At 39.4% G+C, this 144,179-nt stretch overlaps 4 protein-coding genes and 2 pseudogenes across 6 annotated transcripts; 1 reads left to right on the top strand and 5 right to left on the bottom strand.

The window, feature by feature from the left end:
* Nucleotides 1–56,220: 56,220 nt before the first annotated feature.
* On the bottom strand, nt 56,221–57,192 carry LOC149205564 (protein STABILIZED1-like). The gene is made up of 2 exons (XM_089393493.1): nt 56,876–57,192; nt 56,221–56,521 (listed from the first exon to the last, which is right to left on the bottom strand). The coding sequence occupies exons 1-2, from the start codon at nt 57,039–57,041 to the stop codon at nt 56,229–56,231; spliced, it is 459 nt and encodes a 152-aa protein (XP_089249619.1). The 5' UTR covers nt 57,042–57,192; the 3' UTR covers nt 56,221–56,228.
* Nucleotides 57,193–57,443: 251 nt separating this feature from the next.
* Nucleotides 57,444–57,866, bottom strand: LOC149205563 (protein STABILIZED1 pseudogene; annotated as a pseudogene).
* Nucleotides 57,867–62,635: 4,769 nt separating this feature from the next.
* LOC149205562 (protein STABILIZED1 pseudogene) lies at nt 62,636–73,148 on the bottom strand (annotated as a pseudogene).
* Nucleotides 73,149–74,046: 898 nt separating this feature from the next.
* Nucleotides 74,047–100,801, bottom strand: LOC149205561 (UTP--glucose-1-phosphate uridylyltransferase-like). Of its 3 annotated transcripts, none has more exons than XM_089395114.1 (4): nt 76,946–77,082; nt 76,764–76,854; nt 74,203–74,328; nt 74,047–74,082 (listed from the first exon to the last, which is right to left on the bottom strand). In XM_089395114.1, exons 1-4 carry the CDS (start codon nt 77,028–77,030, stop codon nt 74,070–74,072), a joined length of 315 nt encoding a protein of 104 aa, XP_089251240.1. In that variant the 5' UTR covers nt 77,031–77,082; the 3' UTR covers nt 74,047–74,069. The 3 variants fall into 3 exon arrangements, 2 of the variants coding, with proteins under 2 accessions (XP_089251240.1, XP_089251241.1); XM_089395115.1 differs by having other exon boundaries at nt 74,047–74,073; XR_016252471.1 differs by lacking the exons at nt 76,764–76,854; nt 76,946–77,082 and adding an exon at nt 91,794–100,801 and having other exon boundaries at nt 74,047–74,328.
* LOC149205560 (pumilio homolog 1-like) lies at nt 81,780–100,966 on the top strand. Its single transcript, XM_089395113.1, has 4 exons — nt 81,780–83,415; nt 83,497–83,638; nt 83,773–83,880; nt 100,808–100,966. Exons 1-4 carry the CDS (start codon nt 81,821–81,823, stop codon nt 100,949–100,951), a joined length of 1,989 nt encoding a protein of 662 aa, XP_089251239.1. The 5' UTR covers nt 81,780–81,820; the 3' UTR covers nt 100,952–100,966.
* A 511-nt stretch (nt 100,967–101,477) lies between these two features.
* On the bottom strand, nt 101,478–105,717 carry LOC149205559 (protein STABILIZED1-like). The gene is made up of 2 exons (XM_089395112.1): nt 103,829–105,717; nt 101,478–103,474 (listed from the first exon to the last, which is right to left on the bottom strand). The coding sequence occupies exons 1-2, from the start codon at nt 104,817–104,819 to the stop codon at nt 101,637–101,639; spliced, it is 2,829 nt and encodes a 942-aa protein (XP_089251238.1). The 5' UTR covers nt 104,820–105,717; the 3' UTR covers nt 101,478–101,636.
* Between the last annotated feature and the right edge of the window lie 38,462 nt (nt 105,718–144,179).

Genomic DNA, 144,179 nt, shown 5'->3' with positions numbered 1-144,179 from the left:
ATGAGACAAACTTGAAATTGTTATGATGAAGTATGTTTAACCAGTGGAAGGCAATTAAGAAATTTCCACTAAGTTGGTGATGTGAGAAAGAGATGTATTGACCAGGAGCAGGTTTGAATTCCTGAACGATAATCACTGTGAAAGGTATAGTTTGGAAGTGCAGCAATTAAGAATCACACTCTTATAACTATAACTGAGGAAAACATACATAATAGCATAGATTGAGTTCAGGGTATTCTATGAATAAATCCTGAAACTATTCTTTTTCTTTGCCATTAAACTTGTGAAACACAGAACATGAATGGATTATGAAGAAAATAACAAACATAACGAACAGGTTAAAGAAACTTATTGTTCCATGAAATACGCAGGAATCCTGTAGCATTCAGCAAGCACACCAAAACGCATCAGACAACACAGAACTTTGGAAATTCCATCAGCTTTGTTGTATTAAAACTCTGAACATTTACAGCATAGTATCTCCTGAAGAGAAAATCAACAACCCCTGCAAGCTTATGCGAGGGGGAATATATACAATCGGTTATACAAAAATATCTGAACCGCTGAGTCACTTGATAAATAAATACGCTCACCAACTTTACAGAATAGCAGATAAGGAAGTTATTGCTGCTCTAAATACAAAATGAATACTCTTTAATTCTGTCAGAAGTCTTTTTGACCTTTGGAGGCCACTGAGTCGGTTGAGTGTTCTGCATTAATGCTGAATGATGTGTCTTTATGGCTTTGTCATGCTATAGCTTTCTCGGCCCTGTCATCTGTAGCTGTCAGTGTTGCTTTAGTGGCCAAATTGGTTTGCTGAGCTGGCTCAGTCCATTCTTCTCCAGACATACTGAATGCATCAAATTTTTCTGAACATGATGACTTATATTTTTTGATGAAAAAACTTGATGAAAGCCTCTTGTTTACAGCAACAACTGTATCATTCTGGTCCACCATTCCTGTGTAGGCAATTGATGTCTCAAAATTGCATCTAAGGTTTCATCTGCCTCTATATATTTGTAGAAGTTTGGAGGCACTTCAAACAAATGTTTGATCTCATTCATAATAAAAAATAAGTTCTCTACTCTGTCATAGAGACTTTGCCCAGATGCTGGCCCTGTTTCCTCTGAGGTACTTGATCCTGCAGTGATCTGATTGGTAGCAAAAGTATTCACCCTTTTGGCATAATTTTCATGTGAAAGTAGCCTCCCTACGCTGTTCAGCAAGCCAGGAAGGCCTCTGCTCTGTAATGCTGCAAACTTATCCATGAATTTGTTAACTTCTGTTTGCATGTCCTGGCTTCTTCTATCCAATGTTTGTACCAGGCTTCTCAATGTGAGGACCCTCTTTATCAGCAGGATGGTTTCAGTTCTATTGGGGATCCCTATTGCTGCCAGCTGAGGACCTGTGCGGTTATTGAGAACGTTGATCATTCTATTGGCTATCTCAGGCATATTGCCTAGAGATGCCCTTGCTCTTTGGACTTCCTTGTGTGCTTTGCCTATGAGCTCCATTTGCTCATGAATAGTCTCTATATACTGCCATTGATCTGTTATTGATTGGCCAATGTTGGCCCATAAAACTGTCTTGACCTCAGCCACCACTTTTTCAAGGGTGAGCTCTTTCTCTAGCTCCTTTATCTTCTCCTTGAGAGCCTTCACTTCTCTTCCTTTTTCAGCTACGCTTTGTTTATATTTGTCATATTTTTCATTCAGCTTAGCTAAATTCTCCTTGGCTTCATTTAGCTCTGCCATTTGGGCTTCCAGGGCTTGAATCTCATTCATCAGCTTCTGCATGACAAGGCTTGGAGCCTGCTCTGATGTTGGTGCTGGTGCTGATGTATAGGGAGCTGTCTCAACCGTTTGCACTGTAGGAGGAGTGACAATTTGAGGGGGTTCCTCAAGGTTGATTACTTGTGGAGGGGGTTGAAAAGTTTGGCCTCCTTCTTTCTGTTGTAGGGCTGCCTGCAATGCAGCCTCTGTTTCTACCAATTTTCCCTCTGTCTGGACAAGTTGTTTATGCAGTGTTACCAGCAATGTTGATACATCCTGGTCCTTTCTTTGCTGGGCAACCTCCTCTGTTTGAGGGTGAAGAGTTGCTGGGATCTTTATCATCTTTCTTAGAGCTGCAATATCTGAATCTCTAATCTTTAGCAGCTCCTTTATAGCTTTAGGGTCCTTTGGGTCATGCCCAAGCTCTATGATTATATCCTCCAAAGACCTTATCCTGTTGTCTTTGGCCTGAGAGGATGCCTTCTCCAACTCAAGTTGGGCAGTTGTGTTGTTCAGGCTATTTTCCAACCTATGAGCCAAGAATGTCTTGTCTGCCAGCGTCGAATAGACCATCTCACCCGTTTGCTTGTGAAGTTCTATTTGATCCATAGGGTGGATGTCTTTTGCAAGAACCTCAAGGTTGGTCCTTATATAGTCTGCAGCTGACTGTGGCTGCAGCATGGTTGGCATGAAATGACTCATGGTCATTTTCCCCTCATTTATGTCATAAGCTGACATAAGCCTCTGCTGATTTGTAGGGGCCATTTTGAGCAGTTGATTATAGATCTGGAGCCTGAGTGGCTCATTCCTCTTTTTTATGTCAATGAATTGTTGCTTGATGCCTGTTTCGGCTCTCCTTTGCTGACTTGAGGAGCTGATCTCTCCTCCAATTATTCTTTCTTGTTCCTGCTGAAAGGAACTGGCAGATGCCTCCATGCTTGGTGGGCCCATGCCCAATGATTGTCCGATGGGCATCTCTTCTTCAGAAAGGGGATTTATCCTTTTCCTTTTCTCCCCTTGAGTTGTGGATGTGGTGAAGGGAGTCTCCTGCTCTCTATCCCTCTTTCGGTTTCTGTCTTCATTCTGAGGAGTTTGGAGCACCGAGGCCTCCACTGTCGTTTCCTGCCTAGGAGGCACAGTTTCTTGAGCCTGTTGCCCAGTGGATATTGGGGCCTCAACTGTTTGTTCTTGCTGCATTGGCTGCTCTTCTTTTTGCTATTCTTTTGTAGGAGGTGGTTGTTCCTGCTCCATCTGCTTTTCTTTACCCTTGCTTGACACCTGATGAACAGTTCTAGCTGCTTGCTGCTGGGCTGTAGAAGATGAGGCAGCTGCTCCAAGTTGCCTTTGATAGGAAGAGGAAACCTGCCCACAAGTTTCCAAGTCAGCCTCTTTCTCAATGTTCTTTGCCTCTCTTTGTAGCATTTTCTCTCTAGTGATTGCCTCTTCTAGAGTGCCCTCTTTCCAACTTAGTAAATTGGCATATTTTTCAATATGAGGCAATCTGATGTGAGCATAGCCACCCAGTTTATGTTTTACCCTCCTGAGAGAAATGAAATGATTAGGGTCATAAGGTACCCAGCGGAAACTGGTTTCTAATTGGAGGGTCTCTAGGATCATATCTGCTTCCTTCCATCCCTCCTCCCTTTTGTTGTAAAGAAATGGGCCTAGCTGGTTCCTGACCTTTAGTTGCACCTTCTTGTTTTTACTATGGAAATGGACCTGGTCTGCATTTCCAAATTGCCTGAAATACTCCAAGGCAAAGAGTCTCATCGGGACATATCTTGGCAGCCTATAAGGGTCCAACTCACAGCCATATATTCTGATTACTGTGTGGTGTTGGTAAAAGTACCAATCACCAATGTTGTAGGCCTTTGAGAGCTGGAGTATTCTTTGCATCTCATCGGTCAATCTTGGAGGAGGGACACCAAACAACAAGGTCATAGCTGGATGGATAAAAAGGTCTATGAATTCACAGTACGTGTATGGTGAACAGGAGGTGTGATGAAAAACTGAAGTCCAAAATACTACAGACCTTGGGTTTCCCTGGGCATCAAGTTTCTTGAGAGGAATAGGGAAACTGTCAGGTTGATAAAATAAGAACAAATGATAGATGTATGAGGTGTATCTGAACACCTTCTCCCTCTCTAGATTCATCAGTTGCTCATGAATCTTATTGGCAATGTATGTAGCATAATCATAGTGGACAGCAGGAGGCTTTCCAGGGGAAAATATGGACAGCATGGCCATAATAGTGTCATCAACATCCTCAATTCCCCTGTACCCCAGGACATAACTGATCAAGTCCACAAGAATTTTGCCCAAGTCATTGAGGTATGGATTTCCAATAGGAGGTGTTCTCACAGCTTCAGAGCTTGGCTGAATAAATAACTGATTAATCTTGATGACCTGGGCACTGGACAGCTTGCCCCCCTTCTTTAATAAGTCCATCATAGAGAGAGGAGTTAGTGGCTTTGCAGTGTGAAAGTGCAGCATCTCATTTATGGCCTCAAGGGTGATATGGAACAAGACTGAACCTCTGGAACTGAGAACAGCTCTTTGACATGGATCATAGTTTTCACAGCATCTATGGATCAAGTCTGGAAGGACATTGACTTGAGGAAGGTTAAAGATGGGCAAATTGGAGTCCCAAATCCCTAAAATATCAGCTCCACTGAGGTGTTGAGCCTTTAACTCATTTAGCATATGAATGTTAAATTTGGAATTCATTGAGAATGTCTCTGTCATCTGATAATATGTATCACCCAGGGCCTTCCACTCTAACTCTCTGTGTGGGGCATTCAGAGGTGGGACATTTAATGCTACTGGTGTTTCCATGGCTAATTAGGACTCTGAATTGTATAAGGATTTTCTCTACTGGACAAAGCAACACAGAGGGGTATTCTGCAAGAGTGAGGCAATTTGCAAGGAAAGAACTGGGTAAATTGTGGCGAGAACAATCGAAATGCTCCAAAGAGAGATAAATGAGCAACTGCTGGGACTGGTACCACTGTTTTCCCGGTGAATTAGTGCAGCTCAGGTTTCAAGTCCACGAATGCGCGGACTGACTGTAAGTTTATGAAAACTTGGCTAAATGTGGACTGTGCAGGTGAATTTCGACCTTACAACTCAAATGAATGCTGGTTGTCGGGATTTCCTGGCAAACACACTGTTTTTCACTCTTTTTAAGCTAGCTCTGGTGAATTATACACGAAACCAGGTGCGGAGGGGAAACTTGGATAAATACCTGGTAAAGCTTTGGAAATGGTGACTAATGGAGGTGAATTTGCAGGCGCCCACGGTCTCCAAGTCGAATTTTGCAGGCTGGCGGCGAAATGGTCGTAATATGCATGCAGAACAGAGCAATAGTTCTTTTGCCAAAAGTGACAAAAACTACGATTTTTGGCGAAAATATGGACTTTTTGGGTTATTGGCGCTTTTTCTGGATGACGTCAGCATGACGTCATCAGGTGGGGTCGGGTACGGAAGGGTGACGTGGCGGCCTGTGAGTGGTCCACGGGGACTGGTGAGGTGGCGGACAGGTCGAAGCAGTGGCGGGCCGGGCGCTGATGCAGAGCTGAGTGGCATGACGTGGGCACGCCGTAGTGGTGACAAGGACGTGACGGGATAAGCGGTAAGTGGTTTGCTCGGACCGCTCTGGATACGGTCGCGGTATTGTCAGAGGGTGGCCCGATAAGATTTGGGGGCGACGCGTGGCAAAGGCCTGACGTCACCCTCTGACAATTTCTCGGGAGGTAACATTCGGTCATCGGGGCCGACCCGATATGGATGAGGGCCGTCGGATGGGAAAGCCCAGATCCGACGGTCGACGGGTCAATAAGGTGGCAGGACAATACGGCAGCGGGCGGGGCATATTTTATTGTTTTTCTGGAAATGTGCGCCCAGACGGAACCTTTAGACTTTGGCGGATTTTATGGGTTTTTCAATGCTTTTTTGTAAAAGTGCGCATTTGCAAATAAACTTTGGATAAAAAGGAAAATGGTTTCATTTGGTGTTTTTTGTGTTGAAATGCGCATTACAGCAAACTTAGGATAAGGGGAAAAAGGTGGGTTTTTACAAGGCTTTTTTACAAGTAGAGTGGGTAAATGATTTCAAAGGGTTGTAAAGGGAAAAGGGGTATAGCTTAGGTTATCAAACTGACCAGAGGTCAATTTAATCCCTGACTTTATACAACCACATGCAAGCAGACTTTATTCCTGCATGATTTTCCAATATTCAAGCATATGGCTATAATGCCAAGGGGGAGGGAATATGTACATATTTTGGATTTGTTCTATAGGATTATCCTAATAATAGGGGAAAAGGAGTATAGGGAGTTAAATAAATAGGGAATTAGGAGTTAATATGAGTGGAAGAGGTGGATGAAGGGGGAAAAACACTAAGCTTTATATGGAATCAACTTAGTTCAGGAAGTAGATCAAAATGAAAAGAACTTTACACAAGAAATGTGGCTTTTAAAGAAACAAGAATCAACAAAAGAGTTTGATTTCTTTCATGAACATAGGTAGTATTGGGATGTTAGCAATGAATGTGATGGGGGATAATCTGGAAGTTAGACATGCTTCATTGAGTTGCTGCAAAAACTGCTGAATAAGAGACCTGCACTGGCACCATGTTTTTCCTTTGGTTGGGCCAGTGACATAAAGGAAATCATGCTTCTGCAACCCCATCTACCTACCCACTCTATTGCCTAGCATTTTTTGTTACTCCAAAGAGGGTGCACTTAGACTTGCAAACCCTTATGTGCCTTTTCTTTTCCTTTGGCTTTTTCTTTTGATTTTCTATCTAAGGCTAGCCTTATTGCTTCCAAGGCCCCAGATTAAACAGTTGGGAACCTTCATTCTCTACCTAACTACTTTATCTGCCAAGATTGAACTATTTGGACAGATTTCTTCCTCTAATCTACAACACAAAATTGAAACATGGCATGACCCAGCTTAGACTGTTGGATCACCCATTCAGAAGTAGGACCACATCAACCAACTGTAGATATGTGTCTTTCACCCAAAATATGAGATCTTTGCATCCTCAAAGTAGATCATATTGGCACTTCCCCTGCCAATCATGAAACATGAAACCTATTGGTATAGGTAGCTAACAGATAGTAACCAAAGTAAGGGAGCAGCTGCAGGATGTAGTAAAAAATCAAAGAACAACAATCCAGAGACTTGAAGCTAAGATCCTCTCTCTAAAAGAAGATCTTGAAGAATCAAAGAAGCAGAATGAAGAAGCTCTTGAAGAATAAGAACATGAAATGCTCGAATTAAGGAAACAAGTGGAAGAAGGAAGAAAAGCCGAAGAAAACATAAAGAAGCAATATTTGGAAAAGGAAGAATAACATCAGGTTGAGGTAAATATATTAAAAGGTAAATTAGAAGAAAAGGATAAGCTGTTACAATTTCAAGAAAGTACTAAGATTTTGGATGATATTCTTAATAGTCAAAGATCCCATGCTATCAAAATTGGTCTTGGTTTTTATGAAATTATTGAAGGTGAATCTAGCTCACAAGGTGAGGGAAGAAATTCTAATGCAAAATCTGAAATGATCAACAAGGATATAAGTGGTCAACCCCAGCAACAACCAAGGAAAGAAATTCTTCAAAGAAAATCTTTTGCTCCTAACTGTGGAAGTGATAGACAGTTATTTCCTTCGATAAGTAATGTTGAATGTTATGAATGTCATAATCTTATGTTGGGTCCCTATAATACTAGTGATTACCCCATTAAAATTGTACTTGCATCCCTTATTAATATTGTTTTGCCCCTATTATCTCCATATTGTTATTACTATGCCCCATAGAATTCCTCTATTGTTATTTTTGTGGCTTTATATTATTATTGTTAGGGCAGCTGGGTTATATTGCGACTCCTTAGACTCCTATATATAGAAAGGAGGTTTCATCATTTGAATCATCCAAGAATTTTTCATTTATGTAATGTAAAGGAGGTTGCCCCCTCGAATAAGCTGAATTCTAAGTCGTTGATCTATCTTTTCTTGAGCTGGTTTCATAACTTTTGGTATCAGAGCTTTGGATTCTGGGGTTTCGCTGCTCCAAACAGGTCATCGTGGCATTTTCACTATAAATTTTTTTTCTGCAACATTTTAGAAGCTAAAAACAAAACCCATTTGAAAATAAATCGCGCTGAATCTCGGGTCTGAATTTCAGAGTTGTTTGTGCTATATTTGCGAAGATATGATCTGAGGAAGTTGGTCTTCTTGCAGACTCCTGCATTTCATTCCAAACAGGTGACCTGGGGAAAATTGTCATAACTTTCTCTCTGAGCATCTGATTGAAATTCTGTAAGAAGGTTTAGAAATAGGACGGACTGTAGTTTCTTGTATATATTTTTCAGAGCCAAAGGTCGAAACATTGACTCATGGCACGTCATACAAATTCGCTCTACTTAGCTAGTCTATAAACAGGTCATTGTGGGAGATTTTGCATAACTCTTCCTTGGAGAATCCAATTTGGATCAGATTTGCAGCATTGGAAAGAGGACACAGAGGGCTATTGCAGGTCGCAATTTCAGAACTAGATGATCTGAAAGTATAGAGATACATCAGAGGCAATATCAAGCTCCTACAAAGTGAAAGAATGTGTGTAGATTCTTTTAAATTTTTGCTTAAGATTGGTTTGAAAATTTATTTTGAAGGAATTCAAAGGGCATAGTAGAGCATTATTATCGATAATGGATGCCCCGAGGAAATAAAATGCAAACACCTAGTAAGAAGCCTGAAAGCCCTAGCATGACTCATGAAGAAGAGGAAGAAATGCTACATGATATATCAAAATTATGAGAACAAGTGCAACAAATGTCACGCTCACAAAAGCTAACAGAAGCTAAGATAAATGGCGTGGAATATAAGCTAAAGGGCATGGAAGTTAATATGGATGATTTGAAGATAGATTTGAAGGCAAACATGGTAGATTTGAAGACAGATTTGACAAATCTTCTAAAAGAAATACTTACTAATGGTGAAAAGGTTGTAAAGGAAACTCATGATGCAAACAAAAGAAATGTTAATCATGATTTCATAGACTATAATGTGGGATTGAAGACCCACCATATTCCAAAAATCGATATGAGGAAGTTTGATGGCAAGGATCTTGCAACATGGATATTACAGATGGAGCAATTTTTCGATCTCAACAACGTGCAAAACACACAAAAGGTACGTATTGCAACTTTATATTTAGAACCAAATCAGTTTGTATGGTATCAATGGCTTTTCTCTCATAAACAAATTATCACTTGGGCAATTTTTACGGAAGAATTGAAAGCACATTATGAGGATACAAAAAGTAACACTTTTTTTATCCAATTGATAAGTCTCAAACAAAAGGGTTCAATAATGGAGCACATTGAGGAGTTCCAAAAATTGAACATAAGGGTAAAAAATATTCTAGAGGAGCATAGGATTGATGTGTTCATAGGGTATTTAAAGGATAATATCCAACATGATGTTCGCCTTTGGGAACCTGATTCATTAGAGAAGGCATTCAGGTTAGCAAGAAAAATGGAAAGCAAAATTGTGGAAACTAGGAAGCATACCACTCACAACTATAAAGATGGAAGTGTTGTTGCCCCTAGTCTTCCACAACCTATAAGGTTGACACCACAACAATTGGAAGAAAAAAGAGCAAAAGGGCTTTGTTATAGCTGTGATAGCAAAGACACTAAAGGTCATAAGTGTGCTGAGAAGAAATTATTCTACATAGATTGCGAAGAGGAAGAAGAAAAGGAGCAAGAAAGGTCAAAAGAAGAGGATATACTCCAGGAAAAAAGCCTAGATAAAGAAGAAATGAATCCGACCATATATTGTAATGCATTGGCTGGAATTATGATCCAGGTGGATCTTGGTGGCCACCTGCCAAGTCCACCTGGACCCCACCATTGTTTCTCTTAGCATTTTCAGTTTCCTTAATTGTAGCACAACTTACTGTTTTTAGCAGTTTTTTGGGTGCTGAACTTTCGGAGCCGTTTTGAGGCCCTAAACAACGTTTTTTGGGAAATCTGGGGAAACATGGGTCCATGGATTGATGTTGCCTCCCAAAGTGGTAGTGCTCTGATAGATCTTTCTAACGAGCTATTGTACACATCAAACGGAGATTGTATGCCAAAGTTACGACCCCGGGAAGTTGATGTACCAATTTACCCAAACGGGGCCCACAATTTGGCGTTTCATCTTCTAGGGTTAGGTTTTGGAATGTTAAGGGTTCTCCATTGTTTCTAAACAATAAATAGGCCTTCGAGCCTCATTGTAACATAGTTTAGAGGCATGTAGCCACCACATCTCTTCTTAGAGATAAGCTACCATCGCCCTAGCTGGTTTATTTCCATTACTGTTTGTAAGCATATTTCAATATTTTACATTAATGCAGTGAAGTATTATTTCCACTGCATATCTGTGTTTATGGTTATCTCTGTAATTTGTTGCATTCCTGTTTAAGTTCGGATCAGTGGTATCAGAGGGATCTTCTTTTTCTCTGTTTTTCTTCACATGACCCCAACGAGGTCGGGATATAAAGAGTTATGGCTTGAACTGGTCGAACCTTTGCAAGACCAGCCTCGCAAATCCCGATGGCCTCCCATGGAAAATGAGAAGAAAGATGAGGGGGTAGGAGATCCTATCAAAATCTTGCTCGAAGAAGCCCTCGAGCGACAACGGAACGTGATGATAGACAGCTTTGCCCAGATCCTTCAACGGCTACCCAGAAGCGATGCATTGGCTTCCAGCAGCTACTCTGGAAATGCCACGCCATTTAAGGTACAAGTTAATTTTGAAATTCCCATATTTGAGGGCCAGATAGATGCAGATGTCGTAGATAAATGGTTAAATCTGCTAGAGGGTTATTTTTCTGTTCATGAATTTTCGAGTCGGGAAAAGATTGTTTTTGCTCTTCTCAAAGCAGCCCCCCACGTCAAGGACTGGTGGGAAACCTACTGCGAGAAGAAGGATGAAAGTACCGGCTCACTATTTTCAGCCGCACCCACCTGGGATTCATTCTGGGATGCCATCAAGGAGCAGTACTACCCTGTCCGAGGCTATGAGGATGAATACATAAAGTGGACCACGCTGCAGTAGGGAAGGGACCAAGACGTGCCGGAGTTCACCAATCTTTTCCATACCCTTCTCACAAAGTTGGGTATCAAGGATTCAGAGCAGAATTTGATACTCAAATACCGCGGCTGCCTACAAAAGTACATCCAGGAAGAAATACAATTCCTAAACATTTCCTCGCTCGACACAGCATACCGATATGCCGTCAAAGTCGAGCAGAAGTTTAAACAAAAGAAGCAAGACTTTGGATCTGCAAATCCAAAGCAAGGGAAAGGTGCCCCTAAACCACAAAACAAAGGACAAAGCCAAGGCGGGGCATCCCAAGAGAACCCATCGAAGCTGCAAGCAAAGAACAACGCCGAGAAGCTGAAAAAGGACATGGGAAAATGGTGTGAGTTCCATAAGAGCTCCACTCACAACACAAGTGAGTGTCGGGCCAAGCAATCACTAGTGGCTGAGCTAAAGGTTTCAGAATCATATGCATGTTTCGACTCTGAGTCAAGTCCCGATAAGGGGAATGACAAAGGGAAGCAGATCATTGATGCGGATCCCAATGCCACTGTTGCTATTGCCAACATCCAGAAAAATGAACCCGAAGATCCAGAGGAGGAGGAGTGTCTCTTCCACTCCTAGATGTGGGTAAAGGGCTCCCCGCTACAGTTCATTGTCGATAGCGGGAGCCAAAAGAACCTCATTTCAGCAGAGGTTGTGAAGCGGTTGGGCTTACTGACCATAGCACATCCACAACCGTACACCATCGGTTGGCTTCACCAAGGATGGGATCTTCGCATGAGCCAGCAATGTCGCCTTCCATACAACATCAAGCCCTTCACAGATGAGGTATCGTGTGACATTGCTCTCCTTGAAGTTTGTGATGTATTATTAGGACAACCATACTTTTGGAAGCGACATGTTGTGTATGAATCAAGGCCCCGTGCTGTTATTATTACATTGGGAAATAAGTTGTACAGGATACCATAGGTAGCACCACCTACTGCCCTCTCTTTGATTACTGCAAAGCAATGCAGTAAGCTCATTTCCAAAACTAGGAAATTTGTTTTCCTGATGATACGCCCTCAAGGAAAGAAGAAGACGGTGGTCGCGACCTCCAAACAGGGCCCCTCCGCACGACAACTACAGATGGACAAGATCGTGGAGGAGTACGAGGACATCTTCACCTCCCCCGCAAGGGTTCCTCTGCACTGTTAGGTCGAGCACTCCATCGATCTGACCCCAGGTGCGCCGCTACCCAATGGACCAATTTATCGGCGCTCCGTTCTGGAGAACGATGAAATCAAGAGGCAGATTCAGGAGCTCCTAAAAAAAGGTCACATCCGTCCAAGTTCATCACCTTGCGGGAGCCCGATCGTGTTGGTACAGAAGAAGGATGGGACTTGGAGACTCTGTATTGACTATCGGGCGCTGAACAAGATCACTATCCGTAATAGGTACCCGATCCCATAGATTGATGACCTCTTGGACCAACTAAAGGGGGTGAAATATTTCAGCAAGATCGATCTAAAGTCAGGATATCACTAGGTACGAATCGAACCCTCTGATGTGTGGAAAGCTGCCTTCAAAGCCAAGGAGGGCCTTTTCGAATGGTTGCTTATGCCTTTCGGATTGACGAATGCTCCTGCAACCTTCATGAGGCTAATGGATGACATCTTGCGGCCATTCACCAACTCATTCGTAGTGGTATACTTGGATGACATTCTGATCTTCAGCCAGAGTTGGGAAGAGCACCTCCACCATATTCGACAGGTTCTCCAAACACTGCGGAAACACAAGCTATGTGCCAATTTGGAGAAATGCACTTTTGGCATGACCCAGGTTCAGTATCTAGGATACATTATTGATGAACAAGGGGTGCATGTGGATCCAGCCAAGATCCAAGTCATTCGAGATTGGCCATCTCTAACCACTCTGACAGAGCTCTGCAACTTTCTAGGTCTTGCCAACTTCTACCGCAGGTTCGTGTTGGGGTTCTCTCATATCACTTGGCCCTTAAGTCAAGTCACCAAGGGAGGAGTGAAAGCAAAATTCTTTTGGTCTAAATCTCAACAGAAGGCATTCATAGAGTTGAAGGATCGCCTCTGCACGGCACCAGTGCTCGCGTTACCAGATTTACAACAACCATTTGAGGTCGAGACAGATGCCTCTGACTATGCTATTGGGGCAGTCCTTACTCAACATGGACATCCAGTGGCATATCACAGTGAAACACTTTCAGACACAGTCCGAAAGTACCCCACTTATGATAAAGAAATGTATTCCATTGTGCAGGCCTGCCGACAATGGAAGCATTACATTTTGGGGAAGGAAACGGTCATCCAGACAGACCACCGACCCCTGCAGTTCATACAGACCAAATGGAAATTGCAGAATGATCGCCATCAGAAGTGGTCTACATACCTGCAACAGTTCCACTTGAATATCAAGTATAAGAAGGGTAGCACCAATAATGTTGCAGATTGCCTCAGTCAACCACCGATCATGGTGTTAACCACTGTGCTCAACTCTTGTGGGCACGATACTTCTGATTGGCCACTTCTCTACAAAAGCGACCCAGAATTCGACCACACATACCAGACACTCTTGGAGGGTCGACATGTTCCAGATTTTCACCTCTAGGATGCCCTGTTATGACACCTGGGTCACCTTTGTGTTCCTTCAAGCGAGCGTGCCAAGATGATTTGGGAAGCACACTATAGTCGAGCTGTTGGGCATTTCGGGGTCGAGAAAACAGTGGTAGTACTGCAAAATTATTTCTATTGGCCGAATCTTCAACAGGATGTTGGGAAGTACATCAGATCATGTACTGCCTGTGCCATTGCCAAACCAACCATCAAGAATCAAGGCCTCTATGCCCCGTTACCTACCCCTAGTCGGCCTTGGGAATCCATCTCCATGGATTACATGTCAAGCCTTCCTTCCACTAAGCATGGAAATGACTGTGTTTTTATGGTCGTCGACAGGTTCTCGAAGATGGCCATTATGGCGGCCTGCAAGAAGAATAGCACAGCAGAAGCCACTGCTAAACTCTTCTTTGAACGAGTGTGGGTTCACTTTGGTATCCCATAGTCTATCATCTCAGATCGGGACAGTCGGTTCCTCAGCACATTTTGGTCCAGTCTCTGGTCAATGCTGGACACCAAACTCACGAAGTCCACAGCCTTCCATCCTCAAACTGATGGCCAGACAGAGGTTGTTAATAGGATGATTGTGCACATTCTGCGCATGTATAACTCAAAGCATCCACGTACATGGGACAAGAGCCTCCCCTATGTTCAGCACAGCTACAACCGAGCTCTTCACAGCTTCACTGGCCATAGCCCTTTTTAGGTGGGCTTGGGATTCTAGCCACTATGCCCCATTGATGTGGCCATGCCACTTGCAGCTACTCACATATATTCGGCTCATGTCCAGTCCGAAACAAACATAGAAACTAGCTTCATTGAGCACATCCAACATATTCGCCAATAGGTCCATGACATTCTAGAGAAATCAAATGCCAAGTACAAGCAGCGACATGATCAATATCGGGTGCCACACAAGTTTCAGGTGGGCGACAAAGTCTGGTTGCATTTGCAAAAGGAATGCCTTACTGGAGCCTATTGGAAACTGAGACCACTTCGATATGGTCCCTACACCATTACTAAGGGGGTGGGAGACAATGCATTCGAGCTCAACATTCCCCTATTCCTTGGCCTGCACCCAGTGTTCAATGTGGATCGCCTTCGGCCATACTTTCCACCATTGATAGACACATCCGACATTGCAAAATAGCTCACACCCATAGAATTAAATCCAGATTGCATGGAACAAGCTGCAACTGATCGGATCATGGACACACAGATCAAGAACACTCGGCAACAGAATATCCAACTGTATCGAGTTGTCAAAGTAGGCCAACTCCTTCACCAGGGCAAGTGGTTCACCAGGGACCAAGTTCAACAAAATTTTCCTCATCTCATGGAGGAACTCAACGCAATGGGGACCATTGTGTCATGCCCCTACACCTGCAGTAGTCTTCCAACCGCTTATAGCGAGGTGCGGCACCACCGAACGCTTTCTTTTCACCAATACTAACATTCATGGACTACGCTTAATTCACTTGTCCTTACTTAGTTTGTGTTTCGCAACCAAGTAAAATTATGTTTTATCCTTTATACCAATGAACACCCATACTCATTCATTATCCACAGCAATTATAAAAGAACAACAATTGCACAGTATAAAGGGAGGGGCAACTCCCTGAACAATGAGTCTACCCGACAATATATTATAATCAATCTTTCTTCAATAATACAATCATCACAAGTAATGCTTGGCAAATTCCAAGCCAATACTTAGCTTCTTTTACAACATAGGCAAATCAGCCTTTTACAATAACCATGTGCACGCCTTGCACAAAGAGTGGGTGCTCACCCTGAGTCACCAAGACACCCTTGTCAATCCCGGCACAAATCTGCGCTTCGACCGAACCCTGGGCACACCTTGCCCAACACCATCACCTTCTACCGTGAGCGGCTTCAACAAGTGCGTTTCCAAGAGGAGCGCATGAGCTATGCGCTCATCTCCTCTCTAAATTTGCGCACTTCAACCTCTTCTCAAGAGCGAAGATCAAGTGCGTTGTCGAATTGCCTCAAATGAGTCTCAACACACATGTACATATATGTGTTTTAGTGTGGAACCATTGTGGGTGGTGGCACTCCAGCCGACCCCCAAAACAACATTTACACACCCTCTGCAGCGCCCAGGTATGTGGCGACCTATCCACACATCCTTTCCACGCACATCGGGTATAAATTCCCCATCGTTCCATCGCATTTCCTAAGTGTCGTAATCTGTCCACTGTATCGTCGCAAGTGGATCTTCGTTCACCGCATGCCCGTCGACTCGCCCGGCGCCCAACCGCGCCCGCGCCCGGGTAGAACTTGAGGTCCTTACATCCTCCTCCACCTGAAACCATTGTCGTCCTCGACAACATACCATCTCAGTAGCCATCCACCAAGATCATCACTATCCATGATGTCAACTCCTCCACATAAGGCAAACATCCCTGCAACATATGTAGAACTCCATCTCCATCATGTCTCCAACTTAGTGACCAACTGCCACCAAGCTCACCATACCAAGGTATACACCTCATCGGTATGTCCTCCATCAGATATCATCTCGATCCATGATCATCGACCTCTCTGTCACAATCTCCACTGCAACATCCTGTGTCGACCTCATCATGTGTCATCCCTCCATGTAGTCTTCCATCAGATGCCAACACATTTGTATCATGTGTTACCATGTCTCAACTAATGCCAACATATCTCTGCACATTGGTACCCCTCATGACTCGAACTAGTCGGGTGATCAGTCCAACCATATGCCCAAATCATAAGAATGCACATCCTTATGCCACCACAAGTCTTCCCCTGACTTCTGCTACATCTCGGACTCATCAAGAATCTATCAATCCATGCTCAGGTCCATGGAAACTCCATCTCATCTGCAACATGTTCAAGCCATGGTCTTGTTGCACAAGAGTGTACAACCTCTCCACTAGCTCCTACATCTCCACAACAGCACCTGCACAACATCCTTTGCTTCGGCATTCCCTATAGAATTTCCATGAATGACACCTCTACACATGCTCTTGCTTCATGTTCCTGCATAAATGTCATGCTCCATATCTCCAACTTGATGTCCATGACTCTAGTTGTCCATGATGTCCAACCCATGTATACTCCATCCCAACCTCTGGCCATCTGCACCCAAGTCTGCAATCTGTCATAAAGAAGCCTCCCCCCAAGGCCCCTTGCAAAGTTGGTGTGGTTCCTCCCTACCAAGGCCTCCACACCAACCCATCTCCAAGGTTGTCTATAGAGAAAGGAGGGCCAGGAAGTTTCCTCCCTGACTCTCATCCACCCATGTGTCAGATTGATGTTGTGTCCTCAAGTATCTGTGCACAGCCTCAATCTCCTCACATGTACATCCAAGCTCTCCTAGCTTGTCCTTCGTCAACTGAAAGTCATATATGCCCATAGCATACCTGCAAAATTCCACTATCCCAGCAGGATCTCTACCTCCATAATCCTCATCAACCACTGCCTCTGAAGTAGTACTTGGACTCCCTTCATTTGCAACTCCATTGTGAAGATCATCAGTAGAAGATGCTCCCATCAAGTGTCTCCATGTTCGTGAGGTTCCCTTCTCACCTTCTTCATTCTTCTTCCTGGCTCTTGCAACGAAGTCAACCAACTTCCTTTCCTTCGTTGTTTGAGTCACACTCCCAAGTCCTCTTTGCTCCACATCCTCATGCTTCACATTCGGATCTTTGGGATACAAGGTCATAGAAGCCATCCTTAGTCTATACCCCAAGCAACTTCTTCTATTCATCGATACCATCATGGTTCTTCCTTCAGTTGTGATCAAGAGAATGTCCCGGTCCACCATTGGTATGGCTTTTGCAAGCTCCATAAAGTCCAGCCCCAACACCATAGAATGATCATCCATGTCCACAACCCTCAAGTCCAACTTTCCAAACCACGATCCTACTTTCACCTGAGTGTCCTTCAACACACCATCAACAGCTCTAATGGTAGAGTTAACTGCTTTGAAAGCACTCCATTCCCTCTCCATCTTTGCTTTCTTCCCAAAAGACTTTGTTGCTTTCCTACTTAAGAAGCTATGAGTAGCCCCCGTATCCACCAAAGCTGCAAATCTCTTGCCCTTCACGGTTACCTGTACAAAACGTAGCTTCAAGGAATCACCTCTCTCTGTTGGCTTTGTCTTGCGCCTTACATCAGCAACCTTCTTCAAGAATTCGGCCTCAGAAGTGTCAATTGGCTCATGCTCCATCTTGACTCTCCTTCTAAGGTACTTCACCTCCCTGCTTGGCTCTTCTAAGCAACTCGATCCTGGTCCAACTTGACTCCCCTCAAGCTTGCCCTTCATCGCATCTTGCTCAAGTGCACCAACCAGGTGTCCACTGACCAAGTTCATAGAACTAAACTTCCGAATGTCCCCTGGATGATCTCGGTAGTGAGTTCCCAACTTTTCAATGTAGTCAAGCTCTTCCTGCTCAATCACAACAACCTTCTTACCAAGAAGCTTCTTCTTTATCTCCTCCTCAACTTGCTTGATTTCGGCTTCCACCCTGGCACTTTCCTTCCTCAACCGGGCTCTTTCATCAAAGAGCTCTTGAAGATCAAGACCATTCCGTTGGACCTCCTCATCAAATTCCTTGAGTTCAACATCTGTCATACTTCCGCATTGGCTCTTGAGTTCTTCAAGTTCCCTCCTTAGTTCCGAACAGCTCTCCCGAATCTTCATGTTCTCAGCTTTCATCGAAACCCAGTCAGAACTCCATTGACTCATCTGTTCCAACACTTTGTACCGGAAAGCTTCAACTGCACTATGGCTAGACTCACCTATCGTAGGTTCATCTACCATCTCTGCCTTTTCAGCCATCTCCATGTTCACCAAGTCCCTGCAATCATGAACCAGCTCTTGTTCCACTTGTATGTGAAACAGCTTCCTTCACCTGCAAGTACCTGTCACGAGCAACCCTGCTCAACAGCTCCAAACCGAAGTCTTGTTCTCATCTGTCAAGTATGTATTAGCTTCAATGCTTCAACACCTGAACCTGTTCACAACTGTACTTCGTCATGAGAAACCCTGCTCTGATACCACCTGTCACGCCCCTACACCTGCGGTAGTCTTCCAACCGCTTATAGCGAGGTGCGGCACCACCGAATGCTTTCTTTTCACCAATACTAACATTCATGGACTACGCCTAATTCACTTGTCCTTACTTAGTTTGTGTTTTGCAACCAAGTAAAATTATGTTTTATCCTTTATATCAATGAACACCCATACTCATTCATTATCCACAGCAATTATAAAAGAACAACAATTGCACAGTATAAAGGGAGGGGCAAATCCCTCAACAATGAGTCTGCCCGAAAATATATTATAATCAATCTTTCTTCAATAATACAATCATCACAAGTAATGCTTGGAAAATTCCAAGCCAATACTTAGCTTCTTTTACAACATAGGCAAATCAGCCTTTTACAATAACCATGTGCACGCCTTGCACAAAGAGTGGGTGCTCACCCTGAGTCACCAAGACACCCTTGTCAATCCCGGCACAAATCTGCTCTTCGACCGAACCCTGGGCACACCTTGCCCAACACCATCACCTTCTACCGTGAGCGGCTTCAACAAGTGCGTTTCCAAGAGGAGTGCATGAGCTATGCGCTCATCTCCTCTCTAAATTTGCGCACTTCAACCTCTTCTCAAGAGCGAAGATCAAGTGCGTTGTCGAATTGCCTCAAATGAGTCTCAACGCACATGTACATATATGCGTTTTAGTGTGGAACCATTGTGGGTGGTGGCACTCCAGCCGACTCCCAAAACAACGTTTACACACCCTCTGCAGTGCCCAGGTATGTGTCGGCCTATCCACACATCCTTTCCACACACATCGGGTATAAATTCCCCATCGTTCCATCGCATTTCCTAAGTGTCATAATCTGTCCACCGTATCGTCGCAAGTGGCTCTTCGTTCACCGCGCGCCCGTCGACTCGCCCGGCGCCCAACCGCGCTCGGGTAGAACTCGAGGTCCTTACACATTGCTTCCTAAGAAGGGAGGAATGATCCAGGTGGATCTTGGTGGCCACCTACCAAGTCCACCTGGACCCCACCATTGTTTCTCTCAGCATTTTCAGTTTCCTTAATTGTAGCACAACTTACTATTTTTAGCACTTTTTCGGGTCCTGAACTTCCGGAGCCGTTTTGAGGCCCTAAACGACGTTTTTTGGGAAATCTGGGGCAACATGGGTCCACGAATCAATGTTACCTCCCAAAGTGGTAGTGCTCGGATAGATCTTTCTAACGAGCTATTGTACGCGTCAAACGGAGATTGTATGCCAAAGTTACGACCCCGGGAAGTTGATGTACCAATTTACCCAAACGGGGCCCACAGTTTGGCGTTTCATCTTCTAGGGTTAGGTTTTAGAATGTTAAGGGTTTTCCATTGTTTCTCAACAATAAATAGGCCTTCGAGCCTCATTGTAACACAGTTTAGAGGCATGTAGCCACCACATCTCTTCTCAGAGATAAGCTACCATCGCCCTAGCTGGTTTATTTCCATTACTGTTTGTAAGCATATTTTAGTATTTTACATTAATGCAATGAAGTATTATTTCCACTGCATATCTGTGTTTATGGTTATCTCTGTAATTTGTTGTGTTCCTGTTTAAGTTCGAATCAAATTACCACTCCTCAAACCATCAAGATAGAAGGACAAATCAAGAAGAAAAAGGTAATAGTGTTGATTGATTCAGGAACTACCCACAATTTTATTGATTGTAAGGTAGCAAAAGAATTGAATTGCTTCATATATCCAGCACCAGAGTGTCAAGTGATGGTTGCAAATGGAGGAACAATATGTTGCTCCGGAAAGTGCCATAATATCAAGCTATCGATGGGAGAATATGTATTGACGAGCCCAATGCTTTCCATTCCAATGGGAGGTGTTGATGTTGTACTAGGAGTCCAATGGCTACAATCCTTGGGTACAATAGCTTTTAATTTTCAAGCAATTTTCATGAAATTTTTTGTGGAAGGAAAGGAAGTTGAATTAAGGGGTATTGCAGGGAAACTAGGAAAGATAATCAGCTCTAATGGTATGACAAAGCTTCTAAAAAAGGAACAAAGGGATGTAATTGCACAATTATGTTCGCTAGATGTTTCCACATTGGAATAATCTATTTCTCCATATCTCCAAAAAGTCTTGAACAATCATTCCAAGGTATTTGAGACTCCCAAAGGTCTCCCACCTATTCGTGATCATGATCTTGCTATTCATCTGATTCCAGGAAGTGTTCCTCCAAACATCAGGCCATACAGATATCCCTATGCCCAAAAGAGTGAAATTGAACGTATGGTTGCAGAAATGCTAGAGGCTGGTATAATTCAACCGAATCAAAGTTCTTTCTCTGCTCCAGTAGTATTAGTGCACAAGAAGGATGGATCATGGCGCATGTGTCCAGATTATCGGGAGCTCAACAAGCTCACTATTAAAGATAAGTTTCCCATTCCTGTCATTGATGAATTATTGGATGAATTGCATGGATCAATTTACTTCACCAAGTTGGATCTTCATTCAGGATATCATCAAAACAGAATGAAGATTGGAGACATTCCGAAAACAACATTTAGAACTCATGAGGGTCATTATGAATTTTTTGTCATGCCTTTTGGCCTTACCAATGCACCTTCAACATTTCAAGGTTTGATGAATTCCATTTTCAAACCATTCCTTAGAAAATTTGTGTTAGTATTTTTTGATGATATACTAATCTACAGCAAGTCTTGGAAGGATCATGTTCAACATGTTGACAGGGTGCTACAACTATTGGAGGAGAAACAATTATATGCAAAAAGATCCAAATGTTTCTTTGGAGTACAAGAGGTGGAATATCTGGGTCATATTGTATCTCATGAAGGAGTTAAGGTAGACCCTAGCAAAATTAAAGCCATTAAGGAATGGAAAATCCCCACATCCATAAAGCATCTGCGAGGATTTCTCGGGTTGACAGGGTATTATCGCAAGTTTGTTAAGAATTATGGGAGAATAGCAGCACCTTTAGCAACATTATTGAAGAAAGATGCATTTTCATGGACTCCAGAAGCAACAAAGGCCTTCGAACATCTTAAAGAGGCAATGTGCCAAGCACCAGTCTTAGCTACACCAGACTTCACAAAAACCTTTATTGTGGAATGTGATGCTTCAGGAAATGGAATTGGTGTTGTTTTAATGCAAGATGAAAGACCCATTGCTTTTGAAAGTTGTCCAATCAAGGGAATGTTTTTACACAAAGCTATTTATGAGAAGGAAATGTTGGCAATACTCCATGCACTTAAGAAATGGCGACCCTACCTAATGGGAAGACACTTCAAGGTAAAAACAGATCATGATAGCCTTAATACTTTTTATAACAAAGATTATCCTCTGAAGAGCAACAAAAGTGGGTCCCAAAGATGTTGGGTTATGACTTTGAAATCATCTACAAAAAAGGGAAGAAAAATGTGGTGGCAGATGCACTCTCAAGAAAGGATGAGGACGTGGAAGCATTGTTGTGCGCCATTTCTATTACCCAACCAGATTGGATAAATGAAGCAAGGGAGGAATGGAAGAATGACGAAGAAGTGTGGGCACTTATTCGAAAGTTACAACAAGATTCCAGTATGTCTGATACATTTAGCTCGCAAAATGATTCTTTATGGTACAAAGATCGCTTATACCTCTGTAAGAATTCCCAACTAAAACAAAAGATTCTTATGGAATTGCACACTTCTCCCTTAGGAGGGCACTCAGGATTTTAAAAAACTTACCACAGGGTTAAGAAGGAATTTTTTTGGGATGGCCTTAAATCGGATATTCAAAAGTTTGTGGGGGAATGTTTGGTTTGCCAACAAAATAAAGTTGAAACAATTAAGACCTCGGGTCTATTACAACCTTTATCCATTCCAAGCCAATGTTGGGAGGATATTTCAATGGATTTTATCACAGATTTACCCAAGTATGAGGGAAAGAGTGTCATCATGGTGGTAATTGACAGACTTACCAAGTATGCACATTTTTGTGCATTATCACATCCATTTAAATCTAGTACAGTATCTACTGCATTTATGGAAACAATTCAAAAGCTACATGGAAACCCAAAGATTATTGTAAGTGACAGAGATCCCATTTTCACTTGAAATTTTTGGACATAATTATTTTCTTGTCTTGGTACTCAGTTAGCTCATAGCTCATCTTATCATCCTCAATCTGATGGGCAAACGGAGATGGTAAACAAATGTTTGGAAGGATATATTCGTTGCTTTGTATCTGATAAACAAACACAATGGGTCAAATGGTTGCCTCTGGCTAAATGGTGGTTTAACACTTCCTTCCATACAACAACAAAAATGATCCCATTTATGGCACTTTATGGATATCAGCCACCATCCATCACATCATATTTAAGAGAAAATTCTAAGGTTCAAGTAGTGGAACATCACATCGAACATCAACAACAAGTCCTCCAACTCTTAAAGGATAACCTCATGTTGGCACAAAATAGAATGAAACAACAGGCAGATCAACATCGCAGCGAAAGAAGTTTTGATGTAGGTGATTGGGTATTCCTATGGTTACAACTATATAAGCAAATGTCCCTCAAGCAAGCTAAGAATGATAATAAAGTATCACCAAAGTATTATGGTCCGTACAAGGTGTTGCAAAAGATTGGTACTATGGCATATAAATTGGAGCTTCCTGCAGCTTCTTGATTGCACCCAGTTTTCCATGTTTCATGTTTAAAGAAGGTTATAGGTGACAAGCTCCCAGTTCAAACAATATTTCCAGAACTCGACAAGGAAGGAAAAATTATATTGGAACCGGAAGCAGTCACAAAAACAAGAACCCAACAGCTACGAAATCGATCAATTTCGGAGTATCTTATCAAGTGTAAGAACTTATTCACTGAAGATTCCACATGGGATGATGAGAATTTTATACAGAAGCATCCAGAACTACTCAAGCATTGAGGACAACACTTTTTTGAAGGAGAGGGGCATGTTGGGTCCCTATAATACTAGTGATTACCCATTAATATTGTAGTTGCATCCCTTATTAATATTGTTGTGCCCCTATTATCCCCATATTGTTATTACTATGCCCCATAGAATCCCTCTATTGTTATTTTTGTGGCTTTATATTATTATTGTTAGGGCGGCTAGGTTATATTGTGACTCCTTAGACTCCTATATATAGAAAGGAGGTTTTGTCATTTGAATCATCCAAGAATTGTTCATTTATGTAATGTAAAGGAGGTTGCCCCCTCGAAGAGGCTGAATTCTAAGTAGTTCATCTATCTTTTCTTGAGCTGGTTTCATAACATCTTGGACATGTTGCAGCCAGATGTAGAAGTAGAATGGTTCAAGACCATCACACAGAAATATCATCACGTTCCAGGTACCTTAAGGGATATTGTTTGGTCACAAAGCTATTGATTGCAATAAAAGGAATATGAAACATGTAAGATGTTATGCATGTAACAAGTTTGGAAATAAAGTAGAGGAATGCAGGAGCAAAATTCGGACACCAAAACAAAAGGAGCATACATCATCTCAATCTCAGGAGACAGAAATAGTGTCAAAAAGATGTGGCATAACTCAGTTAGCATACATAACAGACCCAGGGGTAGCTGAAAGTGTAAACCTTTAATATTCCATTTTGCATACGCAAATATTATGAAGCGAAGTGGCGTATATATGCGAGTTAGAGGCTACAGAATCGCGTATATGGAGCTATGAGGAAAAAGCAGCAGAACAAATTCAGGAAAAGAAGTCTGATATGGTTCGGTCATGGTATATGTTGGTTGACATAGGTTCAGGGGGAGCATATGCTTCGAATAATGCCTTGTTGGCATTATGGTTAGAAGTCTTTGGTCATAATGCTTATGATACATCTTGCTACTGATTGTTGGTTGGCCAAGAGATGGTATTGCAGGTTAGAGGTCTGGATGCTGGTGATAGATGCTTATGGTGTAGATCATACATGGTGTATGATAGTTGTTGATAACTATCATGGTCTTGTTTAGATATTTGGTCTCTGTTATAAATGACATGTATATCATTTGATGTAAAGGTCATGAAAAGACCTAATTTGTAACCCCACTTTGCATGGGAAGGATGATGTAATAATGTCTATTTTAGTCATGTATAAACATTTGGTATATCCCCACATGGTTGGGTGGATGAGTCAAAATGGTGTATCCCCACTTGGTTGGGAGATTGATGTATGTATGAGTCTTTGGTGATAGCAATGTCATTGGCTATGTATGTATAGAGTCACGTTATACTTTTTCAGACCTTGCATGTGCTCAGGGGGAGCATGGACGGATTGGTACATCTTGTCATGTACAAAGGGGGAGCTTGATCAAAGAATTCAAGATGTGCTGAGGGGGAGCATGGATGGATTGATACATCTCAACATGTACAAAGGGAGAGCTCAATCAGAAATTTCAGCGTGTAATCAGGGCGAGTAGGGATAACAAAATGTATATCAAGGAAAAGAATATCTTGGTCCACCCTTTGCCCTTGATGTCAAAGGGAGAGAGTGACTTGGTGTGGTTGTTGCCATCAAGTCCAAAGGGGGAGATTGTTGGCATTATGATACAGGTATGATACAAGTGTTGTCCTTGATGGCAACTCACTCAGATGACAAGATTATAGTACAACAAGTAAATAGCAAAGAATTAATGATCAGAGAGGTATACGCAGGTCCACCGTGACAAAGAAGCGTATACATGCAAGTTCACCATAGACCAAGTCGGATATACATACACATGCACTTTCATAGAAGGGAAAACGCGTACATGTTGGAAAACTAAGTTTTGGTCCGTGGTATTTTGGTCCTAAGTGGTATTGGTCCATGGTATTTGGTCCGAAGTATTGACCCGAGGTATTGAGTCCAAGGTATTGGTCCATGTGGTTTTGGACCATGGTATTGAGAGAGGCCTAAACCTATATAGGGAGAAGGAGATCATTAGGCCAAAGTGCAAGTGTGCAAGTGATGAATATCTGATGAAGTGTGAGATCTAGTATGTTGGTTATGGGTTTGTGATGCTTTTCTTGATCTGAACCAAGGATGCACCTATGCGATTGATGAAGGTTGATGGACTGGGATCATGAAGACTAAAATGCATTATCATTATATGGTATGATCATGAATAGATCTGAATACTGACGCATGTCTTATCCTTTATATCTTATGTTCTGGGTATATCTGAAGTTGAAAATTGTAGCGAAGGTATAAGTAATTATTTTCCAATTTGTATGCTTGTTCCCTTTGGTGAAAGAGTGTATACATGCTGGTTCGACACAAACAAGTAGTGTATACATTATGAGATTTGAAATTTGAGGTTGATGCTGGTTCTAGTGGTTGTTGTAGAGTTCTGGGTTCTACTCTATGTTCTGGTGATTGTGCTTTGATGACAGGGTTTCAGTGATTCAATTTTGATTGGTGCAAAGGAGATTGGTTAATGCAGATATATTTGATGTTTGATTGATGTTGTTGATAGATCCAGTCTAAAAAATTATGAAACGTGGTCCCTAGACGAAAAGAGAAGGTCGTAGCCTTCTGTAGGTTGGTGCCTACATACTAGTAAATATATATTGGCTAGTATAACAGTTAGGGGGTTGTAGCTCCCTTCTAGTAGAGGCTAGAGAACGAGAGAAGGTTGTAGCCTTCTGCAGGTGGGTGCCTACGTACCGATATGAGTCTGTTCATGTGTGCTTCTTATGTGTGATGATCTGTTCTGTTTTACTGCACCTGTTTACTGTTTACATGGTTAATAATGTTCTGATGCACCCATTAAAGATCAACATATGATGAATTAACTGAATTATAAGTTTGCTGGATACGCTAGTTGCATTAAACACAGTTGCGTATACACTCAGGTTTCCTTCACTGAAGTAGCGTATATGAAATTGAGTAAGAAAAGAAAAGGTTATTGATTTGCTAATAATGATTCACCCCCCCCCTCTCAGTATTATTTCCAAAAATTGTTATCAGAGCAAGTCCTTCAGAAGAAGCTTGATCGCTTGAAGGAAGATCCATCAAGATGAGTAATCAAGAAAGAGAGGAATCCATCAGACCACCAATCTTCGATGGGAGCAACTTTGTTCACTAGAAGATAAGAACCATAGCCTATCTACAATCGCTTAGAATGGATATTTGGGAAATTGTGGAAGGAGGATATATATTTTTGTTAACAATTCCTACAGATACGGCAGATAGAAAGCAATATGAACTCAATGCCAAAGTTGCTACTATCTTATTGGCAAGTTTGTCAAAATCAAAGTTTGTCAAGGTCATGCAACTCAAATCAACCAAAGAAATATGGGACAAAATCATTCTAAGCTACGAAGGAGACTCTCAGGTAAAACATGCTAAGCTTCAAACTCTCAGAATTCAATATGAAACTCTTAAGATGCATAGTGATGAAATCATAGCTAATTACTTCCTATGTATAGATGAGATTGTCAATTGTATGAAGAATCTGGGTGAAGAAATTAAGGAAGTTGTATTAGTTGAGAAAGTTTTGAGATCCTTTTACTTCCTACGTATAGATGTGATTGTCAATTGTATGAAGAATCTGGGTGAAGAAATTAAGGAAGTTGTATTAGTTGAGAAAGTTTTGAGATCCTTGTCTGCTAAATTTGAACCCAAAGTGTCTGCCATAGAAGAAAAATAGGATGTATAGAATATCACTATGATGTAGCTTCACAGAATCTTAACTGCTTTTGATATGAGAAAAGGAGGACCATCCAAAAGGAGAGAAGCCACATCTAAAGTGTCAAAAAATGGAAAAGAAAACCTCAATGAATGAGGATACATTTCAGAAGAAGAATATGAGGTAAATTTTGTCAAGAATCTTCAACAGGGATCTAGAAGGTTCAAAGGTAAGCTACCTTTCAAATGCTTTTCTTGTGGAAGAGTTGGTCATTACGCTGTTAGATGCCCTCATAAAAAAGGAAAGATGTCTGAAGAAGGTAATAGAAGTTATTATACTCATAATAATAGTAATGACTCATCCAATAGTGATGAAGATAATCAAGAAATTAAACTTCTCATGGCATATGAAAATAATGACGTAGAAAAAGAAGAAGTTACCAGATTAAATGATCAGCTAGAGATAGTAACCAGAGTAAGAGAGCAGGTACAGGATGTAGTAAAAAATAAAAGCATAACAATCCAGAGACTTGAAGCTAAGATCCTCTCTATAAAAGACGATATTGAAGAATCAAAGAAGCAAAATGAAGAAGCTCTTGAAGAATAAGAACATGAAGTGCTCGAATTAAGGCAACAAGTGGAAGAAGGAAGAAAAGCTGAAGAAAACATAAAGAAGCAATATCTGGAAAAGGAAGAAAAATATCAAGTTGAGGTAAATATCTTAAAAGGTAAATTATAAGAAAAGGATAAACTGTTACGATTTCAAGAAAGTACTAAGATTTTGGATGATATTCTTAATAGTCAAAGATCCCCTGCTATCAAAGCTAGTCTTGGTTTTTATGAAACTGTTGATGGTGAATCTAGCTCACAGGGTGAGGGAAGAAATTATAATGCAAAATCTGAAATCATCAACAAGGAGATAAGTGGTCAACCCCAGCAACAACCAAGGAAAGAAATTCTTCAAATAAAATCTTTTGCTCCTAACTGTGGAAGTGATAGACGGTTATTTCCTCCGATGAGTAATATTGAATGATATGAATATCATAATCTTGGACATGTTGTTGCCAGATGTAGAAGTAGAATGGTTCAAGACCATCACACAGAAAGATCATCACATTCCAGGTACTTTAAGGGATATTGTTTTGCTTGTAATATGTTTGGTCACAAAGCTATTGATTGCAATAAAAGGAATATGAAACATGTAAGATGTTATTCATGTAACAAGTTTGGACATACAATAAAGGAATGCAGGAGCAAAATTCGGACACCAAAGCAAAAGGAGCATACATCATCTCAATCTCAGGAGATAGAATTAGTGTCAGAAAGATGTGGCATAACTCAGTTAGCAGACATAACAGACCCAATGGAAGCTAAAAGTGTAAACCTTTAGTATTCCATTTTTCATACGTAGATATTATGAAGCGAAGTCACGTATATACACGAGTTAGAGGCTGCAGAGTCGCGTATATGGAGCTCTAAGGAAAAAGCAGCAGAACAAATTCAGGAAAAGAAGTCTGATATGGTTCGGTCATGGTATATGTTGGTTGACATAGGTTCAAGGGGAGCATATGCTTCGAATAATGCATTGTTGGCATTATGGTTAGAAGTCTTTGGTCATAATGCTTATGATACATCTTGCTACTAATTGTTGGTTGGCCAAGAGAATGGTATTGCAGGTTATAGGTCTGGATGCTGGTGATAGATGCTTATGGTGTAGATCATACATGGTGTATGATAGTTGTTGATAACTATCATGGTCTTGTTTAGATATTTGGTCTCTGTTATAAATGACATGTATATCATTTGATGTAAAGGTCATGAAAAGACCTAATTTGTAACCCCACTTTGCATGGGAAGGATGATGTAATAATGTTTATTTCAGTCAAGTATAAACATTTGGTATATCCCCACTTGGTTGGGTGGATGAGTCAAAATGGTGTATCCCCACTTGGTTGGGAGATTGATGTATGTATGAGTCTTTGGTGATAGGAAGGTCATTGGCGATGTATTTATAGAGTCATGTTATTATTTTGCAGACCTTGCATGTGCTCAGGGGGAGCATGGATGGATTGATACATCTCAGCATGTACAAAGGGAGAGCTCAATCAGAAATTTCACCATGTAATTAGGGCAAGCAGGGATAGCAGAATGTATATCAAGGAAAAGAATATCTTGGTCCACTCTTTGCGCTTGATGTCAAAGGGAGAGAGTGACTTGGTGTGGTTGTTTCCATCAGGTCCAAAGGGGGAGATTGTTGGCATTATGATACAGGTATGATACAAGTGTTGTCCTTGATGGCAACTCACTCAGATGACAAGATTATAGTACAACAAGTAGATAGCAAAGAATTAATGATCAGAGAGGTATACGCAGGTTCACTGTGACAAAGAAGCGTATATACGTGGGTTCACCATAGACCAAGTCGTGTATACGTACACACACACTTTCATAGAAGGGAAAGCGCGTACATGTTGGAAAACTAATTTTTGGTCTGTGGTATTTGGTCCATGGTATTTTGGTCCTAAGTGGTATTGGTCCATGGTATTCGGTCCGAAGTATTGACCCGAGGTATTGGTTCCAAGGTATTGGTCCTATGTGGTTTTGGACCATGGTATTGAGAGAGGCCTAAACCTATATAAGGAGAAGGAGATCATTAGGCCAAAGTGCAAGTGTGCAAGTGATGAATATCTGATGAAGTATGAGATCTAGTATGTTGGTTATGGGTTTGTGATGCTTTGCTTGATCTGAACCAAGGATGCACCTATGCGGTTGATGAAGGTTGATGGACCCGGATCATGAAGACTAAAATGAATTATCATGAAATAGTATGATCATGAATATATCTAAATACTGACGCGTGTTTTATCCTTTATATCTTATGTTTTGGGTATATCTGAAGTTGAAAATTGCAGCAAAGGTATAAGTAATTATTTTCCGATCTGTATGCAGGTTCCCTTTGGTGAAAGAGCATATACATGCTGGTTCGACACAGCCAAGTAGCGTATACATTATGAGATTTGATATTTGTGGTTCTAGCTGGTTCTAGTGGTTGTTGCAGAGTTCTGGGTTTTGCTCTATGTTCTGGTGACTGTGTTTTGATGATAGGGTTTCAATGATTCAGTTTTGATTGGTGCAAAGGAGATTAGTTGACACAGATATATTTGATGTTTGATTGATGTTGTTAATGGATCCAGTCTGAAAATTTATGAAACGTGGTCCCTGGAAGAAAAGAGAAGGTCGTAGCCTGCCTACATAGTAGTAAATATATATTGGCTAGTACAAGAGCTAGGGGGTTGTAGCTCCCTTCTAGTGGAATCTGGAGAACGAGAGAAGGTTGTAGCTTTCTATAGGTGGGTGCCTGCAACCTGGTATGAGTTTGCGCCAGTACAAGATTGTAAACAAGTTTTTCTTGTCTTAAAGAAAACAACAGCAAGTGGTTTTTGTCCCACATTGGGTTTCTAGCATATATCATAGTGTTCATGTGTGCTTCTTATGTGTCATGATCTGTTCTGTTTTACCGCACCTATTTACTATTTACATGGTTAATAATGTTCTGATGAACTCATTGAAGATCAAGATATGATGAATTAATTGAATTATAAGTTTCTTGGATATATGCTAGTTGCATTAAAAACAGTTGCGTATACACACGGGTTGCCTTCACTGAAGTAGCGTATATGAAATTGAGTAAGAAAAGAAAAGGTTATTGATTTGCTAATACTGATTCACACCCCCCCCGGTCTCACTATTATTTCCAACAGTACAATCACTCTTAGGTTCAAAATCACAATAAGTCTACAAATGTAAATTAATCCACCCTAATACTTCGAATTTTGAAGTATTTATACAAAAAGTTTATTACAAACTATCTCAAAATAATTTGAGAATTAATCTAGGAAAAGGAACATATCTTCTTGCAAGAAGATAGAGACAATTATTGAACTGTTTCATGTTGTCCCTTTTATTTTGGTTCTGCTAGCAGTAGACTTTGACTTTTAGCCCTTTATGCTAGTAGGTTGTTTGGCTTTCTCGCTGGATATTCTGTTTGACTTTCATCTTTCATCTGATACTCTTTCACCTGATACACTTTGACTATGCCGACTTGTATTCATCCTTTTACTCTACTCATTTTATCTTTTATTGTACACTTATAATTTACAGTTCATAATTTACTGTGTTTTTACTACAGTAAATCATTCAGTTTTTGCCATGTTTCTTCATCTAGTAACTAGATGTTGAGCATTTTCCTATATATCTCATCAGCATCTGTATATTTGGCAAAAGTAGGCTTGTTAATAAATAAGTGTTTCACCTCATGCTGGAGATAAAACAGATTTTCAAAAGTCTGGTATAATACTCTACCAGTTGGTATACCACTCATTCATGAAGTATTTGCCTATTCTCTGGCCACTTCTCTGATTTTCTTGTTGTAGTCCTCTTGTGTCATCAATTTATCATTTATGACTAAGGGACTAGGTAGTCCCTTTTCTCTCAAAAGTTCAAACTTGGTCATAAACCTGTCAATGGCTAGTTGCATGGTTTGACACTTATCTTCTAAATTTAACATTAAATTTCTCTTGGTTAGGACCCCCTTGACTTCCAAGATGGTACCTGTCCTGTCAGGTATATCAAGTTCTTGTAGCTCATATTTGTTCTTGGAGTTGAGGAATTGAATAATTCTTACTACTTCCTCTGGAATTTCTCCAAGCTCTTCTTTGACCTTTTGGATGGCTTCTATAGCCTATTTGATTAAGTCTATCTACTCAAAAATGACCTGAATAGATGGCTAAATATCATTGACAGAGTCAATGATATTGGCCCATAACAATTGTTTGGCCTTTCCTAAAGGTTCACTCGGTGTTAACTCTTTCTCCAGGGTTTACACTCTCTCATTCATTCTGGTATCCTTCTATTGTTCTTCCTTATGCATGATTTGGGCTAACCTGCAATTTGTCTCCAGGCTGGTAAGTTTCTCTTTTAACTTGTTCATTTCACTGGTTTGAATGAAAATTTCTTCCATTTCCTTGACTATCCTATTTGCTTCATCACCTGTGGTACCTGTTGCTGTTGATGTTATTGCTGATGTAATTGTTGTTGCTCCTAGTAATGTAGTGGCCATTGGACCAGCGGGAGCTAATGTTGCTGCCAATGTGGAGGGCACAACTGTGGTAACTGTAGGAATGATTGTTGGAGGAGCATTGTCTAGAGTAGCTTGTTTGAGTTGGATCAAGCTATCTAGTTCTTTTTCCATTTCCTTCAACTGGTCATTGAGTTGTAGCACCAAGTCCATCATCTCTTCATGATTTGTTTGGCTTTCTAGAACTTCTTTTATTTGAGGCTGCTGTGACTGAGGCAACTTGAGCTATTTCTTAAGGGTTGCAATGTCTTCATTTTTCTTCTTAATTAACTGTTCAACAACATTGATGTCCTTTGGGTCATGGCCCAACTCAATGATCAGGTCTTCCAAGGATTTGATCCTTGTGTCTTTGGTGTTGGAAGATGCTTTCTCCAGTTTGTATTGGGCTGTCACATTGTCTAATGAGTCCCTGAGCTTGAATGCTGCCATTGCTTTTGTTGTGAGGGTGGAGTAGATCATCTCTCCAGCCTGCTTGTGAAATTCTATTTGATCTATGGGATGCACATCCTTGGCTAAGACCTCAAAGTTGGTCTTCTTGTAGTCTGCTATGGTTTTAGGCTGCTGTATAGTAGGCTGTAAGAAAGACACCTGCATTTTACCTTCTTTGATGTCAAAGGCTGACATCAATCTACTCTGGTTTGGTGGTGTCATCTACATGTACTTGGCATAAGTGTCTTCCTTGAGCTTCTCATTCCTCATTTTAATCTCCTTGAATCTTTCCTTGATATTTGCTTCCTTGTCAGCTAGCCTGACAAAGAAAGACACCTCCACACTCTTCTATCTCTGTATAATCTGGGTGTTTGAAGAGGAGGGTTGTTGTGTTTCTGCTAACGCAACAATCTCAAATTTTTGTCTACTCCTTTGCCCCATTACATTAGTATCAATCATTTCTGCTGATGCAATGTTTTCCTCCTGTTCAAACACAGGAGTTAATTTGGGCCTTTTGCTTAGTAAGAACTATTGATTAGTGGTGTCCATAGTAGAACTAGATGTTTCCTCCCTGTTTCTTTTGGGATCCTTTTCCTCATTGGCAGGAGTTTGAATCATGGGAGGGATATTCATTGGCTCTTCCAACTCTGGGACCTGCAAGAAAGAGCTTTGGTCAAATTGTTTCTCCAAGTCAATCATGGTGTTCTCCACATCCACCAATGTGTTTTCCATATCTATCAATGTGGTCTCTACCCATTCTAACTAATTAGCATACTGTTCTATGTCAGGTCTTGGGTAGTGGATGTAAGGTCCCAACTTGACCTTTTTTCTGAGTTTGTTTATAACCCCATGAGGGTCATAATGCCAAATGAAACTATTCTTGAATTTGAATTGTTGGAGTATCTTATCAGCTTCAGGCACGACCTCTTTGGTGTTGTAGATGAAAGGGTCCATTTGGTTTTTCATCTTAAAATGTGTTTTCTTCCTAGCAACTAGGAAGTTGACCTCATCCACACCTATCATTTTCCTAAAGTATTCTAGGGCAAATATTCTCATTGGGAGATACTTAGGAAATTTGTAGGGGGTAATTCACAACCATAGATCCTAATTTCAGTATGATTCTAGTAGAGGTACCAGTATCCTACTCTGCTATTCTTCGCTAGTTGCAATACTCTCTTGATCTCAGTATTGATTCTAGGTTGAGTGCTAGAATTTAGCATGTTCATGACCAGGTGAAAAAAACATTCTATGAAGTCTGTGTATGTGAATGTTGTGTTATACTTGTGGACCAAGGGTGTCTAGTAGATGACTGATCTTTCCTTTCCCCTGGTATCTGTTTTCTGAATCTTCACTGGGAACTTGTCTATTTGGTAATATAGGGACATATGAAACATTACTGAAGAGTATTTGAAGTCTCTTTAGGTGGGAAATCTAGTGAATTGTTCATGCATTCTGTCTGCAATGAATTGGGCATAATCACACATAATGGCAGGATGTTGGCCCTGAGTGAAAATAGACAAGAAGGCCATGATTATTTCATCCATAAACTCATCGAATGTGAATCCTAGGATGCTTGAGATCATGGTGATTATTCTCCTGCCAATCTCTGCAAAAATAGAAAAAACATAGGGTGGAATGTCTTTAGGAGTATGGAGCTCCTCAATGATGAAATTATGAAATATTTGTTTGATCTTAGATGGGTCCAATGTGGTGTACAAGTACAACAGCTGTGCAATGGATAAAGGAGTCAAATTGTGGCTGGGTTGGATTTGAAGCATCTGGTTAATAGACTCAACAGTAATTGAAAACAAGAAGTCCTAGTTTGGGGCAATTATAGCCCTTTGGCTAGGGATGTAACATGCATGGCAGAAATGTACAATGTCTAGGAATGGATGGGCTTTTAGGAATGTATAATTGGGAAAACTTGATTCCCAAAGGTTTATTTCATCATCATGGTTTAGGAACCTATCCTTGGCTCACCAATGGATTCTTAGAAGGTTGTCTTGGGTGACTGTGTCTTTGATTTGAAAATCCCTCTCTACCAGGGCCAAATGGTCAATGTCTAAATGAGGGGTTGTCACTGGTATGACATCCAGAGAGGTTTGGGAAGCCATTTATGTGATAAAATATGGAAAATTGGGCTTTATATGGCTTTGGGAGTAAAACTTGAGTAACTGAATAACCATGGTAGGGTACTAGCTAGTTGCAAGTTGGGGTTCTGGTACTTTGGGAATGGTAGACTCTCAATTAAATTGAAATTAATCAAGTTCTTTCAGTTATTTTAAGAATTTAATGTTCATTGTTTAAAGAGAGGGTAATTCTTGGTTCTTGTTCAAATACCTGGAATTTTCGATCGGGGCTGCAACTGGTTTTCAATTGGGGTTTGCAGAGGGCTTCAGAAGCTAGGATGGTGTGCAGTGGTGGCATCAAAAGGCTTTGATGGTTGAAAGCTAGTCACAGGACTTTGGAAGGCATGGGTGCTTCAGAGGTTTAGCAGTGCGATTTGAGTGAAAAGGGTGAAAATGGGGGTCAGAAGGCTTTTAATCGTGAAGGGTTGGAAAAATGCTTTATAAACAGTGCTGGTTTTATTTTGGTGGGGAAGTGGTTTTGGAGGCCATCACACTACTTATGGGGGTTGGGCAGTATTTTGTTGGGGGAACGTGATCTATGCTAGAGGACGAGATGTAGGCAAATAGGCCCCGAGCAAAAATGCCCCGAGCCAAAAATCGCGAGAGCATGATATGGGTGATGGCTGTTGGATCTGGCAGTGGATGATCAGACAATCATTGCATGGGAAAGTTGTGTGATCGGGTGATGGAGCAGAGTTTAGTGGGACCCATGGGTTTTAATCACTGTTTAGAGTAATTAACCCATGGTTAATCGCATATTAATTAAAATTCGGAGTTTTAGGGGTAGCGGGGTTAGTTTACCTCACCAGGGTGGCAGGTTAAACTCGAGTTTAGTCGGGGAAATGGTTACACAAGTTTAGTCGGGGAAATGGTTAAGTGATGGAGTTAGTGAGGCGGGGGGTTTTAAGAGTTAGGATAAAGGGTTTAGAGGGGTTTTGGGTAATTATTGAAGGGAAAAAATGATTTTAAAAGGGGGAAATGTGTTTCACACTTAGGGGAATGGATTTTAGGAGTACTTGACTAGGGAAATGTGTGAAACTAAAGGGTAGGAGTAAAAATGAGGGGGAAGGGGTTTTCATAAGCCATGAAGGGGTAAAGGGAAAATTAGTGAGTACATTGTGGGGGTGAAATTTAATGAAGGGGGAGTTAGGAAAATGAGCTTATGAGCATGCTTTTTTCATTGATAACTGCTCCTGCACACTTGAAACACATAGTTAAGTATGATAGTAGTGCTTATGCTCCAAATGACTTGTATTTCTGCAACCTTTCTTTACTTACCCTTTTACCTACCCTAACATTTTTTCTTCACTTTGGTGGGTGCACTTAAGCTAGCAAACCATTTTCTTTCCTTTATTCTTTTATGAAACAAATTATCTCCTTCTAACCTCATATCTTCCAAGGGCTCAGATTAAACTGATGAGCTCCTTTTATTTCTCTACATATCTAATGGTCTGCCAAGATTAAACTGTTTGGTCATATTTTTATTCTATAAACATGAAATTCAAAGCATGAAATAGTAAATATTAAGCAGTTTGACTATCATGGGTTGTGGCGTGTATGACAAGCTGCACACAACTATTATTTAAGGCATTAATAGTAAAAAGTAGTGGCACTTGGACTTGCACACTTTCATGATCTGTTTTTTGTTTGGGGTTCATGTTTTTTCATTTTTTGATCTTTTCTTATTTTTCTTGTCCTTTGATATTTCTTTTAGGACATACCCTCTTTACATTTTTTGATTTAATATGGAAAACATTTGTAGAAAGCAAAGGTATGTACAATATTACAAGAGTTAACCTCAGCCAATTCAAAATTATGAATCCTATCACCATAGGACTTTAACAGTGGCTCCACATGGGGATGGCATTTTTTGGTGAAATGTCAAGAACTATGAATGTCAACAGCCTTTGAATTGTGACTGTAGTTACCTTGTGAGGTGTCCTTCTGTGATTCTTCTTTATTGATACTTGTGACATTGAATCCTCCAAAGCTCAGGGCCTTCTCTCCGGGCTTCAACTTCAAAGGATTACCATCCAATCCAATCTACACTCTACAATGTTATGTACAATGATGCAAAGTAAAGTGAACTATTGTGAGTCAGTGGAAAAATAATGCTTCAATATTCTACCATTAACAAGTCCTAGTAGATCTGATCCATCTATGTTTGTCAAGAAAAAGGCATTGTTGCCTCTGTAGCCATAAATGACATAAGGTCCCTTCTGCAAAAAATCAAATTTCCATGCTTGCCTTTGTCTTCTCTCCTTGAATCCCACTTGAGGATTTTATCTCCTATGTAAAAATCATCTGTAACTTTAGTCTTTTTATTAAAGACTTTCTTGATCTTTTCCTAGATTACTTGTGATTTTACATACACTTCTTCTCTGGTCTGCTGCATGTGTATGGTCTGATTTATTCTTCTCTGAATATCATTTGGTTCCACCTGTAATTCCTAGATGATCTTCATCACTGGCACTCCCAAGGATGATGGGAAAACTGCATCCATCCCATAAACTAGCTGATAGGGTGATGTTCCAATGGACTTCTTAGTAGTCAGTCTATCTGCCCATAAGGCATTGACTAACTTCTTATTCCATGTCTTTTTGTTATCTTCCAGTAATTTTTTAATAATATTGACCAGGCTCTTGTTGGATGACTCTGCTAGTCCATTACCTTGAGGGTAATAGGCTGTGGAATGGCTAAGGATGATGTGGTACATGTTACAGAAATCTATCATTATTTTGGATTTAAAGGCAACTGCATTATCAGTAATGAGCTTCTAGGGACATCCAAATCTTGACAGGATATTACTCTCTAGGAAGGAGATTATGACAGTGTCTATGGCTTGCCTAGAAGATATGACCTCTATCCATTTGGTAAAATAGTCTGTGGCTGTCAGAATCCACTTGTACTGAGCTGAGGAGCATGGGTGTATTTCTCCAATGAAGTGTAACCCCCATTGTTGAAATGGCATCACAGTGGAAATTGGTTTAAGAGGCAAGGGTAAAAGTTTTCTCTTTCCGTAAAAAATCTAGCATTTATGACAGGAGGTCACATGTTTTTAACATATGTAAACAAAGTAGGCCAATAGAAACCAACCCTCATAATTTTGTCAGCAGTACTTTTCCAATACAAGTGTCCTCGACAATCCCCAGCATGAAACTCCTATAAAAGCTTGTCAACTTCGTCTTTCAATAAACAGGTTGAAAGAATACCACTATTGTCCGGCCAAAACAATGCATTATCTATAATACAATATCTTAATGACTTTGTTTTTAAGAATCTAGCTTTAGTTCTTGTCAATCCAAGAGGAGCTTGTAGGTTTAGTAATACAAATGTAATATCTGCATACCAAAGTGAATCAGTAAAAGGTTCACTGATCTATGGAGTCACCATCTCCTCCTGATCATCAAGGGTACTAATGAAGTTGATATCAAGGGCTTGACAGTTCAATTCAGCCATGAGTTTGGCTAAACCTTGGCCTTTGATGAGCTTGGTGGGTTTTATCTCTATGTCATATTCCAATATTGTGGCAATCCATTTGCCTCTTTTACCTTCATGCCCATTTTGATTCAAAATGTCCTTAACTACAGAGTTTGGAACATAAGCAATAATGTGAGAGTACAGAATGTACACTTTGCAGTCTTTGATTGCCTTAACTAAAGATAATGCCTATTTTTCCATGATATTGTATTTGAGTGTGGCATCTCTTAAGGATTTACTAAAAAATGCAATTGGTTGTTCTTATCCTTCGTTGTTCTTTTGCAGCAAGATTGTTGCAATAGTGTGTTCTGAAGCAAAAGAAAAAATAATAAAATATTTGTTAAAGTCAGTACTTATCAGGACCGGAGTTTTGGTTAAAGCTTCCTTAATAGCTTCAAAGGATTGTTTGGCCTCCATTTTCCATTTAATTGCCAATTCCTTTCTTAGAATGTTATTTAACTCCCTAATTAATTCTGCTAAATTTGAGATGAATCTCCTAAGAAAATTAATCTTACCTAGAAATGATTGTAGCTCTTTAATGTTTCAGGGATGGGAAATGGTCAAAATGACTTCTCTTCTAGCAGGGCCTATTCTAATCCCATCTTTAGATATGATGTGTCCTAACAACTTTCCCTCTTCTAGACCGAAAAGTGTCTTTTTAGGATTTAAAGAAATCCCAAATTTCCTGCATTTGATGAATGCTTTCCTTAAGTGATCTAGGTGTTGATTGTCAGATATGGAGAAGACTGTGACGTCATATTGGTATACTACTAGGAAATCATGGATCTCCTTTGAAAAGGCTAATCCATAGCTCTCTGAAATGTGACACCTGCATTCATTAGTCCAAAATGCATCTTCAAATACATGAAGGTACCCCAAGGAGTTGTAAATGTAGTTTTGGCTTGGTCCTCAGGTTGAACTAAGATCTAGTTATACCCGGAGAATCCATCTAACAGTGAAATCCTAGATGAGCCTACTACCCTCTAAAATATATGGTCCATCTTCAGTAGAGGATAGTTATCTTTTAGAGAGACCTTGTTTAAATTTATAAAATCTACACAAAGTCTAATTTCACCTGTCTTTTTCCTAGTTGTAACTAAGTTTGAAATCCATTCTGAGTATCTAATAGGGGCTATTATTTGGGTATCAAACATTCTTTTAACCTCTTTCTCTATGGATGACATAAGAACTGGGTTTATCCTCCTAATTTTCTGTTTGAAAGGTTTGTGATCTTCTTTTAGAGGAATTTTGTGTTGGATTATGCTGGTGTCATAAGATTTTAAGTCTTCATAACTCTAGGCAAATACATCCTAGAAATCTTTAAACAAATTGATATATTTGACCTTTTCCTCTGGGGGTAAGGCTTTAGATATCTTAATTAGGGTTGGATTATCTTAAGTTCCTATATTACATTCTTCTATATCTGCTCTTACGGGTTCCATTTTAGTTTTCCTAGCTACATAATTAGAGTCAAATAAATCCTCTAAAGGGACTAATCCCTTGGGCAAAAAGTTGTTTTTCAAATTAAGAATCTCTGGATCATCATCCATTATTTCATTTATCTCTACATTTTCTAAACTATCTATTTCTACTCTAGTAAATTTAGTTGGTTTAGCTATATCTAACATATTTACATCTAAGTTGCTTTGTATATTATTGTCTATTATACAGTCAGTATCTATCTTGCAATTCTGAAACTCATCTTCATTGTTCATGAAATCGTAGATGTGACAGTCCTAGGGAGAAAATCTGCAAATACTTGAGGTTGTCTAGTATAACAGGCCTATGTTTGACTTCTGCAGTGTACTGGTGGTTTGGTTGAAATGGCAATTTACAAGTACTAGAAAAGGTAGCCAGACTGTGGGCCTGCATGTTTTGTTTTCTATGAATGGAAACAAAGTTTGATTCCAGGAGGTCTTTGATCAAGTCTCAAACAGTATCCCTATATCGACCAAGCCTAGGGTTGTTGACTGAGTGTTCACCACTGATCTATTTAATAATCAGCTCTAAGTCTCCCACGATGGAAACTCTTTTGGCTGCCAATTTCCTAACCAATTGTAACCCTAGAATTTGGGCTTCATATTCAGCCATGTTATTGGTACACTTGAAGCTCAATATGAAAGCATGTCCCTCAGCATGATTATTCTCCATATTATGGATCCACACTCCTACACCAGCCCCTAGCCTATTGACAGACCCATCAAAGTCTAGATGCCATAGTTATTCATGGAATATGTTCTCACTTTTAGTTGTTCTGTATTTAAGGTCTTTGGTTGTGATTTCCTTTTTATCATTTTCTGCATTGTATAATATAAAGGAGTCCATATCTAAATGCATGGAGTATATATATGGAAAATTTTTGTGGTCTTTCCTCACTACTGATCATGTATTTCATCAAGGTTTCCCAATATAATTTTCTCGATTGGCCAAAAACAGATATAGTGGCATAAGACATATCCAACTGCATAGGATCCTTGTAGTTTTTCTCCTCATGAGCGAGATAGCAACATTCCATATTTCGGTGGGATGTCTGCAACTACAATTTCCATTAGAATGCTGCTTTAATTAGGGCACTAGGCAAGAGTCACACTATAAGTCCTTTGATCATAACCAAGGCACTTAACATGGCTGGAGTCAAAAGAAAACAAATCCTTATAAGGCCTGGTAATGTCTAGTTTGAGTCTTTCCATTATTGCCTTTGGCATCAAATTGCTGGGATGCCCCTCAAGATCCAACATAGCATTATGCAAAATTTTATCATGAATGTTCTGGCTGATGTAAAAAGGAGGAACTCCCCCTTGCTGATGAATACCATTGGCCTCAGGGCCAAACTTCAGGCAGTGGTCATCATCATCAAATTCAATCATGTATTTCATCAACCCAATATAATTTTCTCGATTGGCCAAAAACAGATATAGTGGCATAAGACATATCAACTGCAAGGATAGTCATGAGCGAGATAGCAACATTCCATATTTCGGTGGGATGTCTGCAACTACAATTTCCATTAGAATGCTCTTTATAGGGCACTAGGCAAGAGTCACACATAAGTCCTTTGATCAGACCAAGGCACTTAACATGGCTGGAGTCAAAAGAAAACAAATCCTTATAAGGCCTGGTAATGTCTAGTTTGAGTCTTTCCATTATTGCCTTTGGCATCAAATTGTGGGATGCCCCTAAGTCCAACATAGCATTATGCAAAATTTTATCATGAATGTTCTGGCTGATGTAAAAAGGAGGAACTCCCCCTTGCTGATGAATACCATTGGCCTCAGGGCCAAACAATAATTCAGGCTGGTCATCATTCAAATTAACATAATCAAATGTTCAAAGTCTCAGTTATTTGTATAAGATTCATTCTTTACTAGTTCGGTCAAAGGAACTAATATCTTTAATTTTTCTATTTCAATTTAATGTTGAAAGGGAGCTGAGGTTTGTTTGTTTGATTAAGATCTTCCTTAATATGTGTAGTTTGAGTGTCCTTATTATGTTTCTCAATGGTAGGCATTTCAGTCTATGTTTCTACTTTTTTGCCTTGATTTCTCTTATTTTGATTATTTTCAGTAATTGTCTCTGTTTGGGTTTCAGTGGAGGTTATATCTACAATCCTAGGGGTTGAAGTCTCTGGTGTTCCCCTAGGGAGGATTTGCAACACTTTGTTAATTGGAGCTTCTTTTATTATCTTAGTCTAGGTTTGGATGGATCTTTTAATGGGAGTCTCATTGTTCTTCTTACTTCTTAAACTATATTGTTTATGTACCTCATATATAGCTGACTCATGTCTTTGTTTAAAATCAAAAGATTCACCAGACTCTAACTACAACTGTTGCAAAATATATAACTCTTGTTCTTCTTGAGTAAGAAAAACACTATCTTCCTCTATGGTTTCTAGTAAGTTAATCTGGGCATCATCCTCTGCTTCTTGGTTCTGTTAATCTTCAACATAATTCTCTTGGAAGGGGAGCCTAATTTGTTAGTCTGGTGTAACATTCTTTCCAAGATTAGGATTCTTCCTAAAATTTGGGTTTCTTATTGGGGGTTGTTGTTGTTGATTCTCCCATTGATTTTTCCTCTCCATGTTTTCTAACCTATCCATGATTATTTCTAAACTCTTAGCTAAAACATCTACTTTTCCATCTGAAGTGGAAGCTTCCTCTTTAAATACAACTTTCTTTTCATTCCTCATTCGTGCTTTCTTAGCTAACAGGTTGGCCTCTACACTAACAAAATTGCTCTGCATTTGTTCAAGTGTTTCATGGTTCCTTTCCCTTAGCTAGTATGACATGTCAGCATCAAAACCATTAGGGAAATTAATTAATGCTAGGTCAAGTGGAGGCTTAATGTTGGCTGGAATTGCATTGTAGATATTATTAAACCTAGTGCAATAGTCCTGAACTAACTCATTAGGAGCTCTTCTAATATTGTCATATTCAGAAAGTATTTGCAGTGGGTTTTTCTTTCTCTCCCATCTATCAATGAATAACCTATGAAAATTGGCTAAGTCTGCAATATGGTTCACAGGAAAGGCTTTGAACCATTTCTTGACATCCCCAGTTAAATTTTGGGCAAACAATCTCATTTGGACATCTGCTTCATCTATTTCATGCAATTCAAAAAAGTCAAACATCTTGTTTACATGCTACTGGGCAGTGTAATGACCAATAGCATCAAACAAGAAAATCTTACTCTGATAATCTATAGGCATGGCATGGAGTTGGGCAGGTAAAACAAGAGGAGCATATCGGTTTGCCATTGTTGTAATTCTGGTTTGACTAGGGGATAAAGTTGTGGTGCTTGAGGAAGGGCTTGAAATTGATGGAGGTGAACTAGATGATGATGAAGATGGTTGATTAATAACTGGCTTAGGTGATTGGATTGTGGTAGATACAATTGGTGAAGTTGTGGTAAAAGAAGGGGTATTTACAGTGAATGAAGACTGTGCAGAAATTTGAGAGGCAGCAACAGTAAGGGCAGCTAGCTCAACAGATTGCTGAAGGTAAGCACTATCTATATTGCTGATCAACGTAGAGGTCAAGGCTTCTAACTTGTCAAAAGTGTCTAAGATGAATTTATCTAAATCTGGATGAATAACCCTTTTTGATTCAATGAGTAGAATGAACTCAAGGTATAACACTGTTTCATGGATGGAATTCTCAGATTTAGCTCTAAATAATGAGAGGTAAAATGACAAATCAAAAGGGATTTCCTCTAAACTTGACAACTCCTCAGGGAGTGAATTGGATCTGGCTAGCTGGCTACTACTTGCCTGAGTTTCTTTATTTTTTGGTTTTCTTAGAATTATGTCTGGGTCATCAACTATAGTTGCAAGATTTGGATCTGGGTTTGCCCTGGTATAGTGAATTTTCTTAGGAGCCTGAATTTTAAGTTTTTAAATTGTTTTTATGAAATTTTTGAAAATTTACTTCAGATAATGACCTTAAGGGGCCCAAGATTTAATTTAAGCTTTCCTTAAAGTTTTATGAGACTGAGAATCGAAGTCCCCAGTATGGTCGCCATAAATGTTATCACTCTGATAATTCTTTTGAAGTAAGAAGAAAGAAAAACGAAAGGTAACCAAATACCACTTTTGGAGATCATGACCTAGCCTCCCTGATGCTCGGAGAGGGCTCTCTATAGAATTTCCTGCAAATTCTCTACAAATCTACCTCTGATATCTATGTAGAAAATCTGACTGTAGATTAACCTGATAATGTAATATACCAAAGAAGAATACTATAATCTACTTCTACTATCAAACTTGCAGAAGCTTAAAATATTTGAGCAAGATCAAGCAAAACACATATAACCAAAAGCAGAATCAATGCACATGAAACACAGAAGAATACTCAGGGGAAAGCTTAAGTAAAAACCCCACTATCTGTATTATCATACAAGTGGAAATATCTCAGGATTACACACAACTTTAGCTCTCATAGCTATCCAGCTCTTAGTACAATCCCTCACACTGCTCATAGACATAATAGATTGCTCATATGCCTTGTCCTCTACCCTCCAAGCTTCCTATTTCCTTGTGTTTTTTTCCCTAGGTGATCCAGTTGTAACCTTGGGTGACACTGATCTCACACACTACTCCAACACACTATAAAACTATGCAAATCTCAAGGAATAAATTCCTTCTGCATGCAAGAGATTTTATTATAGGAAAATTCTTGCAACTGATAGTACACTGTCCCTGCCTTTAATCTCAACTACGTCTCTGTCTGAACTGGCATGCATGAGTTATCGATGAGAGAATCTTCAGTTATCTGGAGTACACTAGTTTGATGCATGCATGCATTAACTAACTGAACTCACAATTAGTTCCTCAAACTGTTTGGAACTAATTTAATTGGACTTAACTCAATTAACTGAGCTAACTAATTACAACTCAAATACAACTCATCCTTATCTCCTTAATTAAGGGATAATATCCTTAATTTAGGGGATAACTGTTGCATGACTTCAGAAAGACTTCTAACTTGAATTTCTCCAACTAATTAATCCATAATGAATTAATTAATTATTTCTAAGCAGCAGGTGAGACTGAATTTGAATTTAATTCACAATTTTAATTCAAGGACAAATTAAAATTGGAATATTCTTGTTGCCACATTTCAACACTCCCTCTCAACAAGAAAGGGATTATCTGCCACCCCGATCCTATCTCTATGGAACTCGAATTTACACTTTGACAATGCCTTAGTCAAAATGTTAGCATCTTGCTCCTCGATCAAAATATACTGCAACAACATGATCCTCTTCGCCACACAGTCTCTGAGATGATGATACCGGATGTTGATGTGCTTGGACCGATCATGAAATACTAGATTCTCAGAAGTTTGATACAACTCTGCTTATCACAATATATCACAGTTGGATCCATCCTTTGATCAAACAAACCAACTAGAATTTTCCACATCCAAATGGCCTCACATGCTGCCTGACTTGCATCCATGTATTAAGCCTCTGCTGAGCTGAGTGAAACTGACCTCTGTTTCTTGCTGTACCAAGAAACTGCAACTGACCCAAGGTTGAAAATTCCTCCTGATGTGCTCTTCCGATCTGATGGACTCCCTGCCCAATTTGCATCAGTGAAGCCCTATAGTTTCACTCCCTCTATTCGTCTATACCATAATCCATATTGAGATGTGCCTCTAAGGTATCTCAAAACATGCTTAGATGCCTTCCAAAACATTTTTGAACCATATTCACTGGTTCACCGCATAGCACAAGTCTGGTCATGTGTTCACTAAATACATCAGTGAACCCACAAGCTGCCGATAAACAATAGCTTCTACTACTTCTCCTGACGTAGTATCCTCCTTCCTCCAGTTACCTACTAGAGGAGTCTGCATGGGCTTGCACTTCTCCATGTGGAATCACTTGAATATATCATTGGCATAGTTGCCCTGAGACACAAACAACTCCCCATCCTTCTGCCATACTTCCATGCCAAGGAAGTAATGCATGAGACCCATGTCTTTCATCTCTAATTCTCTTGCAAGGTCCTCCTTGCAAGACATGATCAATTGATCATCACCTGCCAAGATGAGATCATCAACATAAAGTACAATAATCAATTGCTTACCTTCCACCATGATGTGGTACAAGTTCGCATCTTCTTCACTCTTTGTGAAGCCCAACCCAGTGAAGTAGTTGCAGATCCTGGTGTACCAAGTACGAGGTGCTTGCTTCAGCTCGTACAAAGCTCTCTTGAGTCGGCACACATGCGACTCACGATTGAAGGTCTCAAAACCTTCCTGCTACTCTATGTACACCTCTTCCTCAATCTTGTCATTGAGGAATGCAATATTCACATCCATCTGATGGATCTTCCAACCCATCTGCGCTGATACTACCAACATCGATATGATAGATGAGTACCTTGCTAGAGGAGTAAAAGTCTCATCATAGTTGATCCCCTCAACCTATGAGAAACCACAAGCAAAAAATCTTGTCCTATGTTTCTCCACACTACCATTAGCAGCTTGCCTTACCTTGTAAAGCCAACGAGAACTCACAACTGACTTGTTCTCTGGTCCTGGAACCACATCCCAAACATTGTTCCGAGCTATGGAGTTATACTCCTCCACCATAACATCAACCCAAATCAGTTGCTGCACTGCTTCCTAAAGGAAGATGGCTCAGTCTCAATACATTCCCCAACAAGGGCAATGTATCCAGTGTACCTCTTAGGTGACCTCCTCTATCTGCGCTGAGAAGATGGTTCTCCTACATTCTCTCTTGCATCCGATAATAGTCTGTTAGCTTCTATTGTGCACTTCCGTCCCTCTCTGGAAGACTTTGCTTGAGTGGATGTCTCCATTCCTAGAACCTCTGCATGCGGCTGCTCCACATCAGTCTGAGGCTCCTCATCCTTAGGAACCAATAGTTCCTCCACAGCCTGTAGTTGGAGCTCCCTCTCAAGGGAAAGTTGCATGCCCTTCTACTCATCAAACTTGAGATCTCTGTGAACCACTGTCCTCTGACTAGTAGGCAAGTACACCCGATAGTTGTGGGGTGTATCAGTGTATCTCACAAGTATCCCCAACTCCGCTGTCATCTCAAGTTTCTTCTAGGCATCCTTGGTCACATGGAAATATACCGATGAGCCAAAGATCCTAATGTGACCCACATCAGGTCTCTTCCCGAATAAAGCTTCCTCTGGTGTATTCATCGCAAGTATGTAATGCGAGCTTCTATTCTGCAAATAGACTGTAGTGTTGCATGCCTCATCCCACAAATGAAGTGGTAGGCCTTGGTCATGCAGCATCGCCCGAGCTACCCACACAATCGTTATGTTCTTCCTCTTGACCACCCCATTCTACTGTGGGTTATGAGGTGCCGTCATCTCCTGTTTAATTCATTCCGCTGCATAGAAGTACTTAAACTCTTGAGAGACATACTCTCCACCATTGTAGCTTCTCAAGGCTTTGATCTTCTTCCCTGACTCTTTCTCACCCAAAGCTTTGAACTCACAAAACTTTGAGAAGGTTTGGTCCTTCTTCTGCATGAAATAAATCTAGCATTTATGAGAAAAATCATCAATGAAAATCACATAATACCTTTGCTTCGTGGTGGATGCTGTCGAGAATGGTCCACACAAATCAGTATGAACTCGCTCTAAGATTTCTTTAGCTCAACTGTCTCGATCATGAAAGGAAGACTTGGCGTGCTTTCCCAAGGTACAAAATTTGCGTGTATCCACTTGCTCAAGTTTACCTTTGGGAAGTCTGGTACAGATCTGCCGCATTATCTTCAAGGCCCCATGATGCAGGTGGCCCAACCGACTATGCCATAACTCGCTAATGTCTTGGCTTTACACCAATTCTACTTTCGAACTCAATGCAGCACAATCATCCACCTCTAGTTTATAGAGATTCTTCACTCGAATCCCAATCCTCTTGGTCTGACCCGTGGCTATGTGTCTTAGGAACTCCTTTCCTTCACTGAAGACAACATCGTAGCCTTTGTCCTCCAACATCGTGACTAATACCAAGTTCTTCTTCAGTCCAGGCACGTACTTTGCATCAGTCAAGGTGAGAGGAGTTTCATGCTCCCTCTAAAGAGCAACTGTGCCTTCTCCTGAAACACAGTACTTACCATCATTGCCCATGTCTATGCGCATCTTGAGGTCTTTCTCCTCCAAGGTACTGAATAAACTTTTATCTTCAATCATGTGGAATGAGGCTCCATTGTCAAGATACCAAACACAACCCACCATCGATGAAACCATGCATGCGATGAGGGTAAAATCCAATTTGGACTTAGAGGCTAATGCCTCACCTTCTGATCCTTTCGAGGATCCCTTCTTGGATTTCTTCAATGGGAAATTAGTTGCATAATGTCCCATCTCATGACAATTAAAGCATCTCACTTTAGATTTGTCAATCTTCTTCCCTCCATGAGAAGAACTCGATTTGGAATGGGAAGCCTTCCCTTTCCCTTTCCTTGCCTTACTTGATAAGGCCAAATTTTCTTCATCATCATGCTTAGGTGAAGAACCATCTCTTGTGCTCCTCCTGATCTCCTCCTACATCAGATCTAACCACAATCGTTCCTAATCCTGCAGTTTCTATCTTCCATTCACAGAGTCCTGGTAGCTATTCCAGTGCTTTGGAAGACCGAGGAGAGCAAGACTCACCATATCATCATTGGTTGTAGTTATTCCCACACTACCAAGCTCATCTCTGAAGGTGGTGAGCTTGTTCAAATATGTAGAAATAGTATCGCCCTTCTCCATATTGATTTTCTGAAGCTTATCCTTGAGCGCCAATTTCCTCCGGTCGCTATTGTTCTGATAAAGGTCCTTAAATGTCTTCCACATTGAAAACATAGTATCCTTCCCATGGAGACTCGAGACAATATGGTCTCAAACTCCCTCCAGAAGAATCTGTCTCGCCTTCGCCACACACTTCTTCCATTTAGCCAATTCTTATACATTAGCTGGAGCTGGCTTGGGGATTTCTTGATCAATGAAATCCTTCAAACCATTGTCTTCTAATATGACTTCCATGTGATATTTCCATGCTATGTAATTCGAGCTGCCATCCAGAGCAACTCGAGTCTCAATCCATTGAACACCATTGGTGAACTTTGAAGTATGATAAGAATTCAATTTTGTACCTGCAATCAATAACTTCAAACTTCGAATTTCCCTTCTCAGTATACTATTCACAGTTTCGATAACCTTTGCTCTGATACCATGTAGAATTTCCTGCAAATTCTCTATAAATCTACCTCTGAGATCTATGTAGAAAATCTGACTGTAGATTAACCTGATAATGCAATATACCAAAGAAAAATACTATAATCTACTTCTACTATCAAACTTGCGAAGCTTAAAAGATTTGAGCAAGATCAAATAGAACACATATAACCAGAAGCACAATAAATGCATATGAAACATAGAAGAATACTCAGGGGAAAGCCTCAGCTAAAAACCCCACTATCTGTATTATCATACAAGTGGAGATATCTTAGGATTACACACAACTTTAGCTCTCATAGCTATCTAGCTCTTAGTACAATCCCTCACTCTTCTCATAGACATAAGACTGCTCATATGCCTTCTCCTTTGCCCTCCAAGCCTCCTATTTCCTTGCGCTGTTTTCCCTGGGTGATCCAATTGTAACCTTGTGTGATACTAATCTCACACACTACTCCAACACACTGTAAAACTGTGCAAATCTCAAGGAATGAATTCCTTCTGCATGCAAGAGATTTTCTTATAGGAAAATTTTTGCAATTAATAGTACATTGTCCCTGCATTTAACTGGGTCTTTGTCTGAACTAACATGCATGAGTTATCGATGAGAGAATCTTCAGTTATCTAGAGTACACTAGTTTGATGCATGCATGCATTAACTAACTGAACTCACAATTAGTTCCTCAAACTGTTTGGAACTAATTTAACTGGACTTAACTCAGTTAACTGAGCTAAATAATTACAACTCAAATACAACTCATCCTTATCTCCTTAATTAAGGGATAATCTCCTTAATTTAAGGGATAATTGTTGCATGACTTTAGAAACATTGCTAACTAAGTAATGTGATCCAACTAATTTATCCAGCTAATTAATCTATAATGAATTAATTAATTATTTCCAAGCAGCTAGTGAGATTAAATTCGAATTTAATTCACAATTTTAATTCAAGGACAAATTAAAATTGGAATATTCTTGTTGCCACATTTCAGCACTCACTCTTTAAGATTTAACTTTGTTTTAGTTAAGATGATTTTAGGCTAGTTATTGCTTTCACTTGGGTTTTGTTTTGAAAATTTTGTGGTGGGATCACATTACTTAGTTTGAAAGAGGATTGTCTTCTACCATTGGGCTATGGAGTCAGATGTCTGACAAACAAGACTGGATTCAGTTCTAAAAACAGTGTCTACAGGGCAAGGTAGATAAGTTACTGCAGATCTCAGAGGCTAAATGGTGAATGGATTCAAATTGGATCCAGGGAGAAATTAAGGGTTCCCTAGGCCAGATTTTGGAAGGAATGAAAGAAGTCAACCGGGATGGGAGAGAAATCAAGGATTCTCAGGTTCGGGTATCAGAAGAAAACATGTAAATAAATTACTGTGCAAAACAGAGTGTAATTAAACAAATTCTGTATGATATTTCCAGTTAATTCATTTAGATTTTAGAACACATTTAAGATTATGAAAACACAAAAGAAAGGTAACACAATAACACAAAGAAAGTACTTCACTACAAATGGCTCATCTCATGAATCCTGTAGCGAAATGCTTTTATTACTTGCTCCAGTGTGTTGACTTGAAAATTATACAATCACCCTTAGGTTCAAAATCACAATAACTCTACAAATGTAAAATAATCCACCCTAATACTTTGAATTTTGAAGTATTTATACAAAAAGTTTATTACAAAATATCTCAAACTAATTTGAGAATTAATCTAGGAAAAGGAAAATATCTTCTTGCAAGAAGATAGAGACAACTATTGAACTATTTCATGTTGTCCCTTTTATTTTTGTTTTGCTGGCAGTAGACTTTGATTTTTAGCCCTTTATGATGGAAGGTTGTTTGGCTTTCATGCTGGATATCCTGTTTGACTTTCATATTTCATCTGATACTCTTTCAACTAATACACTTTGACTATGCTGACCTGTCTTCATCCTTTTACTTTTCTCATTTACTTTTTTACTGTACACTTATAATTTACAGTTTATAATTTATTGTGTTTTTACTACAGTAAATCATTCAGTATTTGCCATGTTTCTTGATCTAGTAACTGGATGTTGAGAATTTTCCTATATATCTCATCAGCCTTTGTATATTTGGCAAAGGCTTGTTAATAAATAAGTGTTTCACCTCATACTGGAGGTAAAACAGATTTTCAAAAGTTTGGTGTAATACTATGCCAGTTGGTATTCCACTCATTCATGAAGTATTTGCCTATTCTCTGGCCACTTCTCTGATTTTCTTGTTGTAGTCCTCCTATGTCATCAATTTATCATTTATGACTAAGGGACTAGGTAATCCCTTTTCTCTTAAAAGCTCAAACTTGGTCATAAACCTGTCAATGACTAGTTGCATGGTTTGACACTTATATTCTAAATTTAACATTAAATTTATGTTGGCTAGGACCCTCTTGACTTCCAAAATGGTACTTGTCCTGTAAGGTATGTCAAGTTCTTGTAGCTCATATTTGTTCTTGGAGTTGAGAAATTGAATAATTCTTACTACTTCCTCTCGCATTTCTCCAAGCTCTTCTTTGACCTTTTGGATGGCTTCTATAGCATGTTTGATTAAGTTTATCTGCTCAAAAATGACTTGAATAGATGGCCAAATATCATTGACAGAGTCAATGATATTGGCCCATAAAAATTGTTTAGTCTTTCCCAAGGGCTCGCTCAGTGTTAACTCTTTCTCCAGGATTTTCACTCTCTCATTCATTCTGGTATCCTTCTGTTGTTCTTCCTTATGCATGATCTGGGCTAACCTGCAATCTGTCTCTAGGCTGGTAAGTTTCTCTTTTAACTTGTTCATTTCACTAGTCTGAATGGACATTTATTCCATTGCCTTGACAAGCCTATTTGCTTCATCACCTGTGGTACCTGTTGCTATTGATGTCGTTGCTGATGTAGTTGTTGTTGCTGTTAGAAATGCAGTTGCCATTGGACCAGTGGGAGCTAATGTTGCTGCCAATGTGGAAGGCACAGCGATGTTCACTGTAGGAATGATAGTTGGAGGAGCACTGTCTAGACTAGATTGTTTGAGCCGGATCAAGCTATCTAGTTCTTTTTCCATTTCTTTGAACAAGTCATTGAGTTGCAGCACCAAGTCCATCATCTCTCCATGATTTGTTTCACTTTCTAGGACTTCTTTTGTTTGAGGGTGCTGTGACTAAGGTAGCTTGAGTTGTTTCTTAAGGGCTACAATGTCTTCATTTCACTTCTTAATTAATTTTTCAGTAGCCTTGATGTCCTTTTGGTCATGGCCCAGCTCAATGATCAGGTCTTCCAAGGATTTGATCCTTGTGTCTTTGGTGCTGGAAGAAGATTTCTCTAGTTTGTACTGTGTTGTCACATTATCTAATGAGTCCCTGAGCTTGAATGCTGCCATTGATTTTGTTGTGAGGGTGGAGTAGATCATCTCTCCAGCCTGCTTGTGAAATTCTATTTGATCTATGAGATGCACATCCCTAGCTAAGACCTCAAAGTTGGTCTTCTTGTAGTCTGTTGTGGTTTTAGGCTGCTGTACAGTAGGATGTAAGAAAGACACCTGCATTTTACCTTCTTTGATGTCAAAGGCTGACATCAATCTGCTTTGGTTTGGTGGTGTCATCTGCATGTACTTGGCATAAGTGTCTTCCTTGAGCTTCTCATTCCTCATTTTAATATCCTTGAATATTTGCTTGATATTTGCTTCCTTGTCAGCTGGCCTAACAAAGGAAGACACCTCCACACTCTTTTGTCTCTGTATAATATGGGTGTTTGAAGAGGATGGTTGTTGCGTTTCTGCTGATGTAATAGTCTCAATTGTTTGTCTACTCCTTTGCTCCATTGCATCAATATCAATCATTTCTACTGATGTAATGTTTTCCTCCTGTTCAGATACATGATTCAATTTGGACCTTTTGCTTAGTAGGAACTGTTGATCAATGGTGTCCATAGCAGAATTTGATGTTCCCTCCCTATTTCTTTTAGGATTATTTCCCTCATTGGTAGGAGTCTGAATGATGGGAGGGATATTCATTAGCTCTTCCAACTCTGGGACCTGCAAGAAAGAGCTTTGGTCAAATTGTTTCTCCAAGTCAATCTTGGGTAGTGGATGTAAGGTCCCAGTTTGACCTTTTGCCTAAGTTTGTTTATAACCCCATGAGGGCCATAATGCGAAATGAAACTATTCTTGAATTTGAATTGTTGGAGTATCTTATCAGCTTCAGGCCCAACATCTCTGGTGTTGCAGATGAAAGGGCCCATTTGTTTTTTCATCTTAAAATTTGTTTTCTTCTTAGCAGCTAGGAAGTTGACCTCATCTGCACCTATCATTTGCCTGAAGTATTCTAGGGCAAATATTCTCATTGGGAGATACTTAGGAAATTTGTAGGGGGGTAATTCACAACCATAGATCCTAATTTCAGTATGATTCTGGTAGAGGTACCTGTCTACTAATCTTTTATTCTTTGCCAATTACAATACTCTCTTGATCTCAGTATTGATTCTAGGTTGAGTGCTAAAAGTCAGCATGTTCATGACAGGGTGTACAAATCAATCTATGAAGTCTTTGTATGTGAATGTTGTGTTATACCTCTGGACTCAGGATGTCCAGTAGATGACTAATCTTTCCTTTCCCCTAGTATCTGTTTTCTGAATCTTCACTGGGAACTTGTCTATTTGGTAATACAGGGACATATGAAACATTACTGAAGAGTATTTGAAGGCTCTTTCAGTGGGAAATCTAGTGAATTGTTCATGCATTCTGTCTGCAATGAACTGGGCATAATCACATATAATGGCAGGATGTTAGCCTGGAGTGAAAATGGACAAGAAGGACATGATTATTTCATCCACAAACTCATTTGATGTGAATCCTAGGATGCTTGAGATCATGGTGATTATTCTCCTGCCAGTCTCTAAAAAAAGTAGAAAAAACATAGGGTGGAATGTCTTTAGGAGTATGGTGCTCCTTAATGATGAAATTCTGAAATATTTATTTGATCTTAGCTGGGTCCAATGTGGTGTGTAGTTCCAACAGGTGTGCAATGGACAAAGGAGTCAAATTGTGGCTGGGTTGGATTTGAAGCATCTGGTTAATAGACTCAATAGTAATTGAAAAAAAGAAGTCCTGGTTTGGGGCAATTATAGCCCTTTGGCTAGGGATGTAACATGCATGGTAGAAATGTAAAATGTCTAGGAATGAATGGGATTCTAGGAATGTATAATTAGGCAAACTTTATTCCCAAAGGTTGATGTCATCAACATGGTTGAGGAACCTATCCTTGGCCCAACAATGGATTTTCAGAAGGTTGTCTTGGGTGACTGTGTCTTTGATTTGAAAATCCCTGTCTGCCAAGGTCAAATGGTCAATGTCTAAATGAGGGGTTGTCACTAGTCTAAGATCTAGAGAGGTTGGGGCAGCCATTTATGTGATAAAATGTGGAAAATTGGGCTTTATATGGCTTTGGGAGTGAAACTTGTGTAATTAAATAACCAGGGTAGGGTACTAGATGGTTGCGGGTTGGGGTTCTGGTACTTTGGGAATGGTAGGCTCTCAATTAAATTGTTTCAGTTATTTTAAGAATTTAATGTTCTTTGTTTAAAGAGAGGGTAATTCTTGGTTCTTGTTCAAATACCTAGAATTTTCGGTCGGAGCTGCAACTGGTTTTCAATTGGGGTTTGCAGAGGGCTTCGACATCTAGGATGGTGTGCAGTGGTGGCGTCAAAAGGCTTTGATGGTTGAAAGCTAGTCGTAGGAGTTTGGAAGGCACAGGTGCTTCAGAGGTTTAGTAGTGTGATTTGAGTGAAAAGGGTGAAAATGGGGGTCGGAAGGCTTTTAATTGCGAAGGGTTGTAAAAATGGCAGGGAAAAATGCTTTATGAACAGTGCTGGTTTTATTTTGGTAGGGAGGTGGTTTTGGAGGCCATTGCATCGGTTATGGTGGTCGGGTAGCATTTTGCTAGGGAAATGCAATCTATGCCAAGGCCGACACATAGGAAAATGGGCCCCGAGCAAAACTGCCCATATCACATGCTCTCGGGTCGTTAAAGTTTGGACATCACGCTAGCACAATATGGGCGATGGCCGTTGGATCTAGGGGTGGATGATCGAATGGCCATCACGTGGGAAAGTTGCGTGGTTGGGTGATGGGGCAGAGTTTAGCGAGACCCATGTGTTTTAATCATTGTTTAGAGTAATTAACCCATGCTTAATCACATATTAATTAAAAAGCGGAGTTTTAGCAGTAGCGGGGTTAGTTTACCTCACTAGGGTGGCGGGTTAAACTCAAGTTTTGTCGAGGAAATGGTTAAGTGGCGGAGTTAGTGAGGCAGGGGGGTTTTAGAGTTATGATAAAGGGTTTAGATGGGTTTTGGGTAATTATTGAAGGGAAAAAATGATTTTAAAAGGGGCAAATGGGTTTCACACTTAGGGGAATGGATTTTAGGAGTATTTGACTAGGGAAATGTGTGAGACTAAGGGGTAGGAGTAAAAATGAGGGGGAAGGGGTTTTCATAAGCCATGAAGGGGTAAAGGGGAAATTAGTGAGTACATAGTGGGGGTGAAATGTAATGAAAGGGGATTTAGGCAGATCAGCTTATGAGCATGCTTTTTTCATTGATAACTGCTCCTGCACACTTGAAACACATAGTTAAGCATGATAGTAGTGCTTATGCTCCAAATGACTTGTATTTCTGCAACCTTTCTTTACTTACCCTTTTACCTACCCTAACATTTTTTCTTCAGTTTGGTGGGTGCACTTAAGCTAGCAAACCATTTTCTTTCCTTTATTCTTTTATGAAACAAACTATCTACTTCTAATCTTATATCTTTCAAGGGCTCATATTAAACTGATGAGCTCCTTTTATTTCTTTATCGATCTAATGATCTGCCAAGATTAAACTGTTTGGTCAAATTTTTATTCTCTAACTATAAACATGAAATTCAAAGCATGAAATAGTCAATATTAAGTAGTTTGACTATCTTGGATTGTGGCATGTATGACAAGCTACACACAACTATTATTTAAGGCATTAATAGTAAAAAGTAGTGGCACTTGGACTTGCACACTTTCATGATCTGTTTTTCTTTTGGGTTTCATGTTTTTTTCATTTTTTGATCTTTTTGATATTTTCTTATTTTTCTTGTCCTTTGATATTTCTTTCAGGACATACCTTCTTTACATTTTTTAATTTTAATATGGAAATCATTTTCAGAAAGCAAAGGTATGTATAATATTACAAGAGTTAACCTCAACCAATTCAAAATTATGAATCCTATCACTATAGGACTCTAACATGGTCCTAGGAATATGCTCCAGCCCCTTCCTCAGCACTCGGCTCTTGTTCGCATCATCATGTTCAAGCTTTGAAGCTTGCATCCACAGCTTCACTGAATTGGGGATCGCCTTTACACCGCGTGCAATGACCGCTTTGGCTTCATCCGGACTCGCCAATTTGCAAGCCTCCAACCATACATCTTCATTCTTTGGGCATTCTTCACAACCTGAAATGTTCAATATAAAGAAACGAATCGTAAAAGCGGAACATTTAAGAAAAAATATTGAAAGGTTTACTGGAAACTGGAATTTGACTCTTAACAAAAAAAGAGGACCCATAATTCATAAAAATACAAAACAGACAACACTTTTGAATCAAATATCCTTCTAAATAAAAAAAACTTGCAGCCTACATAACTGAGAAGTTAAATCACCAAAATCAAATCTCTATAAATAGGATGTTCTAATAGAAATGAAACCTTAAAGAGTTGACACTTCTCAACTAAATTTTAACTGAATTATGATTAAATTCAACTCCCGAATTTGAATTAATAAAAAGGTTCTGCAGGGCAGGAACATACCTTTTTGAATCAAATGCCGTGCAGCCTGTATCTTCCCTGCAACCTCCTCTAGCCTCGCCGCCGCAATCCAACCAGGAGGATGCTTTGGGTTAGTCTGCGTAACCGACTTGAGCAACAATCTGGCCTTTTTAATATCCGAAATCTCCGCATCACTGGTAATCTTCATACTCTTGAGATCAGTCAGATACCCCTTGGGATCCACTACAGTCAACCCTAAAACCGAATCAGATAGCCTATCGAGCTTCAAAGACAGCACAGTCCCTCTCCCCTCTCCAACAGCCGTGAGATCAGTCACCGACGTCTGTGCCCAGGGTGTCTCCGTGCCACCGGCAACCCTGCTTTTCGGATCCAATGCACTGACGTGCTCCTTCTCTTACCTGGCCTTCTCCAGCAATGTATCCGGAACTGGAACAAAACTCTCAAACCTCTTTTTCTTGTTCCGAAGCGAATAATTCCCAATCTCTGGTATGCTATCCCACTACTCGGTGGAGAGCGTATACAATTTCCTCTTAAGGTCTGCAAACTGCTCTGTAATTTTAGGGTTTGAGGCTCTGTACTTCTCAATCTCCTATTTCAGCCTTGCCTCCCGCCGGTCCTTGCGGCGAGAGTCCATTCTTTTATCAATGCTCTCCCAGACGGCATCGGCTTCCTTGTCGTCCCCATCATATTCGGCAGAGGCAAACAAACCCACATCGTTACCCTCAAATTCATCGAACTTCTGGTTCTCATCATATCCCTTCTTGTCGTCTACTTCTTCCTCCTCTTCGGCACCCGCGGCACCGACACTGCCTTTGCCCCACCCTCTGCCCGCTGACGCGCCTCCTATGGTAGTGGCGGAGCGGTCTGGCAGGTCCGGGGCGGCCCTCGCAGGCCCGATATCAGACCGTGTGGTGAACCCCGTGGTCCCTCGGCCCAGCCCGGCCACATAGTTCAGTGGGGGTTTTGTGTTGAGAAACTCCAGCCGGGGCCGGGGAACAACGGGCGCCTGCATTCTTCCTGCAACGAGGAGTCGCAAAGGTGGCAGCTAATAGAACAGGTTTCCAAGTGATCACTCTGTCAAGTTGCAGACCCTCTCAGCGGCGTCAACACCTCCCTTCGCCTGACGATTTGATTTCCTGCAGTCGACTGAACCGAAGTGTATCGCACCAACACGATTCGTGAACCCCGTCAATTGGAAACAAAAACAGGATCCTGGGAAGGAATAGAGTCCAGACAGGAAGTATTTCCCACCCGAATGCTCGTTGGTTGCCCCGACCAGCTATTAGTGGGTATCTAAGATTGTGCCATGACAGTTTGTACATGCAAAGGTTGAGGGCCTAGGGATTGTGATAAAGAGGACCCTGTGAGAATGTGTCTTAATATATATTTTTTTAGTTAAAATTTGATTTGCAACAAGGGAGAGGAGGCATGCTCGTTCTACAAAAAATTTAGGTTTCGTCAATGATGTGGATGTGGTAAGTTCGTTGGTGCCCATAAGAAGATATATGGATGGATGTTACGTGATAGTACCAGCCTTAAGCTAGGTGTCGGTGGAAGTGAGCAAGGGACTTCATAAGTTAGATGGCGTTTTTGGTGAAGCTGACAAGGGACTTCATGAGTTACATGGTATTTTTAATGCAGTAGTAATGAGGAGGATCCGCTAAATCTTCATCATCTTTCGAATTTAGTTATTATTCACACGGTGCTTTGCTTTTCTTATAAGTGGTGACCAAATATTATGCTAAGGTGGGATTGTCTTTGGAGTAAATTTGTGGAGCTAGATCCATTGGAAATGTGATTCATTGGTTGGTTGTATGGTATTTCTTGTAATTTTTGGTAAGGAAAAGAAACCTTGCAAGGTTTTAAAGTGAAAGAAAAAGAGAATGTCACTAGTAGTTAGGAAGTTTGAGATTCAAACACATTTTAGAGTTATTTGAAAAATACTCCAATTGGTAATTTTATTGGTTGACACATCTCAGTAGACAATCTAAATGAATGGATACAATGCTAGTAGGCTCTAGTTTTTAGGTATGAGCCTGTTTTTCATGTTCTATCATGAGGGTGGCTAGGGTTTATTTTTAGGAGCATTGAGGATGCTGCACCAGTTTGGCTAGCAAATGGTTTTAGGTTCTCCATTCTTGTCCCTAGAGCCATGTGACCCTTGTTTTCATCTACGGGCGGAGATTGATATATGTATTCCAATTTGGATCAAGCTAAGAGGTTTGCCTATTGAGATGTGGACATATAGGACCATCATTGACATTGGGAACCTATTGGATAAAATAGTATCGATGGATAAATCTTATAAAACAAACCCTCATTATATTGTGGCTCATATTCATGTAGTGTGAATAAGTTTGTTTCTTAGCCTTTTCCCTCCTTTTGTGCAAAATTAAATGATCTCTCGCTTGGAGCATACTACAACCAAGATATCTTTTAATTTTGTACAAAGGGAGGGGAAAGGCTAAGCAACAAACATATTCACACTACAATGTATCAATCGTTATGTTAATAAAATGCACATCTCCATTGTGGCTATGCCCATTGATAAAAGTTGCATGGTATATTGGAGCTTATATGTTGTTGTGGACCACATCTCGTAAATAACGAGGAATTAATATTTTGTATAGAGAGGTATCTATGTGATATAAACAATTCCAAGGCACACAAATGTTACATGTATTTGACTTAGTAAAGGGCATTTTTGTTGGGAGGGCATGTGAAAGCGATATTGTGAGAGATTTTATTAATTTTGATATAGGAATGGGGAATGTTGAGCAGCAAACATCTTCACACTACAACCAATCAACCATTATGTTAGTACCAAGCACCACTCCTTGTGGCTACCCATGTTGGCATAATGATCATGGTATATTGGAGCTTATATGTTGTTGTGTTGATGACATTGCTTAACCAATGAAGAGTTATTTTTGTATAGAGAGATATTTATGTCGTAAAAAAAATTCCCAAATGCATAGATTTTAGGCATGTCCTACTTAATAATGAGCATTCTTTTAAGGAGGGCATGTAAAAGGGGTACTATGGAACATTACATAGATTTATTTTTTTTAACATATGGGGAGGGGTAAAGGCCAAGTAACAAACATATTCACACTACAACCAGTCAATGATTATGTCAATAGGAGGCACCACTCCCCCATGGTTATAGATGTTAGCATAAGGATTATGATATATTTGTTGAAAATTGGCAACAAGAAATTGCTAAAAATAGAAGTGCTAAAAATAGCAGTTTGGGCATCAGTGTTGGATTGGGCAAAGGGGAACAAATAGTGTGGCTCATTAAACTTCTATTGACACATAATAACCAGGACTATTTACAAATTTGCTCTTGAGATGTTTCTATTAATGACAATGTTCCTAACAGGTATTCCAAGCCTCATCAAGACCCAAGCAGCTGCTAAGGTACTCTGTTGTCACTTGCATCTACTAAGGCCTGTGCGTGGAATAGGTCACCTGGCCGAAACTAGAATATATCTATCTTTGTTTCATTCATGAGGACCTCCTTGAGGATGGTGCCCTGTTGGTATGTAGTAGGGTAAAGCCACGCATACCGAATGAATGTTTACAATACCCTTGACAGCAATTCTAGACTCTATATTTCTGTAGGTACAATGGTCTAAATTCGAGTGCAATCATTTGAGTAATTCATAGGCGTTGCCTCAAACTGAAGATACATAAAGTTAGTGTGCTTGAGCTTGAAAATCTAGTCCTCGGGACTGTTTTGAGTAACTGTTGTGTGTTAAATTTTTTTACCAAGAGTAGGTAAGCGAAATAAGTAAGAGAAATAGCACCCCTAAGCCCTGGGCAGAACATGGGTTTACTCCTTAGTTAACACTGTTGCCTTCAGTGACCAACACATCACCGGGATGATTTAAATGAGCAATTCTTTCTCTTTCCTCGTTGAGTAGAACATGCTGATATGATTTTGAAATACATTAGTCTATTCTATCACTTAACGAAGTGAGTAGAATATACTGATACGTCCTATTGCTTGAATAGCACAGGACTGATATGATAAGAACAGTCTTTATCTCCAACACAGGATTGAACTAATATGTGCAGTTTTGTTTCCTCATTGGGCATAATATTAGCATATGGCTGCTCGTGTTGTTTTGGCTCACCCTTTCTGTTCCTAGCTCATTTCCTTTGTTCATTATACATACTAAATGGCTGTGGATTTGTGTATTATATCGACTGCTGATCCATTACTGTTCAGTGTCTTATCTTTGGTGAATGCCTTTGTTTTGAAAGTTTAGGTTTCATAGTAAATCATTAATGGGCTCTGAAATAAGGCACATTGAAATCTTGGACACTTGTTTCATGCCCAAATCAGTTGTATCTTCAATAAATACACAATTTTGGCCCACTCTGTATAAATCTGCTTCTCAGACAATATTACATCTCCCTCATTATACAGGTTGTGTTCTTACATGCATAGCAAAGGCATCGTTTTGGCAATCATTTTATAAGTCACTAGATATTGTCGGTACAAGGATCTAGGGTCTCCAAATGTAATTGTGTTGCCCGGAGACTCACTCTGCCTCTCCTCAAATTTGTAAACATAGTAGTATGCCAATGCTTCTTTCATTTTGTATGCGTAAGAGAATTTTTCGTCAAACTGCATAATTGTTTTTTAGTTTTATCCATCCCAATTATGTTGTGAATGCACAGGTTTTTGGTTCAATATGGATCTCTTATATCTTTGTACTTTTCCTTTACTAACTATTTCTAGTTACATTTAGAGGTGTCTTTTAAGGGATGAGGGGAATTACTTGGATTCAGTGCTGCCCACTCTCTATAGAGGTTTATAGTAAACTATGACACATTGTGATGTATATCGTTGGGAGTTGGAGCGGCAACAAAATCAGTTTTATGATTCAGTAGGTTTATGCTTCTTGGAAAGCTTTCAGCTGACAAAGAAAAAAAAGGGGAATGAAACACGCAACCAGTCCCTTTCCTTTTATTGGATCAACTGCTTTCTTTTTATGAAAGCATCTACAGGCTAAAGTAACTAGAAGTGGTCAAAAGTGAGTTTGGTTGGTTGGTAAAGTCCAACTGTTCTTAGCCCTCAACAAGGTTCAAATACCTCATAGGCATGTTAACCCCTCCTAGACTGTGCTGCATAATTGGGTTTTTGCAAAATTTTGGGCACTTAGGGTTAGACTCAAGTTTGATGTAATTAGGATTATACTCAAGTCCTGGCCAAATTTGGTAAAATAGATACTCAGCCATAACTGAAAGGCAGTGATATGCAGTGGAGTCATTCTATGCAATGATTCAATTTGGCATGTGAATCTCACATCTAAGGACCATTAGAATCCTATGGATGGAGACTGATCAGGATTCAACCTGTCATCATGGAAGGAGACTGACCAGAGTTCAAAATGTTGTTTGCCCTATGACAAGTATCTACTTGAGTCAAACACCACAAATAACTATTAGTGGAGTTGGGTATGGCACAACTACAATAATACTGGCAACAATAGCAATAGCAAACTATCTTACGAGATGGAGTTGATGTTCCCTGCCTTGTTGGGAATAATGGTAAGACGTAAGGGTTCTATGCACCTTTATGTATATTTTGCCCATAAACCAGGGTTCAATTGCTTTTAAAGCATCGATTATTAGCAACACCATCCATATGCTACTTATGGGATATTTAAGGAAAACAGTGAATTTACTTTTCAAAAAAATATAAAAATTGGGATGACTATTACAGCAAACTATGCTACAATGATTACAATAATACTGCCAGAGTAATAAGTTGTCCAAATTGTCAGCTAGTAAAAACATATTGATAATTGGAAGGCCTGATTTTTTTTTCTAAAAAGTTTTTCAAACTCCTATAACCCCTTCTTCCTTGCCTAAAGCAACCACTACTTTCTTTAAAATAGCTTCAACAGGCAGATGTGACTTTTCAAGTGCTTTTGATATAGATGCCCACCGCTCTCCATGCCTTCGTTCTGCAGCAATGCATCTCTTCAGAACATCCTGTTGGATCTCCTCAGTTCCATGCTGAAGTTCAAACTTGTAGTATTGGGCCCAAAAATCCCCATTGTATGGTGCAAGAGTGACTGCCCTGTTCAACCAATTCCTGGCCTTATCAACCTTCCTATCATTCCAGAACAGCTTGGCAACAGCTGCAATCACATATGGATCATGATCACATCTCTTGAGTGCATCCATACTCTTGCTATTTCTCTGAGGCCTTGGAGCCCCATCTCAATTGATGCTGCCCATAATATGCCACTGGTCGGGCACTCCTGTAACGCCTTAGCCATCAGGATCTCACTCTCTTTCTTATTGTCATGCCTTGATTCAGACCTGATAGCAGAAAGCCAGAGCTCTGGATTTTGAGGGTTCCTCTTTCTAGCTATAGTAAGAATTGCCCTCGCCTTGCTCAGACCACCCATTTTTTCCTCCAATTTAGCAGCTGAGAGCCATAGAGGAATGCACCCTGGACAGTTCTTGAGGCCTTGCTCATAGACCTCACGTGCAGCCTCCAAGTTCCCAAGACCATCTTCAAGTTATCCTCGCATTAGCCACAATTTAAAGAATGCAGGATACTTTATAAGCCCTTCATAAAGCAGTGACCTCTCCTCCGCAGTGTTTTCCAGCTCTCTTTCAACAATTGCTGACTTCATCCAGACTCTTTCTATACCACCTCTCTCACGAGCCTTGGCGAGAAGCATCCTTGCTCTCTCAGGCTCATGATTTTCAAACTCCAGCTTGAATGCAGCTAACCAAATCTCCTCTGAGTTGGGTATTGCAGCATAAGCCTCCTGCAAAATTGCTCGAGCGGATGGGACATCCCCTGCAAGCCACTTTTCCTTAGCTCCCATCAGCCATAGCACCTCTGCTCTCGGACAGTGTGTCACTGCTTTTCTCAGTAAGGCATCCAATGATTCTCTAGTTCCATGGCTCTTCTCTAGCTGGGCAGCCTTAAGCCAAATACTTTTCTTAGCAACAAACACTGTAAGGGGATGTGCATAGATTGCACGTGCAGTTTCAATTGATCCCCTATTCTTGCATTCCTCTGCATCTGCAACCCATGTTCTCTTTCTATCTTCCTCTTCAACTCCAATAGAAATTGTGTTGCGAATTATTGCCTGGCAAGTCACACCAGACCCTGCTTGCTCTGCGGCCTCTGCCTCCTTCATCCAAGCTTCTCTGTCAATCACTACCCCTTCCCTCTCAATAATCTTGCCCACCATGGTTATGTTTCCATTGGCCTCCTCAAGCTTCGCAGCAGTGATCCAGATCGAAGGTTCCTTGGAAAGCTTCTCCCTAGCCTTGTTGAGAACCTTCTTTGCCTGATCGTATGTCTCAAGCCTTGTCAACGCAAGCCACAACTCCACATGTAGTGGACAGCACTCCACTGCCCTGTGAAGCAAAATCCGGGCATCCTCCTCATTTGCCAACTCCACCACAGCCTTCCAAAGCCTCACAGAGTCAGGAATATGCTCCAGCCCCTTCCTCAGCACTCGGCTCTTGTTCGCATCATCATGTTCAAGCTTTGAAGCTTGCATCCACAGCTTCACCGAATTGGGGATCGCCTTTACACCACGCGCAATGACCGCTTTGGCTTCATCCGGACTCGCCAATCTGCAAGCCTCCAACCATACATCTTCATTCTTTGGGCATTCTTCACAACTTGAAATGTTCAATATAAAGAAACGAATCGTAAAAGCCGAACATTTAAGAAAAAATATTGCAAGGTTTACTGGAATCTGGAATTTGACTCTTAACAAAAAAAGAGGACCCATAATTCATAAAAATACAAAACAGACAACACTTTTGAATCAAATATCCTTCTAAATAAAAAAAACTTGCAGCCTACATAACTGAGAAGTTAAATCACCAAAATCAAATCTCTATAAATAGGATGTTCTAATAGAAATGAAACCTTAAAGCGCTGACACTTCTCAACTAAATTTTAACTTAATTCTGATTAAATTCAACTCCCGAATTTGAATTAATAAAAAGGTTCTGCAGGGCAGGAACATACCTTTTTGAATCAAATGCCGTGCAGCCTGTATCTTCCCTGCAACCTCCTCTAGCCTCGTTGCCGCAATCCAACCAGGAGGATGCTTCGGGTTAATCTGCGTAACGACTTGAGCAACAATCTGGCCTTTTTAATATCCGAAATCTCCGCATCACTGGTAATCTTCATACTCTTGAGATCAGTGAAATACCCCTTGGGATCCATTAAAGTCAACCCTGAAACCGAATCAGATAGCCTATCGAGATTCAAAGACAGCACAGTCCCTCTCCCCTCTCCAACAACCATGAGATCAGTCACCGGCGTCTGTGCCCAGGGTGTCTCCGTGCCACCGGCAGCCCTGCTTTTCGAATCCAATGCACTGACGTGCTCCTTCTCTTGCCTGGCCTTCTCCAGCAATGTATCCGGAACTGGAACAAAACTCTCAAACCTCTTTTTCTTGTTCTGAAGCGAATAATCCCCAATCTCTGGTATGTTGTCCCACTCCTCGGTGGAGAGCGTATACAATTTCCTCTTAAGGTCTGCAAACTGCTCTGTAATTTTAAGGTTTGAGGCTCTGTACTTCTCAATCTCCTGTTTCAGCTTTGCCTCCCGCCGGTCCTTGCGGCGAGAGTCCATTCTTTTATCAATGCTCTCCCAGACGGCATCGGCTTCCTTGTCGTCCTCATCGTATTCGGCAGAGGCAAACAAACCCACATCGTTACCCTCAAATTCATCGAACTTTTGGTTCTCATCATATCCCTTCTGGAACAGCAAGCGCCTGCATTCTTCCTGCAACGAGGAGTCGCAAAGGCGGCAGCTAATAGAACAGGGTTCCAAGTGATCACTCTATCAAGTTGCAAACCCTCTCAGCGGCGTCAACACCTCCCTTCGCCTGACGATTTGATTTCCTGCAGTCGACTGAACCGAAGTGTATCGCACCAACACGATTCGTGAACCCCGTCAATTGGAAACAAAAACAGGATCCTGGGAAGGAATAGAGTCCAAACAGGAAGTATTTCCCACCCGAATGCTCGTTGGTTGCTCCGACCAGCTATTAGTGGGTATCTAAGATTGTGCCATGACAGTTTGTACATGCAAAGGTTGAGGGCCTAGGGATTGTGATACAGAGGACCCCGTGAGAATGTGTCTTAATATATATATTTTTTTAGTTAAAATTTGATTTGCAACAAGGGAGAGGAGGCATGCTCGTTCTACAAAAAATTTAGGTTTCGTCAATGATGTGGGTGTGGTAAGTTCGTTGGTGCCCATAAGAAGATATATTGATGGATGTTACGTGATAGTACCAGCCTTAAGCTAGGTGTCGGTGGAAGTGAGCAAGGGACTTCATAAGTTAGATGGCATTTTTGGTGAAGCTGACAAGGGACTTCATGAGTTACATGGTATTTTTAATGCAGTAGTAATGAGGAGGATCCACTAAATCTTCATCATCTTTCGAATTTAGTTGTTATTCACACGGTGCTTTGCTTTTCTTATAAGTGGTGACCAAATATTATGCTAAGGTGGGATTGTCTTTGGAGTAAATTTGTGGAGCTAGATCCATTGGAGATGTGATTCATTGGTTGGTTGTATGGTATTTCTTGTAATTTTTGGTAAGGAAAAGAAACCTTGCAAGGTTTTAAAGTGAAAGAAAAAAAGAATGTCACTAGTAGTTAGGAAGTTTGAGAGTCAAACACATTTTAGAGTTATTTGAAAAATACTCCAATTGGTAATTTTATTGGTTGACACATCTTAGTAGACAATCTAAATGAATGGATACAATGCTAGTAGGCTCTAGTTTTTAGGTATGAGCCTATTTTTCATGTTCTATCATGAGGGTGGCTAGGGTTTATTTTTCGGAGCATTGAGGATGCTACACCAGTTTGGCTAGCAAATGGTTTCAGGTTCTCCATTCCTGTCCCTAGAGCCATGTGACCCTTGTTTTCATCTACGGGCGGAGATTGATATATGTATTCCAATTTGGATCAAGCTAAGAGGTTTGCCTATTGAGATGTGGACATATAGGACCATCACTGACATTGGGAACCTATTGGATAAAATAGTATCGATGGATGAATCCTATAAAACAAACCCTCATTATATTGTGGCTCATATTCATGTAGTGTGAATAAGTTTGTTTCTTAGCCTTTTCCCTCCTTTTGTGCAAAATTAAATGATCTCTCGCTTGGAGCATACTACAACCGAGATATCTTTTAATTTTGCACAAAGGGAGGGGAAAGGCTAAGCAACAAACATATTCACACTACAATGTATCAATCGTTATGTTAATAAAATGCACATCTCCATTGTGGCTATGCCCATTGATAAAAGTTGCATGGTATATTGGAGCTTATATGTTGTTGTGGACCACATCTCGTAACTAACGGGGAATTAATATTTTGTATAGAGAGGTATCTATGTGATATAAACAATTCCAAGGCACACAAATTTTACATGTATTTGACTTAGTAAAGGGCATTTTTGTTGGGAGGGCATGTGAAAGCGATATTGTGAGAGATTTTATTAATTTTGATATAGGAATGGGGAAAGTTGAGCAGCAAACATCTTCACACTACAACCAATCAACCATTATGTTAGTACCAAGCACCACTTGTTGTGGCTACCCATGTTGGCATAATGATCATGGTATATTGGAGCTTATATGTTGTTGCGTTGATGACATTGCTTAACCAATGAAGAATTTTTTTTGTATAGAGAGATATTTATGTCGTAAAAAAAATTCCCAAATGCATAGATTTTAGGCATGTCCTACTTAATAGTGAGCATTCTTTTAAGGAGGGCATGTAAAAGGGGTACTATGGAACATTACATAGATTTATTTTTTTTAACATATGGGGAGGGGTAAAGGCCAAGTAACAAACATATTCACACTGCAACCAGTCAATGATTATGTCAATAGGAGGCACCACTCCCTCATGGTTATAGATGTTAGCATAAGGATTGTGATATATTTGTTGAAAATTGGCAACAAGAAATTGCTAAAAATAGAAGTGCTAAAAACAGCAGTTTGGGCATCAGTGCTGGATTGGGCAACGGGGAACAAATAGTGTGGCTCATTACACTTCTATTGACACATAATAACCAGGACTATTTACAAATTTGCTCTTGAGATGTTTCTATTAATGACAATGTTCCAAACAGGTATTCCAAGCCTCATCAAGACCCAAGCAGCTGCTAAGGTACTCTGTTGTCACTCGTATCTACTAAGGCCTGTGCGTGGAATAGGTCACCTGGCCGAAACTAGAATATATCTGTCTTTGTTTCATTCATGAGGACCTCCTTGAGGATGGTGCCCTGTTGATATGTAGTAGGGTAAAGCCACGCATACCGAATGAATGTTTACAATACCCTTGACAGCAATTCTAGACTCTATATTTCTGTAGGTACAATGGTCTAAATTCGAGTGCAATCATTTGAGTAATTCATAGGCATTGCCTCAAACTGAGGATACATAAAGTCAGTGTGCTTGAGCTTGAAAATCTAGTCCTGGGGACTGTTTTGAGTAACTGTTGTGTGTTAATTTTTTTTACCAAGAGTAGGTAAGCGTAATAAGTAAGAGCAATAGCACCCCTAAGCCCTGGGCAGAACATGGGTTTACTCCTTAGTTAACACTGTTGCCTTCAGTGACCAACACATCATTGAGATGATTTAAATGAGCAATTCTTTCTCTTTCCTCGTTGAGTAGGACATGCTGATATGATTTTGAAATACATTAGTCTATTCTATCACTTAACGAAGTGAGTAGAATATACTGATACGTCTTATTGCTTGAATAGCACAGGACTGGTATGATAAGAACAGTCTTTATCTCCAACACAGCATTGAACTAATATGTGCAGATTTATTTCCTCATTGGGCATAATATTAGCATATGGCTGCTCGTGTTGTTTTGGCTCACCCTCTCTGTTCCTAGCTCATTTCCTTTGTTCATTATACATACTAAATGGCTGTGGATTTGTGTATTATATCGACTGCTGATCCATTACTGTTCAGTGTCTTATCTTTGGTGAATGCCTTTGTTTTGAAAGTTTAGGTTTCATAGTAAATCATTAATGGGCTCTGAAATAAGGCACATTGAAATCTTGGACACTTGTTTCATGCCCAAATCAGTTGTATCTTCAATAAATACACAATTTTGGCCCACTCTGTATAAATCTGCTTCTCAGACAATATTACATCTCCCTCATTATACAGGTTGTGTTCTTACATGCATAGCAAAGGCATCGTTTTGGCAATCATTTTACAAGTCACTAGATATTGTCGGTACAAGGATCTAGGGTCTCCAAATGTAACTGTGTTTCCCGGAGACTCACTCTGCCTCTCCTCAAATTTGTAAACATAGTAGTATGCCAATGTTTCTTTCATTTTGTATGCGTAAGAGAATTTTTCGTCAAACTGCATAATTGTTTTTTAGTTTTATCCATCCCAATTATGTTGTGAATGCACAGGTTTTTGGTTCAATATGGATCTCTTATATCTTTGTACTTTTCCTTTACTAACTATTTCTAGTTACATTTAGAGGTGTCTTTTAAGGGATGAGGGGAATTACTTGGATTCAGTGCTGCCCACTCTCTATAGAGGTTTATAGTAAACTATGACACATTGTGATGTATATCGTTGGGAGTTGGAGCGGCAACAAAATCAGTTTTATGATTCAGTAGGTTTATGCTTCTTGGAAAGCTTTCAGCTGACAAAGAAAAAAAAGGGGAATGAAACACGCAACCAGTCCCTTTCCTTTTATTAGATCAACTGCTTTCTTTTTATGAAAGCATCTACAAGCTAAAGTAACTAGAAGTGGTCAAAAGTGAGTTTGGTTGGTTGGTAAAGTCCAACTGTTCTTAGCCCTCAACAAGGTTCAAATACCTCATAGGCATGTTAACCCCTCCTAGACTGTGCTGCATAATTGGGTTTTTGCAAAATTTTGGGCACTTAGGGTTAGACTCAAGTTTGATGTAATTAGGATTATACTCGAGTCCTGGCCAAATTTGGTAAAATAGATACTCAGCCATAACTGAAAGGCAGTAATATGCAGTGGAGTCATTCTATGAAATGATTCAATTTGGCATGTGAATCTCACATATAAGGACCATTAGAATCCCATGGATGGAGACTGATCAGGATTCAACCTGTCATCACGGAAAGAGACTGACCAGAGTTCAAAATGATGTTTGCCCTATGACAAGTATCTACTTGAGTCAAACACCACAAATAACTATTAGTGGAGTTGGGTATGGCACAACTACAATAATACTGGCAACAATAGCAATAGCAAACTATCTTACGAGATGGAGTTGATGTTCCCTGCCTTGTTGGGAATAATGGTAAGACGTAAGGGTTCTATGCACCTTTATGTATATTTTGCCCATAAACCAGGGTTCAATTGCTTTTAAAGCATCAATTATTAGCAACACCATCCATATGCTACTTATGGGATATTTAAGGAAAACAGTAAATTTACTTTTCAAAAAAATATAAAAATTGGGATGACTATTACAACAAACTATGCTACAATGATTACAACTAGCGATTGCCCCAAAAGGTGCAAATAGAGGCCGATAGAAATGTTAAATTGAAAGAATTGTATTTTGGTTCAAAATAATAAATATTATAATAATTCAATCATTCAAACTAAACCTAGTCAATAAATTGCCCAAAATAAAATAAATCCTTAATCAAAATTATACAAATTATTATTTTTAGTTTCTACCATTCCATTACAGCTCTAGCACATATATAAAGATACACAAAGTAAAGTATTGAAACATGAATATATTCTCATAATAACTCTGGGTTGGAGATCCTGCCATAATTTGACAGCAAGAAATCAATCAGCAATATATTCTCATAGTCACTCTGGGTTGGAGATACCGCTACCTCTATTCTATGTTTCTAAAGCAAAATTCCTGCACATTCCACACTATCAGTACAAGTTATTATATTCACAATAGCCCCAAGCAACTTCTTAAAATCTCAATTCACAACTCCAGCAACATAATACTTTTCCTAAACATTTCCTTCAATGAAAAGATACATCCTCCCAAGATATGTCCAAAGTATGACAAATGAACAACACTGAATAATTTCAAATATATATCAAAGCAATACAAACATAGCAAGCCACTAGGCCCACTACTTCAGCCATCTTTACAGTCAACTATGAGAACACTAACCTAACAATAGTTGATCATACAACTCAAAAAAATGAAAATAATGTTCATGCTAAATTCTCATAATTTTTATCTTTTACTTTTTGTTAAAAACTCCCCAGAATAGGACAAATGCAAGTTTCATAATCATTAACGTCCAAAGGGTTGTAGGGGTCTTTACACTGGGCGACACCGTCATGCACATGGCATCCAGCCATGGACAATGAAGGTGATCTTTAGAACAGAAAGTATTGATTTAACACGGCCACTTTGATAGTGACAATGTGATCATCCAGTGAAAGAAGAACCAAATCATGCCAAGAGGGGTGACCACGGTTTAATTAAATGGTAATTACAGACCCAATTAGAAAGTTCCACCTATTCTATGCCTACGGTATTCCTGAGATGAGAAAGCATGAAATTGGTTATAGATCGAGAATCCACGGGCATCACTCTGAGTTGGAGATACCACATCTATTCTATGTTTCTAAAGCAAAATTCCTGCACATTCCAAACTATCAGTATAATTTATTATATCCACAATAGCCCCAAGCAACTTCTTAAAATCTCAATTCACAACTCCAGCAACATAATACTTTTCCTAAACATTTCCTTGAATGAAAATATATATCTGCCTAAGGTATGTCCAAAGTATGACAAATGAACAGTACTGAATAATTTCAAATATATATCAAAGCAATACAAACATAGCAAGCCACTAAGCCCAGTACTTCAACCATCTTTACAGTCAACTATGAGAACACTCACCTAACAATAGTTGATCATACAACTCAAAAAAATGAAAATAATGTTCATGCTAAATTCTCATAATTTTGATCTTTTACTTTTCTTTTTCTCCCACCTTGACGTATAACACAATAACAATCATATGATCGACATAAAGCTCTCTCTGCAACTTAGTCATCCCCAATAATTAACTACTGGAAATTTTGAAAAAATAATTAGATAACTCACGTCATGCTTTGATCACTATTGGGAAAATATTGATAACTACTTTTCTAATCACGTTGAAGAAAATCAAATCATTCATCAACCATTGGAAGCAAATTGACACAAAATATCTTAATATTGACTCAGAATCAAAGGTTTTCTTTTCATTTTTTTCTTATTTTCTTAATCCGTTAACTCCACAGAGAACCTGATAGGACAAAAGTTGATCCTACACTAGCCACAATTTGTTTTAATGTAGCGAAAATCCCTCGGAGAAAATACTCATGCTCTTAACAATTACTCAAAAACCAACGAATGCTCTCACAGTAATAGCAACTGCCACCACTGGGCACGCAGCTTATCAGAAACCACTCTAGACAATATCCATTGTCAGCCCATCATCACAAATCAGTGTTTTCATGTCAATAGTTTGGATTTAAATTAAATATCTACTCAGGCAGTCTAAATTGGATGATAGTCGTCTGCAACCACATCCATGAACTTTCGTCCCAGAGAACGAGCGTACCTGAATTGAAATCAAAGGAAGAGAAAAAACTGCACAACTTAAATTCAACCTGCAATGGTTTATGGCATTGCCGTGCTGACATAGAGTTTGGAATGCAGGACACTTCATCTCCTTCAGCATTTCCTCTTCCTCCTATTTAACAAATGGCAATTCTTCTTTTCTTTTCACTTTTTTTTCCATCAATTTTCTCTTACAGCAGACAAGCCAAAGGTTTACCCAAAAACCCATTCTCTCTTAAATATACCCTTTTGGTACGAGTTTTGACTCGCATTTTTTCATTTTCTATTGCAGAACTTTTTGAGAATGTTTATATTTTTATCTTTTGACTATATTGAGGAGATCATAGACGAAGATTTGTGAACAACCCTCTTGCTTGTTGACACACTCCACTGACTCCTGGTATTTTCCCTTACTAATGGCTATAATAAAAAAAAAGCCATTCATAACCCAACTGATTCTTTCGTTTCAACAAAAACCCCATTGTTATGGATGTTCCTTGTTCATCCTCCATATGAAGAACCATGTGAAAGGAAAAAATCATAATCTGGATGTTTCACCTGATGTAATCTCAACCATTGATATACAGGATACCAACAGGTCCAACCTTGCGAGACCTGGCTGCCTGCTCTCTTTCAAGTCAAACTGCATTGATCACTAAGACTTCAAATCACTAATCACATCCTTATTGTAAATTAAAAGTAGCATATCATCTATGTACAAAATGCAACAAGGAAATGACCGCCATTTTGTTTTTAAGACACATAGTGATCCAATTTGGTTCTCTAGAATCCCAAAATTAACATGAAAGGATCAAACTTTTGGTAATAGATTCTTGGTCACTATTCAAGACCATAGAGAGATTTCTTAATTTGCAAACCAATGACTCTGTCTTTTTCAACATAGTGCTCTATTATTGTTATATAATCTATCTCCTCCTCCAAGCCACCATGCAAGAAGAATGTTTTCACATTCATCTATTCAATATCTAAATCAAAAGCTCTTGCTTTAGAAATAGGGAATCTAATAGATATTAGTTTAGCGACTGTGGAAACAATCTCACCAAAGTTTATGTCCTCAACCTAGGAACATTGAAAGAGGAGCATAAAAATGTAGCTCTTGCAACTCCATAGCAATTGCAGCAATAATCTACCATAAATTAGGGTGGCAAAGTAAAAAAAGAGAATAAATACAAAATTGTCTTTAGCCCTAACCTGAGATTCTGCTTGCCACAGTTTTTTCAATTTGGTTCATACCACTTCTAAAACCCTTATATTCTTCATCGGAATCCAAGGAGGCAGGCAAGAGAAGGGACAGTTGTTCCAGCGTAGCCACATCAGGTTTGGTGACTCTACCCTCCTCAGTATGCTTTCTAAATGACGATCTTCAGTTGCAACAAGTTGTAACTTCCTGAAACGATATGGTTTAGGGTCGATCAACTTCCTCAGACAGTGTCCCAAAACCTCATCACACCAATTTTTGAACCGTGTGACTTCTTCGTCTGATTCTGGTTCCTGAACATGATAGAAATAACTGAGGACATGAACCATCCTAATTCCCGCACCTCGGTTATTACCTGCAGATTCTTTATGAACAAACTGTCAAACAGCAAATAAAGAAAACAGAGCAACGAGTTTTTCTCTTTCAAGCAGCAAAAAACTAAAACAGAGCAATAGGTTAATGTTAGAATGATTCAAGTACTTACAGGCGATCTCTTAAGTATCTCTTAAGTACATATATTTGTAAATCTCGAATAGATTGACACTTTATCTCTATTTGCTTTACAATCAAGTCCAGAAATGTTAGGCCATTTCGTACTTCAATGACGGATCTGCAGATTAAATCGAATAGCTTAAATTTTAAGTCAATTTCAAAGAATTGCCAATCATCGCAAGAAAGAAAGTTTGCCCATTTTTTAAGACTGCCACATATATTACATTAGAAATCAACATACATGCACATCAAGATTCAAGATGGGGACCCATCTACGAGCCAAAGGGCATGCACACCAAATCCCCCTTCGTACATAAGCAATGAAAGCTAGCATATCCACTCAAGATTGCCCTTTTTCTAACATCGTATCGAACTATGCCATAGAATAACCCCCCATTATTTTAGAGGTTTTCGAAGATGTAATTTGGCCTTCCAATTAGATTAGAGGATTTAAATACAAATTAAAATAGATAGAAGGAAAAGGCAAACTGCTTGAATTTTTTTGGCAGCTTTAACCAGAAAAGTCTCATAGAACAGTACTAAATTATATCACACAAAATTTCCATCACAATTAAATAGGTCCTACAGTAGGCCACAAAAACTGAGAATGTAATAGCAATCTTATATTTTGATGGAGCATCAAACGGCAAGCCTAGCCTAGAAGTAGCAGGGAGTTTTTGAAGAGGAAAATATACTTTCCTTGCATTGGTTTACAATCAAGTTGAAATCAAGGAGGAAAAAAAGCCTAGCCTAGAAGTAGCAGGAAGTTTTTGAAGAGGAAAATATACTTTCCTTGCATTGGTTTACAATCAAGTTGAAATCAAGGAGGAAAAATTAGTAAGTTCGTGAATTTTTTAGGTAGCTTTAACCAGCCAAGTCTCATAGAAGAGTACTCAAGTATATCTCACACAAAATTTCCATCAGAATTATGTAGGTCCTACATTAGGTTAAAAAACGGGAAATGTAATAGCCTTAGAGGACAAGACTGGCCTAGTAGAATGGAGAGAATTCTACTTTCCATACATGATTTTACAATCAAGTTAAAATCAAGGGGATTGCACTACCATAGATCCATCTTAACCTTAGATCTTAACCTCTCAGCACTATTTTACATATAAAGTCAACCTTTTTTATGCCAGCTAGCCTTTTTTAGGTGTTACACACAAAAGTAATGAACATCTCCCCCCAACCATGCTATAGAGCTTCTCGCTTGCCATAGTGTAAAAGATTTTGATCAACAACTTAAACAAGAAGAATAATGATCCTTCATGAGAATTGTGGAACAAGATCGAATGGATAATAGAGGGCTTGGGAAACCTTGAAGCAATATGCTTCAACCACAACAGAAGATCTGTCAATCAAGTAGCCAATTCGCTGGCAAACAGGGCAGTATCAACTACAAAAGGCAATCAAGTTTTTGAATATTGAGGCCATTATAAAAGATCATGGCCTATGATCTCAAATATTTGGAATAGGAACGGAGGTAGTGATCATTTTACGATAAATGAAGACTGGAGAACAATAGAGATTGCCCATTACGTACAACTCAAGTGGATCAATCTCGAAAGAATGATAAATCAGGGGCTGTGATGAAGGACGTAACCCAGAAATAAGCTCAATGAATATACAGGCAGACCAAAGATAATCAGCGTTCTATACTGCAAACACCTATCTGTGGATATTAGCCTTGTTGACCATTTTCAATAAGGGATCAGAGATCTGTCCCCAATTCTTTTGATACAAGACACTGGTTCAACAAATTCATGGATTTCTCGGAGAGGAGGTAGAACTTCTAATCCAAGCAGCTTTGCAGGTCAACGTGAAAGAATTTAAAATGCGAAGGTATATTCAGTCGTGCAGAGGAACTTCAAGCAAGCCAGGTAAATTGAAACATAGATTTTATAACCTGGTGCAGAGGAACTTCAAGCAAGCCAGGTAAATTGAAACATAGATTTTATAACCTGGATTAGATTCTGGCAAATAGTCTATCAAGCATAAGGCCTAAACTGGTTGAAATAGTTGATATTTGCGAATGGATTGAAAGGAACTCTTTACATAATGTGCTATGGGACTCCAACAACCTGAGGGAGAAAGCCATAAATCAAAGTCATCAGATGAAGCTCAGCCTCCACTGCAGTGATGACTGCAGTCACATCACTGTAAGACCCTACAGCCTGCAAGGTAGATTCTGGATCTACTCTGATATGTTCCATAGAAGTCTCAATTGAATTTTTCAGTCTATATATTATAGTTTCTGTTTAATTTTGTATATTGTTATTAACTAAACTGTTAGAGGTTCGTATGTCTGGAAAACATACCCAGAGGCAATTTCGAAATGACTGAAGCAGATATCAAACTAAATATGCCTATCAAAATCCGCCCAGTTAATATCGGTGGCATGTTAAATGCAAATTATGTGTCTAGAGTGGTGGGCCCGCTTTATGTATTACTGGTAACAATCAATAGGAGGCAAACAAGTTCGAAACAGAGAATCGAGTTTGATGAATTTGAACATTGAAGAGTATGGAATATATGTCTGTTAGAAACACTTACTTGGGCCCAGTACAACCCATGGTTGTTCCCAAACCGCCATTAAGCTTTAACACAACAAGCTTGTCCAAGAATTCCTTGGTTTCCGATGAATCTGCAAATTTCATAAGAAACTATTTTTAATGCAGAGCTTTTGAAAATGGACCTGAGAATGATATTGTAGAGGCTAGAGCGAGAGAAATTGCCTCGGATTGCAGAGGCTTGCCGTTGGCCATAAATGCAGTTGCTGGAGCGATGAGGTTTAAAAAGACTGAGAATGAGTGGAGCCATGCTTTAAATTTGATGAGAAAGAGAGATGCTTCCGTCCCAACAAATCTCAGGGCCATTGACGCAGAGCTTTATCAGGTGTTAAGATGGACTTACAATGGATTGTCAGAATTCCATCTAAAGATTTTTTTTTTTAAATTGTGCAGCATTTCTGGAAGATAAAGAAATTGTTGTGGAGACGCTGGTGCAGATGTGGGACGCGGAAGGCTTCCTCAACAAGCCAGGGACACCTTATTTTATGGATGCTGGGCGGCAATGCATTGATGAACTGGTAAGAAGGTGCTTGGTGGAGCGTGTGGAGTATATTGTTGATGATAGTACTCCACGCTGTCCCCTTCAACTTGTAAGAAGCTAGACCAAATACTGGTAAAGCTATCTTTGGAGAACCCCCAGAATTGCTTATCGGAGTGACAGGAACACTTTTCCCTCCAGTACTTACATGAACACTGCCACCATCTGCCAAAACATCAGTTAGAGATCAAATGCGGAGTGAGAAAATCAGAATTCAAACAGCATCAACATGCTTTAGTGATATGAAAACTATGTGAACAAAGTAGCAACAAGATGGAGGGAAAGAAAATAGAAAACAGATGAATCAAACATTTTAGTGGAGTTGAAAGGGAATGAAAAGTTAGGAAGCAGGCAGCCAGGTCTCGCAAGGTTGGACCTGTTGGTATCCTGTATATCGGGTACCTGTAAGGAAATTCTTATTTTAATTAGATAGCGGTAGATAATGAAAATTCATCTAGACGTTACTGATCGCATTGAACAAAATCCAATAGAACAGGAATGCTTAATAACTAACTGGCCTCCACACCAACTTAATCAAGGATTGCACAAGTATAATTGATGGCATACCAAGCAACCGATAGCCAACTGATTGGCAACAGATCAATGCTTCTTAAGGTTTCCAGCTGTGGAAAGTCCTTGGCAAGATCTCCAATCTGCAACATCCAGTTAACAGATATTAATTTTAACCTCGCAATTGAAACTACACCATGAAATAAAACATTCCTCAAAATAAATGCATAACCGAATCTTACCTTGTCAGCCAGAGGTTCACGACTATATGGAGTTGCTTGCCCAAAATATTGAAATGAAGGGCAACTGTTTCCTTCACCATCATCACTAGAAAAGCCTTTTTGTGCAGTTTTAGAGTGACTTCTATTGCCCCACCATATTTTGAGTCTCACTCTGCTTCATCACTACTACTACTACCTTTACTACCTGTATCTCTATAATCATCACTTGCATCACTCTCCTCACCAGAGGACCTGCAAAAAAAAACAGGGCATGTTCAGGACTCAACTGAGCCAGCATGAATCACGTGTCCAAACGTTATCAAGTTTTAAATGATATTGCTCCAATGAAAGACGTGCATTAACACTGAATTGTGACAGGCAAAATCTTGTCTCAGATATGACACAACTGATATAGAGAGCCGCCGAAGCATGCAATATTTTCATCGTCTGGAGCAACATTAGAGCAGAATCGTTTGCAAAGATAGATTTCTCCAAAAAAAATTGTTAAACAACAGGAGCTAAATTGTTAAAGTTAAAACAACAGGAGCTACGGTGTATATTATGCCTTATTTACCATATTATTATTATACAAAAGCATTCAGCTGTGGTCAGATTTACAAAATATTAAGGAACCTCCCTTTGACATGACTTGCTATGAAAATAACTGGTGAATTGGATAATCTACCTGGTGCCAATATTAGGTCCAGAAGGGTGAGTGTAAAGTTGAATGGCAGAAAGAGATGGTACATAATACTGCATAACAGTGTCGCTTCTATTTAACACTATCGGTACTCCAGCACCATATGCACTCCACTCGTTGAATGACTCCCACAGATCACCAAGATTGAAGAAGGGCATGGATTTGGCTTTAGAATCCCTCCATCCTTTCATGAATGTCTGTGAAACCAAGAATTATTCCTATTATCAATGAAGAGCCAATGACAGAACAGCTAGAAAACATTGTGTTGTTAAAAATACAGGGTTCATAACAAAAGATATCAAAATCCTAAAATGTACATTTAGCTACAAGCCTAACATTACAAGGGATAAAATAAATACACTTGGAATACTAGAAAATTATCGGAAATAGACTGGAGGCTCATCACAATAGGGTTTCAAAGCAAGTACCTTGGGCAGATACTGAAGAGGAACTGTTGGAGTCGTAGATTCCAGACAACGATCCAGATTACAACAGCACGCCTTCCTTCCAGAAGCGGAAGAAACAGGAGAAGACACAGCCCTTGAACAAGCGTCTTGGATGGTTGTTTAATAGAAGACTAACCAACTGCCTTGCCTCTAACAAAGACTTTTTTGGATGTTGCACCTTCAAGCTCATCCAAGCCACTGTCATGAAATTGAGTATCTGCAAAAGATTCTAGCAGTTTCAAATCAACCTCAATTCCCATAACAGCATTTGTATTGAACCGCTTTATTTGTGTAGCTTAATTACCAGCTATAACAACCATTGGAGTTAGTATGAACTTAAATGTAAACTGGAGGCAATATCAGCAATGATCAGGCAGAATATGGTGATTTTTGTAAATTTAGGTTAAAATCATTTTTTATTTTAAAGAAAACTTAAAGCTATCTTGATTGAATGAGAGGTCTTCAAATTTAAATTTAGAAGAAACAGGTTAACCCTCTGAGACGCAGTATTAGAAAGCATAACAGCCCTTGATGCTACTATTCAGGCACTCAATTTTGGAGCTTAAATTAATAACATTAGGCCTTTTGGGGGTTTAAATAGAGACCCCTTGTCATCCAAGTTGTTGACCAAGTTTCTAACTGTATTATGTAAGGATTGATTCTCTATCTATTAAAACGGGAACTGCAACTGGTAATTCAGATCTCGGGTCAAATCATCAGTTTTTAGAAAAGCAGTCTACCACAAAATGGAAGACATTGTGGATTGCTACAGCATATTCTGAACAGCCAATTAAATAGACTGCCAAAAAATACAAATTCTGTGTAGTATCCTTAGGAACTTATTGGCTATTTGGCCAGATAAACGTTTCCAAAATTACACAATTTGGTTAGAAATTTTATTTTCTAGCGGAAAAACAATTTAGAAAGAAATTGGAAATTTATCCGAACGGTGCAATATTAACCATCAAATCTTCACCTGTCCTAAACACGTAAGATGCGTCCCAGCCACAGTCAGCTGTGAATCTGTCACAGAACATTTGATATAAATTATAGTTGAAAAAAGCAAATTGATTGCATGGCATCAAGAATGGATTTGAAGTCTGATCTCTATAAAACTACTTTTATTTTTAAAGTTGCAAATTTAATGGGTTTTATTGCACTAATGTTATTGATGTGTTTTCGTTTGAACTCTGATCTCTATAATGTCCTTATTTCTTCTGTTGGGAGATATCTGTCCAACCTAAATGGCTGCTAACAGAGGGAATTAACTTTGTTAAAATCTGTGAATTCAGTGCATGGATTTAACTTCACTTGGCACCATGCTAGCTTAGCGTTATTCTATTTCAAGGTCATATGCTATGCCAGTAAAAGTCAATGGTTTCGTGCCAAAAAAATTACAGGATTGTTATCTGACGGTTTTTGCTCATTTGTCAATTTATTCTTTTCTGTATAAATTTTGAAGCACATATCCTCTTTAATTTTTAGTCTTTAGGGGCTAGTCCTGACTCTTGATGCTGTGCCCTATACATTAATTGAATCATATCAACTGCTGATGCTGTGTCCCTTAATTGAATCATATCAACTTGTGATGCTGTGTCCCTTAATTGAATCATATCAATATTTACCTTGCACTCATTTTCCATTTATACATGGTTCTTTTGACCTCTATAATCAATCCCACACGAGGGATATGGGAACACTGGATTCAAAGACTTTTCAAAAGTTAAATATTGTTATTTGAGGGCTTTCACCCTTCACCTTATTTTTCTTTATGACTAGTCTTTGAAAGCACATGTCCTCTTGAATTCTTAGTCTCCAGGAATGTAGTTAGATCACACTTGAGATGACGTTGAAGATGTGGTATCTATTGAAATTGTTAAACATTGTTTAACATTTAAATTGGTGTGGTCTCATACACCAATTTGGTGTCTGGCTTGGCCATGACCGTAAAAGGATTATTATTATTATTACAACATGATGGATGCCAACTGTGTTGGCAAATTAAGCAAAAAACTGCTTGATGGTGTAGAGACGATAACCTAATTTAAGCTAATGATGATCCTGTTGCTTTGTAGTTGGTCTACTGTCTGTGACTGCATAAGGTTGTCTTTTACGTTGAAATGTAACTGTGCCAAGTGATCTACAGATGCAGTGACTTTGCCTTACTCTTGTTTTCTCAAACCGTCAACCGAGCTAGAGGAATTACCGGTTACTCGTAAGGTGCTGGCAACTTCTAATAAGAAAACATCTATGTGGTCCAATGAACAGCATTTAATGCTGACAGGACATGTAACTTTCAATTAACCTGGAAACTAATATAAGATGCTAATGTTACATATAGAATTAATATGTTCCATCACTGGATCCAACAAAGAAAGCATGCTTATATTCTTTGATATGAGTAAGTATTCACGTATTTGAACTAACAATTACATTGAAAATAGCTACTATATTTGACGATGGCGTGAGTTGGATGGATGTTGATTTCCAATCAACTGATCTGTTGTGGTACACTTAGCCAACTTATAATTATTTTCTTGTGCTAACATGACATTGTTTTCTTGTTTTAGTGACTGGGTCAAATTCAAAGCATGTTGCTTGAACAAAAGGTAGTATATTTAATTTATGGAGCTATATTTGCTAAATAGTAAATACATGCTGCAGGAAGATCTTGGGAGGTCTTCTCCTGCTCCTAGACATCCTTCCAGACCCGTGAGCCGCAATGCTATTGATGACGGAGTTGATCCCATTACTGCTGCTGAGGGACAGGTTGCAAACATGCGTCATGAAATGACTGGTGTTGAAAGCTTGCGATCTGGCTCAGCAATGCCACTGGCAAGAGTACAAAGTCTTGGTGCTCAGTCTTCTCATGCTTTTGCATCAGCTTTAGGTGCTTCTCTATCAAGAAACCAAACTCCAGATCCTCAGCACGTAATGACAAGGTCTCCTAGCCCCTGCCCTGCTGGAATGGGAGGAAGATTTGGTGTGGCTGATAAGCAAAGCGTTGTTTGTTCCAACTCATTCAATGGGGTTTCTTCAAATGTGAGTGAATCTGCAGAAATTGCTGCTGCTTTGTCGGGCATGAGCCTATCATCCAATGGAGTAATGGAAGAAGAAAAACATGTACAATCGCAATTGCAACAGGAGATGTCTGAACATCGAAATTATCTTTTCCATCTCCAAAGTGATCAGAACCAAAATCAGCAACATTCACAACTTGGAAAGACTCAAGTTGAATCTATACAGACGCCCATTTTGACGCAATCAGTGCAACAGTCTCTGACAGATCCTAACATGTCCTCTGTCACTTCTCAAGTGCAACGGGACAGTATTCGATCTGCACAACAATCTGGATCTCTTACTCGTGATTTGTCCTCAACAGCAATGGAATCAGCATCAGCTGCTGATGGTATCTCTAATGTTGAAGGAGCAAGTGGACCCTACCGCAATGCAAATGTTTCTAATATGTGTGCTCCAAATTATGGTATGAATGGGTATCCAATTAATTCAATGTTACCATCCATGATGTCTGGATACATTGCTCCAGGTAGTCTACATCCTACATTTGATAATGGTGTTGCTGGCATCGACTCAAGAAATACAGCAGGTGGTCTACCTGGAGGAACATCCCGAGGCACTGGAGATTTGCAGAGTCTCTATAGATTAAGTGGGCAGGTGGGGACTGGACTTCAAATGCCAGTTGACCCATTGTATCTTCAGTATTTGCAGAGGACAGCAGCTGAATATGCTACGCAAATGGCTGCAGGCTTGAGTGATCCTTCCATAGCAAGGAATTACATGGGAGGACCTTATGTTGATATGCTTGAACTTCAGAAAGCGTATTTGGGGGCATTATTTGCTCAACAGAAGTCACAGTATGGCCTGCCCTATTTAGGAAAAGGTGGCACTCTTAATCCAGCATATTATCCTAACCCATCCTTTGGCCTTGCAATGCCATATCCCGGTAGTCCTATTGCCAGTCCTGTGCTTCCGAGCTCTCCTGTAGCACCTGCAAGCCCACCTATTAGATCAAATGAACGGAACCATCGTTTCCCCACTGGTGCAAGAAGTTCAGCTGGAGTAGTTGTTGGTCCTTGGCATGCTGAAAATGGTGTAAACATGGAAGATGCATATGGGTCTTCTTTGTTGGAAGAATTCAAGAACAGTAAGACCCGGTGTTTTGAACTATCAGAGATTGCTGGGCATGTGGCTGTGTTCAGGTATATATATTTTTTCAACTAATGCATCTTTACAAGCAAACTACAGTAAATCCTATGAATCTAACCTTTTGGTTTTTACAGTTCTGATCAGTATGGGAGTCGATTTATTCAACAAAAACTAGAAACTGCAACAGTTGAGGAGAAAAACATGGTGTTTCAGGAGATATTTCCTCAGGCATTAACTCTTATGACAGACGTCTTTGGGAATTATGTTATACAGAAGGTATATGTAATTTACCTGTAAATTAAGCTTACAAAATTTGTTCTCTGCCTCTCTCTCCATATATTTTGTTTTGTATGTAACTTTATAGGAATCAATTTATAATTACCATAACATGATTGTTTGTGCTCTCTTAGTTCTTTGAGCATGGTACGGCAAGCCAAAGGAAAGACCTGGCAAACCAGCTTTCTGGCCATATTTTAGCTCTTAGTCTTCAAATGTATGGCTGCCGCGTAATTCAGAAGGTAAAGACATTTCAACCTCAGTGTTAGTTGTCGTTTCACTCATAACTAATATTGTCTTGCATTTATTCTGTCAGCATTACTTCAGCTTGCAGTCAATTCATAAATGTGTGGATACATGTGAAGATACAAATCAAGATGTTTGAAAAATGTCATTTTATTGCTGTGTAGATTACTTTCAAGTCCACATGCTTTAGATAATATATTCATTGAACAGTTTATAAAGATAGATGGAAAGAAAATTAAATGAAATGGCATTATATTTTGTTTTCAGTGCAACACCTTCAGGATACTTCTTGGACTTTCTGTCTAGCAATAGGCAAATCTGTAACAAGTAAAAACAATGGTGGAATACAAATGAGGGTTAAAGTTACAATATCAATTTTAATTACCTAAAAGCAGTAGGTGAGACAGGCAAGAACCCATAATTTTACATCTAGTGGAGTGCTGAAGTTTTTGCATTTCACCCTAACTAGGTATAAGTAAAATCAAAACAAAAATACTATTATGAAGGCTGCATTACAGTGCAGTCACGATCCTCCTCACACAGTGTTGGGCAAAGACAAACATACTTGCATAATAGATGCTGTGATAGATACACAGATATGTATCTCACACAGTGTTGGGCAAAGACAAACATGCTTGCATAATAGATGCTGTGATAGATACACAGATTTGAATTTTGAGTAAATGAACCATCACCTGTGTTGCTGGAGGTCATTGAACATATATGTTTGCTAGAAGGCTTCCCTCTTCAGAGTTTAGCAACAAAAACAAAGTTTTGGTAATAGACATCAGCTTTACTGTGGGTTATTTAACCCAGTTGTAATATATTTTTACATATGTGATGTTCAAAATGAGCTATGAAAACAGAGTCAGGATACTTATTGGACTTCCAGACTAGCAGTAAGGAAATATCTATTGAGTAAAAAAAATGGTAGAATACAAATGAGAGTGCAAGTTACAATATCAATCTCTAAATACTTAAAAACAGTCAGTGAGACAGGAGGCACATACATTTCACCCGAACTAGGTTGAAGTAAAATCAAAACAAAAAACATCAGATTATTCTGGAAGCTATAGTACAGTGCAGCCTCGACCCCCCTCATGCAGTGTTGAGCAAATACAAAAATGCTTCCATGATAGATGTTGTGATAAATACACATATATGTACTGAGTAAATGAATCATCACATGTGTGGCTGGAAGGTGTTGAACATATATGTTTGATAGAAGGTTTTTATCTTATAAGTTAAGCAACAAAAACAAAGTTTTGGTAAGAGACATCAGGGTTACTGTGGCCTATTTAAGCTAGCTAGTTGTAATATCTTTTTACATATATTATGTTAAATATCAGCTTATGCAAATGGAGTCAATCAAATAATTGGGACTCCTTATCTTTGAGAATTTTACTGTTATAAGCTAAGTAACCTGACACGGGGATTCAGGGTTCGTAGGATACGGGTATTCGAGTGTTGGATTCGGACACATTGACCCCCCGGAACAGGACACGTAGGATTCCTTATATATTATTTTATTAAAAAGTATATATATATATATATATTAAAAATTAGATATTTTTGACACATTCTCATTAATGATACAAATTCATTGATTTCAAACATAGATCTTCATATAGATCTTAGTTTTACTGTTTACAAAGTAAGTTAGTAACATTATAGCATGCATAGTACATACAAAATTCAAATACATGTCACATAAATCATGATTCATAAATGAAAGACAAGATAGTAAGATAAAGACACTGACAGCTATAGTTTTCTCATTAAGTCATCAAATCGAAATGTGTTACATAGGTAGTGCAATGCCGATGGCAAATAGAAATAGAAAATATAAAACAACTACAGGTATACAAGCCTCAAGGCAGTAGGTAGCCCATGACTCATGAGTCATCAATCCTCATAGTCATCATCAGAATCAGCGTCAATGTCCTCATCATCATGGTCACCAATACCACTGCTCTCCTCTGCATCCTCCTCCTCCCTTGTATCCATAGTCGCCTTTGCATCTGCTGGTGTGGAGGATGACCCCTCTAAAATGCCACCGTCATCAAATCTAACAGGCTCTAGCACTGGATCATTGAGATCCATGTTGGCTAATGCCAACTCAACACTGCTGTCTAGACCCATATCATCAGGAAAGACATCCCACATCTTTGTCTTTCTCCTCAGCCACTCTTCCCTCGTCCTGTAAATAGGACGAAGGTTGGTGTGCACATACACCATTGTCTTCGCCCTGGACTGCTCAAGCCTGCTCTTCTTCACACTATACAAATTCCCACATGTGCTCCAATTCCTCTTGCAACAAGAGGATGAAGTCACTTGAGAGAGGAGCCTCATGGCTAATTGCTGAAGAGGAGGGCTTGTTGCCCCATGATTTGCCCACCAAGAATAGGGCTTCTTAGCCCCCCTGTCTCTAGTCACATCATATCCTGCAAATCGACCAGTGCCAATGGAAAACTCTGCAAAAGCATCCTCCACCTCATCAAGCAATGCTCTATCCTGGAAAACCCGCTTGAATGCATCTTTCCTCCCTTGTGAGATTTCACCATCCATGTGAGGAGGGAATTTGTGGGAAGGTCCACCATTCAGCCACTCATGGCTGTAGTATTTTGGGTTCAATGAGTAAGCCAAACAATGTAAAGGTGTGCAATTCTTGTCCCATTTGCCGACAAGAATATCCTGTATAGTACCACAGAAGGCCTCTGGTGATGTCTCATACTCGGGGCACTCACTCTGTAGAATAATGCTCCTCACAGACTCAATCATGGAATCCCATCCCTCACAAACCTCTCCCAGGATGGGTTTGCCTTTATTTGCAAATCGAAGCAAAGAAATGATAGGGTCCATGATCTGAATAATTAGATCTTCTCTCTCCCACCAAGTATCATCTAGCATTGCGTCCTTCACTCTTTTAGAGGCTACTTGATTTGTCTTTCTCCAAAAAGACCAAAACTCAGAAATAACCATGGCCCCAAGAGCGGTCTTGACCTCCCTCAACATCTTCAACATGATGAATGAAGAGGCAAACCGTGTATCAACAATCTTCAACAATTATAGATTGCTGTACTCCTTGTAGATAGTGAGGGCATTTGTATGATTTTGCACAAAGTTATGGATATGTCGTGCATCCTCATTCTCAATAATGTTACCAATCCAAAGCACATCAGAAGCAATGGATTTTAGTGCTAAGTTCAATGAATGGACAATGCAAGGTGTCCAAAACACTTGTGGATATTTAGCTTCCACAATCATGCTAGCAACCTTGCAAACAGGTGCATTACTTGTAATGATTTGCACACAAGAATCAACACCTACATTTTCAATAACTTTAATAAATAACTCACCCATAAATTCTGCATCCTTGTATTCTCCAACTGTATCCACTACTTTCAAGAAAACTGGACCATTCAAGGAAGACACCATGAAGTTCATGAGTGGGTGTCGTGCTGAATCTGTCCATCCATCAGAAACAATGCTAACCCCAGATGTTGGCCATGATGCTTTAATAGGCTCAAGCATTTTTTGCACCTCTTTTTTTGCCTTCGTCAACAATGTGGTTTTAAGCTTCTCTAAACTAGGAGGCACATACCATGATGGAGACCCGTGAGTTAGAACTAGACACATCTCAATTAATAGAGGTGAGCGTGCAACATTAAATGATATGAAGTTTTGATAGAAAAAGAAGGCAATGGTGAGATCAAGCTCTTCCTGTTTCTCTTTTTGAAAAATCTTGTCCATTGGACCAAGTGAAATTGCTTTTCTTTTTGCTGCTTGTCCCCCAATAGAACTCTCAAATGGAAATTTGATGGTGCCTTTCCTAAAAAATGGAAGGGGGTCTTCATTCTTGGTTTTTCTTGATTTTGCAGCCACCTTTGCCATACCAACATTGAACTCTTTTTCCATTTCTTTCCTCTTTTGTAAACGGAACAGCTTTACAAGCTCCAACTCCACAACCTGGTAAAGCCAACAAATGGCCTTTCACACGAAAATATGTGCTTGTGAAAGTATTATTGCAAAAGTTGCATCTCCAATGCACATTGCCTTCTCCCTTCCCCTTGGTGCTTTGCCCATCCTCTCTTGTGACATATTTCCACAAGGGATATTTCTCAATGTTGTCTTTAGGGGGAAGTATTCCCTCAACATTACTTGCAACAGACTCTGATGATTTTGGGGGAGGAGGGGCATCTCCAATGGGGACATTCTTTCCCTTCCTTTGCCCCCTATCTGCTGCCCTTGATTGAGCCATGAATACTGTAAAAAAAAAAAAAACAAAACATGCACAAATTTGTAAAAGAAATGCATATACAAACTGCTGTAATAGAAATGCAAAAAAAAATAGAGATGAAATGCACTTACCTGGTGATTGAATTTCCTTGCGGAGTGCTCCACACCCTTAGCTCCTTGCCCACAGCTCAATGTTTGCAAAACTGAATGAGAGAAATGGTAAATGAGTAAAAGAACAGCACTGTTTTATGCCGTGGGTTTCACTTTTTTGGGATTCGAATCCCAAAATCGGGACACGATGTGTCCTAATGGGACACGACTGGGAATCGATCGTGTCTCGTTAGGACACGTCGTGTCCCATTTTGGGATTCGAATTCCCATCGAATTGTGTCCGATTCGTGGGATTCGGACACGTCGCCTATTTTGTACGAATCCAGTTTCAGAGGTTATAAGCAAGAGGAGATGCTGATTTCTTTCGTAGCAAAACTTCCTGATTTCTTGGTTCAAATTGATGTTAGTCCCCATTATTTTCTTTTGCAACAAGCACGGGTTGCCTCTAGCCATGAACAAATCTATGATAATTTTTATTAAATTGGAATCACCTAAATTTGAAAATTTCTCTTACAGACTAGAGGATATCTTATTTCTTTCATGGTGAAGCCTCTTGATTTCTGAGTTAAAATTCCTTTTTTAAACCGGAATGAGAATTTTCTGGAGAATCAATAACTTCAAAACCTCAATTGCCAAGATTACATCAGATTCAACTATTTCATAAATGCCACAACAGGCCAGTTACAACATGTCTCTGGAGACTTGAATCCATGCAGATGGGGAAACAAATTGTTCACCAAACCACTCAAGCTAATATCCTTGACGATTTCTCAGTTAAAATTCCTGAAAGGGCAGATTTCATCTATTTTCCAACAGAGAAGAGGAAACCTTATTACCTTCTTGTCAATGAATTGAATTATTCATCTATGATAATATTATAGTGTCGCTAACAATTTTACACTGAAAGCCAATCAAAGGAAGTGTTGCTTTCTAATCAGAATATTGTATATATTGTAGCACGTGTTGACACTGCATCTAATTGTCTTGTACATTACAGACTTAATTAAGGGAAGCTGCTCAATAAAAGTATTTCAAAACCTATTCCATTAATTCTAGCAGTAGATCAAGCAAACATCATTACGTGCTGCTACAAAGCACTGCATACATGTGAATGACTTGTTGTTGATGCTAGCTTATATTGATGGGTGAGGATAAAATGATGTTCGATGTGGTTTTCATCAACTTTGAGCATGGAGATACTTAAGAATGACAGATGTAATCAAAGATTCCTACTCTCTGTTGAATTTTAGGGTGGTAGACAACCATATGAGAGGTATTTAGGTGGAGAGGATAAAATTTTGGTTTCATTAATGATTCTGTGGCATGTACATAAATCTTTCCCACACTCGTCTCATTACGATATATAACATGCCTAAGTGGTTGTGGTACTATGATTTAACCACCTACCCCCTAACCACAGCATCTAAATATTACAATGGCCACATATTGCTAGTACGAAATGACCATTACAAACCCCTAAATATTATGGCATGTTAATACTTTAACACCCCACCTTAATCAACATGGAAATTTGGAAATAATATTTTCAACTAGTCCCCCATAATACAAAAGCCCAAAACTTACACAAATAAGAAACTTACAAACTGAAAGATGGCTACTAAGTTTTGATTACTGATATGCATCTACTGAAGCACTTGAGTAACCTGCTGCAGTGCTCTCTGCTTCCTTATTATGGTACCCTATTGATAAGCCATGCTTTCAGCTTCTCTTCATCTTGAGTTTTGGGTCTCTTCATTGCTGATGTATCAGATTCTGTCAATGTTGCACCAAGTTTCCAGGATGCAAGAATGGGGAAACACACATGGGGTATGTATGGAGATGTCCCACACACTTCAGGGAAATTCATGGGGGATGGGATGTCATGGTCCTTAACATAGGGGGCCCCATCTCTAAAATTATTAAAACAGAAAATCCAAACATAACAATTCATCATATGGCTTTAAAACTCGGAACCAGTCTTTGACTGGTCACCTTTCAAACCGGGTTTTGAACCGGACTTAGGTCGAGTCGGATTGAACCAGATTGAATAAAACAGTTTAAAACAAAACATAAAATAATTAACTTCTAATGAAAAAACTATTTTTAAGATTCCAAACCTCTAGAGACAAAATATTCAAACTTTTTAATGTACCAGTATTTTACTATTTATGTTGCATTTATGGTGTATGAATCAATGTATTTCATTACTGAATTTTAATCTTAATAATGTACAAACTTGAATTTAGTGCTATTTTAATGTTTACTGTATATATACCCCAATGTCTCCCCTAAATTTTCCTAAAATTTGAGGGTACTCCCACACATCCCCCCTATTATATATAATTTGCTTTTTTGTTTCACCAATGGTGCACGAAACAAGAAGCAATTGAGAAACAAAGAGTTAGAAGCATCATTTTTAAAAATTCCTTAGAAGTGAAGTTTCCAAGAAGTGTCTACATATACATGTGTGTTATATTGCATTGATATTTAAAAAAATATCTAGAATGCTGAAGTAGGAAGATTGAAAAGTCCAAATTCAAAACACTAAAGTCCAATCTATCATCTATAGACTATGACAAATAAAGTAGTGAATCTATCTACTATTCTTTCTTCCTTACACCACCATGATTGCTGCATGGGCCTACATGTGGTGGTAGTGAAGTAGATGGTGGTAGTGGAACTGAAGACCTTGCTGTTGCCGCTTAAGTCTTGGACGTGGGGACCATGGCACTAGATAGGGGTGGCATCTTAACATGATCATCTTTGTCTTGGAAAAGAGCATTCTCTAATCTCTAAATTATCCTCCTCTCCATCCAGCGTCTTTGGCTTCTCATAGTAATGGGACAACACTTGCAAGTTCTAATGAACACAAACCAAGCTCTCTACTTGATTTACATTCAACCATTTCTTTTGACACTATGGATGAAGGTATAGGTCCTCCAACACCTCTTTACAGAAGAAGTGTTCATGACTTGTGAGAGCACTCGTATTGCCAAACATTGTAGCTATGTAGTAGCACTTCCATGCATGTTCCACCATGTGGGAGAAGACAAATTCCCTCAATCTTTGACTGCATGGTTGGTCCTAAAGGAACTAGTGCAAAGGATGTAGTTGCTCAACTATGTTTGTATGGTGTCACACTCCTCATCAGGGACTAATTTCTCTAATGCTTTCATTTAACTAGCTTGAACATCTAGATCTTGGTGTAGCTTCTCTCTTGGTTCCCCCAACAGGTGCTTGTGATGAAAACCATGATACATGATAGTATTTAGGTGTAGGAACATATGCTAAGGCATGTAGTGGAATGTTTTGTTGAAAATTGGCAGCTTTGGTATGGATTTCCTTATCTAAAATCTCATTTATGAAACATGTGTAAGAGACCTACCCTAGGGTCTGCTAGCAGATCTACTTTCTTCTGAAATGAAATGTGATAAGAGGCGATAACTTACTTACACGACTTTTAAACAAATACAATTTTATCATTTCATTCTAATCAGCATAAATTAAGGTGAATATTTCATTCTGATAAAATTTACAAGAGTAGTCTATGGAGGAATACCTATACCGATGGCTGATGGAGATACCTTTGTCCTGTTGCTCCTGCTGAACGCTCCTCTTGACGGACCCAACTTGATTTACCTCCAAGCCAACTAGGAAATAATCCCTAGCCCAAGAAACCTCCACAGATTCCCTAGCCCTCTGAGCCCAAGTCCAACCAGATGTAGTGTGTGTGTGTCCAGGATGAATGATCCAGACCAAGATAACGATACTTCCCTCCTCCCAACAATCCAAAAAACCTCCACAGGTTCCTAAGGTCTCCAAAAACACAACAGGTCCAAACAATCACAACCAACCCCACAATCATAAGCAAGACCCAACATTCCCCCCTTTATCTCCCTTCCCCCTTCCCTTTTTATACCCTCATTCCCTTCTCCATCTCAACCACCTCTCATTAATGTCATTAACTTCTCATCCATCCTTACAGTTGACTTCTCTTCTCCCAAGTAAAGCTGGGAGTACATTTGGAAATGTGACATGAATATAAAATTGGGAATTTAATGGGAAAGGACCATGTTTTCTCCCAAGTAAATCTGAAAAGTACATTTGGGAATGTGAGATGAATATCTATATTGATAATTAAATGGAGAGGACTATGTCTTCTCCCAAGTAAATGTGAGGGTACATTGGGGAATGTGAAATGTAATTACATGGAGAGGACCATGTCTTCACCCTAGTAAATGTGAGGGTACATGGGGGAATGTGAAATGAATATATATATTGATAATGAGCTGGAGAGGACCACGTCTTCTCCCAAGTAAATGTGAGGGTACATTGGGGAATGTGAGATGTAATTACATGGAGAGGACCATGTCTTCTCCCTAGTAAATGTGAGGGTACATTGGGGAATGTGAGATGAATACGTATATTATTTGAAATAATGGAAGGAGACCATATCCTACCTAATATTCAATTTGAGAAAGTAAGTGGGGAATTTGAATAATGGAAATCATGAATTATATATTAGACCAATATTTCTCATTATTTTCAGATAATGTAAACATTAACAAAATTTGCAGGATAAGATTTAAGTGGGGCATTACATACACCCCTCCTTCAAAAAACTTCGTCCCGAAGTTAGAATGAAAAGATGCAAGGAGTTTGAAAGCATAGCAAACCAGAGAGAGTTAGCAATAAAATCTGATAAGTCAGACAATGACATTACTTCCCATCAACAGTCTCCAACTGATCTATATCCTCCTATCCATCCTGGCCTACTTCCGTTCCCACCTTATCCGTCCTCTGCTGCTTTATCAGTGGCAACGGCCATACTAACCACTGATAAAACCGACATGGTGGAAGCGTCGAATACATTGACCTAACTTCCCTAGTAGGCAACTGGCAATCGTCATCACATGTCTAGGGGAGCGTGTCCACCACTGCCCTCCCACGATTCCAGGTTTTGGAGGATACACGGTGGGAAATGCCTCCACCCCTCCTGCAGAACTTGGGTCAATACCCTAATACGGACCACACTACAGCACTGGTTGGACTTTTCATCGAATAATCCAGTCAGGTCGTCTTGCCACCTGTCATTTGCATTTTACTCGTGTCATAAGAGTGCATATTAAGTAGATACCAAATGTAGTAAAATAATGTACATTATACCTTCCTCATGAGATGTCTCGTCCTTCCCTCTTGGCTATCATATAGTTCTTTTCCCTCTGCGGGTTAGCTCTTATTCATGCATTTATATAACAACAAGACATATAATCATCACATTATTAAGTCTAGTATCCATGTGTCAATCTGGGAATTCTCACTAAGTCATTCATTTAAATAAATGATATCCACTTGAGCTATATATGGACCAAAATATTTTTGATAAGTTACGCACTAGATAATCCATCACTAAGTGAGTCATAAATGTAGTCCATACATCAATCATTTCTATCATCAATATCAAATCTATCAACTGATTCATATAAGTAGTTTTATGTGTCAAACCAAGTGCATCAATATTATATGTTCATAAATAAATAACATGGAACTGCAAAATAGAACCTTAACATAGGTAGCTATCTAAGTCAAAATAGGCATCACAGATGCTCAAAAAAGTGAGGGGTAGTCACGATGCATAGTCTCTGCATCTTCCCAGGTAGCAGATCCCGGGCTATACTTGTCCCATTGGACCTTAACTTGGTCCACCGTGCGACATCTGAGCTGTCGAACCCTACAGTCCAATACGCGTAATGGTTCTACCATTATGGTTCCCATGTCCGAGACCTGCAAGTCCTGCCAATCCAGTTTGTGAGATTCATCAGAAACATAATGTCGTAAAACAGATACATGAAAAACATCATGAGTTTTATGCAAATGGGGTGGCAGTACAAGACGATAGGCAACTAGTCCAATCTTCTCTTTGATCCTAAAAGGTCCTACGAACCGAGGTGACAATTTCATCCCCTTCCCAAACCAGATGGTGCTTTTGTTGGGCTTGGAGGGCTAGGGAACCTGTGGAGGCTTCCTGGGCTTGTGGCTTACCCAGTGAAGACCTCAATGTGTCCTCATGAGTTAGACTTCAACTAGGACGAGTTATTTCCAGTTTACTGGAATAATCATCAAGTTAACATGCGTAGAGTTGGAGCTTCAGTTATATAGGAGTCTTGAACAATCTAACTACCAAAAAGAGGTGGTAGTGAAAAGTTCAGTTAGAGTGAGTTAGCCTTCAACCTTGATTAGGATGGATCAAGAACTCCAGTGTTGATTGGAGAGAGAAATAGTATCAGTTTTAGTTAACTCATCAATCAAAACTTGACTTCTGAAATAGAACTGAGCCCCCTTGCATGTTTGAATTGGGCCCCTATAAAGAGGACGATGAAGGCACAAAGAATTCATTGTTTTGTGCACAAAGGTTTGTGAGAAGACAGAGCTCACGAGTTTGTGAGATAGCCTTGATTGTGGAGAGAGCAGGAATTATGTCATAAGAAATAAGAGGCACAAGTGTGCTAGGATTTAGGCGCTGGTTGTGTGTAGAGAAGAGGAGCTGGGTCCTAAGAAATAGGAGGGAGGAAGTGCACAAGGAATTAGGGATATTACCTATAAAATAGGAGCTGATCTGCGCCAGAGAATAGGGGCTCATGCGCTCTAGGAAATAGGGACCTAGTGCCAAGGATTAATGAGCTTCTAGTGCACAAAGATCAAGCATAAGAGAGCAAGTTTTGCAGAACAAGTCAAGGAGGCAATAGCGGAACAATTGTGTGCTAGATGGAGGAGATCAAGCAAGATCAAGGCTAGCCAAGATCAATTGTATCAACTGAGAATTGTGTGAGAAGCAAAACACTTTCTCAAAGAGACAAATTGCTTTGTAATAGATCCAAGTGTTTAAGAACAATCAATAAAATGGCCACATCATGCAAATAGGTTTTCCTTGTTAGGTTTCCTTAGAAAACAATTGATAATTTGTGCATGTGTTTTTATCTTTGTGTTTTTATTCCGCTACTTATAAGTTGTTAAGAAGCTATATATCTTGGTGAAAGTTAACTAAGCTTCAGTTTCGATTATTCATCTAAGTAGTTGTAAGGTTTCATGGAAATTTAACATGGTGTCAAAACAAAGATCAATATGAAGACCAACACCAAATTGATCAGTCAGTGAAGTGCGCAGATCAAGCAAAAGCCTTGCACTAGAGTTTGGTGTGCAGAGTAGTTCTTTGGATAGCAATATGGCGTTCCAAAGACTAAGGTCAGAGGATAGTTTAGAGGGAGCCTCAAATTTTCGCTCATGGAAGGAGTGGATCTCAGTGGTGTTGGAAGAAAATGGAGTGCTCGAGTATGTGAAGCAGACAATAGCTTCACCTCAAGATGCCCAAGAGTTGGTCCAACATAACAAGAATGACACCAAGGCGAGATGAGATGTTTAAAGTCATCTTAGATCTGTATTAGGGTTCCAGTGATGCCAGGAAGCTTGCTCTCAAGGAGAAGATAAGAAGTATCCAGATGAGCAAAGGAGAGCCCATCATCACGTATCTTTTGAAATTCACTCAAGTTTGAGATGAGCTAGGTGGAGTGGGCATAACTGTGGCAGACATCAACCTTGTGATTATTGCGCTTCTAGGACATCAAGTCTTGGTATAGTTTCTAGGTTGTAGTAAGTGGCAGAGAAAATATTCCCAGTTGGAAAAAGTTATGGAGTGACTGTGTTCAAGAAGAAATTTGGAGAAGGACGAGAGCTGGTAGAGAAACTCTAGTTGAGGACAAGGAGAACTTTGCCCTGGTAGGTAAAGGTAGCAGAGCCAAGGGTAAGAAGGGCCAAGGAAAGGCTAAGTCTAGAAGATCGAGAAGAAGAAGGATATGAGCAAGATCAAGTGCATCCATTGCCATGAGTTCGAACACTATGCCACTAAGTGTCCTTAGTCGGAAGGAGTCCAGTAAGGATCATGTAGCTGTAGCAGCTGAGGTAGATGTGTTTTCTACTCAGTTCGAGAGAGATTTCTCATTGATAGCTTGCATGGAAAGCTTAGCAGATAACAATGTATGGTATATTGATTCAGGAACATCCTTCCACATGACTACGAACAAGGAGTATTTCAGCCACTTGAAGGAGAGGGACACGTCATTTCACGTTGAGCTAGGAGATGATGGCAAGTTCTCAACTAGGGGAGTTGGTACTGTTAGTTTTGAGAGAGAGTGAGGTAGCTCTCTCCATCTTAGAGATGTCCTCTATGTTCTAGGCTTAAAGCAAAACCTTGTTTTAGTAGCTACCCTTGAGGACAAGGGTTATAATGTCATCTTTAGCAGAGATAAGGCTTACCTCAAACACTTAGCTTCTTTATGTAAGAAGCAGATAGGTGTGAGGAAGAAGAATCTGTACCTGCTACAGGTTGAGACAAGCACAACCTTGAGCAGCAAGGCAGGAAGTGCGCAGAGTAGAGACATGAGGGTTGAGGAGAGCAGAGCTCTGAGGGAGTCCTTAGAGCAAGAGAAGTTTAGAGCTCCCAAGAAGGAGCCTCAATCATTATCACAGTTTGAGTCTTGGTTAGCTGGCAAGTGGGCCGACCAACAGGATGATGAGGAGAAGAGACCAAAGCGAGTGGAGGTAGCCACTCAGTCAAAGACTCCTAGTATAGGGAGAGTTTGATCCAAGTCGGTAAACGAGTTGTTTAAGGGGGATCAAGAGAGAGTTGGATCTCCTAGGACTACATTCAATCAGAGTAAACAACCATAGAGATAGACGGGGTAGATGGTACTTATGACTGAGGTGATAGATTCAAATCATAGGAACATGATTGGAAATAACAGGTCTTCAGATCAGATTCCGTAGCAGGAAGCAGAGAAATCTTCTAGTTCAAAGGGAGTAGCTGCAACAATGAATAACATGGTGGTGTGGAAGATAGATCCAGGTGGACGAGGTTCTTCTTGAAGTACCTTCTTCACTAAGAGGGAGTGTTGAAAATGTTAGAAGCAAGGCCTTTTGGCTTGTGCCTTAGCCAATGAAGACCTCATATTACCCTCTTGAGTTATACTTTAGTTGGGATGAGTTATTTCCAGTTTACTGGCATAATCATCAAGTTAACATGCATAGAGTTGAAGCTTCAGTTATATAGGAGTTTTCATCAATTTGACTACAGAACGAGGTGGCAGTTAGCAGTCTAGTTAGAGTGAGAGAAAGAGTATCATTCTCAGTCAACTAATCGATCAAAACTTGACTTCTAAAATAGAACTGGGCCTCCTTGCATGTTCGAATTGGGCCTATAAAGAGGAGGACAAAGACACAAATAATTCATTGTTTTGTGCACAAATGTTTTAGACAAGACAGAGCTCACAAGTTTGTGAGAGACCCTTGATTGTGGAGAGTGCATGAATTGTGTCCTAAGAAATTTGAGGCACAAGTGCGCTAGGATTTAGAAGCTGGTTGTGTGCAGAGAATGCAGAGAAGAGGAGCTAGGTCCTAAGAAATAGGAGGTAGGAAGTGCACAAGGAAATAGGGATTTTTCCTATAAATCAAGACTTGATCTGCTTTAGAGAATAGGGGCTCATGTGCGCTACGAAATAGGGACCTAGTGCACAAGGATTAAGTAACCTCTAGTGTGCAAAGATCAAGTATAAGAGAGCCGGTTTTACAGAGCGAGGCGAGGAGGCAACAAATGAACAATTGTGTGCTAGAAGGCTGAGATCAAGTAGGATTAAGGCTAGCCAAGATCAATTGTATCAATTGAGAATTATGTGAGAAGTAAAATGCTTTCTCAAAGAGACAGATTGCTTTGTAATAGATCCAAGTGCTTAAGCACAATCAATAAAACAACCACATCAAGCAAATAGGTTTTCCCTGTTGGGTTTATTGAGGAAATAAGAATGTCAATTTGTGCATGTGTTTTTATCTCTGTGTTTTTATTCCACTATTTATAAGTTGTTAAGAAGCTCTGTATCTTGGTGAAAGTTAACTAAGTTTCAATTTTCAGTTATTCATCAAGTAGTTGCAGGGTTTAATAGAAATTTAACATTGCAAATCTAGGTTTTGCAATCTTAAGCAACTGCAACTTGGGGTAAGTGTCATAAAAGTAATTGACCCTTGTATTCCCTATGACAAATTTATTGAGTTACTTCCCTCTCTTGTATGGATGGTTAATCCATCCACATTCTCGATGCTTGACAATATCCTGCATCAAAAGCTTCAATGTTTGCACCAAGCACTTAGGCCAAAAGATGTGTGAATTAGTTTGCTCAATGACTTTCCCCACCCCCTTACAATTTGTTGCATTATGAGTGATTACTTAAACCACATTAGCAGGACCAACATCATTAATTGGTTGTAATAGGAGATTTGCAATGCTTTGAGAAGACGCAGTGATTGAGGAGTCATATGTTGTAAGAAAAACTACACCCTTAGCAGAAATGCTAAGAACATTTATCAAATGTTGGTTTCTAACATTTGTCCAACCATCTGATATAAAGGATACCTCACAATCCCCCCACTCATCTGTAAATCTTGTCAAAGATCTATGAATTTTTGCTTTTTCTTTGTCTAATAACAAAGTTCTAGCTTTCCCATAGTTGAGATCTTGTATCCTTATGGGACTTTATTGATGGCCTTAAACAAATTATGCCAGTAGGGGGAGTGAAATTGAATGGTATACCACAACACAAGGTAACTGTAACACTTTTGCATTCATGTCATCCCTCCCACCAATATTAATGACACCTGCTATTGTTATACTATATTCAGAGGTCCTAGAAGAAGTTACATGAGAAGATGATGCTGTGTGGTCACCACCACCAAATCTAGAGATTGCATTGGATTAGAGTTTTTGTTTCTTACCATATTTTTTTTGCGCAGCCTCCTCTTTTTTGGTGCATTTTTGCCTTTGTTCCATTGATACTTTAGGGCAAATTGAGATCCCTATGGCACACTTATTGTCATCACTCTCCATTACCCCACAAAGATGCCTCCTCACATGGGTATATGAAATGCTACAAGGTTTTCCACCATGACAATCATGAGGGCATGAAAATTGGAAGGTTCCATGCTGCCCCCTGACCCCCTCCAAAGTTTCATCACAAATATCCACAAGGGTTTCAATGAACCTTTTCCGCCGTGTATTTCATTGCCCTCTTCATCCTTGTACCCTTCAAACCCTTCCTCATCATCATCCTTTGGGTCACTACGAGTGTGATCACTAGCCTCTTTTTCCATTTCTTTCCTTCGATGCCTAACCCCACCAACACCAAAACCAAAAATGGAATGATAAGCCAAAAGAGCTCCTTTTTTCTCGAAGCCTAGATGGACAACTTGCAATAAAATGAGGAAGGAGAGGAATGGGAAAGAGAGGAGAAGAGGAAAAAAACACAAACAAAAAATACAAGAAAAGGAGGGAGTTGGAGTTTACACTTACCTCTTTAGCTCTTCAGAAGTTGAGGTAGATGCAGCCTTTGTTATCTCAGTGAAGCTCCTCTTTCTTCACTCATTCAAGCTCCTCTTTCTTCACTCATTCAAGCTCCTTTGCACTCTTCTCCATCCTCTTGCAAATGTGCCCTCAATACTCTGCTATCACCTTTGCTCTTTTTCCTCTCTTCTCCAAGCTCAAGCAAATAAGATGAAATAATGAGGAAAAGAAAGGGGAAAGAGGCCTCTTAACTTCATCCTGCCCCCTCATCCTTAAATCCACCCTAGGTCCCACTCCAACCCATGAGTTAAAGATAAAAGAAAAAAAAATTCAAGTTTGTGGAATTGTGTGGGAAATGTTATGGAACCATGGAAGAACCATGTTCTGAACTGCCGTTCCATGCATGTTACCATGTATGGAAATGTTATGGTTCCACAGTGGTAGGGAGTGTGAAAATGGCAGATCCATGGTTCCAAATTTTTGGACCATGGATTGTTGATGCTTTGGCTGTGGGCTTGTATGGACCACAGTTCTGGCCTTCAGACCATTGGGGGTTGGTTTCTACAACACTGTTCTTCATTCTTACACCATTGAGAACTTTTTACACCGCAGGAGCTTTGTGAGACATGAATGTTGTCCAATTGTGACCTCATGACTGGTATCACTCTGATGCCATATTGAAATTTTAGGGTGATACACAAATATATGAGAGATATATGGCTGGAGAGAAAAACAGGTTGATTTTATTATTATACTTCAGCTTAGACATTTTTTTACACAATCATATTTCATTGCAATTTATAACATCACTAGGTAGATACAATGGTTTGAGCTCGTAATCCCTAACCACACCATCTAACTGTTACGTGAGTCATGTCCCTAATATAAATGACATAATATAAACACCTACATATTTTTAGAGTGACTACAATATTTTCTGTTTTTAAATGTTGGATGTTCTTGGCCCATTTACTATTTTCAATGTTTTGTCAAATTGGCAGCATGCTATGATTGATTGCTTTAACTGAAGCATTATTTGAACTGCATTATGAACACTGTTGAAACTTGAGACCTTTTGGCTCATGGGATCTTTGAACTGAATTATAATTGCTTAACAGAATCATGATTTAAACTCCATTATGATCATTGTTAAGACCTTTTGGTTCATGGGATCTTTGAACTGGATGTTGCAGGCCATCGAGGTTGTTGATGCGGATCAACAAGCACAGATGGTTTTGGAGCTAGAAGGGCATGTTATGCGCTGTGTTATCATTTCATCTTTTTTTGGACAAGTCGTCGCCTTGTCCACCCATCCATATGGATGTCGAGTCATATAGGTGAACACATTTTTTATATTACTAATCAGATTCTGTTACTTATATTTTGGTGATTTGTGTATACTAAATCCATATATGTTTTCTAAAATATTTTTCTAACAGAGGGTGCTGGAGCATTGCACTGACGCAAAGACAGAGCATTATGATGGAAGAGATCTTGCAATCGGTCTGTACTCTTGCACAAGACCAGTATGGGAATCACAGCAAATGATGTGTACCATCCATCAAGGCCTTCGTGAACAGATAAAACCTGGACCACTATGTTTGACAAATTTTGAGCTTCGCTGTTCACTCTTGCAGTAAAAGCAATTGATTAAGAAGCTTGCTTGACTGAAAAGCATGCCATATATTGGACACGGCCCTGAATAAGGGGTCCTGTGTCTCGAAATCGAGTTCCAAACTCTTTTTCCTTGTGTCTTCAAAAACAGTAGTGGCATCTGCCTGTTTTCCATGACGGCAAAGGTTACTGATTAGAAAATTGTAAGTATCAATACGTGGCACCAACCTATTACAGCAAAACAGTGAATTTACTTTTCAAAAAAAAATAAAAATTGGGATGACTATTACAGCAAACTATGCTACAATGATTACAATAATACTGCCAGAGTAATAAGCTGTCCAAATTGTCAGCTAGTAAAAACATATTGATAATTGGAAGGCCTGATTTTTTTTTCTAAAAAGTTTTTCAAACTCCTATAACCCCTTCTTCCTTGCCTAAAGCAACCACTACTTTCTTTAAAATAGCTTCAACAGGCAGATGTGAATTTTCAACTGCTTTTGATATAGATGCCCACCGCTCTCCATGCCTTGGTTCTGCAGCAATGCATCTCTTCAGAACATCCCGTTGGATCTCCTCAGTTCCATGCTGAAGTTCAAACTTGTAGTATTGGGCCCAAAAATCCCCATTGTCTGGTGCAAGAGTGACTGCCCTGTTCAACCAATTCCTGGCCTTATCAACCTTCCTATCATTCCAGAACAGCTTGGCAACAGCTGCAATCACATATGGATCATGATCACATCTCTTGAGTGCATCCATACTCTTGCTCTTTCTCTGAGGCCTTGGAGCCATCTCAATTGATGCTGCCCATAATATGCCACTGGTCGGGCACTCCTGTAACGCCTTAGCCATCAGGATCTCACTCTCTTTCTTATTGCCATGCCTTGATTCAGACCTGATAGCAGAAAGCCAGAGCTCTGGATTTTGAGGGTTCCTCTTTCTAGCTATAGTAAGAATTGCCCTCGCCTTGCTCAGACCACCCATTTTTTCCTCCAATTTAGCAGCTGAGAGCCATAGAGGAATGCACCCTGGACAGTTCTTGAGGCCTTGCTCATAGACCTCACGTGCAGCCTCCAAGTTCCCAAGACGATCTTCAAGCTGTCCTCGCATTAGCCACAATTTAAAGAATGCAGGATACTTTATAAGCCCTTCATCAAGCAGTGACCTCTCCTCCGCAGTGTTTCCCAGCTCTCTTTCAACAATTGCTGACTTCATCCAGACTCTTTCTGTACCACCTCTCTCACGAGCCTTGGCGAGAAGCATCCTTGCTCTCTCAGGCTCATGATTTTCAAACTCCAGCTTGAATGCAGCTAACCAAATCTCCTCTGAGTTGGGTATTGCAGCATAAGCCTCCTGCAAAATTGCTCGAGCGGATGGGACATCCCCTGCAAGCCACTTTTCCTTAGCTCCCATCAGCCATAGCACCTCTGCTCTCGGACAGTATGTCACTGCTTTTCTCAGTAAGGCATCCAATGATTCTCTAGTTCCATGGCTCTTCTCTAGCTGGGCAGCCTTAAGCCAAATACTTTTCTTAGCAACAAACACTGTAAGGGCATGTGCATAGATCGCACGTGCAGTTTCAATTGATCCCCTCTTCTTGCATTCCTCTGCATCTGCAACCCATGTTCTCTTTCTATCTTCCTCTTCAACTCCAATAGAAATTGTGTTGCGAATTATTGCCTGGCAAGTCACACCAGACCCTGCTCGCTCTGCGGCCTCTGCCTCCTTCATCCAAGCTTCTCTGTCAATCACTACCCCTTCCCTCTGCAGGGACCTGATTCCCCTCTCAATAATCTTGCCCACCATGGTTGTGTTTCCATTGGCCTCCTCAAGCTTCGCAGCAGTGATCCAGATCGAAGGTTCCTTGGAAAGCTTCTCCCTAGCCTTGTTGAGAACCTTCTTTGCCTGATCGTATGTCTCAAGCCTTGTCAACGCAAGCCACAACTCCACATGTAGTGGACAGCACTCCACTGCCCTGTGAAGCAAAATCCGGGCATCCTCCTCATTTGCCAACTCCACCACAGCCTTCCAAAGCCTCACAGAGTCAGGAATATGCTCCAGCCCCTTCCTCAGCACTCGGCTCTTGTTCGCATCATCATGTTCAAGCTTTGAAGCTTGCATCCACAGCTTCACCGAATTGGGGATCGCCTTTACACCGCGCGCAATGACCGCTTTGGCTTCATCCGGACTCGCCAATCTGCAAGCCTCCAACCATACATCTTCATTCTTTGGGCATTCTTCACAACCTGAAATGTTCAATATAAAGAAACGAATCGTAAAAGCCGAACATGTAATAAAAAAGATTGAAAGGTTTACTGGAATCTGGAATTTGACTCTTAACAAAAAAAGAGGACCCATAATTCATAAAAATACAAAACAGACAACACTTTTGAATCAAATATCCTTCTCAATAAAAAAAACTTGCAGCCTACATAACTGAGAAGTTAAATCACCAAAATCAAATCTCTATAAATAGGATGTTCTAATAGAAATGAAACCTTAAAGAGCTGACACTTCTCAACTAAATTTTAACTGAATTCTGATTAAATTCAACTCCCGAATTTGAATTAATAAAAAGGTTCTGCAGGGCAGGAACATACCTTTTTGAATCAAATGCCGTGCAGCCTGTATCTTCCCTGCAACCTCCTCTAGCCTCGCCGCCGCAATCCAACCAGGAGGATGCTTTGGGTTAGTCTGCGTAACCGACTTGAGCAACAATCTGGCCTTTTTAATATCTGAAATCTCCGCATCACTGGTAATCTTCATACTCTTGAGATCAGTCAGATACCCCTTGGGATCCACTACAGTCAACCCTGAAACCGAATCAGATAGCCTATCGAGCTTCAAAGACAGCACAGTCCCTCTCCCCTCTCCAACAGCCGTGAGATCAGTCACTGGCGTCTGTGCCCAGGGTGTCTCCGTGCCACCGGCAGCCCTGCTTTTCGGATCCAATGCACTGACGTGCTCCTTCTCTTGCCTGGCCTTCTCCAGCAATGTATCCGGAACTGGAACAAAACTCTCAAACCTCTTTTTCTTGTTCCGAAGCGAATAATCCCCAATCTCTGGTATGCTGTCCCACTCCTCGGTGGAGAGCGTATACAATTTCCTCTTAAGGTCTGCAAACTGCTCTGTAATTTTAGGGTTTGAGGCTCTGTACTTCTCAATCTCCTGTTTCAGCCTTGCCTCCCGCCGGTCCTTGCGGCGAGAGTCCATTCTTTTATCAATGCTCTCCCAGACGGCATCGGCTTCCTTGTCGTCCTCATCGTATTCGGCAGAGGCAAACAAACCCACATCGTTACCCTCAAATTCATCGAACTTCTGGTTCTCATCATATCCCTTCTCGTCGTCTACTTCTTCCTCCTCTTCGGCACCCGCGGCACCGGCACTGCCCTTGCCCCGCCCTCTGCCCGCTGACGCGCCTCCTATGGTAGTGGCGGAGCGGTCCGGCAGGTCCGGGGCGGCCCTCGCAGGCCCGATATCAGACCGCGTGGTGAACCCCGTGGCCCCTCGGCCCAGCCCGGCCACATAGTTCGGTGGGGGTTTTGTGTTGAGAAACTCCAGCCGGGGCCGGGGAACAGCGGGCGCCTGCATTCTTCCTGCAACGAGGAGTCGCAAAGGCGGCAGCTAATAGAACAGGTTTCCAAGTGATCACTCTGTCAAGTTGCAGACCCTCTCAGCGGCGTCAACACCTCCCTTCGCCTGACGATTTGATTTCCTGCAGTCAACTGAACCGAAGTGTATCGCACCAACACGATTCGTGAACCCCGTCAATTGGAAACAAAAACAGGATCCTCGCTATATTTGGCGTGAGATTTTCATACCTACCTTCTCAAGTGCTATTTTCATACCTAATGCGGCTTGAATATAATCCTTTTTGTGTGTGGTTCTGGATTACATGCATATGCCTTTCCCGTCCAGCCGACTCATCGGATGATCTGTGTAGGGGCTATTACTCGGGATACGAGACGTGAATGGTAATGTTCTTGGTGCGGCGCAGGTCTGGGTTTTTGCGCATCGACGTATCTGCGGTAAGAAAAGAGTGATTGGCAGGTATGTGGTCCGGTACTCCCCCTTTTTGGTTGCTTTCTGTGTGGCTAAAGGCAAAGGAGAAAGCCCCCTTTTGTTGGCTGGCCTGCCGGATGCTCGCCTCTTCCCTGGTGGCTGGATGCACGGCTTGGCTTGATTGACTGGTATACGGGTGATAAAATATGTATCAATATTGGTGCTTGCCCAGGTTTATGCGGGTAAGAATCTGTATCCCGATTCGTAGGCTTGGTGCTGCTGATTTAGATTCACTGGTAGAAGGGCTAGGTTGGCTAAGAACAGAAGGATGCTATGTAGGTACCTGGCGAGGATCCAGGTTCTATGTAAGCATAGCAACCACTTGCTTGGTAAAGTTACTGAGATATGCTATAGTAGTCGTAACAACTAGGGAGGTTGTTGACAAAGAGGCCTAGATAGATACATTCTCCTATGTGCCTGGGTTAGGAATATGAGAGCTAGTGATATGAGCATACGGGTTAGCATGGGTATAAAGAGGTGGTCCAACTATATCGAGTGATGGATATTATGGCTGTAGGCCTTGGCAAGCCATTTCCCTAAGAGTAGAGTAAAACAGAACATAAGGAAAATAACAAGGGTGTTACATAGATAATGTGAACTCTCATGTGTATCTATTGATATCTTGGGATGAACATAACTTTTTGAAGCGAATACGCCTAAGCTATATGGAAGTGATGGCGTTATATTCTAGTTATTACTAGGGAAATGTCAGGAGGACAGAGAGACACAACCAGAAACTTCCATAGTAGCTTATAGATTATCTTGGCTTCCATAGAGAGATATTAATTCTTATCTTTAGGATAGGTATATATATTATTTGTGGGTTAGACTGTCAATAGGAGGCTTGAATCAACTACCAGAAAGCACAGGAACATCTATTATACCATGCACCCTATGAACTACTTACTACCCCATATGCTACCATCATATGAATCTACTCTCGGATCACATGTATCACTAGATCTAAGAAACTATGAAACCATCAACCAGACTTACCAGACATAACTTACCTACCTACGCATACAATATCAACTATCCACATTGAAACTATCACCATGCATTGTATTATAGCTATCCCAGGTTTGATCTATTTTGTCACTACAGGGGCTATATTCAATGCCTATTGCGCTATATTCACTAACACTTACCTCCTACCTTCAATGAATGGTACGGAACTCCAATCCTACTAGCTCACCTCCTCCCTTCTATGAACGGTACGGGACACTGGGACTACTAACAAAATATTACCTTTGACAATACAGCCAATAGAGATATTGAAAGAACGCTAGCTATAGTGGATAGTGTGAATTGATATCAAACTATTAGCTAATAAAAAGAATTGTTTAGTGTTAATTTATAATAGAGGAGATTTAGTGTTAATTTATAATAGGACTAAGAAAGAAACTAATTGATTGAACGAACGAAATCTAATTGTTGCTATGAAACTATTGGTTTTCATTGATAATAGAACCAAATAAGCTAACTCAATAGTGTATGCGAAAGGAAGGATAACGCTAGAGGAAACGAATCCAACTAAGAAAACGAATGAAACAAACTAATACAACTAATGGTGCATTAGAACGTCTATAATAAGAAATGACAAAAATGAATGAATGAATGAGCTAACGGGATTCTATAAAGACGATGCTTCCTCAGCTACTGGTGCTCCGGGTGGACCTAGCCAACTGAATCATCGAGCTTAGCAACTAGTTATTGAACTGAGCAGAGGTAAGCTGGTACTAGCTAAGATGCTGCGGGTAAACCAGATCAAAAAGAACTGGGGTGGTCAGCGACTGCTAGCTCTGCAAGTGCTCATTCAAATCCGAAGGTGATGCAAGGAATAACCCTCCCTCCCCGTGGCGTTTACGAGGGGTTACAACTCATATCCGAGCGTTGGTACACCTCCCATCCGTTCGAGGGCATGCATGGCTATCGCCCTTGCACCGATCTCGTGCTGATCGATGGTGTGACAGCTATAAGTGCCTCTCCCGCCCGCATGAACAGACTGGAACTGCTGAGTCAACTGCGACTTATGAAACCTATGTCTCATCAGCGTTTCACCGAGCTGCTGTCTATACCATTCCATTCGGTCCGACTCTCACCACTCCTGCATCTTCATCTTCTGGGTCATTTACTGATTCAATATCAATGAGTGCTAGGTAAATGGGGGGTTCAGCCACTGGGTTCGCTCGATCTCCAACAATTGGCCATGGGTCTCCATCTCGATCTCGAGATGTATCTGCACCTGGGTTTGGATAATCCCCTACGGGTGAATCTGTTCCCGGAGCTGTGGGGGATGTGCAGAAACCCGGAGCAGGACGAAATGTAACCCTTTCCTATGGATTAACCCGTTATCGATCTCGAGATGTATGAGCAGCAGGATCAGCTTCATTTTGACTGAAAAAACTAGCTCTGCCATTGCTTCCTCCGCTACTAATGTTGGGTTCTCGACCGGATCGGGTAAACTACTCCGCACAATCCGCAGGATCAACCACCCCCTATGTCTTTGCCTGCTTCGATTCCCTCGCCCTCGCCTATGCTGGTGGCTCTGCTAGCTCCGGATGGATCCACTGTTATTGATGCTGCTAAGTATCTATCTCGATCCGGAAGGTATGCCGCTGAAGTGAAAGGTTATGCATCTGGCCCTGCCACCGATGGATCAACATATGCTACCTATAATGCTACTAGCGCTGCTGGTGGATATGCCACTGATGTGGCTGGCTCTTCGCCGAGTACTGGATATGCTCAAGGTATGGATCAATATATGAAAGACCTGGCTTAGATGTTGCTGGGTCTACTACTACTATTGCAGGATCTGCTGCTCAATATGGAGCTGGAATGGGAACTACTGACTCTCGAACGGAAGGAACTGGAATTGGACGACTGGGACTGGATATTCTACAGGTTAAGGGTATGCTAGGGGCTTGAAACCCGCTCTATGTCTTTACAACCCATGCTACCTTTGTCTTGACTATGATACTGAACTAAGATTTATTTTCCTACCTTATTGGATAGCGCATAAACAGGCTCTCGTATATATAAAAGACCAGATAAAGACGGATAATAATAGGAGACTGCAACCAGGCGAAGGAGCTAGACCATAGGACTACCTACATTGTGCTACTACTTCTCCATAAGATCGAGCGAAGACACCTCGGGAGCATACTGCATGATACTAGATCCCTAGGATAACCACAACCAAGCGAGTAGGGACAAGTAAACCACTCAGAAGACCGACTGCGACCTTCCATGCTTCTCCACTCAAAGAACCCATAGACTTGCTAAACTCAGCAAAGGTAATCTTGAACGATTATGGAAAGCGATATATAAGTCATTATGGTTCTTAGGATCAAACTGTAGCTTTTGCTTGGTCAAAATTAGAGTTCATTTCATTGGACTTGCCTCCCACCCAGAGAAGGAGGGAAATAAACTCGTTGGGAAAGTCCCATCCAACCACAGAGGGAAAGTCATGTTGGCCCTCCCTCCAGGCTATCACGTAGATAAAGGGTAAGGACCCCATTGCGCCTACCCTCCTTGGATGCCCTTCCTTTGTTAACATATATAAGATCAAATACTGCCTCCCGTATCCTGCCTACTTCCTTCTTTCCACCTTACTTCTTAGAATTAACCGCGAGCTTCGTTCCACACCATATGATCACCGACCGCATAGAACCCCATATGGTGGCGAATCAATTACTGCCTTCCCATATGCTGTCTCCTCTCCTGCCTTTGCTCTACTAGTTACTGACTCTACCTATGCTTATGAAACGATTGGTTCGGGATCAACGCAGCCCTGAGCGATATGTTAGTTATAGAGAAACGGGCACTGGATTTGTATCTATAACTGTGAATGGAACCGGAACGGGCTAGGGCTATAGATCAACGGGTTATGGGTCTTGCACGGGTACAAAGGGATCTGCATCTGCCCCTGCTTATGGGTAAACAAAAGGCTCTGCATTTAGGGCCCTTACTTCTTAGGGGTCACTCACTATTCATATGGTGAGGGATTTCTCCTAGTTATAGATATCCTTATTACTGCTATGAGGGCGAGGCAGTCATGAAGCATTCACTGATGGGAAAGGGTTTGGAAAGAGACTCTAATTCCTACGATGAACTTGGGACAGTTCATAGGTAGTAATCTAGGGAAAATAAGAAGGATAAGACTATGCCGGTGAATGGGGCAGTTAATAGGCAGTCCTCAAAGGGGGATAGCGTGAGAAGACCCAGATCAGGTGCCAGTGAATGGGGCAGTTTAGAGGCATTTCGGGGATAGGAGTGTGGGAGATCTATAACTCCTGCTATGGTAATGAGGCAGTTCGATAGCATGCACTTGGGGAGATGCCTGTACCGCGATCATTACCCAGTCAATCATTAGATAATTCCTATAGTAAGGTGGGCTTCACATACTGGAACGAGACTCGCTGGACTATATCCAGGTTAGGTGTAAACATACTATGGAGGTGGGCACATACCGGAACGAGATCTGCCAGACTAGAGCCGGGTTAGATGGGAGCACACCATGTAGGTGGGGACACTCCGGAGCAATACGTACTGCCTACACCGGGGCTAGGCATGAACACATGATGAAAGCAAGGATACACATTGGTCGGGACCGATGGACTCAATCCGGGTAGTTGAATACTGCTTTTAGAGAGGGCAGATCCAGGAGATAAGACCTATCGGACTTGGATCGGTTTCCTCTTATTCATAGGCAGGTGGGGACAATACTGTAAGTGCAAGTTTATGCTCAGGTTTTCATTTGATAAGATCGCCTAATACTCTCTTTCTTTCAAAAAGGCCCAATAAACACTTTCCCTCGTTGTACGCTCAGAGATATTGACTCTTTTTTATTCCATTTACCTCTATGGAAGGCAGGGTTACCCATTACACCTTTGGAATGATTACCCAGCCCTTATTACTTACGATATTTCACTTCGTCAAGTTTACCCGCCCTCTTTTTTATTGACCATCCATAAAAAGTCATGAAGTAGACGTAGATTCATAAAGAAATGATTCTCCTGGCTCGGTTGGGTCGTGCAAAAAAGAAGGTGCGAAGCCGCCAGAGAAGAAATAGGAGGGGCAAGGTGCGAAGCCGCCAGAGAAGAAATAGGAGGGGCAAGGTCAATCTGTCATATTATATACGTAATAAGAGTTCTTCCTAAATACCATAAGAAAGAGGTTCTATTCTGCTCGATCGGCCTGTTCACTAATTGGGTATTTTTCCATATGAAACCCGTTGTTTCCATGGGTCGTTGACATAATCTTCCACTGGGTTAGTCAATGTCATTTGTCATTAGGCAAGTCGCTAAATGAGAGCCTTTCAGGTTCTTCCTTCTCCATCCATCCTCGCATCGTCCTAGGGTGCCAGTCAAAAGGGTAAGGGTGTGTTTGTTTCATTCCAACCAATCCTGGGTCTATAGTTGTTCCCTCCTAAAGCCTAAGGTATCAAAGTTCAGCCAGGGAGGTCTAGTTCTGGCAGGTAGAGTGAGTGGTTCCTATATGCGAGATAACCTCCTCCGTACACAAGCTTTACCAGAGAGGTTTCTCTCTTCCCTTGACGAGGACTAGATAGAATACCTTATTTTAAGGACTCCCTTTCAGGAGATCCGTTCATCCCAGCCCTTCCCTTTGGCAGCCGCTAATAAATCAAGCCAAGCCTGCAAGCAGCACATCCATATCTGTCCAATGAACCAAAGAATAGGCGATTTCCCACCCCGTAGCCTGCCAGCCCCTTCTCATAGCCCCTTCTCATAGTCCCTAGTCAGTGCCAGTGGTCGTTGCCAAGAGTTAGGTCACTGTCACAAGGTCAGGCTATAGCAGCCAAGCATTGACAATTGATCATACACTGCTGGTCATAGTACATCAGAGCTGCCAAATACAGCTAGTCATAGTCCATCATTCCCAAACAGTCACTGCCTTATGATAATAGTAGGGTTGGGGTCGCCGAGTGGAAGGAAGGACAAGTTGATGTCGAAGAAGGACAAGCAAGTTGATTTCCAAGTTGATCGCTTTATATACTCGCACCCCGGCGGGACTAAGGAAGCCAGGGTTGGACGAGGTGGCTGGGCTTTGATACTCTTTGATTGATACAGAGAGAGATGGGCTTGATACACTCTTTTACAGGAAGGAGGAAGTAACATAAAGCACCCCACATAGCTCTGGACATGCACGGTACCGTACGGTATGGCACACGGTACAGCGACGAATTCTTCCCTGCCTGGGCTGGCCTGGCCTGGACTACATGGTTGGGCTGATCGGTTGGACTTATCAGCTTTGCTACTCGACTGGGATACTCAGCTTCACTCCCGGGCTGGGCTGGAAATAGACATAGACGTAGATCAGGGGAGGGGCCATCATAGTCGATCATAGCCGATAGACACACACAGCTTCTCATTGCCTTTAGGTACGTGCGATACGGTAGTCGTTCATTGTAGATAGCCAGTTGCCTTTGCCGGGAGTACTTGTCTCATTGACGATAACCGCTAGTCATAGTCCCCATTATAGCCAGCTTTTCAGTGCCAATTTCCGATAGTCATTAGTCCCCTTTCAAAGACACATTGTTTCTGGCCTTCCTTCTTTACTGGGTATTTCGGACTATTGGATCTTTTTCTTTGAAGGAGGAATCTGAACCTAGCCCGGAGGTATTATTTCGGTCTTCCCTATTGAGTATGGAACGAGGAAGTCGAGAGGTGCCGGAGGTCATGGTTCGGTCTTTCTATTGAGTGGAAGGAGGAATCCGAGAGGTGCCAGAGGTCCTAATTCGGTATGTGAAGCCGACCTAGTTCAAGGAAGGATGGCTCACCTGACAACGGCCTATTTACGCACCCACCCGAATCCCCGAAGGAACTGGGCTGGTTAACGGTCTTACCTCGCAGTAAAGGTACCTATTCTCGATGTTTAAGGCACCTCTTCAATAACGAGAATCAAGCGGTATTACTGGGAAGCTTTATTACTAGGAAGAAAGGGAAGCTGATCTCAACCGCAGGTCGTTATTCGGGATGTGAAGCCCACTAAACTACAAGCAGGAAGGGGACTGTTAACGGTGTGATCTCGCAGTAAAGGCACCTAACTCTGCTTAACGACAGGTGCTATCTCCTCTTTCACGCCTTATTATCTCTTATGAACGATGCTCTCCCCAGGAATTAGAGTGATTTCCCAACCTATTTCCCTCTCTCGAGTGTGCTTACGCATCCTAAAGAATTGACTATAAACTGCTCTACCCCAATGGCAGGAATCTGGGTCTTATAAAGTTAGCGTAGCGTAAGCATATATAAAAGTTGGCATAACGTTTCCACTGGTTGGTATTGCATTTCTACTGCTTGCCATTGCATTTCTACTGGTTGGCGTGGCGGTTGCTACTGGCTGGCGTAGCGTGTTCAGGGAAGCCAATCGAAGTACGACAGATCATAGCTCGGTCTCCCCAATCACATTAGTAAGAAGCTAATCGATCTAAGTTTGCAGGTAATGATTCGATCCCCCCATAAGATCAGTTATAAAGCTAACCGATCCTGGTCCGAAGGTATTGTCTCGGTCTTCCCACTAACACCACAGTGATAAGGCTGACCGATCTCAGGCCACAGGTCTTTATTCGGTATTGAATTCAAGGTCCCGGAGGGGCTTGCGCTTCCTAGTGCAAGGAGATGCCTACCCAACTCAAGGTGGGAACTGGGTTGCCAATGGGATCGTTTCGCCTAATCACGTTAGTAAGAAGCTAACCGAAAACGACGTGTTTCTATTAGTTTCGACCATAATCGATCCAATCCAACTAGATTGTAATAGTACATGAACGACTGGCTGGAAAGTGCAGATGTGTTCTCTCCGAAACCCATTCATACTTCTTCTTTCTATTACCAAGCGACTTTGATAAGTCTTTTAGATTAGAAAGCTTCTTCCTATAAAACAACCAATAAGTGGTTCAACCCAAGAAAGACTGGTACTTACTATAGATGGGTATATCATGAAAAAACATTTCTTCGTATCTAACCAGGTGAATATCTATGGTATCCTAAAAGAAGACCTATTACCTACCAGGTGCCAGGGCTGGGCCAGGGTCCTATTCCCAGCAAGTCCCTACATTAAGTTCGGCCTGAGAATGCACATGCACCTACGGGTTTGCCAGTCGCTGACCCAATCCATCACGGCGCTTCTCACGGGATCAGTTATTCCAAATAGAAGCGAGTTTAAACATGAAAATCTTGCAAGTTTAGAGTCGGATGTAAAACTTATTTAGGTACAAGCTACCTCGGCACCTCTCTGTATCAGTGAATTCGGGATTTATCAGATAGCGCATAACACCGCAGCCATCCAATCTGAGAAATCTGAATAATGAGGCAAACACTGGCCTTTGCTGTACCTGCGTAGGGCCGCGGAGTAACTGAGCCTTTTGCATGCAGATTTCTTTGTTTCCAAACAACGTAGAAGTCATGTGCATTTGACCTGTAATTAATTGTGGGATGAGAGCGGTCACGACGGAGCTGCTTTGTTGTGCTTTAGTACGGGACTACAGAACGGAAGCAGTCACGTTGGATGGCTCTCGGTTTGCCACTTAAACGTTCGGCCCCATTTGCTTACCAGTAATGGCAGCCACTGAGCGACGGAGGTGAGTGACGGAAGTGGCGTAAGATAGCTCCGTGTATTGGTACCAGCCGCGTGTGAATATATCAGGTGTAATATAGACCCGCGGGCATAACAGATTTCGTTTGGTAACAAGGTGATTCGAGAACTGAGGTAGGGACTGGGCGTGAATAAAACTGGATGTGTATGTCCGTAAGGAGAAAGGCAGAAGGACGTGAAACCACGCCCCCCTCCAGGCAAAGCAAACAGAAAATAGACATAGAATGGATTTGATCCAATTTGATTTTGTTTCACAATGAAACCTCTTGTTTAGGAGGTTGGATGACCCACCACATCCATCATCGGGAAATCAAATTGTCGTATTTTCAGAAGAATGCCCTTTCATGGAGTTTCTCTATCTATAGAGAGGCGGGATGCCAATTCAAATCCCAATGGGGTGAAATCCTAACACACATAAGGGTATACGTTAGCATTATACAATAGAGCAACTTGGAGAGCATTAATTAGAAATTAATTATAATGCCTTATAATTACGTCGGTCAGTGCGCACGAGGTGTATTTGGTTAGGTAGGGACTCCAACCTATCGAAAGCTCCCAGGCTTCCTTCCCGAACTTCAGACGCTTTACACCACGAGCACTGTAACCACGGTGGGCTCAATACCGCGGGCCAATCCAACGGCACAGAATAGCAGTCGCTCCAACACACAAATATTGCCTTTTGCATGGATTTCACGTGTCAGTAGCAGTGCATGCATTTCCCACTAGGCTAGAGTAACCGCAATTACGTGTTATTGCGTTCGAATAGCTCAATTCAGAGGGAATCGCTCTGGAATTACAGTGACCGCCATTACTGGTAAGCTGGAATTTCACCAACTGTATTTCTTGCCTTCAAACGCTGATAATATTTGCAAGCGGTTCTCAGCCTAAAAGGCGCACAGTTTTAGGCGATGTCACAATTCTTCATGCTGCTGCTACCGATTGCTTGTCAACAGCGAAAGACCAGGTTTGGTTCCGAAATGCGATCCTCCTAATCCTATTCCAGGCAAAATTACTTTTGTAGAGATTTTTATGCATGATTTTAATTTATTTTTATAATTTGTTTAGTCCTCAAAGGAAAAGCAGGAGGGAAGCTCCAATTCACAACATTGTTCGAAGCACATAGACATAGACAAAGACCACACAGATCCTTAAATGTGTACTACTTATGTCGAAGATATTTACGAGTATTTACGAAATGCAGAGGTGTGGATTGCATGCATTTCACCTGTAGCTTTAAAACACATATTAATACAGATAAACCCTTGCATTGTGATGCATCTTTTACACATACCATCGTACTTACATTATGCCCACATCATATAATATCAGTTGACCAAATGGATCTAATTGAGAAAAGAAAAGGGGCATTTGTCGACTGACAGTTTTATGGATACTTCTTTCAGTTGAAGAATAGGCCTTCGGCAAATTTCATGGAGACTGTACAGAATGATTTCACCCCAAATATGCGAGGAATTGCAACGATGACGAAGTGGAGTTCGTTGAAGCAACCATTGACGTCGCTTTTGAGGATGCGGAAGTAGCTGATGGAGCCGCACTCAATGCTAATGGAGCTGTAAAATTCAGTAAGTACCAGTAAACCCAAAAAAAATTAAGATGTTGTCTTTACGGTTTTGAAATTTTGATTTACAGTTTTGAAATTTTGATGCTTTCAACAATTATGCAAACTTATAAATGGAAATTGATCATTCTGCAGAAAATTAGAATTCAAAATGTTGTGGATTAATATCCTGAAAAAATGAGATGAGATATATTACACGTAGAAGGTCAAAAATATTGGTCAGTAATTTCACCTTAAGAAGCAGGCCTCCATCTTGGAAGCAGACCTGCGTCTTGGAGATAATTGTTCGCGCCTCATACCCTTTTGAAGATGGGGCCGCTTTGCGATTCAGGTTAATTCGGCTCCTGAGCAGGTCAGGTCCAGGGTATGCAGCGTCAAATGATGAGGCTGGTTTCGTTGAGAACAGTCTCAAATTGATTAAGGGGCCAGACTCAGTGGAGAATACGCATAAGCATAAGCTGATGGAGCCGCACTGAATGCTAATGGCGCTGTAAAATTCAGTAAGTACCAGTAACCCCAAAAAAAATTAAGATGATGTGTTTACGGTTTTGAAATTTTGATTTACAGTTTTGAAATTTTGATGCTTTCAACAATTATGTAAACTTATAAATGGAAATTGATCATTCTGCAGAAAATTAGAATTCAAAATGTTGTGACCTGCGTCTTGGAGATAATCGTTCGCGCCTCATACCCTTTTGAAGATGGGGTCGCTTTGCGATTCATGTTAATTCGGCTCCTGAGCAGGTCAGGTCCAGGGCATTAACAACCAAGCAGGTCTAGGCATGGCAGAAGAGGGCAGCCATCAACTTCCAACATCTGGGAAGCGGTCTATGGGTGTAAGTAGTGTGAGTTTGTATGAGTCTGTTTGTGTAAGCTGTAGCTGTGCTACTTGTACCAGTACTTATAGCTGTAGCTCTCTATCAGTCCCTATCAGTGTGTATATGAGTTGTACCAGTCAATATGCATCACCGGTCTTGTTGTCGAATTGTCAAAGCTAGGCAGCGCAAAAGCTGGCAGCTGTTGCACCACATGGCAAGTTCAAAGCACTGTGCAAGTTCAATGCACAAGAGCAACTAGAACATGGGAACTTGCTCACCACTATAGCATTTAATATCTGTGAAACTATGAAACTAATGCTAGCATTAGTTTCCATTATATTTTCATTACTTTCAAATTTCCGAAATAAATACACATAACATATGATTTTTGCCTCTCCGCCTCGGGAAGAGGCCAAATAAGATGGCAAAATGATATGTCTCTGGAAACTTTGGTTTATTAAAATAGTAAAACTATATGACTCTAAAAACTTTAGTTTATAAGTGGCAACGACTAATAACAAGCATGTAAACTAATGTAATAACATCGCAAATCGAATACTATAGTCCCTGGCCATTGCCAGATGGCAGGGACTAATAAACGGTCGATTAATATTTAATATTTAATGTAAATCATTTAATGGGATCAAAATTCACAGAACTTACCTTTATAATCTTAAATCCTCAACATTATAAAAAAAGTCAGAGGTTATAACACGTTTTCATATTTGGAAATTAAAACGTAATATTAATCCTCAATTATATGGCAAATTTCCAGTATTAAACTAAAATGAGGGGTTTTAAAGTGATAAATGTGTTCTGGTTTTGTTGTGAGGTGATCGATGTTTTTGTTTTTTGTGAAGAGGCATTTATACGATTTTTTTTTTAATTGTATTTTTTATATTTAAATTGAATCTATAATTTTTTTTATAATTTTTTTCATTATACTTGTTATTAATTTTATAATATTTATATTATATATATTTTTTATTTCTTAGCCCAAAAAATGTATAATTGTAATTTTTTTATTTATTTTATCTCAGTATATAAATGAAATTCAAATAAAATTTTATAAACTTAACTAATATTAATTTTAAAGAATTTTAAGTAATATTTTATATAATTTTAAAATTATATATATATATATATATATAAAAGTTGGATATCCTATTTTTAGTTTTGTGAATGTTAATTAATTAAAATGATGTATTTTTTTGTTCTTTAATTTGTTAGTGGGAAATCAAACCAATAGCATAGCTATATAGCTTTTGTCCATATTATCAAATTATCCAAAATCTTATATATATATTTACTTAATTAGGAAAAAAATCTTATAGTCTCCGAATGAAATGTGATGATTATATTATTTATTTTTTAGCCAATACCAGTGTGGAAAGTCATGTTGCAAGGAAATAGTAGTTAGTTTGAAGGATTATACTATAACTAGAATTATAGAAAGCTTAGTAGCTTGTAGATGGAAAATAGAATCTACATGGAGTAGTCAAATTTATGGTATTACTTGTTACTGTTATTTCATAAAGATACATCAATATGTGATGTACATTTAGTTGCAATCTATGGAAAGAAAGGATAGACCAAACAGTAGGACCGAAATAAGCATCCAATTTAATAACAAGCTATTCTAAGCTCTCGAATTAGTTGTCAAAAATAACTATACATGGACTGGAAACTAAGCGAGAACTGAATTGAAAATTGGTAATTATTTCAATAGTAAAAATTATTTAAATAATATAACGTATTTCCCTTTTCCTCCCCAAGTCAAATATAGTCATTTTCTTCTGACCATTAGGATGGCATGTCTTCTTATTTAACTTACTTCCTAGATTTTTTTCTTCATCTTGTCCTGAAGATGAACCACACCGGTTGGTTCGAAACACGTCGACCAAAATCTTCAAAGTGATTTCTTCTGAAAATGTTTTATATATTCAAGTATAAAGCTTGTAAAGGTGTCCTGTTTAGCCAGAAACACAGAGGATTAAACTCAAATGGAATCCATATTAACTAAATTACAATATTAACTTTGGACAATTCTAGATTCTAATATGAATACAAAACCCTGAAAACACAAATTGTACACCGAACAAGAAGGGAGGGAGTTGAGACCAGGGTAACCGAAAGGGATTCAGCTACCGGTCCAGTCTCCCTCTTAACTAATCCATATGATAGTATTAAAATATATAGGGAAGCATAGAAATGTAAATGTACAAGAAACATAGAGATAATCTTAAGATCATAGCCATACACCTTAAGCAACATGGAATCAAAATCTCAGTATGTTATACTGTCACAGCAAATATATGATACTCTCACAGGGCCACATGGCCATTAACCAACTGATATTGATTGAAATATCAATTGCTAAATTCATTACCATAAGATAGTGCCTCCATACCTTTAATGGATGAAATAGAGCAGATAGTTCCAAATCATAGGCAGAGCATCGTTGTTCATGTTCTTTTAGCTTTCGAGACTCATAAGAAATCACCTTCCCATCTTGTGTTAATACGGCCCCAACACCTTCTATACATGCATCTGTGAAAATGACAAATTCCTTATTTGGGTCAGCAATCCTTAATACAGGGGTACTGGTTACTAAATGTTTTAACTTCTCAAATCTCTACTAACATTCATTGGTCCATTTAAACATCCTTCCCTTCTTTTGTAAGGAGGTGATGGGATATGCAATTTGAGAGAAATTCTCAATGAAATCGCTGTAACAGCCCGCCAAACCCATAAAGGATGGTATATCAACCACGTTTTTGGGAACTGGTCATTCTATAATAGTCCTAATTTACTTAATTAGGAAAAAAATCTTATAGTCTCCGAATGAAATGTGATGATTATATTATTTATTTTTTAGCCAATACCAGTGTGGAAAGTCATGTTGCAAGGAAATAGTAGTTAGTTTGAAGGATTATACTATAACTAGAATTATAGAAAGCTTAGTAGCTTGTAGATGGAAAATAGAATCTACATGGAGTAGTCAAATTTATGGTATTACTTGTTACTGTTATTTCATAAAGATACATCAATATGTGATGTACATTTAGTTGCAATCTATGGAAAGAAAGGATAGACCAAACAGTAGGACCAAGCATCCAATTTAATAACAAGCTATTCTAAGCTCTCAAATTAGTTGTCAAAAATAACTATACATGGACTGGAAACTAAGCGAGAACTGAATTGAAAATTGGTAATTATTTCAATAGTAAAAATTATTTAAATAATATAACGTATTTCCCTTTTCCTCCCCAAGTCAAATATAGTCATTTTCTTCTGACCATTAGGATGGCATGTCTTCTTATTTAACTTACTTCCTAGATTTTTTTCTTCATCTTGTCCTGAAGATGAACCACACCGGTTGGTTCGAAACGCGTCGACCAAAATCTTCAAAGTGATTTCTTCTGAAAATGTTTTATATATTCAAGTATAAAGCTTGTAAAGGTGTCCTGTTTAGCCAGAAACACAGAGGATTAAACTCAAATGGAATCCAGATTAACTAAATTACAATATTAACTTTGGACAATTCTAGATTCTAATATGAATACAAAACCCTGAAAACACAAATTGTACACCGAACAAGAAGGGAGGGAGTTGAGACCAGGGTAACCAAAAGGGATTCAGCTACCGGTCCAGTCTCCCTCTTAACTAATCCATATAATAGTATTAAAATATATAGGGAAGCATAGAAATGTAAATGTACAAGAAAGCATAGAGATAATCTTAAGATCATAGCCATACACCTTAAGCAACATGGAATCAAAATCTCAGTATGTTATACTGTCACAGCAAATATATGATACTCTCACAGGGCCACATGGCCATTAACCAACTGATATTGATTGAAATATCAATTGCTAAATTCATTACCATAAGATAGTGCCTCCATACCTTTAATGGATGAAATAGAGCAGATAGTTCCAAATCATAGGCAGAGCATCGTTGTTCATGTTCTTTTAGCTTTCGAGATTCATAAGAAATCACCTTCCCATCTTGTGTTAATACGGCCCCAACACCTTCTATACATGCATCTGTGAAAATGACAAATTCCTTATTTGGGTCAGCAATCCTTAATACAGGGGTACTGGTTACTAAATGTTTTAACTTCTCAAATCTCTACTAACATTCATTGGTCCATTTAAACATCCTTCCCTTCTTTTGTAAGGAGGTGATGGGATATGCAATTCGAGAGAAATTCTCAATGAAATCGCTGTAACAGCCCACCAAACCCATAAAGGATGGTATATCAGCCACGTTTTTGGGAACTGGTCATTCTATAATAGTCCTAATTTTCTTAGGATTAACATTTATACCTTCAACTGTAATAACATGTCCCAAGTACTGAATTTGTTCTTTGTAAAAATCACACTTGCTAAACTTTACATACAGCTCATGATTTCTTTACATTTGTGATACTATCTGTAAGTGTTCCTTATGTTCTTCTAAATACTTGGAGTAAGTCAAAATATCGTCTATAAATATTAGAACAAATTTATCCAAGAAAGGGTGGAAAATGCCATGCATCAAACTTTTGAATGTCACGAGTGTGTTAGTTAATCCAAAAGGTAGGACTACAAATTCATAGTGGCCGTACCGATTTCAAAAGGTTGTTTTACAAATATCTTCTTCCTTTACCTAGATCTGATGATATTTCGATCATAAATCAATCTTGGAGAAGATGGTTGCACCCTTGACCTAATCAAACAGGTCATGAATTTGAGGTAGAGGGTATTTGTTTTTAATAATTAACTTATTAAGTTTCTTGTAGTCAATACACAATCGCAGTGTACCATCTTTCTTTCTTACAAACAATATTGATCTCCCCAGGGTGACACACTGGGGCGAATATACCCTTTATTGAGTAATCCCTGCAATTGCATTTTAAGTTCAGTTAACTCTGGAATACTCATATGGTAAGGGGCTTTGGACACTAGTGCTACCCCAAGGATTAATACAATTGTAAAATCAATATCTCGCTTCGGAGGCATCCCTATAATATTTTCAAGAAATACATTTGTAAATTCCTGAATTACCAGTATGTTTTCCAGAGTAGAAATTTTCTCTTTGGAATTGGAATACCCAACTTGGACAACATAAATCATACAACCCTTTCTAATACATTTACTTAGTTGGGAGGCAATGATGGGACACAACCTCATGAGCTTTTTGACTCCTTGGATTTCTTGCCAAGTACCGTCCTCAGCAAGGTAATTGATGGTCTTGTCCTTACAATTTACTAAGGACCAGTGGCTTTCTAACTAGTCCATTCCAATTAACAAATCATATGAACCTAAAGGTAGTACGTTCATATCTATTTTTGTAAATTGGCCACCTATGTCCACAGAAAAATTCAAAACTTTGGCAGTTACGCTTCTCTTAGCTTCTTGTAGCCAGTTGTACTAACCAAGGGTTTTTAAATTTATGTGTTTGCCAACAACATCTTTCTACCACTTTGGGACTAACATAATTCAAGCTTGCACCCGAATATACCAGAATAGATATATATTGAGTAGTTAACTTACCTTCCAATTCTATCACAGTAGGTTGGTAATTAGCTTGTCCTTCTTCCAATACAGCGTTGATCTAGGGCATGCTCCTTGCCACCTCTCCAACCATGGATTCCTCTTGTATATTAGCAACTGGTTCAGGTCAGGTATGTTGAGGATAATTCTTGTAATAATGAGGTCCCCCACAACCCCATCACTGCAAGGGGGGTTTCTGTCCTTGACTCGGTTCCGAGTTGCTAGATGCTTCCATCAGCTTATTATCTCCTTTCCACCTGATCTTTTGTTGACTCTTTCCAGGTTGTTTACTTGATAAATTCCTTTGTATATTCTTGAATTTTGTGGGTTTCGTTTCTCGAAAATGATGATAATTCTTTGTCCTTTCTTTTGAGACCACATTTTTCCCTAATCTCCCTTCTGCTTGACCCGATGATAACACATTCAAGCCTTTTGAATGGCTTCATCCATAGTCTTAGGACTATCAAACTCTATTCTTTCCTTCATATATGTAGGTAAAATACTCAGAAAGAGTTGTACCTTAGATTTCTCCTCTCTGATATATGGCACGTACCTTAATAAAGATGTAAATTTTGTCACATATTCATCCATTGTCAACTGCCCCAAATTCACATCATGAAATTCTTTGGCTTTCTCATCACAGAATTGCTCCATCGGGTATTTATTTATGAAATGTTTCTGGAATTCATCCCATGTTACATCCTGGTCCTCTATTCCATGCATGATTTTAAATTACTCCCACCACAAGGTGGCCTTACCCTGAAGTTGATAAATGGCCAATCTAGCCTTAAGGTGACTATCATATTCATAAACTTGGAAATATGTGTTCATATTAATAATCCAAGCTTCTGCAACTTCCTCTGCCTCCCCATCGAAGAATGGAGGTTTAATTTTTCTAAATTCTCCTTGCAGTTCCAGTTTCGGTTTCTTGGTCTTCCTAGGTTCGGACACATTACCAGATTCTTCCTCACGGTCCATTCTATTTTTGTCAAATTTTTGGGTATGGATCCCTTCTAGAGTATTTTCACTTGGATGTTGATGTTCTTCTTCATCATAGGTTCTATGCTCAAGACTGGGTCGAGAGGTTCGATGATTCTATTTGTTTGAGAGGCTCTTAAGAATTATTTCCCGCTCTCGCATTAAACTTTCACTATTTGTCCTAAGGTGCACCATTTTAGATTGTAGTTGTTGAATGGTTTCAAGCAACCTAATTTTTTGTTGTTGATATTCTACACCCAACTGCACTGACAATTCTGGATTCGTTTCAGGGTTCGGCATTGAGCCTGTTCCTCGACCTTGAAATCCTCTTCTCATCGCGGTTTGTCTACCTTCTTACTTCCTTCTCTGTGCACAATTCAAAACATTTACTGTTATCATCATTGTCCATTCAGGCCACATTATTAAGAGCTGAGCTCTGATACAACTTGTCACATCCATAAATCAATTACGTTAATCTTCATAAAAAAAAATATTATAATTATTACCCTACCTAACAAACGTTTCCTTACATCTTACTTAATCGCGACTTATCAAACATTATTACATAGATTTTTATTGTACATTTTATAATATATAATTCGTAGCACATAGGTTGACATTGATTACTACATGTAAGTGATTTTCATTCTCGTTGCATTGGCACTTTAACCATTGCATTTCCATGTCTTGATTTTTTATGGGTGGCCATCCAGCCCTAGGCTCTGGAATTCTCGGTCATGATCTGGATTCCTCTTGAACGTTGATTTGCTAACTCTAAATCGTACGGTTGGATTTGATCGAGGGTTCCTTTCAGTAACCGCTCAACCTAACCCCGTCCTCAGCATTCCATTTGCATCGCTTGTTCAGGAAGGGTTTCTCTCTTCATATGCTTTCGGCGACGGCAACCCTATAACACTTCCAGCAACCGATACCACTTGTAGTGTTGACTGTCGAGCTCTTGCTTCATTTTCCCACCTCTCTAAGGGGTTTTCAACACTGGAAAACAACCTCACAAGTAAACGACGACACACATTAATTCGGTTTTGTTATTATTTTTTGTTATGCTTCCCAATTTTCTATGGTTGGGTCTCTAACTTGCCTTTGTCGTGGTTTCTTGCAGGTGGAGGAGCATCGGCCTAGTTCTTTATCTTGCATGCAGACTCAGAACAACAGGGTTTTGTCATGGTGGGTAAAATCTTTGTGCGATTTTGGTTTCAAGTCTTATTAATACCTTTGGTTTCCAATTAACTAAATCTTGGGCATTCCGGTTTCCCTGGTAGGTTACTCAGTAGCTCGACATGTTGCTTGTTAGTCTCCAACCTCTGTTGCTACCTAAAGGGTGGTACCATAGGTGCATTCCTAGTTATAGGGGTAATGTAATGCTCGAATTAGTCTCGATGTTATTATTTGTGTTGTTCCGACAACCAAATTTATATTACTATTTTCTTAGGGTTTGAAAGATTGCCTTTCTTTTAAAAGGGGTGATAGCCTCCAATAGTAACTTATTAATGTTTTCCCTCTTTCATTAATTTTGAGGGCTTCGCTTCTACAATGCTTAATAAATTTAAGCTTATAGTTTGTTGAACCTTAGAATTACCTTCCCCTTAACATTTGTTCTCACCTTTTTTTCTTGATTTCTCACAGGACTACAGATCCAATCAATGATAAATGCTAGATTTTGTCTTAGGAAAGCATTAAAATGATCACCATATTATATTTTCATGTTCTTGCTATTTTAATAGATTTTTTCAAATTAGCTACAAAACGCAACCTATTCTGCCACTAACTGTGGGTTCCGTAGCTACTCTCATAGTTTGGCAGGTTACAGGTGTCAAATGAAGAACTGGGCTACATGGGCATCTCCAAAATCATCTCAACATGGATTCTATCCTACTCACTTGGTCAAGATTGACAGAAAAGCATGCCTAAAGTCATGGTCAAAGATGGAGTCAAATACGTTATCTAGTAGCAGTAGGACTCTTGATTTTCTCTTTCGTAGTTAATCAGGAGTCTAACAGTTATGTTGAAGAGTTAATGCAGATTAAGCCACTTGTAGCTGATCAGAAGTTGAGGAGTTAATGTAGATCAGGCCACCTGTAGCTGTTCAGAAGTGTAACAGTCTTATTACAATGCGGATTAAGTCACTTGTAGCATGTCTTCTTATAAACAATCATGATAGATTCATATCAAGCCACCTGTAACAAGATTTTCTCTTAAACAATTATGTTATTTTTATATAAATATCAGTTAAATGAGATCGAGAAGTAGTGAGAAGCTAGAAGGGATTACAGGTTTTTTGTTAAAAACTCTGTTCAGACCTTGTTTTGTTGATAATACAAACTCTGTTTAGTCAATGGTGGTTTAAAAGTGCATCTTTAATTAGCTATCATCCAGCCACATCAGTTGCAGAGGGCCCTTGCACTGAAGGAGGTTTTTCACTTGTTGTTTTCATTTTAATTTCTAGTACTCTGTTTTCTACAAGTTTGTTTTCTCTAGTTTTGTTTCATTTCAGTTTGTAACCAATAGTGTAAGGATAAAAATCACAACTATGCAAGTCTTATTCTTCTAAGATATTGTATGAGAAATGACTGAATGAAAAATGAAGTAACGAGAATATACAACTGCTTAGCTTCTTACTATTTTTACTCATTTTCTTAGCATAGAACTATCAATTAGTTGTATTAGTAGATGTTCTCAAAACCATTCCGAAATGATGACAATTCTAACTTAATTGGTTGAATATCTAATTCATGCAGTGATTGAGCTTACTCAGCATAATGTCAGTTTTACAATCTGTCATCTTTTCTTTTCTGTTTTGAGGTCATTACTTAGTTGCATCACTTGACATTCCAAAAAATCATTTCAAGGAGATTGATTCTATCATGTTCCAAAGTTGAATGGTTGAATGGCTAAATAAATGCAATTATTGAATTACCTTCTGCATTAGTATTAATTTTGGTTATAAGAATTAGATCCATGGATTAGGACTAAATGGTAGATAAGATAGATGCTTTGTTTCTCTTATTAGGTCCTAACTAGTTAAAAATGATTCTTGGTCCACTTTTAGGAGATTAGACTAACTTAGGAACCTATCCTTCCTTTGAAAACTCATCAGATCCATGTAAATCTCTTATAGATTATATATTCTTAGACATCAAAGAACAGAAGCCCCCAAAACAAACATAAAAATACAAAATAATGAAGTAAGAGAAAAGTTAATTAAGCACATATAGTGCATCACACTTCATCAGTCTACAAACCTCGGTTGATAATTCATGCAAGCAATTTAGGACACTAAATTGATTGAACATAGTTTTTTTTTTTCTGCACTAATGCTTTCTCCAGTTCTTGAATTCAAAATTATGGTAATGAATTTAGCAATTGAGGTTTCAATCGATATCATTTGGTTAATGGCCATGCGGCCCTGCGAGAGTATCATATATTTTCTGTGACAGTCTAATATACTCTGAGATTTTTATTCCATGTTGCTTAAGATGTATGACTATGATCTTAAAGATTATCTCAATGCTTTCATGTACATTTACATTTCTATGCTTCCTTGTATATTATAATACTATTATATGGATTACTTAAGAGGGAGACCGGACCGGCGACCGAATCCATTTTGGCTACCCTGGTCTCAACTACCTCCCTTCTTGTTCGGTGTACAATATGTGTTTTCAGGGTTTTGTATTCATATTAGAATCTGGAACTCTCCAGCGTTAATATTATAATTTAGTTAATTTGGATTCCATTTGAGTTCAATCCTCTGTGTTTCTGGCTCAACAAGACATCTTTACAAGATTTATACTATTGAAGTAATTACTAATTTTCAATTCAGTTCTCGCTTAATTTCCAGTCCATGTATAGTTATTTTTGACAACTAATTCGAGAGCTTAGAATAGCTTGTTATTAAATGAGATGCTTATTTCGATCCTACTGTTTTGGTCTATCCTTTCTTTCCATAGATTGCAACTAAATGTACATCACAGATTGATGTATCTTTATGAAATAACAGTAACAAGTAAGACCATAAATTTGTTGAAAAGTGTGCAACAAGAAATGCTTGTTGAGAATGCAACAAGATGATGGAGTTTAGTGAAAAGAGTCGCCTTCACTAAGTGGGCCCGCATGCAATTTATGGCGCAAGTTCTATTTTTGGATCACAGCAGGGATGATCACAGCAGGAGTGATCACAGCAAGAGTGATCACAGCAAGAGCGATCACAGCAGGAGCGATCACAGCAGGAGTGATCACAGCAGGAGTGATCAGAGTCTATTTTTAGACTGCTAGTCAAAAATAGAAAAGTCAAATATTATTGTCTCATAATAATATTTGGACTATAAACTTGATCTTATTCTCTTGGAGCACTTCAGTTTGAGCTACAGATGTGGCACATGTAGCTGTCAGAAGGAAGTACGCTTTCTTTGTGGGTCAGTTGAGTTGTTGCATGCATGACTTCAGTTAGAACTCAATCAGTTGAGTTTGGTGGAGTTGATTGTAGAGTTGATGGAGTTGTGTTCAGTTTGACTTGGTTAAACTAGTTGTAATTAGTCTAACTGCAAATAGACTAATGATGAGTTGTTAAACTAATTATTAACTCATAATGCAACTATAGAATACATCAGTTAACTCAGTTGCATGTCAGTGCATGTTTAGTTCAGCAGGGATTGAGTATGCCAATGAATTGGCTAATACCAAGTATTATAGCCTCTGCTCACGTCTTTCCCAGTGTGAGTGACTCTTTGGAGGTTAAATACGAGTTTGGTAAACCATTCTAATTCATTCTCAGCAGGTATTGTGCAGTGGAGGCAGGCAAGCAGCAGAGGAGACTTGGAGATCAAATCTGAGCTGTATTGTGTGTAAAATGTGGAGATAGTACTGAGTACTTGTGAGGAGTATTGTACTATGTCTTGTTACATGTTCTCAATCAATATAGTATACAGATAGTTTGGGTTTTTAGCAAGATGCTTTCCCCAGGAAAATACTGTGTTGATATGTGTGATTGATGCTTCTATGTGTGCATGTGAATGTTTCTGCTTCTGTAAATTGATGATCAACGTAGAGGAGGTTATGTATTATGCATGTTCCACTTATAAGTGTATAATCAGGATAATCTCTGTGAATATGTGTCATATTATTCAAAATTTCTACATGGTATCAGAGCTACTTGATTTGTAGAAGAGATGTTTACAAGATATCAAGCGAGGATTGATCATCAGATCTATTATTCAGAAAGTGTTTACATTTTATTTCTTCAGGCAGAGTCTGTAATCGGGCCAGGTAGCCTCTGGATTCATCCTTCTTTTGGAAGGTGAGATATCTGGTGAATGCCCAGACAGTCAATCTCTGTACAAGAAATACTTTGTTCTCACGAATTCTAGATCGGAAGCGGTTGAGTTTTGAGCTGGTGGAATTCAAATTTAATTCCAAAGCAAGAGCAAAACTCAGAAACATTAAGTGTGAGAATAGAGACAATATGCCCTAGTATCTCACGAAGTTCACCCAATGCCGGGATGAGCTGGGAAGTGTGGGGGTGACTGTCAGATGAGGATGGTGAGTCTAGCACTCCTTGACCTTCCTAAGAGTTGGCATAGCTACCAGGACTCGGTGAATGGAAGGGAGAAATTGCCAGGATGGGAGAGACTTTGGTCGGATCTTGTGCAGGAGGAGATTAGACGGAGCACCAGAGACGGTTCTTCATCCATGCAGGATGAGGAGAACTGTGCCTTAGCGAGTAAGGTGAAGAAGGGGAAGGAGAAGGTTTCTCTTTCCGAATCTTGTTCTTCCAATGATGGGAAGAAGGTTGACAAGTCGAAGGTGAGATGCTTTTGTTGTCATGAGATTGGTTCACGGGTCAGGAACCTGTATGCTCTTGAGGTTCAAGATGCATGCGAAGCCTTCAGCAGCGAGGCAACTGATGGGGACTTGGTGGTTGAGAGGGAGCGTATACTACCTCTCAACATGCAGAGCCAAAAGAAGTCTCAGACAATTGTGGAGGAGCCACGATTGGTGCAGCAACTTCAGGAGGTTGTGGAGGAGCCACAACAGGGGGAGCTGAGAGGAGATCGAGTAGAGATATATACTCATGTAGAGACCTCCAGTAGGGGGAAACTTCGAGCCAGGTGGGCTGAGGGATCGCATGCAGCCATACCTCCAGGTAGGAGGTGGGGTGATGTGGATTGATCATCCCAAGGAAGAGGGGTAGGATCCTTGAGGTACCCAACCTCTTGGATGAGACCTTGCTACGGGAGCCCCAATGTGTAGTAGCAGGAACTGATTGATTGGGTAGAGACAGATGCAGATGGAGCGGCAGAGAGCGACAGTGCAGGGAATCCCAGGACAGTGCATAGCTAGCAGGCTGCAGCAATGCGAGAGGCACAAGTGTTTTGCACAGTGCTAGGTGGCACAGAGAGGTGTGCAATGGTGCGAGATGCATGGAGATGTTGCAATAGCGCAGATGTCAGAGAGGGAGCACTTGTCAGCAGCAGGTAGAGCTTCAGCATCAGAGGATGTTTCTAGCCCAATAGGGAGGTCAGTTGGGAGGTGCAGTGCGGATGCAATGCTGGGAGATAGAACTAGCAGCAGCACAGATGCAGTCAGAGACTTTGATGACAGAGCAAGTGGACCGGCCAGATGTGTTGCATGGAGAACATTCCAGAGTTACAGGATCAGGTTTGAGAGGAAGCCTTTCTTGTTGAGAGGGAGTGTTGAAAAGTGTGCAACAAGAAATGCTTGTTGAGAATGCAACAAGATGATGGAGTTTAGTGAAAAGAGTCGCCTTCACTAAGTGGGCCCGCAGGCAATTTATGGCGCAAGTTCTATTTTTGGTTCATAGCAGGGATGATCACAGCAGGAGTGATCACAGTAGGAGCGATCACAGCAGGAGCGATCACAACAGGAGTGATCACAACAAGAGTGATCAGAGTCTATTTTTAGACTGCTAGTCAAAAATAGAAAAGTCAAATATTATTGTCTCATAATAATATTTGGACTATAAACTTGATCTTATTCTCTTGGAGCACTTCAGTTTGAGCTACAGATGTGGCACATGCAGCTGTCAGAAGGAAGTACGCTTTCTTTGTGGGTTAGTTGAGTTGTTGCATGCATGACTTTAGTTAGAACTCAATCAGTTGAGTTTGGTGGAGTTGATTGTAGAGTTGATGGAGTTGTGTTCTGTTTGACTTGGTTAAACTAGTTGTAATTAGTCTAACTGCAAATAGACTAATGATGAGTTGTTAAACTAATTATTAACTCATAATGCAACTATAGAATACATCAGTTAACTCAGTTGCATGCCAGTGCATGTTCAGTTCAGCAGGGACAGGTGTTAGAGGATCAGATTGCTATCAGTTGTGACTATAGTTGTGCATGAGGATTTGCACAATCAAAGGGATTGAGTATGCCAATGAATTGGCCAATACCAAGTATTATAGCCTCTACTCACATCTTTCCCAGTGTGAGTGACTCTTTGGAGGTTAAATACGAGTTTGTTTAACCATTCTAATTCATTCTCAATAGGTATTGTGCAGTGGAGGCAGGCAAGCAGCGGAGGAGATTTGGAGATCAAATCTGAGCTGTATTGTGTGTAACATGTGGAGATAGTACTGAGTACTTGTGAGGAGTATTGTACTATGTATTGTTACATGTTCTCAATCAATATAATATACAGATAGTTTGGGTTTTTAGCGAGATGCTTTCCCCAGGAAAATACTGTGTTGATATGTGTGATTGATGCTTCTATGTGTGCATGTGAATGTTTCTGCTTCTGTAAATTGATGATCAACGTAGAGGAGGTTATGTATTATGCATGTTCCGCTTATAAGTGTATAATTAGGATAATATCTGTGAATATGTGTCATATTATTCAAAATTTCTACATGGTATCAGAGCTACTTGATTTTTAGAAGAGATTTTTATAGGATATCAAGTGAGGATTGATCATCAGATCTATTATTCAGAAAGTGTTTACATTTTATTTCTTCAGGAAGAGTCTGTAATCGGGCCAGGTAGCCTCTGGATTCATCCTTCTTTTGGAAGGTGAGATATCTGGTGAATGCCCAGACAGTCAATCTTTGTACAAGAAATACTTTGTTCTCACGAATTCTAGATCGGAAGCGATTGAGTTTTAAGCTGGTGGAATTCGAATTTAATTCCAAAGCAAGAGCGAAACTCATAAACATTAAGTGTGAGAATAGAGACAGTATGCCCCAGTATCTCACTAAGTTCACCCAATGCCGGGATGAGCTGGGAAGTGTGGGGGTGACTGTCGGATGAGGATGGTGAGTCTAGCACTCCTTGACCTTCCTAAGAGTTGGCATAGCTACCAAGACTCGGTGAATGGAAGGGAGAAATTGCCAGGATGGGAGAGACTTTGGTCGGATCTTGTGCAGGAGGAGATTAGACGAAGCACCAGAGACGGTTCTTCATCCATGCAGGATGAGGAGAACTGTGCCTTAGCGAGTAAGGTGAAGAAGGGGAAGGAGAAGGTTTCTCTTTCCGAATCTTGTTCTTCCAATGATGGGAAGAAGGTTGACAAGTCGAAGGTGAGATGCTTTTGTTGTCATGAGATTGGTTCACGGGTCAGGAACCTGTATGCTCTTGAGGTTCAAGATGCATGCGAAGTCTTGAGCAGCGAGGCAATTGATGGAGACTTGGTGGTTGAGAGGGAGCATATACTACCTCTCAACATGCAGAGCCAGAAGAAGTCTCAGACAATTGTGGAGGAGCCACGATTGGTGCAGCAACTTCAGGAGGTTGTGGAGGAACCACAACAGGGGGAGCTAAGAGGAGATCAAGTAGAGACATCTACTCATGTAGAGACCTCCAGTAGGGGGAAACTTCGAGCTAGGTGGGCTGAGGGATCGCATGCAGCCATACCTCCAGGTAGGAGGTGGGGTGATGTGGATTGATCATCCCAAGGAGGAGGGGTAGGATCCTTGAGGTACCCAACCTCTTGGATGAGACCTTGCTACGGGAGCCCCAATGTGTAGTAGCAGGAACTGACTGATTGGGTAGAGACAAATGCGGATGGAGCGGCAGAGAGAGCGACAGTGCATGGAATCCCAGGACAGTGCATAGCTAGCAGGTTGCAGCAATGCGAGAGGCACAAGTGTTTTGCACAGTGCTAGGTGGCACAGAGAGGTGTGCAATGGTGCGAGATGCATGGAGATGTTGCAATAGCACAGATGTCAGAGAGGGAGCACTTGTCAGCAGCAGGTAGAGCTTCAGCATCAGAGGATGTTTCTAGCCCAACAGGGAGGTCAGTTGGGAGGTGCAGTGCGGATGCAATGCTGGGAGATAGAACTAGCAGCAGCACAGATGCAGTCAAAGACTTTGATGACAGAGCAAGTGGACAGGCCAGATGTGTTGCATGGAGAACATTCCAGAGTTACAGGATCAGGTTTGAGAGGAAGCCTTTCTTGTTGAGAGGGAGTGTTGAAAAGTGTGCAACAAGAAATGCTTGTTGAGAATGCAACAAGATGATGGAGTTTAGTGAAAAGAGTCGCCTTCACTAAGTGGGCCCGCAGGCAATTTATGGCGCAAGTTCTATTTTTGGATCACAACAGGGATGATCACAGCAAGAGCGATCACAGCAGGAGTGATCACAACAAGAGTGATCAGATTCTATTTTTAGACTGCTAGTTAAAAATAGAAAAGTCAAATATTATTGTCTCATAATAGTATTTGGACTATAAACTTGATATTATTCTCTTGGAGCACTTCAGTTTGAGCTACAGATGTGGCACATGCAGTTGTCAAAAGGAAGTACGCTTTCTTTGTGGGTCAGTTGAGTTGTTGCATGCATGACTTCAGTTAGAACTCAATCAGTTGAGTTTGGTGGAGTTGATTGTAGAGTTGATGGAGTTGTGTTCTGTTTGACTTGGTTAAACTAGTTGTAATTAGTCTAAATGCAAATAGACTAATGATGAGTTGTTAAACTAATTATTAACTCATAATGCAACTATAGAATACATCAGTTAACTCAGTTGCATGTCAGTGCATGTTCAGTTCAGCAGGGACAGGTGTTAGAGGATCAGATTGCTATCAGTTGTGACTATAGTTGTGCATGAGGATTTGCACAATCAAAGGGATTGAGTATGCAAATGAATTGGCCAATACCAAGTATTATAGCCTCTGCTCACGTCTTTCCCAGTGTGAGTGACTCTTTGGAGGTTAAATACGAGTTTGGTAAACCATTCTAATTCATTCTCAGCAGGTACTGTGCAGTGGAGGCAGGCAAGCAGCGGAGGAGATTTGGAGATCAAATCTGAGCTGTATTGTGTGTAACATGTGGAGATAGTACTGAGTACTTGTGAGGAGTATTGTACTATGTATTGTTACATGTTCTTAATCAATATGATATACAGATAGTTTGGGTTTTTAGCGAGATGCTTTCCCCAGGAAAATGTTGTGTTGATATGTGTGATTGATGCTTCTATGTGTGCATGTGAATGTTTCTGCTTCTGTAAATTGATGATCAACGTAGAGGAGGTTATGTATAATGCATGTTCCGCTTATAAGTGTATAATCAGGATAATCTTTGTGAATATGTGTCATATTATTCAAAATTTCTACAAAATTTGACTACTCCATGTAGATTCCATTTTCCATCTACAGGCTACTAAGCTTTCTATAATTCTAGTTACAGTATAATCCTTCAGACTAACTACTATTTCCTTGCAACATGACTTTCCACAATGGTATTGGCTAAACAATAAATAATACAAGCATCACATTTCATTCACAGACTATAAGATTTATTTCCTAATTAAGTGTGTGTGTGTGTGTGTGTGTGTATATATATATATATATATATATATATATTCACAAGTACTTATCTACAAATTTTCAATCTCTCAAATTCCACAGGGCTGAGACTGTTCCTCCCAATCTTGAGAAGGGAAATTACGTATGCTTCTTCCCCCCGAGCTTCTACTCTAGACAATAGATTCAGTTATTGTCTAATGGAAGACCTCAAGACCTTAATCCAGTTTGTCCTTTCCGGTCTCTTAACAGAGTCGGCCCACAAGTCTTCACCAGCTCATGACCACTCTGATTGGTAACATACTTCCTATGTTTCCCCATCCCTCTTTTCTCCCCTTTCTCCACAATGAAAAATAGAACCCATTTCTTTCCACTGAGAATCTCTTTTATCTCCACGGGAGAGGGCTGTAACCGTTTCTTCTAACTGTCTGGAGGTTAGAGTTGGTTAACCGGTCTTCCCTCAAGAATTCTGAGATTTCATCATTCAATAAAATAACATTACTTAAATGTTAACACAAGTTCTTATAATTTCCACATGAAAAATGTAAATGTAATTATTGGTAATTCAGTTGTCACTTAGAAGTGTTACATGGACATTTACCTCATGAACTTTAGTAAAATTACAAAAAATATATCACAAGTATAGTTGATATGCAACTCTTTTAAAGTGTATCATTCACATAATACAAAATGTACGTACAATTTCAATACACTTCTCTAATACAACATTCTATATCTAGAGAAAAGTTAGTCTATCATTCAAAAATATAATATTCATTACAAAAGGAGAAACTTCTTTTTACACAAAACACTAATTAAAGCCATAAATGTATTCAAGTTAAACATAGTGAGTTGTTTTAGTTCTAAAAGTGGTAAGCCTAGTGGGCTTAGTAAGAGAAATACTAGTTGAGCATATATGCTCTGTGTATTGTTTTGGAGACTTAAACTCACATGCTTTCAAGTCTTTTGATGTAATTTTAGTTATTTTCACCATCTCAACATCATTTTCCCTTTTTGCCTTTTGCAAAAGTAAGAACATAATCAATAAATATGCAAATTGATATCAACATATTAAAAAAATGGATCCATAAAATGAAATATGGTTGGATATAATGAATAGATGGTGACCATGCAAAATGGAAGAATACACAATGCATTGAAAAACTGTGTAATTATAATGTATAATAAAGTATATGTCAATGTATTATGAGCTATGGTATAGGGTACAACTTACCTCTCCTAAATCCCCTTGAAGAGGAGTTGAACATCGTAATGGTTGCGAACAATGTGGCTTTGGTGCATCACTTCTACGTTGATGGCTTTAAGGAGATGCGTATTCCTTATTCTAGACACAAAATAGTAAATAGATATATAATTATGAATCTCAAACCAAATTAGATGTAAAAGTTAATTAACATTCATAAATAATTATTTAAATATATACTTCATCCATCTCACTTATATTCTTTTCAAGACCATGACCATGTTATGGGGTTTCAAAGGATTGTAATGGTTCCAAAAACAATACCTACATCCATTCTCCTTCTTATTAAAAAATACCTACATCAATTATAAATAAAAAAATTGGACAACAAAGTGTCTCTACTAAGCTTAAAAGATTGCAAATCTAGATCTCCAAATATATCAAAAATAAAAAGCTGAATCAAAAGACAATTAACAAATTTTGAGTAAGATATTTCCTTTTAATTTCATAAAACAATGAATCTTCTCCTCATGCTACTTATAGATATAGCCTCTATAATAGTTCTCCTTATGGAAAAAGGCTTATCAACATACATCATTATTATTTTAGATAATTTGGTAATATGGACAAAAACTATATAACTATGCTATTGGTTTGATTTTCTACTAATAAATTCAAAGACAAGAAAATGCATCATTTTAATTAATTAACATTCACAAAACTAAAAATAATATATCCAAATTTTATATATATATATCATTAATTAATTAATTTAAAATTATATAAAATATTACTTAAAATTCTTTAGAATTAATATTTGTTAAATTTAGAAAATTTTATTTGAATTTTATTTATATATTCCTTTAGGGAAAAAAAAGCAAAATTATTGAGTTAATAAATAAAAAATATATCCCATATAAATATTATAAAATTAATAACCAGTATAATGAAGAAAAGTTATAAAAAATATCATAAATTCAATTTAAATATAAAAAATACAATTAAAAAAAAAATCATATAGACACCTCTCTTACTTCACAAAAAACGAAAACATCTATCACCTCACAACAAAACCAGAACACATTTATCACTTTAAAGCCCCTCATTTTAGTTTAATACTGGAAATTTGCCATATGATTGAGGATTAATATTACGTTTTAATTTCCAAATATGAAAACATGTTATAACGACTGATTTGTTTACAATGTTGAGGATTTACGATTATAAAGGTAAAGTTCTCTTAATTTTGATTCCATTAAATGATTTACATTAAATATTAATCCACAGTTTATTAACTTAGTCACGGGAAATGCATATGTATGTAATCCAGAATTAGACAGAAAAAAGATTATATTCAAGACGCATTAGGTAAGAAAATAACACTTGAGAAAGTAGCTATGAAAATCACACGCGAAATATAGCGAGGTTAACAACAATTAATTTCCTTAATATTGAGAAACATGAACTCTTACCTGTATTTAATCAGATCATTATACGATTTGTTGGGAGGAATGCACGCAGTTGTACATAGCATTATTAGATAAAATTCAAGGTTGTACTACCCACCCTGCTACAAAGTTTTTTCCACCTCGAAGAACAATATTTTCCCTGTGGCTACCCCAGCTGCAACATTTTTTTTTACACCGTTTCCACCAACTCCCCCACACACGCGACATCGTGTTCAAAATTGAACACGTCAGAGCCCTTCATAGGGCCTCTGGCATGTCACAGAAGTAGGGAGAAAAACTTCATAGTGAAAAGAAATTTAAAATTGGAGTTTTGCAAGTTTTAAAAAAATTGAAATAATATTTTAAAATGTTTTAAGAAGGGTTGTCAATTCACAGAGTTTTTTCTTAAATTTCAATTTTACTGAAGTCCATACTCCTATCCCGACATGTCTCCGACTCACCGAGTCACCACAGTGGTTACCACTCTTCTTTTTTTCATTCGTTGAGAAAGAGCAGTCTCCGAACCTGCCCCTTACATTTCCCTTTGGATGTCACCTACAAAAGGGGTTTCATATGATGCTTGCCTGTCTTATACAACGTTAAACCCCTCTACTGCCAAATTAGTGTTGCTTAAAGAAGATGATGTTGTGGTGATCAGAGATTTCCCGGAGCAGGTGAAGGTAGCACAAATATTAAGAGAAAGTCCCAAATTTTTCGTCTGCCATGCCAATTTAAAGCGTTTCGATGAGTATGTTTCTCCGCTTTCTGTAGAGCATGAACTGCAAATGGAGCACCTCTATTTTATGCTTCCTCTATTTTATGGAGCACCTCTATTTTATGTAGAATCCTCTGACAGCCTCTGATATGGCTTCCCTAGCCATAAAAACCAGCGTTGCCATGGATCGAAGCCACAACTGCTCCTGAACTCATAGATTTATATCTTTTGTTTGGAGCGCCGAAGTTGGAGATGAATGTAGAGATTAGTGATCATAATGGAAAAATGAGGAATGCATTGATAATTTCGAGAGGGTTAATGTGCATGATGGAATCTAACCCTGCGACGCCGGCATAGGAACGATGAGAAGGAATCTGAGAACTATTGAGGAGGTGGCCTTCGGTTATTGACACAAAAACTTCACTTTTCAACTCCTGGTCAGTAAACCTTATCCTCCACAGATGCTCCTGGTTAGAATGAAGTTTGAAATTAGATTTCCCTCCAAACTCAGTCCTAAGAAGAATGCTAGAATCAAGAGAATTCTGGAAGGCCATGCTTGACATTGTTGTTTCAAGTTGTGCCTCTTTTATTATAGATACTTAACAAAACTGAAATAGATATAACAAAAATAATTGATTGTAGTTGCGAGTTCCTCCACCAAATCATAAAAGTTACCATTTGTATATCTTCTCAGTGAGATGAAATAAGTGGCCAAAGTTATATCTACCTTTTTCATTGAGTCCTACCGTCTATCAAATGAAACCTCCTTATTCTTTAACTTCACTGGAGTACCAATTATGTAAGCAGTTCCAAGCCGATGATATGATTTACTTTATGTACACTTAACACCAAGACAATACAACCATCCAAAGCCTTTGGTATGATTTTGAATCTAGCTAACCATGTCTCAATAAAAGTTCTTCAGACATGAAGGCAAAATAAATAGAAAATTTTCAGTTGTCTTAGTGTTGGAATTTCTTTGGAAAAACGCATATTGAATCTTCAAATGCCACATCTATTTCACTCATCATTGGAAAACTACCAAAGGCACTCTTTTAGTCCAATGTAGCATGTTTGTAATTACAAATCCCATTAACCATAATTTGATCATCCATAAACATCATTGCCTTTTACTATTTGGATAACATTGTATTTGTTACATATATGTTCTTCATCACTCGTATCAATTTAATAGCAAGTTCCCATACCACATCAAATGACTCTTCGGAAAATGGCATTTGTACTATGAAATCATCTTATTGAGGCTCTTTTGCCCCATGTTTTCAGAGTTTAACCTTCAATTGCACGTTGAGATGTAAAGTTTTTCTTTCATCTCAAATGAATTCTTTTTTGGATGTCCTTACACCAACCTCTACTTAATAAAATAGTAATTCAAGGAAAAAGACATAAAACATAACATTTGGTGAACATAAATGTTATGAACATAATTGGCTTGTTTGAAATTCACTTGTCAGTTACAATGTGTATAAATTGTATGATGAATACTAGACTTGCAGTCATGTTGGAAGGGGCTATTATTCTTGATAAACTAAGGAATATCTTGCAGTTTGCAACATTGTAAATCCATCGAAAACCAATAGTATGTTGTCTTGGAACTGCCTTTACCAAAATGTTTCTCTTGGACAAGCTTAGACTAATCAAAGTTTATTTTTATCTAAGAAATGGGTGGTTTCCCCTTACCTTCCAACAATGGAAATGAGGCCGTGAATGAAATTTCAAAGATTTTCTTTTAGGTTTTCTAACAAGGACAAATCCACTGTCTATTATTTTATATTCCTAGAGTTGCCTAACTCCTGGGAATAATTCATCTTGGCTCTGTTCAATGATTTCATTTTTGGTAGAAGGCTAGCCCCTAAAGATCTAGATCCCCTTTTCCAAAGGAAAACATTGATTCCTAGTTGGGTTCCTCCTAAACTAAAGGGCCTCTTAAAATAAATTTTGCTTACCATCTCAATGCTTTTACCAATTATCCTAATCTCAACCCCATGCATGATATGTGATGAAAAAAAGTTCTATGTGAATTTTCTAGGGAGAAGAAGAATGAGTGTACAGGGACCATGTCTTTGCTTACAACTAATAAAGAATGATAAATACTAAGTAGATAAATGCAGGTACCCTTAATTTCCATAAACATACTTCTAAGTCATGTGAGCTAACTGGTTATAGGTGTAAGTAATTTGTTTATTGGAAAGCACATGGATTACCAAATAAACAAAACAAATGCACAATTGCAAGTACGATACGCAATAGATCTAATTTTCATTAGTCACATAGGGGAGGGGTAAGCTACATAGATGATAGGAGTAAAAGGGAAAATAATATTTATTCACAGCTGATTATGTATTGGGTGATTGGCCAAGCCAGTTGAGTAGTTATTACCTAACAAAATGATTATTTAATTACATCATTTCTTGTCTATTAGTACTTATGTGGATTACCTTTCAAAAAGGAGGGATCAATGATCCTCATCTAATTCTATAGATGGAAGTACTATACTAACGTTTTCTTGTTAGTTGGATGATGTGGGAGCATAAGCAGGCATGAATATGTCTGGTTAGAATTTGAAAATTGTTTCTCAAATGCAGGCAATTTCAGGCTTTATTTTATTAGATCGATGTACATTCTTAAATAATATCCAAATTGAATTAGAAGTGACAAAATATTGAGAAGCCACAATTCCAAACCACGAAAGCTATATTGAAGCTCATCCTAAAATTTTAGCATGGATTATTCAAGATTATGTTGGAATGAGTACATTGCAAGTCATATACGATGCTGCTTTACAATTGTGTATAATCCCAAATAAGGTTACAAAATGAAAATGGCCTTATTATACATTCAAAGAGAAACCGTTTTACAGCTCTTGCCAAAGTCTACCATTTATAGTTCTTGAAAAAGTCTAGAATTGCAATTTGGTAGTGCAAGTTCTCAAAATTTGATCAAGTTGCAGCCATACCGATAATGGCAGAGATAGAAAATTTCAATAATTTTCTCTGAATATGAGTTATATCTTCTTGCAATGATTGAATTCTCTTTCAAAGATGATGGAAGAAATTTTTATGATCCTTGTTTCATGCCAAACGTGTAGTATGTTCCTATAAATATTCTTTGTTGTTCATGTCCATCAATCTGCCAATCAAACAACAAGTGAAGTGTCAACTCAAAAAAAAATACTCCAAGATACAAATACTGAAGATTTTGTTGTTCAGTCTTTCACAACATGCAAGGGGTAAAAATATTATCATAATATGATCTCTGCTAAAAAACCAGCCTAGATCCATCTTAACTCTGAAGTTTTCTTTGCTCTAATGATATTGAGTTTAGTATGAATTGTTGTGGGAATTCATAAAAATTGGAGCTTAATCACTGTGTTCAGGTTCTTGTAGTTTTTCTAAGGGATTGGGTTTGGTAATGGATAGTATGAGGTTGCACGAGATGGAACAAGATTGAATATTTGCAGTAGAATGAGCCTGACTGTTATTTGTTTTGCTATAAATCTGAATGTTCTTATAGGTTTTCCTAGCCATAATAGTATGAGATTTTGTGTAAATGATTATGAGAATTCATGATATTTAAGATGTATCAAATATTTGAAGATTTGCATTTGACTGTGAAAGAGTTTCTGATCAAGTCCTAAATCAATTGAGTTTTACGTGGTTATGTGCTATATTGAGGAATATCTATATTGGTCCAAACATGGGGTTTAATTCATCGGTAGACCACTTTGACAAGCTCCCATATTCACTTTCGCTGCTTATATTCAACAAATTTGGTGATATTAAGAACTTGAGATGATGTTGTGCAGTTTCAAAGAGGTTCTCTAGTATAGTCCCCCAAGTGCAGATTATGGTAGTTAAGGTGGACTATGTCATATCCAGTGAAGAAACCAACCTTAATAACAGTGGTAAAAACATGGGGATATGGAGCTATTTGACGAGAATCATGCTGGTTACTAGGTATCATTGTTAGGGCATGACAGACATTGCAACATTTTTTGGGCCCAAATAAATCCATGGTTGTAGAGGTTTCCCATCATTCTCCCGGTGAGGTTTTAAAGAATTTCAAGGAAGTGTAGAATCTAAGGATTGAATTGCTTGGTGGGGAACTCAGAATTGATCAATTAACACACCCTTTGATCTTTCAAAACTTTCACCAGAAATGGGAAGACCCTTGGTGTCCTGCTATGATCTTGGCTCAAGGAGTAGACTCCCCTTATCCTTGAGTCTTGACTCTTGCTAAATCATAAGATTTGGTATATATGGCTTGCAGGTTGCTGGAAATACTCTTGGTGTTATAATGGTAGCCACGAGGGTTGATCTGGGGTCTTCCTTAGATTAGTCCAAACAATTACCGATTTACCATGTGTTAAAAAAAAGAAATGGAAAGATAATTCACTGTTGTCAATTGAATTTCTTTTTTGTTTTATGCTTTTCATTATGGAAGGGCGACTAGAATGTACGACCCTCTAAATGAAATTAAAACCTTCCCTTCAAATTTGATCACTGGTCCCACCAACTACATTTACTGCATTAACTACATACGTCAGAACAGTTAAGTCAGATTGGTCTGGCCTGAGGACGTCGGAAAAGTTGAGTCAGATTGGTCTAGCCTGAGGATGTCGGAAAGATGGAGCTATAGGATGTATGGGTCATATGGTCAAATCAAGCTATGGAGAATGTATGTGAACCAGCCACCATAGAGGCATTAAATGCCCTATGGCAGGTTGATTAGCTCTTGCCGTATATCATTATCATATACAAAATATTTAACATATGATAAATTAAACTAATTTAAATATTAATATTTAATATATGATTAATTAATTTAATTTGAATAAATTTTTTTAAGAGATGAAAAATTAAATTAATTTGAATACATTTTTATGAGATATTTTAAAAATAATTAAAATTTGGATTTTTTTTAATATTAAAAAATGATTATTTAAATAAACTAGTGTATCTCTGAAATAAGGGTTAGGAAGGCTAAAGAGGGAGAAGTTAAATTTTTGTTACAGTTAAATTTTTGGTTATGAGTAAATGTATTGAATGCAAAATTAACAATTTATTTAAAACAAGAATGCAATCTAAAGTTAGAAATTATGTTTTAGAAAATATTGCATAAAACATTGTAATTTGCATTGGTCAATGTTAAATTAATAGGCAAATGGAATCCTATAGTCTTGATTTGAAAGGAACTAATAAATTGGGATGTCTACACATTTACAATTTCACTCCTACATAAATAATGGTGAGAAGTAAGTATATTTATTTACATCTTATTCTTATATTTATTTTTTATGCAAAGTCTTGCTTAAGTTATGGTGGGAACTAATTGATGAATTAAGTTACCCCCTACAAAATGCCAATGAATCATAGATCTAACAACTTCCTTGTAAAAAAAAATTAGAGGGCAAAATTTTTGTCTAGAAATGGATTTTGTTGAACACTTATGGATACAACACTCCGAAACAATGTTTTCTATTGCAATATAAAATTTGGGCCATGCCTTGCAATAAAAATTCAGTGCAAGTCCACTTACTTTTACAAATACAAAGTATAGTAACTTGGACAATCATTTCTCATGCCATATTGCAAAATAATTGTTTATATAAAATAGTAATATGTTCTAAAGACTAACTATAATTAAATGATCTCATATCTCCATACATAGTTTGGATCATGAAGATATTCTTGCCATTTCCCATTTTCATTTGTTAGCACTTCAACACCTCGACCACTTTTCCCTCTTTTTATATAAGAAGTACTACATTAAACAAAAAAGTTGCACATGGTCATAGCACATTCTTTCAACATCTTTGTCTCTTCCACCATCATTGTCAATTATATTATTATGATGATCTGAGCATATATTTACATGTCATCCATGGACTTTCATAAAAAACAAAGTATCCTTGAATCTTTGTGATGACCATTTGTGGTTGTTTACATGATTTATTAACAATTAATGTAGGTGCTAAAAGATTTAGACCATTATATCTTTTATATAAATCATAATAATTAAATGTATTTTGTGTTTGATTCAATCAATTAGATTTAGGTAAAATTTCATGAGGGTTATTGGATTTTTAGGGTTTTATTTAGTAAGTTGATGAAGTTTATAAACTTATGATAGAAAAACCAAAAAAATTGCATTGTTAAGGGTTGATGTGAGCCAGAATGAGTGTGATTCCTAACACAATTAAGTCATACTTTCTAAAATCATGGATTAGTCTCACAAATCACAAATACTTTAACAAATAAAAAAACTAAATCATTTTAATCTTAAAATTAAAATATTTAATATAAATAAAAAATCATATTGTTAAGATAAATGTTAAATGCATATCTAAATGAAAAATCATTCAAAATTATGTATTTAAGTTAAAAAATAATAATCAACCTAGTACATAAAACATTTAATTTATTTTAATTTTAATTTTATAATAAAATTAAAAGAATATTTAAATATTAATATATTTTAAAATATTACTTCACCTATAAAATTTTAAAATTTAATAGATGTTTCACATATCAAATCAAATCAAAATTTGTGCATGAATAACATTAATATTTTATGGTACCCTGATGGGGTGTTAATTAAGAAACTATGGTTGCATAGAAGGATGTGCCAACCTCACAATTGTCTCTTCCTCGTGATGGCATGGAAAAAGGCAGTTAAGAAGTGCATGTTAGCTTACTGGTGGAGTTATTGTTTTATAGCTTCAGGTAGGGCGATGGACGAGCAATGGTGCAAGTTTAGTGTGAGAGGAGGTGAGGACAACTCCTCAACCTCCACTATTAGTTTCTTCCTGTTGAATTTTCATTTTAATTTTCACTTTCAATGGCAATATTTTATAGACAATCTATTTTATGGAATGTGTTGGGATCCTTGTCGTTCTAATGAATTTTAGACTGTCAATCACAAACTTGCTCCTATTGTTGGTTTTAAGACATGAATTTGGTATGCTTACTCTTGTAATTTGTTTGTTTGGGTGTTTAAAGGTAATTTCTCGGTTTTCTTGTTTAATTGAGTCTTTAGGAAATATTCTCAATCTTTGTGGGAAATTATTGTTATTTGGGAGCGTTGTCCATATTCTATGTCTCTGAAGAATTTAACATTTCTAATTGTAGCTTTAGAATTCAATTTATTTAGTCAATTGCATTTTGGTCAATGTATCATGAATCGTGCACTTACTGGTAGTTTTTA

The sequence above is a fragment of the Pinus tabuliformis genome, chromosome 1_2, assembly GCF_031772625.1.
Source record: "Pinus tabuliformis cultivar Carrire ecotype Pingquan chromosome 1_2, CPIR1, whole genome shotgun sequence".
NCBI classification, from domain to species: Eukaryota; Viridiplantae; Streptophyta; class Pinopsida; order Pinales; family Pinaceae; genus Pinus; species Pinus tabuliformis.
The sequence above is the reverse complement of the archived record's forward strand: the minus strand, read 5'-3'. Positions and strand labels throughout refer to the sequence as shown.

Coding starts and splice junctions, on each gene's coding strand:
- LOC149205564 (XM_089393493.1), bottom strand. CDS start 57,041: ATGAAGATTACCAGTGATGCGGAGATTTCGGATATTAAAAAGGCCAGA. Junction 56,522..56,875: donor ACGGCATTTGATTCAAAAAG/GTATGTTCCTGC, acceptor TGAACATTTCAG/GTTGTGAAGAATGCCCAAAG.
- LOC149205560 (XM_089395113.1), top strand. CDS start 81,821: ATGGAGCTATATTTGCTAAATAGTAAATACATGCTGCAGGAAGATCTT. Junction 83,416..83,496: donor GGGCATGTGGCTGTGTTCAG/GTATATATATTT, acceptor TGGTTTTTACAG/TTCTGATCAGTATGGGAGTC. Junction 83,639..83,772: donor GGAATTATGTTATACAGAAG/GTATATGTAATT, acceptor GTGCTCTCTTAG/TTCTTTGAGCATGGTACGGC.
- LOC149205559 (XM_089395112.1), bottom strand. CDS start 104,819: ATGCAGGCGCCCGCTGTTCCCCGGCCCCGGCTGGAGTTTCTCAACACA. Junction 103,475..103,828: donor ACGGCATTTGATTCAAAAAG/GTATGTTCCTGC, acceptor TGAACATTTCAG/GTTGTGAAGAATGCCCAAAG.
- LOC149205561 (XM_089395114.1), bottom strand. CDS start 77,030: ATGGCTCCACTCATTCTCAGTCTTTTTAAACCTCATCGCTCCAGCAAC. Junction 76,855..76,945: donor GCAAGCCTCTGCAATCCGAG/GCAATTTCTCTC, acceptor TGAAATTTGCAG/ATTCATCGGAAACCAAGGAA. Junction 74,329..76,763: donor ATGGGTTGTACTGGGCCCAA/GTAAGTGTTTCT, acceptor TTTAATCTGCAG/ATCCGTCATTGAAGTACGAA.